This window comes from Indicator indicator, chromosome 6 (genome assembly GCF_027791375.1).
Source record: "Indicator indicator isolate 239-I01 chromosome 6, UM_Iind_1.1, whole genome shotgun sequence".
Lineage (NCBI taxonomy): Eukaryota > Metazoa > Chordata > Aves > Piciformes > Indicatoridae > Indicator > Indicator indicator.
This window is the reverse complement of record NC_072015.1, coordinates 5,129,229-5,273,407: the sequence shown is the minus strand read 5'-3', so window position 1 is coordinate 5,273,407 and position 144,179 is coordinate 5,129,229. Positions and strand designations below refer to the sequence as shown.

The window sequence follows — 144,179 nt, the reverse complement described above, 5'->3', positions numbered from 1 at the left end:
GCATCATAACACCATTGAGAAATGAGCTGACAGGCAGCACAGGAAACCTTGCAGAGCAAGAGGGACTTATGACACTGTGGAAATGAATGTCGTCCACATGGGAAGTGGAGCAGCAGCAGCCATGGAACATTTTCTGTATGGACTGATTTTTCCTCCCCCCCAGTTATTTTTCCCAGGAACAGCTAGTAACTATAGAAATTGCTCCATGGTTCGTTCTTCTAAAGTCATCTGAAAAACTGGTGGTTCTCTCTGCGTCCATCGTTTCCAAGAAATGGACTTACGTAACTAATACTAAATTGTTTCAACTACACAATGATCCCCTTTACTAATTAGTGATTTCAAATACCGAATTCTTAAGGTCAATTTACCTCAATTTTTCCACTTCTTGACCATCTTCCTTTCTCATTCCTACTAACCCCAAAACAATTACTCCCTGTTGTTGCCCTTGCCATGTGTGGACTTTCTTTGCCTCAGAAAACACAGAACTAGAAAGTGCTACCACAAATTAAAAGTCAGTCTTTTGTGAAGAGCTAAATTTGTAAACACTGAATAAGCAGTAGAGAAGCCTTTATTTTTGCTGCTGCATATGTTTAATTGTTATCACAACTGATTAAAAGAAACATACACAACATGGAGCTGAAAATGACCTTTTTAATCCCTGGGCATAAATATTCACATTCTTTCTTTCTTCTCATTGCCAAACCCATGGCTCAGGAAGAGGTACTAACATAGCTCACCTCACTCCTCTATTCTGACCTTTGGGCAGATGCTATCCGTGCATGCAAATTGGGAATGGGACATTAATCAGCTGAAGGCATTGAGGTTTACTCTTTGCAGTAAAATCGATGCTTAGGCACTAGAGGTAAATCTGATGAGAATAATAATCTAATGTAACTTTTCATTTATTTCAGGTAACTCCTAATATTGCCAATGAGCAAACACTGTTTCAAATTGAAGGAGAGCCCATTCAGAAATTTGGTTGTTTTGTTGATCAAAATGGAGCCACAAATAATTACTTGCTCTGACAAGCAGCATTTATCATTAGAAACCAAATGAAAGAAATAGACTCTTTAATGTTCATACTCACTCATATCCATGTCAAATACTACAAAAGTGAAACACGCTATGAAAACTGACAAGCCAGACAGGGTTAATTAGTCACAAACAAAAAAAAAAAAACAAACACAAAAACCAAACAACAAAAACCCAAAAACCACAAAACCCCTACAAATCCCCAACCCCCCCCCCCCAAAAAAAAAAAAAAAACAAAAACAAAAACAAAAAAAACCACCCAAACAAAAAAAAACCCAAAACCCTAAAATGAGGATGTTAAGCAAAGCACTTCAAAGTAATTGGTCATATTCACAAGCTTGCTCTAGTTGCTGTAGTTCCAAAGCAGCTGGGTATGCAGTAGAAACAACCAAACACAGGGCAGTTGTGCTTTCTTCCACTCAGGCCCAATTTGGACCAGAGTCTGATGCCAAATACTGGTGATAGAAATTGTGTTCCCATCTGCTGCTTCGTAATTACGCTCCTTTTACAAATTTCCAAGTGCAGACTTGCTGCAACCTGGCTGTACCTGCAGCTACCATTCACATAAGCTCACTTAATGGCTAGTAAAGTCTTGACTGACATGTAAATTCTTTGGTGGTAGAAACAGACTTTCATTTGTAAAGTGTCAAGCACAGCATGGATAATGGAAATGAAACTCTCCTAATCCCATCATATGGGCTGAACGAAACCGGAACACCTTCCATGTACAGTCTGCATAAAACCTCACTGCCATCCTTTGCAAAACTATACATACTGATCTCCTATTTTTTCTCTTCTAACAGCAAACCCTATAGCCTCCATAAGTACATTTCTATATTTCTGATTACACTACACTGTATGCAACCAAGAGAAAAGAAGTTGTGTCTCTTTTGCAAGAGTTTTGAGTTGGATGCAGATGTTGCAGCTCTCCCTCTTCTCCTATCAATGTGATGTATTAACACAACATATAATAAATTATAAAACTACAAGCACATTTTAAATTAATAGAACGGGTTTAGAGATCACTCTTCCAGAATTAATTGTATGTTTTAGGCTTATTTTCAAATATATCTCAACTTAGCTAATTCAATTTCTAATCTCACAAATGTTGTTATCGAAGTATTTTAATTGAGGTTATGAAAGCCGATTTCTAACCTATTCAGAGCAATTTGCCTTAAAATATTTCTGTTTGGAAACAGACTTTGCTTTTAAGCAACACACAAAATCTGTTTCAAGAGGTGCCATTCTTTTCTGTTTGGGTTCCAGGAAAAATGAAAGACAGAAGGGAGAGATATAATTATACGTATACTTCCTATCAAACTAAACCACAGCAAAGGAAAGCAAAGCAAAAAAGCGGAGTTGGTTTCCAATGTGTGAAGAAAGCTACTATTGTATGTTTTAAGAACAGCAATGAAAAGGTCTTCAAAGATAGAATTTATTTGATCTACACTCAAAACTTGAAAAGTAGTATCACTACATAACATCACTTTAGCAGTGAAGAGTGTGCATCACAAAGTGATATGATGTGCTGAATTAAACTGCACAATTCACTCATTAACAAATGCAAAATGTTAAAATGGATAGCAGAAGAGATGTGAGAAGGTGGCCAACATTTCAGTTTTCTTACATAAAAGCCTGGATAAACTTTCATGGGCAGAAGACTCTCCCGCACTTTGCAGCAGACCTGTCTGGGCCCACCTCCAGCTTCCATGAGAGGTAATTTAATGAAACCAGCATGTGAGAGACATCCCTGTACGGGCTGTGATAGTTGTGGCTCAGTCCCCTTTCTCCATCAACAGGAAAGAATGCAAATGATTTCATTACCATATTCCTGTGAATTAATGCCATTTATCAAAAAAGGTCTAAGTGATAACCATACTGCTTGAGAGCTAATTGAATGCAGAAATCTTGACTATGGGCTTAACAGGAGCTCAGTTCAAGGGGAAGGTTTGGTGTGTACTGCCAAAGGCCACTGCCTGCTTGGCAATGAAGTGGAGACAACTTGGAAGGAGCAGAAGCACTGCACTAGGCCCCATTAAAGAAGGGGTGTTGTTCCTCTGGGCTGGACCATGCGTATCAAAGTCAGGCTTGCAGTCCAAAGGCCCTTACTTCTCATCTCACAATAAACAGACATCTGGGCATAGCATGGGAGCAGCAGAAAAATGTCTAGAAGGAAGCAGATGCCAGCGAAGCTCTATTCCTGACCACATCTGACTGAAAAGGAGGGCTTGCATGGGAAGAAGTGCTATGGTAACTGAACCACAGAATCACAGAATCAACCAGGTTGGAAAAGACCTCAGAGGTCATCAAGTCTAACCTATCACCTGATACCTCACAACTCACGACAACTAAACCATGGCTCCAAGTGCCACATCCAATCTTTTTTTGAACACCTCCAGGGACGGTGACTCCACAATCTCCCTGGGCAGCACATTCCACTGCCCAATCACTCTTTCTGTGAAGAACTTTCTCCTCACCTTGAGCCGAAACTTCCCCTGGCGCAGCTTGAGACTGTGTTCTCTTGTTCTGTTGCTGGTTGCCTGGGAGAAGAGACCAAGCCTCACCCGGCTACAACCTCCCCTCAGGTAGTTGTAGAGAGCAATAAGGTCTCCCCTGACCTCTCCTCTTCTGTGGGAGCCATTCCAGACAAAGTTACATGCAGCTAGGGCCGAGGCTGCTGTCCTCTAGATCCCTTCTCCTCCTGTCTCCTTATCCCTACATACTCTCTTGGCTATAACTATATAAGACAGACCTTCGGGAAGGCAATAGCATTGTTTGGTTTTGTTTTTTTTTTTCAGAGAACTGCTGGCTTGTTTCCAGAATACTTCTAGGTAGACACAGTGCACTAAGGAAGGGCTTTTCAAGGAGAATCACAGAATGGTAGAGACTGGATGGTGCTTCAAAAAAACCCAGAAAAATAGAGAGTCTATATTTGTGTGCTGGTCTGCATCTGTCTCCAAGTGGCTGGTGCCATTCTATGAAACTGCACCTTTTGTAGCAAAACCATAAAAGCCTACGTTTGCTCTTTAATTTCCTCACCACCTCCTTCTGCCCATTGCAGGAGACATTAACGAAGACCCCAGGAGCTAGCTGGTAACCTTTACACTGGCTGACAGAAATCAGAATGGATAAAGCAGAGCCTGTGGATACCACACCAGCACTTCTCCTCACTCTTATTTCCTAAACTACCCAGGCCACACAGTGTTAGTTCATTTGTAATCTATGTGTCTGAAGTGAGACAAATTCTGGATAGAGGAAGAAGCGAAGACACATTTTGGCAAAAGAGATTTCTGATTGTGTTTCCTCTGATGGAAAGTGAGAAAAATGTATCCAGAAAAATGGCAATCACCAATAAGCTTGTCTCTCTGCTACCCACAGGCAATCTGGAAATCAGAGTTTCCTGGCTGTTCCTGGTTGACAGAGATGTTTAAAATGTTAGTGATTGTCTGTGTGGTTAAATAAGCTTGAAATCCAACAAAGTTCCTTGGAAAGAGCTGATTTCTTAAAGCTTCTGAAGAGTACAGCTGTATACATTCATAGACAGCTTTGGTGTATCTGGTGTGCCATCCTCAGAGTCCTCCTGTCAAAGTAATAAACCCATTTAACCGTCACATCTCATGGCAGCTCATCTTTCTATTTCCAGGAAATAAAAGCTCATAGTGTAGTGAGCAGTCCTAAACCAAGTCAGCACAGCAGCCTTTAGAAAACCAGAGATGTTTTTAGTTTTCAAACATCAAGTGTTTATCCAAGGGGAAGTATTGTCCAACTTCTAACATGCCATGAGAACTCCCCAGGGTGGTAAATCTGCAGACCCTAGGACTAATGAAAGAATTTCCTAAAACTGATGGTATGAAACAGCCAGATGCTCATATGTTTTATTGTCTCAATGTTCATCTGCAACAGACAGAGTGTTTCCCTCTCTTCCAAGTGTTGGGCTGCACTGCCAGAAAAAGCACATTATGAGTTCTCTCATTTGAATATAGTGAGTGAGTCAGGTGGAAGGGAGTCAGCCACTTTTCTACATTACTTTTTCAAGGGTTGTTTTACTCAAATCTTCTCCCTTCCTCTAACCTTTGAAATAATATCATTGGTGAAAAGCAATGAACAGCAGAAGTTTTCTTCCACCTGGAAACAGAGCCTTTAGGCATCGAGGGTGTGAAGGCAGGAGTATCAAGCAACGAGGCAGTGAAAAGCCAGATTTTCTTTTTCTTTTTCCTAAGGCAAACCTTAGCTAGAGAGCACTATTCAGTCACTAACCCAAAACTGTGCTCCTTGTTTAAAAATTAGATAGGCTGAAAATGTGATGGCCAAAACCACTCAGAGAAAGGGATTCCTTGTAATTTATCTGTATTAATAATGTCACTTTATCTTGTCTTCAGCATTTGCCCTAAACACAAACTACAGAAATACAAAGCATAATTGTACTAAGCTACTTAATACAATTAATGACATCAGCTGTGGAGATAGGGGTGTAAAGATGTATTTCTTTTCTACTCTGCTGGAATTTATCTCAGTATCTGTCCACCAGAAATAGTTTAACAACTGAAAAAAAAAAAAACAACCTTTTTCACACAAAGAAATGTTCATAATCATAATAAATGGAGGTAATTATATCCTGTATTCAGCTAAATTCAAAGTGATTCACGTATGATAGTCACTTGACTTCTCTCTGGATTTGTTCTGAATGACACATCTCTGACTTGAAATTGGTTTTGTTTCGAGCTGTTATGAAACCATTTACAGTAAATGACGGCAAAACTCGGAAGGGTGGCTGAGAGTGCATTTCTACTGCAAACACTACTCTCATCAAGCAAAATCATGGCTTGTGGGTATGTATGTGGATGGTTTTCTTTTCTTTCCTTTTTTTTTTTTAATATCTAGAATAGCTCAGCATAGATACCACTGTGGAAATTTTGCAGTTCCTTTAGAAAGTGATTGGCATATAATTATTTAACCTCAAATGTGCTGTCTCGGGAAGTGTATTTTTAAATTTCCCACCCCCAAACAGCAGCAATTACTTAAGAGACACCCACATAACTTGTGAACCACCTCTAACCACAAGTGCAACTCTGGGATCCACTGCACATAAGCTGAATTTCTCATATATACTTCTTAGGACCCCACTGCTTTGCCTACCTTGTCAGTTTCTCAGATTTCCTCCCACACTATCAGTTTTCTGGCCTTCACACTCAAGCAGAGAAAGCAATCCAGCTGTGTTCTCCATCCTCCCAAACTCTTCAGCATTTACCCTTATCTTCCTACAGCTGAAGCACTTCCTATATGGGCCAGTGCTCAGCTGCCCAGATCCTGTTGCAGCAGCACCCTGCACAGGCACGCACTGCCCGCCTACAAGTGCTTGCCTGAGCAATGGTCTCAGCACTTAACATAAGCTGAGCAACAGGTGATGCTGAGGAGCCTACAATACCTGAGGCTTGTTCATGGACAAAAAAGAAAATCAGAATTCTTTCCCAACTTCTTTGTGCACCCAGAATGGGATAAGAGAAAAATTTTGAGTAGGGAAATATTTATTCCCTTTATGGCTTTTCTTTTTTTCCAAAATAAAATCACAGAAAAGAAACCAAGTAACCTAAATATTCATCAACCACCAAGATTTGTAATTCTTCAAGAGCATCAATGCCTGTTTGCAGAGTTAATATAGGACTAGCTTGCCCAATGGTAGCCTAGTTTATCAGGCGATATTGAATGATAAGCATTTCCTTTCATCTCTAAATTAAAAAAAATAAAAGCCAACTAACACTTCAGATGAAGCAAAATGCAGCATTGTTGAGTCTCTTTCCTGTCAAGAGTGTAATCTTTCTGGCATACATATTATTGAGATTGTCTTTGAAGACTTAAAGACTCTGTACGTTTCCACGAGAGGGGATCTATGTTGTAGTTATAGCAATAACTGTACATGCACTGTATGTGTGTTAAAGGTATCTGGATGCACAAACATTAAACAGAAAATTCTCTATGTAAAACATTTTTTCCCTTATTACCCTCATCCTGTTGTCATCAGTAGGATACTGAGGACTGTAATTAATAATAAAGAGGAGGAAAGGAGACAAAGCTGATTCTATGATTCTGTGAAGAGTTCAAACGGAATTCAGCCAGCTTTCTTCTGAAGCTGGCACCAGCTGGTGAGGGTGGCTGCCTGGCTCCACTCTTCTGATTGATGCCCACCCTCTGCTCTCTGTGTTTCAAAGTAATGGTGAGCCTCTTGGCACAACTTCAGCAGAGCACAGCAAGAGGGTAAAAGAGCTCCTTAAAGCCTTTTCCTTGCTCCAGAGAAACAACACTAAGACTTTGCCCAAGCCCTCCCTTGCTGGAAAGTCCCCAATTAGCATGGGCACTCAAGTGGGGTCTGTGGGTCAATGTCAAAATCTTCCATTGAGACATGAATAACTGTCAGAAGGCTAAGAGAGTTTCCAGCCCCAGCAGGATCAGTCAGAAACACCTAGAGTTCTGTGAAGAGTATTTTAAAGGAAGATTCATCCACACATCACTCACCAAACACACATTTAACACTGACTTTAAATTTTGAGAAAATCACAACACATGCATTTTATCCTGCATTTACCCTGGCTGCAACCTGTGTCTCTGAAATGGTTTAAGTCCTTGGGCTATGGTAAACAATTAACAATGAATTGATAATTATATACTCACTTCTGCTATGATGTATGTTCACTTCAGCTGCAGTTCTGTGTTTATTATATTGTTAAAGATGTTCTTGTGATGGCTTCACACAGTAAATATACAGTGGATTATTTTGTACTAATTTTATTTTAAGATGGGACTTCTAACTCCTTCTCCCTACAGGGAGACAGTGGCTAGGTAGCATCCAATGCTATTCTTTGCATGTGTAAAAGTACAGGAAGTCTATTGACTCAAATTAAGGAGCCCTGTGTTTTTTCCAGGATATTTCACTGTTGAGCATGACTGGATTTTAACACTGCTTTCTATGCATGTTCACAGTTCTTAGTTCAATCCCTAGAAGCAATCTCCTAAACACAATAATATAATGAGAGCATCCTAAACTATGGCCACTATTGGCCTTGTGCTGTCTTAAAAAAGCAACCACCAAACAAACCAACCTCTGGCCAAAGAATGCAAAGGAGTTTGACAGACAGTTGTACTTGGACAGATGGTTATTCTGGCAGGCCTTCCTTTCTGAGCTAGCTTTGTAAAGGTGTTGGTCTTTACAAAGTTCAGTACAGAACTGGCCAGTGCCTGCATTCCAGTATGGCCAGCAGCTGCACAAAGCGTACAAAGTGGGACTGCAATGCCATTGTGAGCTCTATTGCTTGACTTGAAAACTAAGTATATTTTCTGTTTGGGTAGAAGAGTTCTTGCCTGCATAGAGCTCATTGCAAAACAAAGGTATCAAGGAATGTCAAATACCCATCGTAGCAAGTTAGTACTGATGAGGGAGCCTCAAGGGCTATGCCTCACAAATTCATCACGAAAGGAAAAAGCTTTGCCACAGAGGTAGAAGCCCTGGTTGCACTCCTAGCAGCACAGACTGGACACTTCAGTTACATGGGCTGGGCTCTGTGAGGTGTCTAGGGGTAAACAAAGGCTTTTTTTTCTTTCTCCTGAAAAGGATGGCTTCAGAAAAGGTTGAATTGCAGTGAGAGAGATGATGTATCGAACTCAGCTGCTGGAGCACAAGCAGCACCCTGACTCATACATGGATGGGAAAATGGCAATTTCCTTTGAAGTGAACAAAGGGATTTCATCAAGTTTCTCAGATAGCAGTATAAATGTCCAACCCATTCAAGAAAGGAGTATTTTTGCCAGAAAGGACTTTTTCCCCTCCTTCAAATCTATTAGTAGGATGATAAAATCCCCAGAAGTAATCTCAGCTTTCAAGATGGAAATACCACCACAGGCCATCAAGGGTTTTGTATTTGCTGTGAGACTAATTTGGTTAGTTTTCGTTTTCCCTTGAGTCAATATCAAGACTTTTTATACTCCTTCTCCAACAACAAGCATTGCTTTTGGCTATTCCTAGATGTATATTTACCTCCTTTTATATGGCTACTCAGAATTTAGGCCAATAAAGGATTTTTAGGAACACAGTCAAAACATATAGAAATGGCACTACTTTAAAATATTCCTCTGTACTTAAACTGTCCTAGTCTACAAGCTCCATCTTTTTGTCTATCATTATCTTGGCCTTGTAAGCACAAGGACTGACAGCCTTTTCAGAGCTCATAGACTAATAAAAGCCACCCAAACCACCCAAGTTCGAAGTGCGTTTCTCACTGCAGCAGTGTCAACTAGTTAATGTTTAAAAAGCCTTTTGATATGCACAGATGAAAGGCACCATAACAGTACAAGACATTACTGTTACTACCTACAGATGGCAAGAAGTTCTCCCACAGCTACTGTGTGTATATCATGAAAATCTGAACGCTGGCCAAGTTCCTGTAACAGCACAAAAAGAGCTTCAATGGTCTTATACTTAGGCCAGCACTGTACAGTGAGGGTTTTAAAGGGCCTTGAAAAATTGCAATACACAGCAGTTTCCCAGCAGATCCAGAAGAATCTATCTTGCATGGTTAATTCCATTAGTGTCAGACCTTCAGTCAGTGGTCTCAAAACTTCTGCTCTTCTAAGTGTCCTATTCTCATTCTCCAACTAAGAATATTACCCACAACTGCAGTGAAGAAATACCAATCTTACAGTTTGACATGCCATCACTACCATGAATCTCTCGTCATGGGATGACCCCCAAACCTCATTCCTTGAAAGCAAGAGAAGCCTGTAATTGGACTGAGATGGATGTACAGTCCCAGTATGGCACAAGGATATGTAGCCTCTGGTACTGCTGCTGGCATAGGGCTTTGGGGAGGTGGTGTGCTGCCAACTGTACCACAGCAGCCAAACCACTCTTGCAACCTGCACCTGACATACCAGGCAATCAGTCTATGAGTCTTGGAGCAAGTTGACATGCTATATGCAGTATGGCCTGTCCTAGAGCACAGGAGAAGCCAGAGTAAGCAGGGAAGGAAGAGGAAGAAGACAAATTTTGGAGCTGGGCTTTGGCTGGAAACAGATTTCCATTGCTCTTAAGGAGCTTGATGTTATCAAGAACACAGGTATCATCTGGTTTTCACAGCCCTTGAAACAAGGTAAACGCACAGAATATCATGTCTGTATAACAAGTACTTTAATGCTGTGACTGAGTTCACAATCTTTTATACTGAGTTTGTGCATATTTCCTGCTACTATGAATGCCATCAATATCATTTCTGGAGCTGACCAAATGGCAAAAGGCAATCCTGTCCAAATGTAAAGATGAAGTCACGAGTACACATAGTGGACCAGCAGCCCGGCAGAAACTTAGTGCCTCTGTTGTTTTTTGTTGTTGGTTTGTTTTGGGGTTTTGTTGCTGTTTTTTGTTTGTTTGGGGGTTTTTGTTTTGTTTTTTTCATAAAATGTATGGCACATGTATCATTTAATTCCGTTACACACACACACACACAGAAGTATTCCCCCTTATTGGTACAGAAAACTATTATTTTATTTCTCAGACAGTTAGGATATGCATGTTTTTAAAGATAAAACACATGTAGAAACCAAGCAGACTGATCTGGCCTGAAGAGCTCTGACAGCAGCATGAGAGTCAGCTTGGTCTAATGGACTGAAAGGCAACAGTTCCTCAGGTCTAATCCTGTCTGACACAGAGCCACTACATGGCCTTGGGCAAGCTCCTTAAAAAGACATGTCAGGTCAACTTAGGCCTAAAATTGAAGTTTCACAAATATAGAGATTTGCAAATACTTTTATCTGTAGAAATGAATGTCACCTTATTTTTATTTTTCATTTGAGTGGGGAAGGATGAAGGAAGGGAAGCAACATTTCCAGATGGAGGTTTTGGAGATCTTGTTTTTTTCAGTATCTGCAGCTCAGTGCTCTGCTAAGATGGAGCATGAAAGCAAAGCTGGTCAAAAACTGCTTCCACAAAGAAGAAAAGAATCCTTGGGCTGTAAGACAGAACAACCTTGATCCAGAATGCTGCTGAGCAGTAGATGCTTTTAAGTGTTAAAAACTCATTGTCATTCAAGGAACACTAAGTATTAATTAAGTATATGCTAAGTAATAACTACAGTTCAAGAACCAGACTCTGCCCTCTGGTGAGTGCTTTCCATCACCCTTGTCAGCCTGAATTAGTAGTAAACTTTAAGACCCACATAGCCACCCATGCCACTAAATCCAAGGACAGACACAGGCAGTGTTTTAGAGTTGACAGAGGTGTGTAAGATGGTTTATGCCTTGTGTGATACTAACTTTTTAATATCTATCAAGTTGCTACAGCTTCCTATGATTCCAGTTTTCCCCAAACTGCTTCATCATAATGACCACTACTGTTAGACTAGCCAGCAATAAATTATGAATGGACCTTACATAGAGTTTGGATCTGAGACATCTCTATTTGTGTGGTATTGCAATGTTATTACATTGCCTTAAATGATGAGGCTGCCTCAGGTAACTCACTTTATTCAGTGGATTTAGGGATGCTCTGGAAGGAATTCTTTCCTTACCGGAATGGGCAGCTCCTTATTACTGTTCTACAATACTCCGTTTGCCATGTGGCCTACCTAGAGAGACCCAGGAATCTGACGAAAGGATTTGCCTTGGGAAGGAGGCCAAGCCTTGAAGGAGTTAGGGAACAGCTGCAGGTGGCCTGCTATATACAGTTAATACGACAAGAGAAAATTAACCGTCAGACAGGGAAGAACTGAAGGAATTAATAACTCTCTACGGCTTACAGGTACAATAGGAAACACAAAACAGAGCTAAAGTCCTATCACTGGATAGACAATCGCTGCAAGACAGAAATTTAAGAGGAGGGATAATGGTCATATCATAATGCATCAAAAGTTGTCAGTGTCTGCCCCAAAGCTGTGTGGTGAAGTAGGGTTTTTTCGTATTATCCATGAAGATCTAAAAAATTAGTTGTAAGGTGTCAAAAAATACAGATTCCACAGTTATATAGGATAATTTAGACTAGAGGGGCCATATGGCATTCCAGCAGGATGCAATAAAGCTGGGTGGACTGAGAGGACAACACATAAAATGGCAGGTAACACAAACAGTAAAAAAAGCAGTCTGACCTACTTGTACACATTGTTGATTTCTGAATGAACAGTGGTGATTCTGGAAGATAATCCACACATCATGTAAAATGAACTATAGACAGAACCCCCACTGCTGTGTGCATAGTCGTGACCCACTATTTCAAGAAAATTCTTGAAAAAAAGTACCTCAGAAGTAGGGACATGGGTTGCAAAGGCCTGAAAAAAAAAGTAATATGTGATGACTAATGACTTGAAGTTAAGTCAGGAAAGCCTTCTCTTAAATAGAAGAAACTGAAAACAAGGCAGCAATTTGATCTCTTAAGCAGAGAACTCATTGCTTAAAAACAATAATAATTGAGACAAAGAATTGTTTGGGACATTTTTAAAGTTATATATGGTCTTGTAAGACCCTTTTGCAATTATATTAACATCTCTAATAAGGAGATACAGGCATGCACACCACAGGACATAACCTGGCCACTAAAAATGTCAAATGTTAGTAGAGAATTTCCTGATATACAAGTTGTTTCTAAGCTGTCCATGACTTTTTCCTTCATTTCCCTTCAGAATATAAACTGTTGGTCACTTTTCTTGTTTTACGGACACTAAGGATCACAATATTGGGTCAGAACATGCCCCAGTGGTCTACTGCCTGAAAGCTATTATTTAAAAAGCAAGCAGAACCAGTCTGAAATGTACTATTTTAAAGCCATCAAATACCCTAAAGACACCTCTGTTTAACCAATTATCATCTCCCATGACAGAGCTGCTGTTAAGTATCAATAGATTTCAATCAATTTCTTTAGAAAAAGAGATAGAAATGCTATCATGAGACTTGTACTGTTTTAAATGCAACAGGAGATGGAGGACAGGTGTTTCCCACATTAAAAAAAAAAAAGGCAGTTAAAGAGTGTTGCTCTAGGCATAGCTTCATCTGACTCAGCATAAATGTCCAAGTATGAAGGAGAAATGAACCAGATGAATTAGTTCAGCACTGCCCAGGGTCTGCTCATAGGGCTGTACTAGGTAGCTCCATTTTTAATTAATGCTTTCCCTTTCTACGTTACACTGGAGACTGTGACTGAATTTTATTCCTTAACTGCAGCCTGTGGCAACTGACAAAGTCCTCTGGGAGGACAGCCTTACCCAAAAGTGCTGAGCAGCAACTAGGAGAAAAATGGAGAAGAAAAACTTCTACAGAAAAGCAAATTATTTACTGCAGACTAGTCCTTGAAATTAGCCCCTTCTCCTGACTGTGGATAGTCCACAGGAAGATGGTGTGATATGTATGAACCACTCTGACATTCAAATATTGCCCTACAGATGCTTGGAGAGGACATGTTTCAGCTGGGCAGTTTTTTATCAGCTACCGCACCTGAGCGCTTGGGGTTGATCAGTCATTAAAACCACGTGGTGGCATTTTTGCTTTCTGACTCACTCATCTGTACAACTGAGGGAAGACTAGCTCCTGGAAAGCCAACAGACAACAATGAAACTGCACTGGGGATTTCATTCTTGTGAAAAGGAAGGGATGGAGAAGAACAAAAAGGACACATGCCAGGGATGTAAGGAAAATCAAATTCTGGGCATGAGTTGTATGAAACCTTGTTTTGTTCCCTTATGTATGAGAATCCTACCCAACTGGACTTCTGCCATATGACAATAAGTGCATCTCCATGATTTACATACATTTGGGATGGTGCCTACTCACTATTCCTACATGCTCCAACGAATGGCAATTTGTTCCATGCTTTGACATCTGAACTATCACTCCAATTGGAGGCTACGTCTACTGAGAGCATCGCAGTCACACACAAGTGCTGTCAGTCCTCCAAAATGGCAGAGCATGAGCCACTGCAGGTCTGGAAGCTACTTAACTAACAACTGCCTGCACTGAACCAGAGAGATGTATTCTGATGGATGACACAAAGGAAAACAGTTCACAGTTCTAACTTACTGTTTGGGCAAAAACAGTCAGGCACTCTCATGTCTTAAATGGCCTGAAACAGCATTCAAATGGAAAAATACGAGAGGACTCCTAACAAGTCCTTTACTTTTTCCAAGCAAGATCAGTTTAGAATTAGGGTCACTCTACAAAATATCCCCTTCTCCTTCTGTTTATGGTCTTGTTGATGGAAGGGGTTGCAAATGCAACAAGTCTGCAGCAGCCTTCCCAATCTGTGACTGCTCTGAACTTTTATGTTAGAAATCCTTCATCATGCAAGAGTTGAAAAATAAAATTGCTCAGTCATGCTGAAGATCCAGTTTTCTTCTTTTGTATCTCCCATAGAGTCCTTTGGTCACATCGCCTACAGATGTTCCAGTGAGTAGCTGTCCCTTTTGTCCTTGTTTTGTCTTAAGTCTTCCTTTAAACAACAAGCTCTGATCACAATTTTGAGTACAAAACACTGGACATTTGTCTCACCGAATTTACACAATTGCACAATGTGAAAGCACATGATTTGTTACTGTTAAAGATCAGGCAGACCATTACCTTGGTATTTGCTACCAGAACTCCAAAAAGGAACTGTCTTACACACATAGTCTTCTCTCGACTATAGGGCAAGTTAGAACTAATGCTATCTCCAACACAAAGCAACTCAAGATACCCATCCATTTGCTCTGCTGTTTAAAACGTGATTTAGGGACTGAAAAGCAGAATAAGTTTTAAAATCAGATGTAAAGATGTGTGTTGTTGGGCTGTGTATTTCAAAAGGACTGCATTGGTATCCATGGAACTTTTGAAGCAATGGTGACATAAAGAGTCGCACAAAAAATAGCAACCAATTCTAACTCCAAATTGTATTTAACAGTAAGAGATTTTAGTCTCTCATCTCCACTACCCATCCTTCAAAGCCAGTAAAATATTAAAAGGCAGAGAAAAATCAACTTTTGGCTAACATGACCTATGCTCTAAGCCAGATTGTGATTATCTACCAAATTACATGCTCGAGTTCACCTTCAAACTTCCTTAAATGATAATAATAGTATTTTATATCTTTATAAATATAAAACAATATATCATTCATGATGCAGAACTTCTCACTTTTTCTCTTCCTCCACCCCAACAAACACAGATGAATCATTTGGCTCCTAATCTGAATTTCAGGTACAAGTGTTCATATATTATGTCCCAGGTTTAGACCCTATCCTTACTTTTAATAGTGTGCTCTGTCTTTACATTTCAACCTTACAATCTTTTTTCTCTTTCCTATCCCCACTGGAGAGTGGTGCATTTGTATGTATGGGAAGAATATCAGATGAAGCTTTGTAGTGAAACCTTAGAATTGTGCTGAAATAGTACTGCAAATTCCTCAGCCAAAGCAGTCAGGTGTACAGCAAAAGCTGGGCCTGAGCCTGTTTTTGTTGAAATCAAAGTTAAAAAAAAAAAATTAAAGGAGGACAAAGAGAAGGAAAGGGTTCACTATAAATAAAGCACAAATTAAATATACTGGAGGTTCTATAAGTTCATGTGCATATGCGCATTAAGATGGGACCAACATGACAACAAAAATTGTAACTTTCACCCTATAGCTTTACATTTCAGTTCTTAACATCTATTACACCTAGACCTAGCTAAAAGACATTGACATTTCTTGAGAGAACAAGCACCAAGGTAATGAGCTGGGTAGCTGTTGACTGAGCATCTATACTATGCACATCAGATTGTGAATTCTGCCCCAGGTGTTCTCTCCATGAATCAACGTTACATGATAGCTGTAGCTAAATGCTACATTTGATTGAACATTGGTAATTTCATGTTACCCATTTATGGACTCATTTTTAATTTCCAGCAGGTTTGTGGTTGAGTACTCCCTTCTATCACAGTGAATAGCTCACTAAAACCACCAAGAATCAAGAAATGACTGTCAGCTATTTTAAACTTCCATAACTAACAGCAGGGTTTTTTTATTTTTCAGATAAAGTTAACAGATGCAGTTTCTCCACTGCCATATTTATAAAAAATTTTGTTCAGGGACTGCTAAAGAACACTTCCAAAACATCATTTAAGGAGCAAAAGTATAGCATTTATATGACATAGTGTTTATATTTGTGGAGTGACAGACATGCTGCTTAAGGAGATACTGGATTTTTGTCAAAAATTAAACATTTGGTTATACTTAACAGTTATTCACTCGCTTGGTGGTAGTTGGTACTACAGCATTGTAGGCATGGGAACAGGCAGAAATACCTGGCATAATCTGTTAATAAGTAGCAGCTCTCTTTCACTTCATTGCCAGGGCAATCCAAATACCATGGCGGTTTATGTATGAGTAATCAGCCCTTTTCCCTTTGATTATTCTTTTGCTATTAAATATTTTGTTTTGTTCTGTATCTGGTTCATTTAGTTTTAGAATCACGCATATATATGTACCCACCTCTACTAATACATAGTTCTAAACACATACAATTAATAGTAGGGGAGTAATAAATGTCCATTGGACATTTACAATTATCTGTAAAGTTGCACTTGACAAACTCTCTTTATGATCAAGAAAGGATCAATCCAGTGTAAATAAAGAGGAGTTTTATTCCTCCTATTGTTGATTAATCCACTGATAGCTAGTGTGGAAGGGATATTTGTGAAAAGGCTGTTGTTTTAAAAGAAAATAGTTGCACATCTGATAAACTGCATCTCTTCCAAAAATACCCAGGTAAGCCAAAAATACTCAAGTTAACTGCATCAAAGGTTATAAAGAAAGAAAGATGAGGAAAGAAGAGCAAATAGGGTAAAAGAGAAAATTAAAAGTGAAGGTTGGAGTGACTGGACTACCAGGTTAATGACTAACAAATAGTGGTGAGGATGAGGAGCAAAATATGTTTAGATCATCTGAGCATGTGTCTCTGCAAGGCTGCTGAGATACAGCTTGGGTTTTTTTGCTTTTAATAGTTAATTCAAAGGTTACCAACAGGAAAATACAAAAATTTTCTGAAGCATAATCTCCTTTTACAAAGAAGACAAATCAAATCCCTGAGTATTGAATTGTTTAACAAAACACTGTGGTTTCCATGGATTGTTTTGAGGATAGCACAACATTTTGGCCATTTGAAATCAGATCAAGTTGCATCTTAGTTTACAAGCTGTCAGTCCAGATCCACATTCTTTTTAATAACAATAAAAAACATGTTCAGTTTGTCTGGCTTTTACTTTTTATTTTTGTTGTGTCATAAAGACTCATTTGGACTAGGTTTTGGTTATTTTCTTTCCCCTGAAGTGCTTTTACAGAACAACATGTAAATATATGTGGTTTGCCTGCTGTCCCTACAACATCCTTAATGCAGAGTTGCAGAGTTTCAGCATCCAAGATCCTCATGTAGTGGAAATCAGCACCCAAAGAATATGTCTATTCATACCAATTTAGATTGGATGTTAAGGAAGATTTCTTTACTGAAAGAGTATCTGAGGGAGATGGGGTAGTTTAGTCTGAAGAAATGGAGGCTGAGGGGAGACCTTATCACTCTCTACAACTGCTTGAAAGGAAGTTGTAGAGAGGTGGGTGTTTGTCTACTCTCACAATTCACAACTGATAGCACAAGAGGAAATGGTATCAATGCTTGGGGAGGTTTAGATTAGACACTAGGAAAAACTTCTATATTGAAAGGGTTATCAAAGACTGGAACAGGATGCCCAGGGAAGTGGTTGAATCCTCATGCCTGGAGGTATTTAAAAGCCATCTAGATATGGTGCTCAAGGATATGGTGGTGCTGGTAGAGTTAGATAATTGTTGAACTTGATCAACCATGGTCTGTTAGTGGTCAGGCATTTGAATCGTTTGCCCTGAGAGCTGGAGCAGTAACCCCTGGAGGTGTTAAAAAAAAATATGTGGACATGGCACTTCAGGATATGGTTTAATGGTGTTAGGTCAACAGCTGGACTTGGTGATCTTAAAGGTCTTTACCAGCTGGAACGATTCTACAATTCTCCGAAATTTCTCTTCCTCATCTTACATGGTAGGAAGTGTTTCAGAATAAAGGTTCTGAAATTCCACTCCTCCCTCATTTACCTGCTAGTTAAGTATTAAGTGTACAGAGAAATAGACTGAAAAGTAGTAGCAATCAGTAATATATGGGGGTATAGGAACAGAAAAGCAGATCCCACACGATTCTGATGATCTCTAATACTGATCACTGGTGGTACCTAGCAATTTTGCTGATGTAGGACACCAAACAGAAGACATGAAGGTGGCCTGGAAAGGATAAAAGCAGTAGAAGAAAAAAGCTCCAAGCAGAGTAAATTTTCATCGTTTCATTGCTGAAGTAATGCCATGAAATTAACAAAACATGGAGCCTTTGTCCAGTGTTTACACCTCTAGGAAGGTGAACAGTCTAAAGAAAAGTAAAGCAGCAGTAATCTGTTTTTCTGAGGAACTCCTCTGTCCTCAGAATAAGCCAACTGGGAAATGTGATTTCACTGTAAGCAGTTGTTCTCAGGGTCTGCATTTCAATCTCCTGTTGGGATTACAATGTATTCCAATGCCAGCTGCAATAATCAACTGGTATTACAGTGTGCTTCAGTCCATTTGCAAAACGGAAACAAGTACTGCAAAATACGTGCTTTAAAGCTCCCGCAGCAAAGTCAAGTACCAGAGCACATGCACCAGAAAAGAATAGTGAAGAATAGCATCTTACAGTGAAAGCTAGTATTAGAACAACAAAAAAGGTTGGTGGCAGAGCAGCAAACTGACATTTTTCAGCAACAGGGACAATTGCTTTTGCCTCCAAAACCCAGATAAAGTTGAATCAGGATAAGGGACAAATTCTCACAAGTTTATCTCTCCACCCTCTGTCCCTATTATTTGTATTTGCTAAAAGGAAGCTTTTGGAAAGTTATAACATTCATTAGAAGATATTACTCACAAACATCCATGAAAGATCTAGCCCCAAGTATACACAAGCATGCTTACTGCATACTTGTCTGTTTTAATGCTGTAGAAGATCAAATTTTCTAGGAACAAGCAAACAACTTTAGCAGCAGGTGGCTGAAGCATAGCCTTCAGAAAGCTGTTAAGGACCATTTTTGTCTGGGAAATAAAACATGGTTGTAAGCTATGCAATTTGCACTTATTGATTCTGAAAAAGGAGTCGCCTTATGTTTAATTCAAATTGTGGTCCTGACTTGGACAGGCTTAGAACAACCGAGTTTTACAAATCCATTTGTTTAAGTGACTCTCATGGTGGTTGTTCAAACTATTCTCTATGCTGGTTTTAGATTAGCTCTACTCTTGCTGACAGAGCTGAAACAGAGGAGGGGGTACGCAAAGGTGGAAAGGAGAGAAAGGTACTGGTATCCATAGAAGAGGGCCACAAATGATGCAAAATGTAGGGCTATGGTGGATTGATCTACCATTCATCCAAGTATATCAGAAAGCTCAAGAGGCAGCACTCTTTTTCAACCACTGACTGGAGACTTCAGTACATTTCAATAATTATTTGGGTTTTCCTCATTGGTGAAACAGTTTAAAAAAAAGTAATATTACTTACATTCTTAGGCTTCTAACCTCCCCTTGTTTGTTTTAAGGAAAATCATCTCAACTCCAAGGCAGACAGAAGAAATTACATCACTCCAGTAGAAGGCTGTTCCTTTTACTGATTGATGAACGCATTCATTAGGTGATCAACTTTTTGTTATTGGAATGGTGGCCAGTAACTGACACCAGTCACATGTGTGCACTGATGATTCATAAGAATGGGTTCATTTCACAAAAAAAGCTCCCTCTGAGAATGCTAAAACATTAATTTGCTTATTAACTTGGTTGGGTCAGACGCCGTCAGAAACAAAGTGCCTGCTTTGTCATTACTGAAGAAACAATTCTGTGTCAAGATTTCAGATGTATTTTTGTTCCATGGAAGAAATACTTTGTAAATAAAATAAAACCACCCTACATACCTATTACAGATATTTACATGTAAATACTAATGCAAAATCCCATCCAGACTTTCCTGCACAAACTTTCCCCAGACATCTTTCCTCTGCTAAAAACAGCCATACCTTTTCAAACTTGCCACATGACTGCGCAGAGAGGGATTTCTATTTTTGTGGTTGTATTTAGTTTCTTTTGGTTTATTTTCTCATATTAATTACTTTGATCATGGAGGAAAGAAACATTGTGGTTATAAACAGGCAGGACCTCTGCCTCCACCCATCTCCTTGGTAGCATGAGCACTGGGCTAAACAGAGGATGGCTGCCCTGAACCAGGGCAGCAGATGCTCTCCTTTTCAGCATTCTCACAAAAACTCGAGACAAACTACCAACTTCCTCCTACTTTTTCTAACAACTCCTTACCAACATTTTTGTGAAGTGACTAACAGCATACTTTCACAACAATATCATCTAAAATAAACACTGTGCTATCACTTGATGTCTCATCACCTCCCTTGGGAACCTGATGTTGGTGGTTACATAGAAGAAAGGCAAGCTTGGCTGTTCACATGAAGACTCAGAACACCTCAAAACTAAACTCAGCACAGCATTTCAGGGGTTAAATGCTGACAAAACATTATGGAGTTAAAGACTGGAGAACAAGACAAAAGTCATGTTGAGACTTCATTCCACAGAACAAAAATACTTGAGGTACTCTGAAAAAACACATCAGATAACAGCAGTGGTGTAGCTGTGTGGAAATTACAAATTATGGAGAGCACTTCTGCTCTGCCTTTCATCCTCCACACAAGTTGGGACTGAAGCAACAGCTCAAATAAAGACCATGCATTTAAACTCAAATGTGTTAATTTAGCTAGATGCACATATATATGCACATACACACACACACGAGACAGCTGACAAACAGCCACCCTCTTCCCTGCCCTCATGCCACCACCCACCTACAGAAAATGTGCCCTTCCCAGGCTTGCAGCAGAGCTCTCATTATTAACAAAACCATTTTTTAAAGGAGCAGCCTTGGTCTTAGCAGCAGGGTTAGTACTTAGTCTTCCCTACGGGTGTTTAATATCCTCCAGGGAAGGTGATGCTGCTATCAGTTACATAATTCACTCCAAGCACAGTATTTCTCACCACAGAGCAACGTCAGGCAAAGTCAGCTGTGCATGACTAGAGCGCAAAACAGAGCAATGATGTAGATATCACCCTGAGAGGCACCACAGTAAAGCATCAGGTTTTCTGATATCGTCATTTACAAAGAACAAATCAGAATATCAAGATCAAGCTTTGAAGATTATACACTGGTCTAGATACACCAAACCACCCCATCACAGATAAACTGCTGGGTAAGGAAGAGCGACTGAGACTGCAGGTTTACTCTGCTTTTTTAAGGCCTTCTATAGCCTCCCTGAAAAACCACAGAGACTCAGATCTCCTAAGACACTGAGTTGCAAAGGACACTCTGATGTGGATTCTGTAAGCTGTGCTCAGCTTCTGTACCTTAAAGCTCTGTGGACTCCAGGCAAATGGTCAAGGTTTTCTAAAACAAGGCAGTGCAGTATTCCAGGCTTGATCCACTAACCCACAGATCAGTAATTTGGAACTAAGCATGAAAGGTTCACCTAAACTGTGGCCCCTGCAAAGTTTATTAAAAAAAAAAAATTAAAAATCACCTTTTTGGAGGTAGTCCACTATTACCAAAACCAAACATCTCATCAGTTCAAAATTATGAAGTAGGTAATAGTTAGTGTTTTAACTAGAACATTTTCACTCATATATCTATTCTATAAAAGGTACAGCTCTTTTCAGCTGTGACCTTCTTAGAGAGAGAAGAGGAATCTATGGTACATTCTCAAAAATCAATTTTTAACTGCTAAAATTGCCCAAACAAAACCCCATCTTCTTTATATTCCCTTCAGTAAGGTAATTCCTGTAAGAATTCAGTAATCTCTCCATTTTAAACACCCTCTTTTTATTACATAGTATGTTTTCCTTCCCAATTTTCTTGAATGTGCAAAGAAACAACTGCTTTCTGTTCAAACATTAGAAGAAAAGTATTTACATTCAAGCAGAGTTGCAGAATGAAGTTTCAGTCAAGAAGGTACAAATTTCAAAGAAGTTGCAAGTGACTGAAAACCAGAGGCTAGTAAATTATTGCTCAGAGCTAATGGTAAGTCACTAATGTACTGTTTTGACAGGTCTTGCCTCAAAGAAAATCTGTGTTTTTGTATGAAGAGTTTCTGTATTTGCATACACTTTCTAGAACAGGTCAGAGCCATAGAGCTACATCTCACATGTTTTACGAGCCAGGATTTTCCTTTCCCTCTCTTGGTCTTTCTGCTCTGTGTGACTACAGTCTTAAAGCATTCACAAGCAGGATAAACCATTTGCAAATAAGATGGGTGCAAGGTCATGCAAGATGGCTCATTGTGGAGCTATCTTCAGTCCAGCAGGGCATATCTCAACTGACATGCAATCCAGGGCAAGCAAGGCTATACTGTTTCCATAGTACACTGCTCTACATGAGGGTAAAGTTACACAGGGAGTGCCAATTACACCATCAACCTTCTGTTACACCAGCTTAGAGAAAATTTACTGTTAAAAGTGTGTATTTCAAGAAGAAACAGACTATAAGTAATATTCAAGCACTTCATTATGGTAGATAATGAGATTTCACATTTTATTTTACTTATAATAGAATCAAGGATTTAAGTGCCATTGTCAGAGCACACAAAGTAGCTTTGTGAAAATAAGTACAGTTTTATTACTAAAAACATAAATCAGAATATTTTTTCTCAGAAAGTTCTGCCACAAACATATGGAAACATGCCAGGCGAGACAGTATATTTCCTTAGTTTGCACTAATCTTCAGCATGAAAAATTAATGGTATGTGATGGCCTGATAACTACCATAGCATTTCTTTCACACTCAGTAAGTACTAAAACCAAATAATGCATCTACATTGGAGCTTTCAGAAACATCATGAAGGAGTTCTAGTGCTCTACTTCTTGCTCAGCCTCTTGGTAGGAAATGCAGAACCCAGACATGTTTTCAAATGAACCTCCCATTGCCTGTATTCTCTCCTAAGTGATACAGGATAGTTGAGACTCATCCAGCAGATAAAGGAAATGGAAAGGTTCCATGTTCGGCTCTAAGTAAAGTGATTATCTTACTCCCTTAATGACCCTAATCTTAATAAAGAGGTAAGTGAGGCTTTCAGAATTGGATACTTTTAAATACCTTTTAAATAGCTTTTCATGGTCCCATATGGGAACACTTGCCCTAAGAAGCCACCAGTCTGTACAAATAACACTGTTCACAAAGGGACAGCAGTTTGAGTTAATTTGATTTCCTTACCTTCTTACAAGGGAGGAGGACACCACAACTCATTACATACATCATCATGACTGCTTTTATCTACATGTACACTAAAGGCTACTCTCTTCAGAGAAACTAAAGACACTGGCCTTCACCAGTGCTAGGAGGACAGTCTGCTGTACACTCTCAAGACTTCAAAACTCAGCTTTTAATCACAGTAGTTGAAACTCTTAACAGAAAAGAAGTATTTTATATAATAAAGGAAAAGACTGTATTTTTCATTCTTCATTAGGAATTTTTTTTAAATTTAACTAAAGAATAAAGCAAAGGGCAGAGAGGGAAAAAAAACATACACCAAAGGAGAGGGAAATTTTCAGTTTGCAACATCCAAGATTCTAGATAAGAGTGAACAACATAAAGCATGCATTTATGATTGAAATAATCATGAAACTCTACCTAGATCTTTTGCATCCAACTCTCTTGATGAACGTATTGTGTTAAATGTATGTTTGCAGAGCTGTATGACGTGCTTTTATTCCTTTACCTCTCATCACGTTACCACCCTCATTTAAATTTACTTTTAGGTTTAAACAAGCATACACTAGATACAGGTCTCAGTACCAGAAGGAATCTTCTGCACAGAAATGCCTGGCATTCCAGTCATCAACAAGAAGCAAGCCTTTAGCTTTGGCTAAACCTTAGTGACTTTGTGTTTCATTTTCCAGTTACTTCACTATCTAAATAACTGGTCTATCAAAATGTGTTATGAAGCCTGTTGAAGCTGGAGAAATGTACCAGCTAGGGAAAAGTGGATCTATTTTCTCAAGTATAGATACTTTATTTGCTACTCTGGCCTTCTAAAAATACCATTTCTAAACTGGTTAGTTAATTAAAACTTTGAACTACTGGAAAAGCAATTTTATATATTACTCTTTTTTTCTGCAATCAGGTATCTGGTGCTCCAACTTGAAAACATGGTAATTGTTGCTCCCCTCCAAGCTACATGTAGTAGTTAATGTTTGTATGCACATGGTCTTACCTCCTGGGTGTATTTCAGATACATTTATTTTAAAATGGCTACAACTACGTATTCTGTTTCTTTTAAAGAAAACACACCTAAACTAATAAAGCATCTTTTTCCCTGCATTTACATATCTAGACCATTATCAGCATTTGTTCTTTAATATCTGGGAAGTTAGTCTCTAGTGGCCATAAAGGCTTATACCAGTCTCTCCAATTTGTACACAACTATTTTATGTGAAAGATAAATAATCAATGTGCATCATTGCTATGTGCAAAAGAGAAGATGGTTATTCAGCATACACTCACATAATTGCTAGTCATTTGAAATAAACCCTTAAACCCAAAATACTCCAAAGATTCTTACTGCTGAGCTGATACAATTGTTTCAAACAAAAGCAGCATTTCACTTGTTAAAGTCTCTCTTTATTTCAGTTAGACATCACAAAGAAATCACTGTATGAGAAGTCACATATGGGATTGCATCTCATTGATGCACTGTAATGGGAATGACTACTAAATGAGACAAATTCTGCTGCCAACACTGAGACTATCAGCTTATTTAACTGACAGCAGAGCTGGAGTTAAAATAGCTGAGACACAAGAGTTTAAGAGATGACCTTCTCCTGAATGGTGACATGATTTGCCAATTATTCATCAAGCTCTGTATGGGTATTTGATACATTCATCTCATAAAACCCCATTCATTTTAATATAGTGGAGAGCGAGGTTTTATTCATTGTGAGCTAGCCTCATTATCCCATTGTGCATTATTACAGAGACAGCATAGCCACCTTCTAATACTTCGTATCTAATGGCCTTTAAGAGTGAAAGATGCTCACCTGTCCTAGCTAACACTTTCATAAAAAAAAATGCTCTTTTGTAGTAGAGGATTAACTGCACACCAAAATGAACATATTATTAATTAATACAACCATTACAACCATCAAAATTACATTTTCGTTTCTGGACATAGCACACACGTCAAGCTGAGTGACAAGAGACATTGCTTCTCTACAAATTCTCTGAATGATCACTAGCCTCTGAGATTTGTTTCTGTCTTCAGACTGCTTTGGTTTTCCTTGCCTTGAGCAGCCATAGTGCATTGTGGTAAATGTGTCTATAAGGAGCTGGCATACACACCAGTAAACTACAAGGGACTGCCATCAGGGAGATGGACTGATCTGCTCTACAGAGATGGAGCAAAAAGAGCAGAAAAGATATGAAAAGTAGGACATCAGTGACTACTTTCAGGAAGAGAATGAGAGTTTTAGATCCTTATTTTACACTAACCTCTAAAATAAGTGACCATCCTTTAAAGATTGAAAGATACATGCTTGCTTCTTAAATTTCTCTAAAGAATATTTATATATGACTGATAAGGAAAAAAGAGATAATTCAGCCTAACACAACTGTACAGCCAACTGAACACTGGCTAGATAACCACTATCTCATGCAAACTCAGTCTGACTATAATCGATACAAACACTGAATGGCTCTTCTGAAGGTGATAGAGATGAAGGAGGGAGGAGGATTGATGTTGAAAAAAAGAGAGGATACAAGAAACATTGTTGAGATACAAGAAGGAGGCCAAATATCAGGAAGACATGGGCAGTCTCTGGAGCTTGGAAGAAGAAGGAAGAGTATACACAGGTAAAATGAGATTATGTGATAGTTAGAAACCAAGCAAACAGCTGAAGTTCCACCTCATTACATTCAAGGTTATACAGGTACATTCTGTGGTCATAGGCAAACTCTGTCTAAAGAGCCATTGTCTCAACAACAAAAGAATAAAGTAAGAATTGATGAGGAGAAAGGCAAAAAATCCCAGTCAAGTGATTAAAGAATAACATAAGCAACATACAACACAACATTTGTGTAATTTTGTCTTCATTGCCTATTACCAAACTCACCCAAAATTTGAGCATCCTGAGGTTTGCAGGTTGCCCTAGGAAAACTGAGAGAAAAATAAAGTATTTCAAGGATAAATAAGATGAGAAAAGTGAATGTATAAAGGGCCCAAAATACAGTGTGTGCTAAAAGAAGGGCAGATATTACAAAAATGCAGCAAACGGAAAAGGTGCATCTTTACATTCTAAATTTAAACAGTGGCATAGAAAGCAGTGAAGGGAAAATTGGATGCAATAGTGTACTGTAGTGTAAAAACACCAAGTTATGATAAGGACTTGAAGAGGTAACAAGCATCTCCTTTATTCTGAACACACTAGACGGTTTTCACCATTCACCTTCAAGTTAATAGGGAGAGAAACTCCAACAATTCTTCTAAAACAACGTCTCACTGTTTGCAGGACCTGAAACACCACATGATTTTCAAGGCTGACATACTCATTAAAGTGTATCTTTTAAACCGCACCTTGTCCATCAAGAACTCACAGGAGGAAAAAGGTATGACAGACAGCAATTAAAAGAGAAGGATTTGTGCTACCTCCACTGATCAACCACAGCTGCGAACATACTACTTAAGATGACAAGTGAAAATACTTAAGAGCCTGACGAGCACCTCCAAAACCCTCTGGACGCTCTGCAAGCCTCAACTTCCTTAGACAGACCTGGAAGCCAAGAAGCAATCACATGTTGCTTGCCCTTGCTTCTCTGGCTGTGCAACTGCAAGATTATCTTTCTGGCCAGACCAAACATGGACTCTGAAACTAGCTCATTCTGAATTGCATTTAAAGAAAATCTCATGTATTTCCAATTTCTCTTTAATACAGTCTGATAATTTGATGCTACCTCTGTATTTCTTTACATGTTTTCCTTTTCACTTCTTTTCATGCACATAACGTATTGAGAATACTACTGGTCAATAGCAGCCCAGACTTACAGCACCGTTCTTTGAGGTGTCTAGCTTTAGTCCAAATCAAAATTCTGTTGAATTTTGGAAGTGTCTGGCTCAGAAATTTTATTTCAAACCCCTGTAGACTTGCAAATTGTGTCACACTGTAAAGCATATAGACACCAATGAAATTCTTACCTTGACCACCACAAGGTGGTCCATTAATATTTGCTTTCCTGACTTTGTTGATAACCATATTCCTAGTAGTTAGGTTCACTTGCTTGTGAAAAAATATTAGTTGTTGTTGGTGGGTTTTTTTTCCTATTTTGCAACATTTCCTACCTGAAACTGAATTTAAAAACAAAAGTAACAACAAAAATATATAGTAACATACCACATGGGAATTTCTGACCGGCAGCCTAAAATATGAAAGCTTGACAAAAATGGAATGCTTAATGAGAGTAAAGGAAAGCAAGAGAAAAAGGCAAGAATAATAATGAGCATTATTAAAAAGAAAAAATGCATAGTTCCTGTCTTATCTCCTCACAAAAGTGTAGTCACAACTACTGAAGACAATTAAAGACTTCAGATAAAAATCCCCGAACACTAAATGCTACACATCCTCTGAGAGAGGATGAGGAATAATTGCTGCCTCAAGCACTTGCACTCTAAGAGGACAGGACAAAGGACAGAAGATGAAATAAGGGCACAGAGGGCTTCTTCTTCAAAGATGCTGTATTCTTTAGGTGTTGAATCAACAAAGCTCTTAAATATGCACACTCTCTCTTTGAAGACATAGTTGAACATGACTTTTCACAGGTAAGTACGTGCTTTGGTGTTTTGGTGGACCAGATCCAGGCTGTTTGGCAGTTAGTAGGACTGAAACAAGATGTCATACCTGTGGTTGTGTTGAGAACTGGTAAAGGAATAACTACAGCCTACTGATCATATTGATGTAATCCCTAGTATCTCTGCTATTGTCAGTTACTCATAGGCACATGCAGCGTCAGGTCCACAGAGGGCTGCTCTGTTTAACAAACTTAAGAAATGACCACGAAATATTTAATTACATTATGAAATATTGAAAGCTGCACTTTCCAGAAACATGGTAAAGCACAGAAAAATAGTCTAAATATTATAATTTTCCTGAGAGAAATCGGAACACTTGAAATCACCGAATTGTTAGGTTCCACCATCCAATATTACAAACAAGTTGTGCAGGGCCGTCAGGAAAGATGACAGAGAGCCAAACATCCCAGTGGATAGCATAAATTAGTTTAAAAAAAATGTTAAAGAGACAGAGAAATCTGTACTTAAACTTACTTAAACTGTAATAACGTCGCAGAAGTCGCCCAGGCGAAGGGCTCTAGAGCGGAGGACTGAGGCGGAGGAACCTTCCCGAAGCAGCAAAACCGCGGCAAAGGAGGAAGCAGAGCCAGGGCGTCTCCTGCCCTGCCGCCTGAGAACAGGAAGCGCGCCACTCCCCGGCAAGAGGCGGCTCTGACTCGCTGTAGGCGGGGACAAGGCTGACGGCGGCGGTTTAAACCGCGTGAAGGCGCCGTTTTAGCCAAGCTGCCGACGTAAAAGGCTCCTAGAGCAGACCAAGCTTCTCAAAGAATCAAAACCGCGGCAAAAGAGCAAAACGAGCGAACGCACAACCGCGGGGAGTGCCAAGGTGCCCCCACGCTTCCGCCGCCCCCCCAAGCGGGAAGAGCGCGAGCTCCTGGCCAGAGGCGGCTTGGACTCGCGTGGGCGGGGCCCATTGTGACGGCAGCAGTTTAACCCCCGCGTAGGCACCGTTTCAGCGAAGTCGCCGAGGCGAAGGGTTTCAGAGCTAAGGCATGTTCCCAAAGAGCAAAGGTGATAGCCAGGGTATGCCCTCTCCATCCCCTCAGCGCTCGAAGAGCGCGAGCACCTGGCCGGAGGCAGCTGGGACTCACCGTGGGCGGGGACAAGACTGAGGCGGCCAGCACCTTCTCATTACAAGAGCATCCTCTGGCAGCACAGGAGACCAGAACAGGAAAGTGGTTGGTGGCACAGGCAGGGCAGGCATCTCTAACCACTGGTCATCACCCTCCCAGAAGTGGAACCAGCTATTGCTTCCACTTGGCCAGAACCCATTGCAAGATGGAATATGAAGACCCAAGGTGAGCTCCCACAGAAACAGCTGTCCTCTGTCTGCAGGGAGTACCTGAGCCTGTCGGGAGTCTCAGAGCCAGAAGAGACACCACCAGTGTGCAGTGTGACCAGGTGAAGTGGGAAAGTTGAGGGCTATGAGCTATCAATACAGACTGGGGGATGAGATGTTAGCAGCCCTGTGGACATGGACCTGATGGTCCAGAGGAGAGCCATAAAAATGATGAGGGGAGTGGAGCACCTCTGCTACAAGGACAGGCAGAGGGAGCTGGGGGTATTCAGCCTGGATAGGAGGAGGCTTCAGGGAGACCTAATAGCAGCCTGCCAGGACCTGAGGGAGGCCTACAAAAAGGATGCAGAGAGACTGTTCAGAGAGGCCTGCAGTGACAGGATGAGGGGCAATGGCTTCAAACTCGAGAAAGCCAGATTTAGATCAGATATCAGGAAGAAGCTCTTTCCTATGAGGGTGGTGGAACACTGGAACAGGTTGCCAGGGAGGTGGTTGAGCCCCCTTCCTTGGAGAGATTCAAGGTAAGGCTTGATGAGGCCCTGGGCAGCCAGATCTAGTTGAGGACAGCAGGGAGGTCAGACTGGATGACCTTTGGAAGTCCCTTCTGGCCTAGACAGAATACTCTGTGATTCTATGACTTCAGGGTACTGGGGCAGTTGAATGAAGGACTAGGAGTACAGGTAGTGTTTTCCTCAATTCCTCAGTGGCAGGGATGAATAGTGAAAGGAATAGGAAAACACACCTGATTAACACATGTTTTGGACACTGGTGCCATCAGTGGAAGTTTGTTTTCTTTGATCATGGGGACATTTACACAACACAAAGCCTGCTGGCAATGGATGGAGTCCAGCTATCTTAAAGGGAAAAAGGATTCTCACCCATGAGTTGGTGGGGCTCATCAAGAGGGCTTTAAACTAGGTTTAATAAGGGAAGGGGATAAAACCAGGCTCACTAGAGATGAACACAGGGGTGGCATGTCAATGTTGGGAGTGAAATTGATGGGCCAGCTCAAGTGAGCCTGCACCAATGCACAGCATGGGGCAACAAACAGGAAGAGCTAGAAGCCATTAGTTTCCAAGCAAAATAGCTATGACTTAGTCACCATCACAAAAACATGGTGGGATGACTCTCATGACTCGAGCAATGGGTAACTACCTGCTTTTTAAGAAAGACAGGGCAGCAAGACAAGGTGGTAGAGTAGCTCTTTATGTGAGAAAGCAGCTGGAATGCATTGAGCTCTGCCTGGGGGTGGGGGGAGATGAAGAACGAACTGAAAGTGTGTGGATAAGAATTAGGGGACAGGCTAATATGGGTGACATTGTAGTGGCTGTTTGGGCCACCTGATCAGGTGGAAGAGGAAATCAATGAGGCCTTCTGCACACAGCTTAAAGTAGGCTCATGATCTCATGACCTGATTATCATCAACCACTCTGCTATTTGCTGGAATGACAATACAGTGAGGCACAAACAAGTCCAAGAGGTTCCTGCAGTGCATTGGTAACACAAGTGGTGGAGAGCCCTATGAGAAGAGGTGTGCAGCTGGACCTTGTGCTAAGAAACAAAGAACTGGTCACAGATGTGAAGGCTTGTCTGTGGTGACCCATGGTGGAATTCAGGCTCATGTGAGGAAGTAGGAGGGTAGTAAGTAGGATTGCAACCCTGGACTCCAGAGGCAACTTTGACTGCATCACATACCTACTTGAAAGAATCCCATGAATTAGGGCTTTAGAAGAGGGGCTGAAGAGAGCTGGTTAATATTCAAGCACCACCCCCTCCAAGCTCAGAGCAATGCATTCTCATGAGTACGAAATCAAGCATGGGTGGCAGGAGACCTGCATGGACGAGGAAGGAGCTTATGGAAAATCTCAAATGGAATAAAGAAGTCCACAGTATGTGCAAAAAAGGGACTGGCTGCTTGGAAGGAAAAGAGGAATGTTGCCAGAGTATTCTTTGCTTCAGTCTTTACTGCTAAAGCCAGTTGTCAGTCCCTGGAGGTAAAAGAGAAAGTCTGGAGAAAGGAAGTCAAAGAGGACTGGATTGGAGATCACTTAGACAAGCTGGACACCCACAGATCCATTGGCCCCAATGGGATGAACCTATGAGTGCTGAAGGAGCTGGCTAAGGTTACTGCTAAGCTACTGTCCATCATTTTTGAAAGGTCATGGAGAACATGCAAAGTGCCTGAGGACTGGAGGAAAGACATTGTTATTCCAGTCTTCAAAAAAAGCAAGAAAAAGGACCCAGGAAACTACAGGCCAGTCAGCTTCACCTCTATCCCTGGTAAAGGTGATGGAACAGCTCATTCTGGAGGTAATCTTTAAGCACATGGAGGAAAAGAAGATTACCAGAAATGGTCAGCATGGATTCCCAAATGGGAAATCATGCCTGATCAATCTGATAGCCTTCTATGATGGTGTCACCATCTGAGTAGATGAGGAAGGAACAGTGGATGTTGTCTATCTCAACTTCAGCAAGGCTTTTGACACTGTCTCCCAGTACATTCTCTTAGGTAAGTTTAGGAAGTGTGGATTAGATGAATGGACAGTGAGGTGGATTTAAAACTGGCTGAATGACAAGAGCTCAGAGAGATATGATCAATAGTGCAGGGTCCAGCTGGAGGCTTGTGGCTACTGGTGTTCCTCAAGGGTCAATAATGGGTCCAGTTTTCTTTAACATCAGTCACCTGGGTGAAGGAACAGAGCATACCCTCAGCAAGTTTGCCAATGAAACAAAACTGGGAGGAGTGGCTGACAAACAATTCAGCAAGACCTGGACAGGCTGGAGAGCTGGGCAGAAGTAAACCTCATGAAGTTCAATAAGGACAAGTGTAGAGTCCTTTATCTGGGGAGGTTAGAGGTTGACTTGCTGGAAAATAGCTCTGCAGAGAAGGACCTGGAAATGCTGCTGGACAGCAAGTTCACCGTGAGCCAGCAATATGTCCTCATGGCCAAGGAGACATATGGTATTCTGGGGTGTATTAAGACAAGTGTGGCCAGCAGTTTGAGAGAGGTTCTCCTTCCCCTCCGGTTTGCCCTGGCGAGTTGCACCAAGACTGTGTCCAGTTCTGGGCTCCCCCAGTTAAAGAGGGATAGGGAAATACTGGGGACCACTACAGGTCCAATGGAGGGCCATGATTAGGAGAGCTTGAGGGACCTGGGGCTCTTTAGACTGGAAAAGAGAAGACTGGGAGGGGATCTTATAAAATCATATAAATATCTAAAGGGTGGAGATCATGAAGATAGGGCTGGGCTCTTTTCAGTGGTGTCCCGTGACAGGACAAGGGGCAATGGGTACAAACTAGAACACAGGAAGTTTCAGTTGAGTTTGGTAAGAGACTGCCTGGAGAGGTTGTGGAGTTTCTTCCTCTGGAGGCTTTGAAGACCCATCTAGATGCACTCCTGTGTCACCTGCCCTAGGTGATCCTGCTTTGGCATAGGTGTTGATAGACTTATCTCCAGAGTTCCCTTCCAACCCCTGCCATTCTATGAAATACTGTTGTATACTTGCATGTTTTGTTGGCTGCACCATCTAAGCAGTCTCAAGAATTCACGTTCCATCCAGGATTCTGTATATATCTGGATCAAACAGAACACACACTACCCAAGAGACAAAAGAGTCAAGGTACCTTTGGTGAGCAGAGATTTCCTTAACAAAGACACAAAATGCACAGAATACAGTGGCCTGACACAACCTGCCCTGCAACATGCATATTCTACCACTGGGGAGAAAAAACACAGAGGGGGGTGGAGCATGGAGGGAAATCAGTTACTAGCAAATAAGTTCACCATCCTAAAGAAAAGACCAAATTTTTGTCTAGAGAGAATCAGTGAAAATCAGCAATCATTAATGGAATGGCTGGGGATGCAATTTTCCCTTTGAAGTCAGTGTCTCATCAGGTTGAGAAGAAGCAGTTTTCTTCTTAAATAAATTGCAAGATTAGAACAAAAGGAGTTCTGGGTTGTTTGGCTATATTGAACCACATATATTTTCTCCTCAGGTATTCAGCCCTTTGAAACCATCTCCTTCACGGGTCCCTAAGTACAATGTGTCTGCATGAAATAATTACTATGAACCCATGCTATGTTATAGCAAGTAAAGGCTAGGTAGCCTACCTCTGTGTCACTGCCACACTGTTTGTTATTCCTTGAGGTACCTGTAGCCACAGAAGTCTTTCAGAGGAGAGGAACTATAAATAGCTGATTGCTGATAGGAGCTTTCAGAAGCTCTTAACTGCAACAGGAAACACCACCACTGAAAAGCTGATCTGCAGCATTTCTCACTCTGGATAGCATCTCTCCATGTACAAAAATGTTAATTTTTCAGCTTTAGTGGCTACCTGTTCCAGCTTAGTAGGTTTCAAAGTAGCACCACCTACTTTATCTATTGACAAGAAGGTATTTACAAGGAGTTAAGGCACTTGCAGTGGTTCCTTATTACTTAAGAGAATTCCATGAGTACATGACATGGAAAAAGAAAAAAGGGCACAAACAAAATAACTAACTGATGCAAACTGAAATATCAAGAGGAAACTGAGCTTTAGCATTAAGTTTGACTGACTCCTACAGCTCATGCCCTTTCTAAATTTTATCACTTGCTTTTCTGTCTTCTGAATAACAGACCACAGACAACTAATAATGGACTCAGAGGACTGAGATTCCTTCCTTTATAATTCTTTCCTGGGACACTGCATGATTTGCATTGCTTCTAGCTTTTAAGAGTAGCTTTATGTAACTATCAGTTCATAAGAAGTACATTTCTCTTCACCTCCCTGCACACTTCACACTGGCACAAAAAAAAAAAAAAACAAAGAAAAGAACAAACAACACTGTGAGACCCACTAGCACTTAAGAAGAGGAGACAGGAATAATATATATATGTCCCTGAAGGAAAAAATCTTCAAGATGGAAAACCACAGTAGGTTAAAAAATTACTCTGGCTGCTTGTATTGAAAATTAGAAGAAACACACCCCTAGGTTTTTATACTTAGTTTCACTTTCAGCTAGTAAAAATGCACATTTATAATAGAAATAAAATTGCATTTAACATCAAAAATCTTCCACCTATGGTCCTCAAAGTTGCTTCACAAGATGTAGTTGTCAGAGTTGTTCATAGTCAGGTAACAGGGCGATTTAATTAAGTCCACCTCACTTTAGTAAGCTGAACAGCCCACATTACAACATCTCTATTGGTTGAGACTTGAATTTGAACTCATTACTACACCTGCACAAAGCAGCTCAGTTCCAATTCCTGGCAAAAGCGGTTTAAAAAAAGTGGAAAAGAGAATAAATACTGATTCATGTAGACATATCAGGCTCAGGAGGTCCAAACTCAGTTTGTTATTTTGCTGTAGGTGTTCAGCTATCTCAGCAGCATTATGAGCATAATTAGATTAAACATTATCATTTCCTTAGATACTGCAACAATTCTAGGACTCCAGGCTTAGTTAAAGGAACAATCCTCACTGCTCATATAGCAACAAAGAAGCTAACATGCAAGGCTTTTGAACTGTTGGTCCTTCATGCTACATGAGGCAAGATTTCAATAATTACTTGCTCTAGATTTCTGACCTCCATTTTAATTCAAAAAGTCAAAGGAACAATCAACCTGGGATAATTTAGGTCACCAGGCTCACACTGTCACTACTACTCACAGAATCACAGAATTCCTCAAGACTACAGTCCTCAAGCTGCCATCCTACTATTGGTGTTACCTCTAGGCAAAGCAGTAGTTTCAAGATCACGATGCTTTGATTGTAGCCTTGTTGTCTGACTTGTTAGAGCTTCTCATTCTGAAGTAATGCTCCTACTCCACTGGAGTACATCTCCTGGTCACTGAAGAGCAAGCAGTTAAGAAGTCTTGGATGCATCTATCACAAAGGATCACTCTCTCTTCCCCATCCTTTATTTCAGATGTTTAAGATGAATATGAGCCTCAAACAAATATCTCTGCCAAATCTTTAACACCTGCAACAGACTTCAGAAAAAGCTTCAAAGGCTATCATGAAATTCAGCAAGCAGTGGAAAAAAAACACCACAAATGAAAACTAAAACTCTTTAGTACTTGTCTTCAATTGCACATTACTATTTCATTTTTGTTTGTTTTTAACAGTATCTGTCTATAAAAAGTTCTAGGAAAAATATCCCAAGGAACACCACCAAAATTTAGGTGAGGTACACTTATGTTAAATTGACTTACAAACCCAAAAACTAAACAAGCAAACAAACTCTAAAATCACTCACATTTGACCCATTTAATCTGAATGGGGATTTTTTCACAATCCTTATAGAAGCATTATGGAAGATGAGGGATGTGACCATAACACTGGTCCCATCCTCTAGCAAAAGAGGAATGCCACTAATTGCACAGGTAAAGGAAGAAGAGGCAGAGTGAGAACTTCAGTGTACAAATAATCACAAGAAAATAGTGTGGAAATATTCACAATCACAACATGCAAATCATAATAATCTATTAAACAAGACATTAGCTTACACAGTATTTCATTGCCTAAACAGCTAGAAATTGAAATCAGGACTTCCCCTAGGATTAAAAATATACATTTAATATGTACATACTTAAAGTACTAGAAAGGTAGATAAAAGTTTGTAGTGTCATGAGACTCTAAATGGGAAAGAAAATCAGAGAAAGATCATTGGAGGGCAGCAAGCAAGAGACTAAAGACAGCTTGCAGAACAAGAAGTTCATTTAAACACAGTAATTTGAAAACAGGCACAACAGGAGACGATCTATATTATCTTTTATTTGCTGAATCTTTTTGCTTTTACTACTGCCAATTCCACCCCTGCAGTTTAGACCTGGCAGCTAAATCTCTGTTGCTTTCCAGCAGTTTTTAGAAAACAGAAAAGCAACTAAGCTAGCAAAGAAATAGGCTAAAGTAGTCTCACTTTCTCTCTGTTCAAGTACAGTGAGTGACTCTTTCATTACAGCATCATCTAGAGGCTTAAGAACTCTCGACAACAGAAATCTTAACAGTGACTTAGAAACATCTGAGTCTGACTACCATAAACTTCTCGCTAATGACTTCCTAAGTTGTTATATACTTTTCCGCAATATTGTGCATATCTTGGCAAAATAATGATACTTCAATCTCAGGTCCCATAAAGGTTATACTGTCTTGATATGTAAGATTGCAGGGTGGTTTGGATCCTGCAGAGATAAAAAGTAGGAAACACCTCTAGCTATTATCTAGATGACACAATCATTCTACAAAGACAGACCCATCGTATTTTACAAGAGAAATTATACACAGATGGTTAAAAAAGCCCCAAAGCATATAGACTATTCTCTTGCTGTGCATTTGCTGACAAGAGTTTTATTTTTTCAATGTTCTCAAATGTTCTCAAACTATTCAGAAATATTTTCCTTAATTTGTTTTCACAAGTAACTGCAGCATTCTATGTGGACTACAAAACCAATCTTGTTAAGCTATCAATGTCTGCTGAATCCAGTTATTTTTGTACTTTGTTGACTCTGCTTTAGGGCCTTAAAAATAAATCAGTAATTCATTCTGTACCTCTTGACACCTTAGAGATTAGTTGAAATGCTATGAGGAGACAGAATTGGAGAACGGGTACTGTGTTAATATGTAATGTATGATCACTGACTTCAGTGGCTTTGCCACACATTGTCCTTGCCTTATACAAAACTAAACAGTGAGCTTGCATCCTACTGCCTGTCATGGTCCAACACTGCAAAACAAAACCTTGCTTAAGAGCTCTGGGCACTGTGTCTTCTTTCCCAGAGGTAAGGAACACTGTGTTAATAAAACCACTGAACTTTATAGACCTCCCATGGTAAAATCCAAAATGGGATCCAACTTTAATCCTCTTGCCACTGTTTCTTGATGGTGCCTTACAGCTGAAGTTCTCTATTTCAAGAACTCTGGTCTCAGACTCTGGCTGATAATGAGCATGAGCCCTGCTTGCTAATTTTCCTCCAAGAATTTCCTCCTATACTGTTATAGTCTGAGATCTTCCTTACCATTAATGGACTTTCTATTCAAATGCTACCCTTTCTTATCGAGGTAGTTCTATCAAACTGTCAAAACAAACATTACAGGTAGCTTTTCAGTTCCTGTAATCAAAGAGTACTAGACTTCCAGCTTCCATCTTCCTTGGTTTCTCCAGCACAAAAAGAAGCATTTCTAGATTGCCTAGAATCACTACTCACAATTTCACCATCCTTGACAAGGAAGTCTCAGAATTCCTCATGCTCAAGCAGAGTCCTCTGTGTGTGTTTATCCTGAGACACAAGTTATTTTCCAACTTCACTGATTTTACTAGGTATCTTTATTTAGTCCATCCTGCTAACTCACTGATTAGTTTGGGAAAAGAGCAGGATAGGATTCTTATTCTCTGACCTACAGATGGGATCAGTAATTTGTGTCAAAGGAGACCTAAAATTGGAGATGATCAATAATTTCTCAAGAAAAGTTTATTCAGTAAGATGGAAAATTTCTATGGAACACAAAGCTCAAGCTATTCTCTCAAACAGCAAAGGCTAGACAAGAAATATCTACTATTTGGCATGCTTAAAAAAAAAGTCTTAAAAGGCTCTCTGCCTGACCCAAAAAGCACAAACAGTACAGCATTTTTAATCAAAGCAGGCAAGAATTTCTTCATATTCAAGGCATCATCATCCTATTAATAGTAAAACCTACAGAAGCTGTAATGAGAGTTAGCTTTGGTTTTTTTTCAGCTGGAATGGGCACACAATCAACTTCAAAACAAATTTAATTCAAAGACTAATTCTGAAAGCATTTTGATACAAAGGGACCAATGCAAACATGTACTGAAGTCTGTAGGAGCCTTTCAATTACATAATTTTTAAAGACTATGATGATGTGAATTCATTATAGGCTTTGGTCTTAACTTAGTACAAACTTCATTAAATGAAGAATAATATAATGTCGTACTTAGAGAGACAAAAAATCTGAATGAAACTGAACATGGCCCAATCTTCCTGTGTCAATATAATCATAATCCAAAACTGATGATGATACCAGTATCAATCTAGGAGAAAAAAAATCACAGAAGGGACCTCTGGAGATCATTTACTTCAGCCCCCTGCTAAAGCGAGTTCACCTAGAGCAGGTTACACAAAAATGTGTCCACCTGGTTTTGAGTATCTCCAGAGGAGACTGCATACTCTTTTTGGCCAGGCTGTTCCAGTGCTCTGACCCCCTCATGGTAAAGAAGTTTTTACTTACATTCAGGTGGAACTTCCTGTGTTCTAGTTTCTACCCATTGTCTCTTGTCGTGTCTCTGGACATAACTGAAAAGAGACTGGACCCATCTTCTTGGCACTTGCTCTTTAGGTATTTATAAGCAGAGATAAGATCCCCTCTCGGTCTTCTCTTTTCCAGGCTAAACAGATCCAAGTCTCAACGTTTCCTTTTAAGAGAGATGCTCTGGTCTCCTAATATGCTCCGGTTTTTCATAGCCTTGACATAAGATTATACAAGTATAAGCAAAGAATAAAAAAAAAAATCATGATGCATTATTGACATTTAAAAGGCTGATATCACTTGATTTATTGCAATTTAAGAAGAGGAGATTAAAAACATTTTATATGTTTGTTATGATAGAAAGTGGAGAGTAAAATATCATCACTTGCAGAATAAGGTTTCCTAAGTTCATACTGTAAAAGTACTATAAAAGTCAATTGCACACATGCATGTTGATCAACTGATCAGTGTTGAGAAGAATTAAGTAAAGATAGCAATAATAGGCACCTATTGAACCATTTAATATTTTCATGTGCTATAAATTTAAGTAAATCAGCAAATTTTTGCTACATTGTGATGGCTATAGATCTTAGAAAAGCAGTTAGTGCATGGGTGGGTGCATTAGTTCTGGAGCTCCATAGTTAGCATACTTATATTTATCGATACATAAACTGCACATCTACCTGAAGAAATGGGCATACTTTTGTGAAATCCAAGCCTGTTTAAAAGGCTAATCAGAGGAACTCCTCAGTGTGTAGTAATAGCACCTATGTATGGACAGAGATGCAAAAAGATGCTCAGCACTGCTTCATATTCCATTACAGTGCAATACAAGCCAGGTTCAGGTCTAGCTGTGACCATAGCCTTCTAATAAAGAGGGACATTTGTCATGAACAGTAGCTCTTGCAGCAGTTTATTTTCCAGACAATAACTAGCTCCTACACAGCTGATCCGTATGGGAGCTCTGCCTGCTTTGACATGTCCTTTACCAGTTTCATGGACTTGTTAGTACTGCTCATCTGCTCATCTTGGCCACTGAGGTGGCCAAGCATATTCCCCTGCTATAGACAGCTATGGCACTCATGGTTCTAATTAATCTATTTCATACAAGTTATGTGGCATTTAAACAGCTCTGTCTCAAAGCTTTAAAACATGCATGTACATCCCTTTAAGTCATGTTACTGAGGAGAAGCTGGTAAAAATTTTGTTGCCCTCTCTTTTCTGTCATGATTAATAATGACAGCTAAAAGCAAGTGGCAGAAGGCCAAAAAATCAAAGGGCATGGCAGTAACAATTCTGTTTCTCTGCAATTCATAAAATTCTTTCATTGTCTTCTGACATTGCAACCAGGGTGCAAATCCAATACTATACCATCTTTCTGGGTTACAGACATTCAGGTAGGTTTGATCTGGTTGAGTAACACCTGGTCTTCAAGAAACTTTTTCTAAGAGTAAACAGACCATTGGAAAATTTGACATTTTGTCTTCAAAGACCATGTCACTTTACTTGACTGCAAAGAAATTGTTTCTGTAAAAGAACTGTAGTCTGCTTGGTTTGAGAGATCCAAATGCTCATATTTTGCATTCGCTGAAAAATGGAATACATTTTTCCACCTACTTTGTAAGCTGATTGTCAATGTACTTCCAAAAAGACAAGTGGAAAAATATATTTCATGATGTTTTCAAATCGTCTTCTTACGGGCTTGCTGAGATTGACAGCTCTGCAGAAAAAGAAATATTATTCTTTTGAAATTAAATAGAGTAACTTGGAATATCTGAAATTGTCAGAAGGCTTTTTGAAAACATGTCCTTATGCACATAACTGCAAGTCCATCTGTTGTTTTAATTTGTCTCTCTAATAACTCCCTGGAGTTTCACTTGGTTTGAATGTTAGAACAAATAGAAAGGAATCAAACCATGTGTTCTTGAAACAAAATTTATCCAAAAATACATTAACTCTTGCCTGTGTTAGCCTCATTTTAAGTTTCACTGTTTTCATTAACATTTACTGAGTGCCTGTTTAAAGCAAATATATTCATTTCAACAGTTGCTCTGCTTTAAATAGAACTTTATACTGTTTAGAATTTAAAAATAATTGAGGTATGCAGCTTAGTTAAAAGCAGATAGCTGTTTAAGCATATAATCTATTTGTATTTCTGGATGTTCTTAAATTGTCGCATTTTCACTAAATGTATATTTCAAGTTTCCAAGTGGCTGGCAACAAGTTCTGCAAAAAAAAAAAAAAGCCATTTGTTTACCTGATTTCAAGTCATTCTTTTTATTTGGATAAACAAAGAACAACACACTTCACATTAACAATTTTTCTAGCACTGATAAATAATTCATCTTGCTGTGTAGAAGCTAGTGAAATGTGAAACTGCTACATCTTTTTCCAAGTCTTAGAAAATATTATTAATGCTACCTCAGTGCTAGAAACATTTAGGAACCAAGCCATTTCTGGACTGATTAAAAGGAAAGAACTGTAGTCTTCAATTGCATTTAAATAGAAATTGAAAGCATTTACTGTACACTAAAGAGCACTTCCTCCTTCAGGTTCATGAGCTACACAAGCTCAGAAACTACTTTCCTTTCACTTTAGCAGAGGACACAAATAAACTGATTCTCCAGCCTTCTTCACCTGCACTTGCTAAAGAGCTCCTCCATCTGCCTCCCAACCACAATACTCATGACAGGCTGACAAGCCCTACTGATAATCCTGTCCAGTAGGCAAAAGCTGTGACCTACTACCTGAAACTGTTTTAACTAACCCTGAACTTTTTAATCCAAGAGGAAGAGTAAGACATGGACAGTAATGTTAACAGGACAAAGGCAAATCAGGTTCACAGAAGCTGGGCATGACTCCTGACAACAGGGTTTTTTTGAAGTGCAGCCATTTGGAAAGGAAATCCTAGGATGTATCGTACTATAAAATGCAAGACAGGAGAGATTATTTTTGCATGACCCATTCTTCCAAAATTCATCCAGCAAGGCACAGTCATATGTGATTTTTGATGCCTTTCTACTCAGGCCTTCCTTATTCGATGCCACTGTCACTAAAACACACAATTTCATATTGTTTTTACAGTACATTGACAACCTAAGTACCTCATTCTCCAAAGGCATCACTTCTTACTGCATTAATTTTTCCATCCAGTATCGCCATATTCTACTAATTCTGCTTAAATCAGCAGCTTATAAATGAATAATGTGTTTCTCCCAACCTCCATAAAGTAAAACTGTTATCAAAAATGTGAATGATGAAGTATGTCAAAATGGCAGGAAGTTCAGCATGGCATGCTTACCCCAGCAGACATGCCAGACTGAAGTCAATCTAAGTTTGTGCTTTCAAAGACACAAACACTCTTAACTTCTGCCAAGTGACTCAAAAACCTGCATACTAATGTTTAAAGACAGGATTTCTTCCATTCCTCCCATACTAGACCTTGGACACCTATGAACCTACTCCATTTGTAGCTATCTATTTGCGGAATAAGGCTTTTGCATGATACCACAAATAACATGCTATACACTACTGTGTGAATAAACACATACAGAAATATATTCAGCTGCCCAAGAGAAATAATGATGATTCCCAAGGACAAAAGGATACTAATTGAGACTGTCACCAGCATGGCTGCTTTTGGTTGCCAGAAAAAAAAAAAAAAAAAGAAGCAGGCTTCAATTCTTCCTGGGCCTAATACAGATATTGGAAAAGCAACATGAAAAGCTGAAATAGTGAGAGGGGAAGAAAAACAATCATGCTTTTCTATCATAAGGGTCCACCCAACTGTAACTGAACTAGATCACCTCCTTAGAAAAACATGGGCTGCTCCTTGCCAGGGAGAAATAATCAGAGAGTACAAGAGGAGAAGGCTATCTTTAAGTTTTTTATTTCCCTGTTTCCTTTTGAAGCTGCATGCTTAGTTGGCATCTCTCATGGGCTGGTGTGGCTAATGCCATAATGAAGGATGCAAAGTTCTTCAAAGATGTAAAACCATGGATCCTGCTAAAAACACATACATCTCTCCTTCTCTGGTAGGGTCCCTGAGAGTATGCTACATCCTGCACATCCCCAAGGTAAAGGAACTCTCATGTTTTAACAGTGGCAACATACTAATTGTAGAAATCACTGAGGTGCCCCTGGCTGGAGGGAGCCCAGCATGGTCATTAACACTCATTGCCTCAGGGAGTGCTGAAGACTCCAGTTCCCAGTATTTTTGTATTAAGTCTTTTTTAAAAATATAAGCCCTAACTATTAACTGTGCCCTGCTGCTATTAACTGTGAAAACACCCTCTGAATAAGCAGTAGGTGGCAGAGAGGTCTGACAGAAGAAACAAAAGCTTGCTGTACTACCAAGCAAAAATCTTCAGCATGGTGCACAGACATTAAACTCCACCTAATTCCCCCATTAAAGATGTTTATCTTTTGTTTCATTGGTTTCATTCATCAAGAACATTTTGCCAAGCTTTCATGTTCTTTTGGGCTCTGCCAATTGCCAGGTTGATGGGGACCTGGCAGACAAGCAAGGTGTGCTGCATCATGCAGAGAGAGTACTTAAACGGAGTTTAAGACCAAATAAACTTTTTGAGTATCAGCACTGGGTTTAAATTACATGCTTGGTAAATGTGGCTCTTTTTGTTTGATCTAATCTAAAGAGGACTTTTTTCTCTCTCCTTCCTGAAGGACTCATTTGCTCCTGCTGCTTATTACTCATCAAAAGTCATCATTTTCTATCTGTGACATCCTGATAGGCTGTTGCTGTGGAAAAGATTATGAAGTTGAAAACAAGCAAGCTGATTTGCACTAAGCAGTGAGTTTCAAAGCGTGCAACTTTTGTTCACAGAGGGACTTAAGACACATTTGATCAAACAAAGATAATGTTACAGGGAAAAAGAAAAGATTGAGAGAGACCTTTAGCTTTTTGAAATAGTGTGATGATTGGTATCACAGAGCAAATTATAAAATCAAATTATTAAAACTATTCTTTTCAAAGACTTCTTTCCTGAATGTTCTTCTCCAGTTTATCTTTCTCTTCTACTGAGCTGTGGAATAACAGATTTCCTACTGGCCACGCAAGTGAAGTGGCTCAGCATAGCTCCATTAACTTGCGGCTAGCTACACTACTTTATTAGGAAAAGGATCTGAATCTCCCAGTCAGAAATAACACAGCACAACAGGAAAGGGAATGTCTCTGTGCAAAATGGATCATTTGAGGAAATGGGCCCTTGGTGTGCTAACAACAAAGTATAGCTGAATGTAGCTGAGTGTAGCTAACAACTACACTGCTGCATAGCACTTACAGCCTACAAAGTATTAACTGTAATTGATTGGAGTACCAGATAAAAGCCTGTTTATAATTAGACGTAACAGCATTCACATACCTTGTGTTGGGGTGATAGCATCTTCCTAACTCTGACCTCTTTTTCAGCAATATACAGCACTCCAGATGTCAGGCTTAGCAATAGAAAAAACTGCTGGAGTGATGAAGGGAACAATTTTTTACCCCTTAGTATGGGAATTGCATGGGGATGCTCTGCTGATTCCATTTTTGTATGTTTCTTAGGTATGTAAAGAAAGAAAACCTAGTTACCATTAGAGTCTACTTGGCCAGCTGTATTTCTATTTTTTGATCTACCATGGGTTTTTCTTCCTGATCATTCAGGCCCAGAATACCCAACGATGCCTCCGGAAATCAAAGAGACAAACCCTATGATCAGTCCTTCTGCCTCTGAAGTTAACAATTTATCTGCAATATGATACCTATGTAGAAAAGTGGCTGCTCCCTACTACATATTTGGTAACAACTTTTCATGGTAAAGGTTGGTTACCCGTGGCATAGGCTGCTGTCTTAGCTGAGTTCCTTCTTCTAGGCAAACATCACCTACCAGTTAATTCTCAGCGAGGATGAAGTCCAGGAATATGCTAACCTGCCTTTTCTAGAAGTTGCCTGTCTGAGGCTTCAGGAGTTAGCAGAATTTCTGGATTCAACCTTAGCTTTTTTTTTTTACTTCAGCCCATATTGAAGTGCAGTAATCAACTCTACCACTTATTTATTCATTCACAGAATGCTAAAAAGTGATGAATTTCAAAACTCAGTGGCTTAATTACTTTATTTTCTCCTGTTTTCCCTCCCTTTCTTTATCTTTGTTCATTAAATCTTACTATTATTTGATGATAATCTTAAAGCACAATACAACATTAATTTTACATAAATTTCCCTATGAATATAATAGGTCATAGTAGACCCAGACTATTTTTAATTTAAATAGCATATTACAATACATCTTATCAAACTCATCACTGTATTACTGTTAATCAGCTAACCTGAAGTGGCATTGAATTTGCTTGTTAAGCTTAAATACTACACTTTATACTGTTGACCACATCTTATGATATCCTATAACCTTGCATTTGCTTCCACGTTTTGGAGGACCCTCCTTGAATGCTTGCAAGCATTGCTAGGTCAGTGGCTACACAATATTGAGTATGGAGGAGACAGACAGTATTTTCCAGGGACTTTAGAACTGCTTCATAAAACTGCTTATTTTGGTGTATTAAGTAACTAGCAGAAAGTGCACAGATTTTGCCACTGGATTCAAAGGCACAGTCAAGTAAATCAAATGAACATTACACCTAAGAGCAAAGGGATTGAAACTTGAGAGGAAAATCCCCATGGCCTTGAACCAGTACAAAGTACACATCTACTGACTGTTCCTTATTATGTGTGAGACTTGCCTGATTCCTCAACTCTGTTGAGTCAACTCCATCCTCAGAGTTAAGGAAGCAGAGCATCAGCTGTATCCATTGTATTTTGTTGCAGGCTGTCACACAGTTGCATGTCTCAAGCTACTGGCACACTGAAGCTGCACTAAAAAAAAGCAATCTTAAGATATCTAAAATCAGTGGCTGTCTTTTACCAGCTTTGCTTTGGTCAGAGGAGCATGGTCTTCAGTATGGTCATTTGACAGTAAAAAACAACCTTCCAAAGGATCAGCTCAGTTTGAAAGCCATTAATAAAGGCAAGCAGCCTGTTCCCTTGTGTAGGGATATGCAGTAGGAAAAAAAGATGTACAGAACTAAGTTAATATTTTTTAATATTAAACAAAAATTAAATTAAACAGATATCCCCTGTAGAAGCCTGTCCTAGTCCTGAAAGCTAACCATCATGCACATGTGCCACGTAATGAAAAGGAAAAAATCCCTCCAATGTGAAATGTGGTGGTAAAGAGAAGAAGGGTGGGAACAGGAGTCAAGACCTTGAGGGTGTCTTTTTCTCTCTCCATCTTGTGAACGCTGTCTGCTACAAGTATCACAAGAATGACAGCTACAGATCTGTAATAAAATTTAAAGTGCTTATGTGATCTGATGATCACTTGCTTAATGCTTGTACCTACCTTGCCAAAGCAAAGAAATTCGGCTTCCACTACTCAGGTTCTTAATTCCTATGCTACCTGTGACAGCAGTGCTATTACATTCCCTACTCCTAGGAGTGTGATTATGAAATCTAATCTGCTACTGAAGTCAATGCAAACAGGGAATTAACCTGCTGTGTTTTTGCTTCTCATCTCCATAACAGAGGAACAGGTAACCACGAATCTAAAAGTAGGATTGCTTCCTGGATATTTTTATTATGCTTTATTTTAAAGTCTTTTGAGAGTATTTTGTTTGTTTAGTCCTTGCAACAAGTTGGAATTTTTGACTCAACATTATGCTTTAGCTACAACTGATGAACTACAGAAATTACTAAGCTTGTACCAATCTTTTAAAATCTGGAAAGCCATTTAGTACTTTAAAAGAAACCTCAAAAACATTAAACATTTTTTTACCCAAAGAGCTCTAAATCTTGCAAGCAAAGTAAGAAAAGCATAAGCAACACATTTCCATTGTTCTCTTCCCTGCTCACATCCCTTTCATGGGATCTTTTAGGCCTTCCAGTGGTAAGAGCTATCAAAGGCAGAAGAAAATGTGAGATGAGGATTCCCAGCCCTTCAGAAACTGGAGATCCAGAGTAAGATCATCATATATTAGATAAATGACATCTAGTAAAAAGGGCCTCATTGACCCTGATATACAGAAAAGGCAGAAAAAGGGCAAATAACAATCTAAATGTTATATATGGAACTCTGATTCTTGAACACATTAGTGGCAGTTTAGGCTGGGTGCCCCCTGCCACTGCTACATGAGATACACCTCTAGTGTCCTGGGTGCCCACCCAATAAGGGGGACACAGGAAACGGCGTATTTCTACCCATAAATCCTGCTCCCTATAAATCCATCTGCAGAGTCATTCTCTTCCTCTTTCTTCCCTCTCTGCCCCCGTGGGAGATGCTCTCTTATCAGGTAATGGTGGGGGAGCATCTCAGGCCCCTTAGGCCTGTCTAGGCCTAATGCCAGGAGGAGAATGGAGGGGGGGGCAGTCTCAGACCTGGCCAGCCTGAGACTTGCCTAGCAGTGGGAGGGGGGAAGAAAGAGCCCTGGGGGTTTGGGTAGACCCTCAGGTGGGAGGAGGGAAGGATTGGGAAGCCTCTGGGTACTATGTAAGGGCTCTGTATGCTTTGGTATGTTCTTTGCCACTATGCTTTGTAGTGTTTTTGTAGCTTCACCAATTGCTTTTCCATTTAAACTTTCCATCACTCTCCAATCCGTTTGTGTGAGTCTCATTCTTTTGTCCCTCTCGGGGCAAGAGACGATCTGTCTGGCCTCCAGCCAGCACAACATTTGTTATTAGCTCTGGATACTAGTATTTCTGTTAGGCATTTGAAAGTCTTCAAAAGTGAAAACCAGCTGCAAAAACGATAGAAAGGACTTCTTTCTATCTCCCAGCAAAGTTCATGAGAATTGCCACACAAACTCTCAACTAAGCACATTAAAAATAATAAATAAAAATTACACCTTCTACTTGATTTGACTTGATGAATAATGCTGCTATTTGTGCCAAAATAATTAAAACTAGTTGAGGTGGGTTGACCCTGGCTGAAGACAAGTGCCCATCAAAGCTGCTGTCACTCTGCCTCCTCATCTGGGCACGAGAGAAAATACGATTAAAGGCTCCTAGGTCAGGATAAGGACAGGGAGATCATTCAGCAATTATTATAATGGGCAAAACTTACTTGATTTAGGGAACATTAACTTATTGCCTATCAAATCAGAGTAGGATAATGAGAAGTAAAGATTACATCTTAAAACACCTTCCACTCAACATCTCCCTTCTTCCTGGGCTTAACTTTACTCTTGATTTCTCTACTCTCTCCTTGCTAGCTATGCAGAAGGATGGAGAATAGGGGTTATGGTCAGTTAATCACGTTGTCTCTACTGCTCCTTACTCCTCATTGGGAGGATCTCAACACTTTTCTCCTACTTTTCAAAATGCAGTGTATTTTCATGTGGAAGTCCCAGGATCTGTACCTGTATTTTCACTTCTTACTGGAGGATACACAAACTCTGTTATTATTTTACTGTTGTTTTTTTTTTAAATGCAAATTCAACAGAAACCTTTCATTTTGCAGGCAGAAGAAAAACCTTTGGTTTTCAGTTACATTTTAGAAGAGTTTGATTTTGCTAAGTTCATTTCATTGTTTCCCCACAGGTTGTAGGTAAACTTTGATTTATCTAAGATATGACAATGTCATTTCTGGAGAATGCTACTTAAAAAGGGATTTTAGAATGGATTTGGATTAGTCCCAGTTTTTGCAGAGCTACCTCAGTTCTGGCAGCTCCATCTCATGTACCTTAAATTATACTACTATGACATTAAAGAACAAAACACAACAACAACAAAAGAGCTGTATTTCTGGTGCGACACACACATAAAATTAATTATTTTTAAACACCACCCCCACAATAAGGCAAAAGTACATTTCAGCCACATGGGGCTTAAGACTGATAGATAAGTTGTTTTTATAATACATCCAATACTTCCCATTAACTGCTGAATCTGAAAATTCAGAGAGAATGACAGACTACCTTTTCACTAAGGACTTCAATACTTCCAGTGAAATCAGGAGTTAGTTATGAAAAGTAGATTATCTGAAGACAAAATCACTTGAATTTGCACTATTTTAAAATCCCAATCCCATATCCATGAGATACCTATTTTTTCTCTGTCTCTTGCTGGTGCAGAATAAGCTCAAACGTATGAACCACAGAAGGTACACAAATTTCATCATATATGGGCTACAGATCTCTCTACTCCTATTGCATGATCTCTGTGCCCACAAGTCTTCTCAACTCTGAACCTTGTGCAATGAATGCTAAAATACCCCAGAAAGAAAGTACAAATGGTTTTATCCCTATAAACATGTCTAATTTCTGTATGAAGTCAGTTCATAAGACTCAAAGCATTCCTGAGAAAGTCTGAGTATTTTTTAGATTTTTCATATCGCACATTTGGTTCTTCAGCAAGAAATTGTACAAATTATCTGCTGTACTACGTGCATCTATGGTTCTTAAAAATAAGGTCAGTAAACTTTATGCATTACTATTGACACTGACTATCTAAAGAAAAACAAATATTGTAATCAGTTCTCCTTAGAAAAGAGTCTCTAAGTTAGTGTTGCATGAAATAAGACTTGGTCATATTGTAATAAAACTGTGAAAAATATTCCCTTTCATTCAAAGCCAGGTTGATCCCTCAGGTTTTCGAAAAATACTACACTTTTGGCTTTATACTGTGCACATCTGAAAAATTCAAATTTAAAATCTACTTTTTAAAAATTTGCTTTTCATTTGATAATGTGGGGAAGCTGGAATGCAGGCAAAGCACTGATTTCTCTAGCATTGATAATTTACTTCTGTTTGAATACCAGAAATCGTAGTGTATAAATGAGACAAACCTCTCCAGCCATGAATTTGATTTCACCTCTTGTGCTGAGCATCACTGTAATTACCCAAATCATTAAAGCCACACATGACTTTAAGCACTTGCCTCCTCTTCTCCAGGCTAAACAACCCCAGCTCCCTCAGGCTCTCCTCACAGGGCTTGTGCTCCAGACCCCTCACCAGCCTGGTTGCCCTTCTCTGGACATGTTTGAGAATCAAAACATCTTTCTTAAATTGAGGACACAGCATTCAAGGTGTGGCTTAACTAGTGCTGAGTTCAGGGGCAGAATGACTTCCCTGCTCCTGCTGGCCACACTATTCCTGACACAGGCCACGATGCCATTTGCCTTCTTGGCCACCTGGGCACACTGCTGGCTCATGTTCAGCTGCTGTCACCCAGTACCCCCAGGTCCCTTTCTGACTGGCTGCTCTCCAGCCACTCTGTCCCCAGCCTGTAGCACTGCATGGGGTTGTTGCAGCCAATGTATAGAACCTGGCACTAAGACTTGTTAAATCTCATGCCATTGGACTCTGCCCATCTGTCCAGCCTGTCAAGGTCCCTCTGCAGAGCCCTCCTACCCTCTAAGAGATCGACAGTTGCTCCCAACTTGGTGTCACCTGCAAACTTACTAATGGTGGACTCAATCTTCTAATCCAGATCATCAATAAAGATATTGAACAGGATATATGTATATACATATATGGACATACACATACATGGCTTTTCATACTCAAAGGGGTTATTGGTGATTTTCACTTAAAATGTGTTTTCCAGTGAAAACAAAGGAGAGAAGTTCTACTTACAAGCCTGAGACACAGGCAGGCAGAGAAACTTCATCCATAAAAAGCCTCTTAGAAGGAAAAGCACTCTAAATAGACAATAACTCAGTGCTGGCAGACAACATAAGAAGGGACATACGCCATAAATTGCAACTTGGAAGGTTCGGATTGGACAGTAGCAAAAAACCATTCCACTCTGAGAGTAGTAAGCACTGGAACAGGTTGTCCTAGGAGACAGGCATATTTTTTGGTTTTTGTCGTATAATTAAATGATGACCTGTGGAATACATTGTTATCCCTAGGAGGATGCATGAGATACAGGAAGACTAGATGAATGGAAATAGAGCTAATACTCCTAAAAAACAAAAAGGAAAAAAGAATGAGTCACACCTGGTTCCAATTTTCATTCAGATACTCAAACACATTATTTTAAAATACCTGGAAGAGAAAAAAAAGAAAGACATTAATGACACACTGTGGATCTATCAAAAGCAAATTATATCAAACCAATTTATTTTCCTCCTCTAATAAAGAAACAGATTTGCTTAGCTTTAGGATTTATCTCAAATGCCATTTCTGTTGGTCACTGTAGGAAGTACTAAAAGGTCTAGTGAAATGTACCAAAGCTGCAAAATTGATTAGAAAATTGTTCTTAATGTAGTTATCAGGAACTTGATGTTAAAATTGAGGACACCACTACAGCACTCCTCCTCAGCTATAGTATCAATCTATACTTTCAACAATAGCTTGATGACTGAATATAGCGTATGCTTATTAAACACTATTCCTGGCACCAGACTGGGAGGGACACTGTCCATGGTGAAGGGTGCAGAATTCAAAAGGATCCTGGCAAATCAGATGTGCTGTTTTGAGGGTAAAGAGAGTTTATACTTCAACAGGGGCAAGTGAAAAATCAATTTTAACAGAATTATAGCAAGATTATTACTACAGAATTATAAAAATCACAAACTGCATACCCATCAACATCATGCTATTGCAATGCTGTATAAAGACCTTGTGTACCAGGAGACATTATTAGGCATACAGCCTGCAAGACTGAATATAGCCCTATAGCCCAGAATACAGCCCTCTAGTCTTATCCAGCCTTGGACTGGCCTCAAAGAACAGTGTCTACAAATATATTTCAGTAAGAGATGTAACTAATAGAAAGGTCAGGAGATAAGTAAGAAGACTCAGAGGTGTCAGAAATAGAATTCAAGGCAGGTTAAAGAAACTAATGTTGATTTTAGTCTATTCGTAAAAAAGAAAGCCAAGTTGAATGAGTGATTAAATAGTGCTGTTAATATTTTTAACTATTAATGTTAATATTTTTTAAACTACTGTTCTCTTCACCTTCTTTACAATACATTCCTCATATTCATGATCATTAGAAGCAAAACCAACATACTTGAAGTGATCCATGGGAGTTTCAGATTAGGCTTCTGAGCAGACTTTGTAAAAGTAAGAATGGCAAAGTAGAAGAGGCTGCCTGCAGAAAAGATGGTGTCTCCATCATTAGGAAACATTTTAGAGCAAAACAGACAAGCATCCATCAGGACTGACACAGACATAACTGATTTTACCTTAGAGTAAGAGGATGAACTTGATGACCTCTCCAGATCCTTTCCAGCCATTTGGTAACACAAGCAATAAAACACAGTTCAGAAGAAACCCAAGGAACAGACATCAAAACTGGAATTTTCAAGAATTGCTTTAGAAAACAAGTTGTGGCAGACACAAGGCTCCTTTCAATGTCATAGTAACCAGCTTATGTTTGGATGTTCAGTTGAAAGAATGGTCAGGCAGAGGAAATGAAAACTTAAGGAAAAACATACTGGACAAAAAAATTGAGGTAGAAAAAAAATGCACTGAGGCAGAGAGTGACCAATATAGGCTTAAAATAACTCTTGTCTATTGTTTCATCTGATACATAAATGAAACACAAGAACAAAGGACTGAAAAAAAAAAAGAGAAATGTCTAAAGATGTTTTTAAGATAAATAGGAATTCAGATGCCTACTGAATTATTCACCTCTATTCCATGATGCCCATACTGCTCTCCCCAAGAGAAACTGGCTAGATTGATCAAATTACCTACTCTCTGACAGAACAATTAAGGCTTACTCATGTGTCACTGTATAAGACAAGAACTCGTGTTTATATCCAAAATAAACAGTGAAGAGTATAGGACTCTTTTTTTCCTTGCTACTGAGTGGGGAAAATCTAGGAGAAATGGCTAACAAACTATTGTCCAGCACTTGATGAGGATACAAATACCTACTACATAATTTTGCAAAAAAAATCCCCAAACAAAACAAAATCAAAACTCACCCCACCCCAAACCCAGAAAGCACTCCCAGCTGTTTGGGAGACTTAACTTATTTGTACTGCAGCTTATACTGTGATTTGGAACAGCTTTATTAGAAAACAATCACTTTTTGTTGCTACAAATGGGTATTACCTTGATGAGATTCTAATTTGGAGGCACAAAAGAAGAATACAAATACTTTAGGCAACTCATACAGGGTGGCAAAAAAGTGGAAAACAATGAAGAAGAAAATACAGTAAGTCATATAAGAGGCAGAATAAACAAAGAAAGAATAAACAAACGAAGTACCTGTAGCAGACGCAATATAACAGGGAGAAAAGATAACTTTACAAAGACATAATGTATCTGGAAGGCAGGGCTGGGCATGCATTTCCCAACATGAGCAGTTATAAGGAAGCAGTACAGAGATTCCTTTTAGCGTGCATTTAGTTTGGTAATTTAGCATCTCACTTAGCTAATTAAACTAGTACAAAGGGTGTGTTGACCTCCAGTTCACTGTAGAAGACAATTCCGAGTTAAGATCTCATTTAGTTTCTCAGACTCTAAGAGTTTCCCAAACAGCCTGAAAGTACAACAAACAGAGGTAAACTATAGATATGTTCACAGAAACAGCTAGTGTCAAAGTAAAGGCTTTCAGCAGCATAGCCAGAAGTGGAGACCATTATCTTCTTTTTCTTTTAGTGTTTGAAATGTGTGTTGATGAGTGTAAAAAGAAAAAGCCTCTTTGGCCTTAGTCTGCAAGTGTAAAAGGTTTCACATCTTTATTTATGGGAGGGCAGTGTTATATGAAATTGACCATAAACCACTTATTGCTGTTGCCAAAAAAAGGTCTGACAAACACTCCCACAGAGAACACAGAGTGCTTTTTTTTTCTGCTACAAATACAGGATTTGCAAATTGAACACAAACCTGGAAAGGTTTGTGGCTCTAGGTTCACCCTCCAGAGCATTTCAGCAAAACAAAGCAGCTGAACAAAGTCCAGAACTAAATTAAATATATGTCAGTCTGAGGAACACGAAACATGTACACATCACCAACCACCTGTCCAATTTCAGATAAAATACAAATGATAATTGTCAGAGCTATGACCAAGAACAGAAAGAGTAATGAAGGCTGTGATCTCAGTCCTATTACCATTTTGAAGGACTGCAGCTGGCGGTAAATGAGGTTTTGCTTAAGGGCACAAATGGCAGTTCCTAAAGGGATAATGTTTAAAGACCTACAGGATCATACAAAGTCTCTTTCTCCCCCAGGTAGATCAAAAGCTCCTTTAACCTTTTCTAAAAATGATCACTAGTATCTATGACTAGCAAAAAGCCATCACACCCTCCTTGATGTTATCAACTTTTAGTCAAAGTCAGAGTTTAGGGACTTGTGAAGATATAAGCTGTAACTACACCACCACGTTTGATTCTAGTCAATTCTATTCACCATTAATTTATCTGTTTCATTTTCATGTTGTTCATACTTTTCAACTTACTTTACATGCCAAGTTGTTTCTGTGGGGTTTTTTTTTAAGCTAGTAATGTCAAGCCTGATAGCTTCATTTGTTAACCCCCCAGCCTCCTGGATTATGAAGGTCAGTGAAAAACCATTTCTCAGTATCACTGTATCAGCTTTCAACATACCACATATTAACATATTTCCCCTTAGTCATACCCTTCTTTTCCATGATGAAGTGTCATAATCTATTCATCTCACACCTCTGATCATCTTTACTACTCCGATCTATGCCTTTTTTATTCTATTAGCTCCTTTCTAGAGTGGGATAACAAGAAAGCCATATTGTGCTCAAGATGGGCTAAATGACATTATTAACACAGTGGCAGTTTCAGTTCTGCTCACTGTTTCTATACTACTGTTTTCTCACAACTGTGTGCTTCTCATGACTACCTTTGACCACTGACCCTGTCTCATTCCTGCATAATAAGTTATTCAAATGCCATCAATGAGGACACAGAATTACTTTGCGTTTACTCACTTATTTTGTATGAAAGTAAAAAAAAAAAAATCTAAACCAACCAATCAAGATAGAAAAAAAGAGTCTTCCTCCCTTGCTGACCGCTATAATGGTCTCTGAGTTATCGAAGAAATGGAGTGCCAGAGCTCTTGCAAAAATAACTAAACAAAATAAATGCCACCGAAATAATGTGATTCCCTCAAGACTAATGATCCCTGAAACAAAGCAGACTTACCTTTTGGGCTGAAATGGCTTAATCTCAAAATGAAAGCAGCCTTTAGATCATTATTTGAACTCTCCCAACATAGTCTTACCAAATACATTATATCTAAATGAGTACTTGATCATATATATCCATTTTCTGTAGACAAGACTGTTTTGGACAGTGGGTGCTAGTTTGGTGAGAATAGCAAGAACCCAGACCTGTAAAGTTCTAATTTCGCACAGATTCATCCCTGAACACCACGATCTTCTTAAGTCTGTTAACATGACACGAACATGCTCATTTCATAGCTTGTTCATAGACTTAGTAGACTAATCTTAAATTATTTTCCTATTAAGAACTATGTATCCAACTTGCGTTTTAATGCTCTGGTTTTCCACCATATGAAAGTTTATTTTTTCATCAGGCTTGGGTTTTTTCTCTGCCTCCACCTAACAAAAATCCAAAATCTTTTCTATAGGCAGAAAAATAGAATGTGATCCCTTTAGATTTTCAGTCTTCATACTTAGAGATAAAAAGGAAAGATAAGGGCCTCATTTTCTGACACCAAATATAGCATCACAGATTGTGTAAATTCTTAAAGAAGGTTAAAAGGCAACAAACTGAAAAACTTGTCAGAAAAGACAGCGGGGCCAGATAAGACAGTAGGGTCAGATGTCAACTGTAATAAATAGTCTGATTTATAATTTCTGGAGTCATTCCTGGGGCATTGCTGGGGCATGAGTAATTGCAACTCTTTCATTCTGATGTTTAATATGAACTCCACATCTCTAGCCCTATCACCTGTACTTTCACAGTAGATCACAGAATCATAGAATTAGTCAAAGTTGGAAGGGACCACAAGGATCATCTAGTTCTAACCCCCCTGCTGTGGGCAGGGACACCTCACACTAGATCAGGCTGGCCAGAGCCTCAACCAGCCTGGCCTTAAACACCTCCAGGGATGGAGCCTCAACCACCTCCCTGGGCAACCTGTTCCAGGGTCTCACCCATCTCATGGTGAAGAACTTCTTCCCTATGTCCAGCCTGAATCTACCCACTTCCAGCTTTGTTCCACACTCCTACCCGAGTGTAAAACAGACTCTGGATTCTGTGAGCACTGCAAATTTCTCTCTGCTGTGAAATCTGTGACTTCATACAACCAACAGGAGTGGCAAGTTCTCATCTCCTCAAAGAATGAGTAACTTGTGAAATCGGCACATTAAGAAGGGATCCTTCTAAGGTACAACTTTGGTGCATTGGTTGCACGATAATGTAATTTCACAGAAAGGTACAGAATAGCTGAAGAGTTTAGAGACACATAATAACCCCATAATTTTTCAAAATTATTAAAAACAAATGTTTCTCTGTACCTCCCACACAGTGTTTTGTAAATGGATTGTGGAATGTCTTTGAATTCTACATCCTGTGCAAGTTAAATAGAATCTTCCCATAGAAAAAAGCAGACACAACCTGGGAACTGGATAAGAAAGTAGCAATACAAAAAATGTACAATAATCATACCAATAATTCCAGGAGAAATATAAAAATCAGGTTAGAGAATGCCTAAGTTAGACACGAAATTGTCTTTCTACTGTAAATGTTAACAGGCTAAGTCATTTCATATCAGATACAAACTTCTATGTAATTCCACATAAATTCCTATCTTAGGAAAAAATATCATGGTCTATGTACTTGTCCTATCTTTATGAGTCTAATATATTCAAGGCCATCAGATGATGAAAAATTAGTCAGCATGGTAATATTTCTTATCTGCCACAGAGATCTGCAGGGAAAATGATCAAGAACACGAAAAAATGTTACTAGATTGCAAACCAGTGTCCATATGGTTAAGCAATACACTACGCTTCAACTGTAACTACGGTTGGCCTTCAGTAATTCCTTCCTAGCTATCCCAATAAAAGATCTGAAAAGGTGATGCTTGTCAAAATTCACCACTGTTTGAGGAAACATGCAGAAACTGTGGTCAAACAGACTTCCAGCATTTGTAGAAGCTAATAAGCTGATTTATACCAAATTAAGTGCAGATCACAGCCTTGGAAACTACTGTGTGCTAACAGTTGGCAGGTAAATGATTTTCTAATGTGATTTAATCTGTTTCTCTGAGCATTCATCCCCCCTGCATATCAAATTACCTCAGGGACTACTTACCAATATACATCTGCTAATCAAAGAAATTGCTCAGCATTTGAGATGTGTAGTTGCAATGTAGCAATGTTTTGAATATTTAGGGATAAATAACCTTTTGATAAGATTGCAACAGTGACCTTTAAGTACAACCTTCTATTCAAGACGTCCAGTAAAATTATTTAAGCAAAAGACTGTGCTTAAAATATTCTTTCTCTAACCCACCCATGCAAATTTTCAGCATTGAAACAATACTTTTTTATGACTGCATTTTAATCAAATTAATCTTGAAAATTATGTTATACATTTCAATGTAATTTGAAGGTGAAACTTCTGGTGGGTTTTAAATGGTTTTAGGTAGTTTTACATCTTTTATGTTATCATGATAAATACTCAATGATAGAAAAACACAACAGTATGGTATTGTCCTCTAAATGTTTGCCGTATTTTTCAGAATATTTATATGAAAAAATATTTGCTAGATAATCTCCAGAAAGCACTCTGGGAAGACAGAGTACTGGTTGCATAAAATCCCTCAAAATATGAGGGAGTGAGTATCTTAGACAGAACTGAATTATATGTGATTCTGAGGCTAGATTGCCCCTACAAACCCTCTCTTTTTCAACTTTACTGACTGCTTGAGTGCCACAGAGGCCTACTCGGAGATCCACTGTTCTAGAAAACATTAGACAAAATGAAGGCCTCTGGTTGAGAAACACAGGTCGTGCACTGAGCTTTTTCATAGGAATAAGAGCTTTTCAGGTCTGCTGACTCTTATAGGAGGAGAAGTCTGAGGAAGATCACTTACAGAAAAAATCCCACCACCATTTCCTGATTTCATTCAAATAAAATGTGCTTTAAAATACCACTTATAACACATTTTCAATTAAAAATAAATAAAAATACATGAATGAAATTTAAGGTTAAAAGTGATGATAGTGGTATGGAAGGAAAGACCTTCAACAGGCAGTTAAGGCCACCACTAAAAAACAGAGGACTTCTATATGCATGGAATCACAGAATGGCTCAGGTTGGAAGGGACCTCAGGGATCATCTACTCCAACCTCGCTGGCATGGGCAGGGCCACCTCTCAAGTAGCTAGTTATGCTAGTCTCTCATTCTGGAGGCGGTGCATTGAAGACAGTTAGTACTCTGATACATTACATTTTACTTTTAAGCTCTATATTTATAGAAAAAAAAATATTATCTCAAGCTTTGACATTTCATTAACATTTACTTGGCTATGAGGCTGTCAGTTTATAGTGCATGTGGATGAGCCATTCTGCTCTTCACAGTAAAGTATTTGCCTTTATTTTTTTTGGAAAGCATATATTAAAAATATCAGTAACAAAACGCAAAAGCTCAAAAATCTACCAGAAGAAAAATCTTCTTACAGAATATTTGAAACTTCAGCCGATAGCAAAACAATGTAGATGGAAGAATGAGACTGTAAATCGTACTCTACTTTGGGGCAAAATTATGATAGAAAAAAAAAAGGTTGTTCACCAATAGGTAATTTAAGACTAGCCTCTGTACAATCATCCTCATTATCTTGGTAGGCAAAGCTGTAATAAACATGCAATTAGCAGTATGAGATACATTTTTTCTTCAAAAGAAAGTCAGATTAGATTTGTTCAGAAACACGGTCAATAATTTTTCAGTATACTTCAGTAATTATAGAATACAGTGTTAAGGATTCAATGAAAATATGCAATTACTATTTAAGGGAACATTTTTTTCTAAGGTAATAAACTGTCATCCCTTTTTTAAGGGCTGCAATAGCAGTGAAGAGGAAATTACAATTTGAAAGAAATGCTACAGTCACATTGCTTGTGTGATTCCAGAATCACAGCTGGCTCTTGTGAGCTGCCTATTTTGTTTGTGACACTTTTTGTTCCTCAAGTCAGTATCTGAAGGACTGTCCTTTGTGTACTGTTCATCAGCTCCTTAGACCAGTGTAATGTGAATTCAGGGCATTAGATTTCCTTTAGGGATTCTGCACTGGCATAAGTGACCTGTAAGGTACTGTGCACCTGTGATTTCTGTTCACTTCATTGGAGCTGAGGAAAGTGCTCAGTAGTCCTCTCAAAGCTTCAATGTACTTAAGAAATCCACCTTATTTTCTGGCTGGTAACAGTTGGCTGTACATTAACAGGAGTCTCACAGTATCTTTCTGAAAATGACTAGGATGCTCAGTTTTCACAGTCCCAGTCTCAAATACTCCCCAAAGTCTCCCAGGAACAATACACCTGCATCCAGGTATCTTCCTATTTCAGCACAGAATGGGAACCAAGGTATCACTTTAGACACCTCCTACACTTTGAGGACACTGATGTTTCACAGCTTCCAGAACAGTGAGTAATTAGTACCAAAGAGCTAAACATCACCAAATGGACTTCAGTGGCTGCAAAAGCATAGCTAGTCTGTGGTTGAGATAATTTCATCAGTGAAAAATGCATACCTTGGGAAATGGAAGGCAACCAATTTCTTTCTCATTATGTGCTCATTTCTTAATTTGCAAGGGATGAGTTTTGTATTTAGAAAGCCTTTCTGAATGTAACAGGATTTGCATAGCTGTAAATGAGGGCAAGATTGTTTTAGGTTTTAAAATCTAAAAAGGAATTACTACTGGATTGCTGTGATCCTTCATTTTGTGTAACAGCCAGATCTTAGTCAATTTTGTTTGAGATTTTTTTGTATTTTCATGGTAAGCACTCACCATTGATTTGCAGTCAGATGACTAGAAAAGTATCCTTTTCATTCTGGAGAGACTGCAGTCTTTCAATGTATGTTCCTCCTGCTAAAGACAAGGAGAGTTAAAACATGTACATTCCATTTAATATTTTTAACTTCCATTGTCCTAACAGTGCTTACTCTTTTGTTTACTTAAGGATGATAATATAGCCTCAAAAGACACATCTCAGCTGTGATCAGAACCCCTTCCTCCTTCCACATGCTTGGCCTTGGGTAGAATTTCAGATTTCATGGAATTGGCACTGTCTAATAGGGAAAAAAAATGCTAGATGGAATAACTGGTAAAAGGGGTAAACAGCACCGTGAAACTTTTCTAATCATGTTCTGAACCTTTCCAAAGCTACTTAGCTCTGATTAAAACAGAAATGCTTTTGGCAAGAATACCAAACCCCTGATGATTATTTATGGCAAGTCTTTTATAGTATCTTAGATGCACAAACTGGCCTAAAATATTCAAAAAGTCCTATTTTATAATATTTAATGAGGAAATGCATACTAATATGAGTTCCGTTTCTATATCCTCTCTTGAAGAATATGGCAAAAGCTTGACCATAAAACATTGTCATTTTGATTATTAACCTTGTGGACTTTGGAAAGCAGAGAATCTTACCTTTTCTCCTTTCTTCTGTCACTGAGGGATTTCAGACTTCTATCTAAGCTGCCACTAGATCACTGTTCAGTTTCAACTAATGTCCTTGCCCCTTATTTTATTTTCTATGCCTCAGGCATCTCATATCTCTCCTAATCCCCTGGAGTCTGCTTGCACAGACAGAAACAACTTTATGGACTTCATCCAGCTGTTAATTTGGGGACTAAAAGAAGTGAAAGAGCCTTTTTTATCCACCACTCTTGAGATCAACAATCTCATCAGGGATCAGCTCATATCTCATATTCCTCAGACATACCCCAAAATTCTCAGTATTCTGAAAGGTCTGTTCAATTCACAGGCAAGCATTCTAAGCAAAGGAGAGAAGCCACAGACAGAACAAGAAGAAAGGTGGGATACAAACTCAGGTGAGCCATTGTACACCACCCCACCCTCACTGTAATGCTATGACATCTGGATGTTTAAGGATTGTATATAACACAAGTAAATAAGAAAGCTGTCCCACATCACTCTCTAGCCAGGTGGCTCATCTCCAGAGTAGTTAATAGGAGGTCAAATCCCTCCAAGCAAACGAAAACCATCACAGTATTGGTGGGAATCCTTCCACCTGGTCTGACTCTTGTTTATGACCAGTATTATGGTCAACAAAGATCTCAGCCAAACCAACAATGAAGTTAATTTAAATTCACTGATCTGACCAAGTACACTTTGTCTTCCACTGTACTACTTCCATTGACTAGAAAAGCATTACAGAATTCCTCATACATTTGCTCATACTGTAGACACTGAAAGTTCTTTTGAAAAACTCATCTCACTTTCCCAGCTGTTGAGTGAGTTCCTTACCCATTAGACCAGTGGGGAAAACACAACAGCCTTTTCCCAGGCTCAGTTTCATTCCTGCATTCCAAACTTTTCTACCTCTTCTCCTCGCAATTTTCTCCTGCTGCACTTCCTCCTGCTCTTCCCTGGGGCTGGCAGGGCTCTCTCTTCCTCAGCCCTGGCTGCTGGGCACTATTTTGCCCTTTCTTGCCTGCCCATGGCTGAAGGGTTGAGCTGTGCCCTGCCACTAGAGCTGGCTTGAATCAGTTCTGTCTGGCATGGGGCAGTTCCCACCACTCCTTAGATAGTTGAGCCCTTGCAGCTGCACCTCCTCTGCAGCTGGTGTTGCCTTTGGCATATGGGCACCTGTTGCAGGTACATGGTCAAAACTCCAGAGGAGGTCATGAAGATGATCAGAATGCTGGGGCACCCCCACCATGGGGACAGGGTGCCAGGCTTGGGGCTGCTTAGCCCAGAGATGAGAAGGCTTCACGAAGGCCTTATGGGAAACCTCCAGTAACTACAAGAAAGCTGGGAGGGACTTTTTACAAGGGCTTATTGTGCTAGGACAAGGGAGAATGGATTGAAGCTAGAAAAGGGTAGCTTTAGACTGGATATTAGCTTGAATTCTTTACAGTGAGGGCAGTGAGACATTGCAACAGGTTGTCCCATGAAGTTGTGGATGCCTCCTCCCTGGAAGTGTTCAGGACTAGGTTGGATGGGGCCTTGAGCAACCTGGTCTAGTGGAAGGTCTGTGCCTGCCCAGGGCAGGGAGGTTGAAACTAGATGATCTTTAAGGTCCCTTCAAACTGAAACCATTCTATGGTTCTATGAGGTAGCTGCTCTTGTCACTGTTGTCAAGGTTCCCATTGCTGCCATTGTAGGTCATACATTGCACCCATCAGCAGTCAATGGCAGCATAACATCCAACCCAGTTAACAGTCAGATGAGAATTGCACAGCAGACTCAAACAGAAACTGTGGACCTCAACATTAATAGATGATCCCATCCTTCTCCAGAGCCAATTGGCTTAATGCATGGAATAAAATGAAGTGGCTTCATCTGCTCAGTGGGCAAGTAATGCATAAATAGGACAACTATCCACAGCAGTTATTGTATGTAGTATTTGTGTAAATCTCCCGCCTCTTGCATGGTAATTTTGATAAGTGGAAATGCAATTGCAGTGGGTAGCTCATAATAGAGCATCATGATCAAGTCTGTTTGCATTTTAAAGAGCTTCTAAACAAGTTGTTAGAAAAGACAAGTACGGTCTTGTTTTAGTAGTGAAGCAGACTCTTATGTGAAAAAAAGACAATAGTGAAGTTTCTGTCAATAATGTAGCACATTAGTCAAGAATATTTATCCATCTCCAAATAGTCCAGACTTTTAAAATTTAAATGGATAATTATTGCAAGAAATCAGGCCTGTTTCTCATACTATTTTGTTATTAATTTATTTTCTTTCTAAGCAGCTGCAAATGTCATGTTGTGCATGAATAAAATGAAAAAGCTCTCAGATATAATCTCTAGATCTTTATTTCAGCCAATCCTAATGGAGTACGTAAAAAAAACTTGGCAGCATGTCTTCAATCTATTAATGAATTCTAGTCCAGACTAATCAGAATTCAGATATCATGCTTTAAAATGACAGCTTCACAGTCCAAGAAGATGGTCATCTGGAAAGAAAGGTTTGTAGCTGAAATTCCTGTTTCAAAGAGCAATACCGTAGTCAATAACTATGCCACATAATAAGGAAGATACTCATAGAAGTGAAATGGGGTTTCCCCTCCTTTTTCTTCCAGATTTTGCTGGAATCAGAACTCTGCAGTTTTGACTGTGAATCAAGTTCAACTAGATCTGTATCCAACAGACCAAGTCTTGACTAAAACATTTAAATATTCTCAGGTTCAAAGAACCAGTGAGGTCTCATAGGATCCCAAATTACCTGGTTTACCTATCTGCAGATGCTTAGAGATGTCTGCCAAGAGTACAAGAGTAGTAACAAAAATGGCATTTATGTGGGAAATATATTTAAGATATACTTTCATGAGCTAAATGTAGATAAAATAACCAAGTGTTTCAAGACTGAAGACTTCCTCAGATTTGTACAGTTCTAAGATCCCTGAAATCTTCTAACTTCCAAGGAAATAAAAAGATTTATTCTAATTTTGTTTATTGAGAATTTCAGAAGAAGGTCTAGTTTTGGCTGAACATATGGTCCAGTTATACAGATTATAACATAATGAAACATAAATAGAAATGCTTATATGACACTTTTAAGAACAAACTGGCTTGAAAATTTTGAGTGTAGCACTTTTATTGATTGAACGACACAATGAATTCTAGCATCCCCCTGTACTGCCAATGGATAATTATGATTATTACAAGGAGCATGCTTTGACTGAAAAGTTAAGCAAGCCTCAATTTTTTATAGCTCTGGATGACTGCCCTCAATAGGCCACATGCAGAAGCACAAAGAAATTTCCTATATACATTTTCATTTTACCTTTTCTAAAAGAAATATGTAAAATGAATATGAATTATAACTTTCACCCTCCAATATAATTAAGAGTAACCCTAGAATTAAGTGCTTAAAGTGGAACATAGGACTCATACAGCCAGATACATCTGTTTGAAAGTCACTGGACCAAAAGTTAAAACAACAGCTAGATGCAAAGAAGATTCACGCTGCCAAACTTGTAGGCTAAACTCCCTGGATCATTATCCCCAATTGCAAGAACAAATAAAAGTGACTTGCAACAGTTGAAATTGTGCATATATTATTTCCAAATTATAGACTATGTCAATTCCATTACTTAAAAAAAAAGCCATGTTAATTTATGAAGTCAGGTTTTCTCATCAAATGATTTTCGCTGAATGAGTAGAACTGATAAATATTATTTGAATATTTTAAAAGTGTGTCCCTACACATAATTTAACATACAGTATGTTCCACATCCAGCTTTATCCATTTTCTCATAGGCTGTTCTAGAAAATTTATCATTATATTAACCAAGCACCTAATAAATTTTATTTTTACAACATTCCTTCGAAATTAGTCAAAAGTACACACTTATTCTGCTAATAGGAAATGCTTATGAACTGTTTCCTCAAAGTACTCTTAAACAGAGGTTTTTGAGAGAATAGCCCCAAATCTAAAAAGCAAATCAAACCAAAGGCTTGGTTAAAGGCCAGAAACTGTACCCCATGTCCCCTAATCCATTCCTACATGCTTTAAATTGCAGTGTAGAAATATTTAGATCTGCCACACATACATGTGTCACTTGAGTAAATGGAGTAATCCTTTGAGAAGGCTAATTTCCACAACTGGAACAATGTATTGAAGAACAGACATCACTTTGACATCTTTTCTCTCTTTTCCAGATCAGAGCCATTTTGTCAAGCATGCAACTGTGGAATCTGTGGTTTTCTTCACAGTTTTACAGGGTGAGTAACCATGGATCTGGCTTTTTCCTTCTCATCCATGTTTAAGCTTTATTTCCCAGTCCTATTCACACAGGTTTTTGCCCAGAGCTATTGAGCCCTTTATCTCCCTCAGCCTATGCTTTCTACCTTCATGAATCCCAGTTAGTCTCTTTCTTCTACTCTGTATTCCCTGAATACCACAGAATTTGATTGTGATTTGGCCAGTTATCTTCCCTCCCAGCTATCAGTTTCCTGCTGGAAGCAACAGGTTATCCAGATGCAGCCAACAGCATTTAAGCCTGCAATTTAAATAAGGTCCAAGCACTACCTTTTAATCTGGGAGTCTTTTAGTTCATTGGTTGCTGATGTGAGCTTCTTGGAGCACCTGCTCCCAAGTCCATGACATTTCCTGCCAACTGCTTTCCCCAGCACCCAGTGATGCTTCCTAAGGCTTGCCCTTGCACATTTCCAATGTCTCTTCCCTTTCTGCAAACGCAGGGTTTGTGGTTTAAGCCTTTCTATATGTGTGCGAGAAAAGATTCATATAGGAATAGAGAGAGAATCAGTTTCTCCCTAAAGATAAAGCCAGACGTTACAGATGATGAGGTAAACACGCTCTTTGCCTACAATTGCTTCCCGTTCTGTTAGACAATCACAGGTGGAGGTGAGAGACACAGATTTATTTAAGAGGAATGGTTTCTCTTAGTTTATTTTATATATAGAAATCTCCCTACACTTTCTTCAGCAAATGAAAGGCTCCTCAAGGTGGATCCAGGTCATTTAGGCTGACTCAAGACCTCTCTTCTACAACATTTAACGTTTATTTTATTACCCTCTTTCATCTCAGTGTTTTGCTCTAAAAAGTCTTTTGATAAAATTTCCTCCTCCAGCTTAGTACCTTGTATACTTACCCACCCTTTCTTACCACTATTCCAGTCTGGAATCTAAGGTCTCATGTCTGTTTTTTACTGGTGACTACCCATATTCCTTTTCTTCTCCCTTTCATCTGGAAGTTAGGACAAACCACGTTGCCATTACCAGTGATCTTCTTACCAGATTTAGTGTTAAACAAAGCGTTTCTAATAAATCCTAGCATAACGTTACCATAGCCTGAAGTTATGTATGGAAGGGCCAGAAACATACACTGGCAGAAGCACTCATGACAGTCATTTTACCACTATAGAAAGCCTGCAGTAAAACCAAAATGTACAAACCTAAATTTTGTAGAAAACCTTTCCAAATCACCATGCTGGTTTATTCTAGTTGTTCCACCCACACGGAGAATTCTATTCTGGTTTGAAACCTTGACCTGAAAGCTCACAGGATGAACACAGAATATTCTCAGCAAGAAGGAGGGGCAGGAGCATGCTCCGTGGAGGCAAGACATTGACAAATTAGTTTTCTGAGTCTACTAAGCAAAGAGTTTTTAAGTAAACTATAACTCAGCAGCACCTCAGCAAACTGTGATAGAAGTAAATGAACACCTTGATAAGCATGCAGAAATTGCTTCTGAAAAGCACACATTAAAGCTTTTCAGTGAAGCAGCTGTGACAACCAACTCATCATGTATGACAACTTGTTCTAACCTTACCGTCAAAAACAAAACCAAAAATTCTGACAGTGGAACTGTTCACAACCTAATAGTTACAGCTTGTTAAAATCATACTGTTAAAGCTTGCTTTTTTTTTCATGGGCAGTGGCAAACTTTACCACCTGTTGCATCTGCAATAACCTTACTTTAGACTGTAACATCCATGATTGTGCATGCATGACACACATCGGTTCTTCTTTGCTAGAACCTGATACATAAACTTTCTGACTGAAATACGTCCACTTCAACTGGCAACAATTGAAGCATTTAGTTAATAAGCAGTATGAATCATACCAACAATTTATGCAATTCCCTGCAGCCCCCAGCGAGATTTCTCATGAAAGTCAAGTGAGGTGATGGATGTTGCATCATACTAAGAGTCCTTGGTGAGTGACCTGGACCGGTTAGACTGGATATCCTGAAAAGCAATGGTGACAAAACTATATTCTGAATAAAAAAAAGCACCTATTTGCTAAACCCACAGACTGTTTATGCTTTGAAGCAACCCCTAGCATTATTTTTTTGCCCTCCCTCCTGCATTTGCCACAATGTGTACTGTAAGGCCTCACATTCTTTAATTTACTAGGTACCTTGCCAATTAGAAGCTGCTCTTCAGCCAACTGAGAAGAGGCTGAAACAGCTTTTACAGCTTGTTACATGCACTTAGATGGGTCACTGAAAAAGGCATACACTCATTTTCAACTGCTTCCTTTCCGTTTTCAGGGCTATGTTAAATCAATTTGTGGAGAAATAACAAGAGACACATACAGAACATTACTCACTGTTTTGTTCTTCTTATGGATTGTCTTTGATATAACGGATACTGTGAAGGACAAGGTAGTCTTCATATGGCACTATTATTTCATGGGCCGTGGCACTCTAAAAGCAGTAGTGTCTTCTAATTGATCACTGGTAGTACACCTTTCCAATCACAGCACTGAAAACAGAATTGATGAGAGCAAAGATTATTTAAGCTAGCTCTTACCACAACTTATGGAAAAAAGGTCAACAAAAAATTATTTGAGGCATAGAAGGCTGAACTCAATCAAATAGTTTTGTTTTCTTGCTATTTGCTTTGGCAGCTGTAGCTCAAATTTCTAGTTTGGGTTGCTCATTATGCATTTCTTTGTCGTTCTAACTCCTTTGTCATTAAGACAAAGAATGATCCAAAAATACTGACTTGGTTGATGCTCTTTTTTTTTCTGTGGAAGAGAAATATACTTTTTCTTTTTTTTTTTCCCCCCCCAAAACAAACATCCTGACAGACTGTTCTATAGAAAAATATACATGAAAAGAGTTGGAACTTTTGTAAGGCAGATTTAACTTTTTCATCTAACACTACACATCTGAAGTGAGAACCACTAGTTTTGTCTGACTATGCTGTTGCTGGACATCCAGTAGCAGTAAGGGGTACTGTTTGGTTGCTTTGGTTTGAGTTTGTTTGTTTGGGTTTTTTTATTATTAATGCTGCTGAATGAGCTGAGTGCCCTGGTGACAGAGGATACAGAGAAGAATGCCTTTTTGCTTCAGTCTTTACTGCTAAGGTCAGCCCTCAGGAATCCCAGTCCCTCAAGGTTAAAGAGAAAGTATGGAGGAAAGGAAGACTCCCTTGGTGTTAAGGAGGATCTGGTTAGAGATCATTTATGGCAAGCTGGACACCCACAAATCCATGGGGCATTGTGGGATGCATCTCTAAGTGCTGAGAGAGCTGGCAGATTTTATTGCTAAACCATTCTCCATCATCTTTGAAAGATCATGGACAACAGGCAGAGTGTCTGAGGACCGGAGGAAAGCCATTGTCATTCCAGTCTTTAAAAAGCACAAGAAGGAGGACCCAGGAAACTACAGGCCAGTCAGCCTCATCTCCATTCCTGAAACAGCTTATTGTAGATATCAAGTCTAAGTATGTGGAGGCAAAGAAGGTTATTTGGAGCCGTCAACATGAATTCACCAAGGGGACATCATGATTGACTAAACTGATAGCCTTCTGTGACGGCATGACTGGCTGGGTAAATGAGGGGAGAGAGGTGGATGTTGCCTACTTCAGCAAGGCTTTTGACACCATCTCTGATAATATCCTCATGGGTAAGCTTAGGAAGTGTGAGTTAGATGAGTGGACAGTGAGATGGATTGAAAACTGGCTGAATGACAAGAGTTCAAAGGGTGTGATCAATGGTGCATGCTCTAGTTGGAGGCCTGGGGCTAATGGTGTTCCCCAGGGATCAGTACTGGGTCCATTCTTGTTCAACATCTTCATCAATGACCTGCATGAAGGCACGGGTTGTGACCTCAGTAAGTTTGCTGAGGATACAAAACTGGGGAGCGTGGCTGACATACTAGAAGGCTGTGCTGCCGTTCAGCAAGACCTGGACAAGCTGGAGAGATGGGCAGAGGTGAACCTCATGAAGTTCAACGAAAGCAAATTAAGGATTCTGCACCTAGGGAAGAAGGCACCAGTACAGGTTAGGGGTTGACCTCCTGGAAAGAAGCTCTGCAGAGAAGTACCTTGGAGTCCTGGAGGATAACAAGTTAACAGTAAGCCAGGCATGCACCCTTGCGGCCAAGAAGGCAATGGTATTCTGGAGTGCATTAAGAAATGTGTGGCAATCAGATCTAGGAAGGTTCTCCTCCCCCCTCTACTCTGCCCTAGTGAGGCCACATTTGGAGTACTGTGTCCAGTTCTGGGCTCCCCAGTTCAACAGTGACAAGAAATTACTTGAGAGAGTCCAGCAAAGAGCTATGAAGATGATGAGGGGATTGGAGTATCTCTCTGACAAAGAAATGCTGAGAGAACTGGGGCTCTTTAGCCTGAAGAAGAGAAGACTGAGAGAAGATTTTATCCATGCTTATTTGGATGCTAAGAGAATGTAGCCAGTCTCTTTCACTGATGCCCAGAAACAAGACACCACCAGACAGTGGTGCCAACAAACTGGAATACAGGAAGTTTAGTCTGAACATGAGGAAAAACTTCTTTACTTTGAGAGTGACAGACCACTGGAACAGCCTGCCCAGAAAGGCTGTGGAAAAAAACCCCAAAACACCTAGATGTGTTCATGTGCAACCCACTTTAGGTGAACCTGTTTTAGCAGGAGGGTTGGACTAAATGATCTCCAGAGGTTCTTTCCAATCCCTACTATTCTGTGACAATAGGGCCTATCTCTTCAAATTGAATGTATGGATATAAACATCTCTGTAGTATCTTCTCCCATAAATGGAGCATCAACCAGTTTGAATTTCAAGCTCTCACCTCCATTAGGTGTATAATGCAGAAAACACAGCAATCTCTCTCCATTATTCCCTCTAGCAGCATCATATTGGCACTGGCCAGCACACGTGACACAAAGAAATCTATCAGGACCCTAAGAGTCTCCTTGGAACAAAAGAGCAGTCACTGAGGATGACTCTGACAGGATAATTGTAATATTAATTATCCAGCATGGTCTAATTGAAGCCGAAATACGGTCATAATAATTAAGAGAAAGACAACAGATTTTCCTCAAAGAGGGTAATGAAGTAACACACAGGAAGTCTTTAGCAACAGCAGCCTTAGCATTCCCAGCTTTGACTGTAGAAATAATTCTCTTCTCTAGTTCTCTCCCCATTGCTCCAGACACCAGCCATGTCTAGGTGTCTCCTCTCAAAGGCAAGGCTGGATTTAACTAAAAGGCAGTTGCACTGCACATTTGATTTCTTTCTCTTCTTGCAGTCCTTCTGGCAGGTAAGAAACACTGGACAACTGGTAACGTTTCAAAGCCAATTTGCACAGATATAAATGGCTACTCCATGTACAAAACATTGATCCATTTTGCATGTCCAAGGTGATGCTGTCTGGGGTAGAAGAGAAACAATTATTTTTCCACACAATTCAAGGTGAAAGAGAAAAAAGCAACCCCTAAACTATCTGTTCTTCTCAGATGTGTAATCTGCTTGCGTTTTAAAATAAATAATCTACACCATTTTGAAAATTGGCAAAAGCCCTTTAGGCTATTAAAAGCTGACTGCACAATTCTTTGGCTCCAGATGCTATTAATATAAGAGAAGAAGTTTAAGAAGTTCATCTTTGACAGCATTATAAAGGATGCACACTGTATGCTGCTCCATAGTTCAGTTCATCCTTGGCACTATACATTGGCTCCTCAGTCACTAGCCAATGGTACAAGGCTGGTGAAGAAAGCTGCCTTAGCTGCTTTGCCTCTATGACAGTTAATTAATGACCCTGAAAAAGTTTGTGAGAAGAGAACAGGGCAAGCAAAGTACTCACAGTGGAGATTTCCACCACATTATTATGCTCTGTTGGTGTTGCTTTGTTTTTCAGAACAGGATAGCTATAATAGTACTTTTGAGAGAGTTAAGGGCACATCAGGATGGAGTCACTGAACATATGCAGAACCACAATCTGATCAATATCACAAGAGTAAGTATATAAAAACAGTAAAAACTTCTCTCCATACAGATACAGTATGTTGTTTAGTTATTTTTTTTAGCAGAAGAAATTCACAGCAGAAGATCAGATACAAAACATCTGAGATACAAAACATGTATGCAATGAGAGAAGCTTTCCAAGAAGTGACACTATTAATTACAACGGAAATGAATGTCATGGGGCAGCTCGTCACACTCTAATGACACTGTGTACAAGGGCTATGCTGAGTTTATGGTTGTTCATGGTCAAAGTGATGTGCAGCGCAAGCCTCTGGAGGCAATGTAACTTGTACAAAATACAGCTACAGGTAAAACTTGCCACAGACATTATGTCTGAACTGTAAAATTAGTTATGTCATTTACACTGTTTTACAGGATGCCAATAGCCGCCTTATAATTAACCTGTACAGCATTTTACTTAATCTTCCTGTCACTTGTAAAAGGTGATGTTGACATAGCAGGAGGAATCCTCCTTCAAGAAATACAGCAAAGCAACCAGAAGCATCATTTATGTACACATGCAGCATTGGAAGGAAGGGGAAAATGTGTATTTGTATATCTGAATTTTATACCACAAGGGTTTACTGGAGCATTTCACTGGATTGAAAGGGGTTCATGAGGAACAGGTCTTCTTGTTATTTATTATTGACACATTATACTGACTACATATCTTAGCTAGAGAGCCCTTAGTTTCTCTCTGCAATAAAAGCATTAATTCCTGACAAGGGAAAAGGTCTTAGTGTACATGGCAAATGAAAGCAAAACATAAAAACAGATTTTTATTCCAAATCGTAGAAGTATCAAGCTTTGCTCCCTCCTCCAAAGCTTCTAAACAACAAGACCACTGCTGTCACCAATGGTCCATGAGATGAAACTAAAGAGCATGCTCTCCAAGTTCAGGTAAGAGGGTGAGTATCTTCAACAGTATCAGAGGCACAGATGCACGGTGGGTTTACCTAGTTATACAGGGGCACCACTAACAATAATGGTACCATCTTTGCCTGCCCCACAACCAGATATGAATTATTCTGACTGCTTTAAAATGTCCTGAAACATCTCAGAAGCTGTTCACAGTGAACAGTCCCATACTCCACTCCTCCTCTAAGAAGGCACCTATCTGCACATGGCTGACAACCTTACCCAGTCCTGCAGCTGATGTTAGCTCCTCCTACTCAATATACAACTTTTGAGTTCTTCTATATTCCTGAGAAGTAAAAAAAGTTACAAGCCTAAGAAAACTTTTCTATCTGATCCTCAGGCCCCACTCCCTATGCAGTATCCATTCCCCTCCCAATCACCCATTCTATCTCAGAGTATCACAGTCAGTCAGGAAAATGATTTGTTTTAAATCACAAAGCCCTGAAAGAGAACCATGAACTGACCCTGAGTCCCCCAATTCGCAATTTAATGTTTCACCTACAGACACTCTTTTCCTCTGTAAAAATAGAAGGGAAATTGCTCATTCCAGAGCTAAATTTAAATTGTGATATGGGTTAAAAGGGATGTGTCTCCCACACTCCATGCATAATATCCAGATATTAGTAACACTACAACTGAGGTGGTAAGTAACCTATTTTGCCATTGTTTCAGATGCATGTAACACATGAAGAACAGGCTGTACATTAATTTCCTATGGTCTGAGGATTTAGAAGAGAGCTGCTTAACTGCCTCTCTTGTCCACATTGAAGGCAATCTTTCGTAATAAATAGAAGAGAGACCCAGGGTGTTCACCAATGACTGGAAGAGAATTGTAGCAGCACATAAAACAGCAAGATTTTCCCAGAACAACTTGTTAGCAGCTAAGTGACATTTGTAGGAAGGTCTCTGTGACAGTGTTCTTTCTGAAAGCAAAATGACTGCTATTTGCCAGAGTTTTCTCTTCCCCTGCTAAGTAAAGCATCACTTAGATCAGCATCATTTAGAGTTACCCAGTTCAACACTTCTAATCCCTTGAAGGCTGCTCTTGGGCCTTCCCTGCTTGCTTGCATAAGAATTACAGGTTGCTTATCAGCATCAACAATTGTTTTCAGGGAAAGCAAGGGAAGGGAAGGGGAAGGGGAAGGGCAAGGGGAAGGGGAAGGGGAAGGGGAAGGGAACTGTGTAAGAGTGAGCATGCAGGAAAAAAAAAGATTCTCAGAAGAACCTCCCAAGGCTCTGAGCTCCCTTACATCTCTCCAGCATTGATTGACATCATTAGTGGAGCACAGCATGATTAGCCTTAAAGGCACTTAAGAGATTATTGTAGAAATATTAGGTATTTTTTTCATTTCATCTAAGGGCACAACACATTGCAAGCTTGGTTAGATACTGATATCTGTTTCCAGCTGTGTATTTCTCCTCTAGAGCTGCAACATGGATTATGTGACCTGCTACTTCCCTTCCAAGCCATTTTTGCATCAGATAACACTCTTGTTACAGATGGGCACAAAGTGGAAAATTAATGTGGAATCACTATAATGCCACAGATGTTACAGGGGCTACAACATTGCATCAATTGCACTGGATAAATGTCAGGATTTGACTGGCACACCAGATGCCCTGCATACTCAGAATGCACATTCATCCAATGAAAAAGGTAGGAAATTTTTTCTGGAGACCTACAACTGACTTTTCTGCTAGCTTTCAGAAGGCTTGGAGATCAGTTTGAACAAGATCTTCTAAATCTACCTGCTACTTCCAAGGGGCCAGAAAATCCCTATGAGAAGAACAGACATACAAACTGCACGTCTGCATATGATCTGAGTTCTGAGAAAGATAAAAAGTACAGATTTGTACTTTGTACACCCGTTTTAAACACCTGCCTAAATGCAAAGATGTAGTAAACCAGGTCACAGCAATGTGCATGCTAATAAGCATCCTGTTGTGCTATCAAAGGGTTCAGGAGGCATCATGAAAAGCATTTAATGTTCTCTTTTCTATCCCTCCACAGCGTGTGATTATAGAAAAACCTTCCCGGCTTTTTTTTTTAATAGACTTAGAAGAATGCAAATAGTCTTTTTAATTGTTCATGAGATGTCATTAAATTTTCCTTTTACGCTTTGAGTTCATTCTTGCAATCAGCAGTTTGGTCGCTTCCAGACAAATGTAAGAGGCTGCATCTTTTCCTTTTTTTTTTTTCTTTAATGGAAAACAGAACTTCAAAGTGAAATGATTAGAGATTATTTTTTTCTTTTTTAAACCCTACATTTGGGAGGTTAATTAGCATTTAAAAATGGACTTCTGTTATCAAAGCTAAACTATCTGACCTCAGCTTTTTGTATTCATTGTGAATTCAGATTCTCCTGAAAGAGACTGATTTATGATAAATTATTTATTTTTTTCACCTTCCATTTGCTGCCTGCAAACTACCACTGTGGATCAACAACCCAGGAGAATTAATGACCCTATTCCCCAAAGCAATGGTTACATTTCAGTAGACAAGGTGGTACAAACACCACCCTATTTCTTCCTTCTCTGGGTAGGAGAGCTCTTCTCAAACTCTTTTTAGAGTGGGAAAAAAATACTCAGCACTAAAACCTGAGCTGTAAAAATGTTCTGAGAACAAATGGTTGCAGGAATTAGCAGGAAGACTACTGACAAATAGAACACAATTTATCTTCAGAATATTAAGATTCCAGCTTTATGAAGGCTCCTCCTAAACATTCATCAGGTTTGAGAAAGGCATAATAGGTAACAGTTCTCTGAAGCCAGACAAAGGTTAAAAGTACCTGCAAGCTATGAACACTACCAAAAGAAAACCAATGTTTAACTCCAGTGGGATGAGCAATGCCCACATACGTCTGTCTCTGCATCTGTCGTGCTTGGATTAGATTCTCAAGGGACTCCAGTATATATGTAGTTTCAGTCTCGTAAATATGAGCCTGGTGGCCTTAGCCCAGTTGTGGACATCTTAAGGCATAGAAAAATTAAAAGCCAGGCCTAGAAAAGAGCTCAACTGTGCTTTAGTGTTGCCAACGTGCACAAGTCTTTGCGAAACAACTAGCCTTGCAGTACTTGCTGAAAACCAATCTGGTTATCCTCCAAGATAAATAAACGCCAGATAAGCTCAGTCACACTCCACTATCATAATGCTCATACACATCTCACTAAGCTTTCTTTTCTGCTTCTTCATGTTGTTGTTGTGGGGTGGGTTTTTTGTGTTGTTTTTAGAGGAAGTTTGTTCCAAAACTACTTTGAACAGTTCTAGAAGTCTTGTGGTCTAGAGACCTTAAAGCCATCCTGCCTCTTAGGGATCTGTGAATGACAGCAAGTTTGTCTGAAGGCATTTTTAATTCACTTTCCAAGGTAATTAAGATGCATTTAAGATGTATTATTTAGTAAGATGGAAGTGTTTAAGACAAGGCTGGATGAGGCTTTGAGCAACCTGGTCTAGTGGGAGATGTCCCTGCCCATGGCAGGGGTTTGCAACTAGGTGACCTTTACAGTCCCTTCCAACTGAAGCCATTCATATTTTGAGAAAAGACATTCCTGTGAAACAGAACTAGAAGGCTGCTAGAAAGTGAAGTAGATTGAAGTTGATTTGATACCATATAGGAAAAGATACCTGCTGGTGAACCTCTACTGATAGGTAAAGCACTAGGCACGCATCTTGTAATTGCTTCCACGGAGGCATGGCAGCTAGGAACCACATCAAAGGTTAAACACCAAAAAGTCTGAACTGACCTACAATTAACCAAGATCCAGTAGTATAAACAGACACCTACAGATAAATCTCAAAGGGTCCTTAAAGACATCAGCAGATGTGTAAGAACACAAGTCTATGAGTTCAAATCTAATCTAGTTCAAATTCTATCTAGTTCAAATCTACATCGCTATAGGATTTAATCACACAAGGATCATCTTAAAGATACAGTTTCTGCTAGGAGAAAAATTGTAAGAGTGCAAACTACAGACTTGCTGCTCTATGTTTAGTTGGCTGACATCTTCAGTAGTCATCTTGAAGACAAATAAATCAAAGACATAGACTGTATTTCTTTCTCCTTGATACATTGGCTAAAATAAGACAAAACATATCAGTACTTCTGTTTTTATAGCATTTTGTGCATAAACATGATGTTAGTGCTTCACTAACATCGGGTCACTATAATACAAAAGGTATCAGGCAAGTTCCTACAGGGTTCACAATAAAAATATTCCTTATAGTTTATTTATGAAAGCTACAAGGGTCTGGCTATTTCTATGAAGAATAGTAAAGCCGCTTCTGTATCAAATCCCCTTATTTTTAGCACTGTAGTGTCTGAGGTGTTTCATACAAACTGCTTGCTTGTTTTCTACCTGTGTGTGATTGCCACCTCTTAAATTCTGTTACCTAGGGGCAGCAGAAATTTCTAAACTGCTTGGAGTGCCTATAAAGAAGCCTGTGTCTTGCTTAACAACAAAAATAAGCTCCAACCTTACAGAAAAGAGTAAGATGCACTCTGTGGTTCAGTCAGTTTTCAAGTTAAAAAAAAAGGACTACCACTGCAACTTTCCAACACTTGCCCCAAACACAAAACTGGGAGCAGAAACACAATTTTCCACACTGAGATTATACTTTTACTGCAAAGCCACAGGCTATGAGTCAACTTAGACCATCCAGGAAACTACAGCTCTGACTCAGCTGTGGGACAGATCCACAAGATGACACTCACAGACTTTCTCCTCAAACTCGTTTCCTTGGCATGGGGAGACAAGCATGTAAGCCAAATCTCAGCATATTACAGAGCATTACATAATCAAGCTGGTCAAGAAACCTTAAAATGCTGAAGTTTTCAAAGTACAACGAAGAACTTCTATATTTAAAGATCAGACATGCCAACAAACCTTTCATGATTTCTTGTGATAATTGTAGTATATCTGTTATAACATCTGAAGTGTGTGCTGCAGGCAGCAAAATTATGGCTTCATGCTTCAGATACCTTTATGGGAGCGATTTCTGAACCCCTGCCTTGTTAAAAGTAGGATGCATTTTCCTCATCAGTTCTTCTGAGCTAGCTAATATGAATGACAAGCTCTGTTGGGAGAGAGACACCTGTACTTGTGTTTCACTTGTGCTTTATTTAGGTGACTGACAAAACATACAGCTTTTTTTCATGTTGAGTACATCATTTGAAATTAATCTCAAGCATCTTAATATGCATACTTTGTTAACCTTAGAGATAATCTGTTTTCAGTACCACAAAATCCAAATCTCAGACCATATGTTGAGAATATAATATTCTCCCAAGAGAAATTTCTTGTTTCAATATCTCTAAGCTTATGCAGTCGTAAGCCCATTAGTCATTAACTGCATATTTTATAATTAAACAGGACACATTGGCAGATAGTAAAATTTGAATTAAGACAGCCTATAATTACTACAACAACAAAACTACAGAATTCATGAGAAAACAAGGAAAAGACAGAGCCTATTTTAACCTGTTTGCAAACCACTCACTAGCAACTTGTAAGTATTTTCCTACATGTTTGGTAATTCATATTAGAAACAATGATTAAAGCTTTAGTAATTATTACCTGGAAAGGGATGAACATTTTATGGTTACCATTAAAAAAGAAAGCACAGATTTAAAAGTCAGATTTCATTTTATAGGTTGTAAAACAAATTATTTTGGAGAAACCCACCTCTTGCATTATACCATTACGTACTAATATCTTAAGTGATAAATAGCATTTTCCAAGTCAACACCACCTCCTATACAAGAACATCACATTCTAATTTTCCTGCCTCTTTCTGTTCTCAACTTTTGTTCTCCCCAGTTAGACTTTAAGCTTTTTACCCTCTCTAACTGAGTCTTTGTATAATGCCTTCCAGCATGAGGTTGCAGGCTTGACTGGGACTTCTAGGTATTAGCACAATAGAGCAAACTTATTTGACCATGTATCTCTAGTAATCCCTTTCCACACTCACCTCCTACCATGGCATAAGTGTTCCTACTCATTTTATAGACTACTACAAAAGCAACTTATTTGAAGGTCATGAAAAAACTTCCAAGAGGGAGACAGAGGAGATCACCTGACTTCCAAATACACAGGTCTGCCACAACACTAACATTCCACTCCTGCAGAATTGCCAACCATCTGTACATGTCATCCTCATTGATACAAACAGACCTTAAGTCAGGACTCAGGGTCTTTTAGGCATTCAGCTCCCTTGGGAATTAGAAAAGACAGATGCCACAGGGTGTGGTGTGCAGGGGAAACAATGCCAGCCATGTAATACCTCAACACAAAGACAAAAAGTATTTATGACATGACTGACAGAAGAGTGATTTCTGGAACAGGTCAGCATCAAACAGACATTAAAACTGCAGATTTAATAAACCAGTTCCTGAGTAGAAGCTTGCTTAGAAAAGATAAGCCTAAATGAGGTAAAATAAGCTGGAAGACAATGAAGAACTGCATATAGAGTTGTTAACAAATTAATCTGCAACAATCTGACTATTACCAACTGACACCACAAATCACGGGCATTCCTGATAAAGTATCCATTTGGGTAATCACAGAATGCCAGGTTGGAAGGGACCCCAAGGATCATGGGGTCCAGCCTTTTTGGTGACAGTCTAGTTCAAATGAGGTGGCTCAGCACCCTGTCAAGCTGAGAATATCCTATTAGACCTGATGAAAAAAGTCTTATATGTATGAATCTGTTTAAACTAGGGAAAAAGAAAATATGAAAGAGGAAGAAAAGAATCTGTCTCTACTATGCCAGTTTGCCTTTCAACCCAAGAACAATCTGCTCAGCCTCCACTTCCCCAAAGATCATAAATATCCAAAGAAGGCACAGTGCTTACAGGCATTATCCCTGACTGATCCAACAGTAATGCCAGCTCTTTATATTACAGAATTACACACATTTGTGTAGATTGTTTTCAAGCGTGAATTTTATGGTACAGAGTCTGAGGTATCTAATGAGCCAAATTTGCAAAAGGGAGAGAGATACCACGGAAAATCAATTGTGATGCTCAGTTATTGGTCATTGCAGAGCCAGATTTTGAGATACAGGCAGGAACTGTCAGTAAGTGAAAGAAACAGTAGAAGATTAATTCAGGCTGTTTGAAGAAAAAAAAACACAGCACAACCCAACACAGCTCACTGGTCTCTGAGGTGTTTTCTACTTGAACAGATACCTTGAATGGGATTTAGAATCAGATTATGCAGGGATGGGGAAAGACAGAGTGCTCCATTCCATACAGGTTTAATTTGTAAAAGAGGTTCAAGTGAAATATATTGAGGAGAAAGTTGCTGCCTGGATTTTCCTTGAGAGGATATACTGGAGAAAGTTGCATAAGGACCACTTCAGCGAACTAATTCAGACATCTCAATAAAAGATATTCAGAGTTACTTTCTGGCTTCTGTGGGTGGAGAGCACTCCCTTTTATGCAGAACAGAAAGCAGATCCAGCTCTGCCAGCAGAGTTGTTGAAGCAAGTCACACTGAGGCTTGCCTCTGTCAAGAATCTCAAGTCCTGTACCAGGCAATGGTAAGGCCTGGTAAATGGGAGACCTTGGCTTTCAGACTCAGATCAGCTTGAAGAGGCTCAGGCTCCACAAGTTCTTCCTGAAAGATGTAACCGCAGTTCAGCCTCAGAACTGCCTTTCCTTCCCTCTTGTTGTAAGTTAAGGATTAACTGTAAAACCATAGAGCCTCCAGGGGGCTGGAGAGTGCCAGAGGGAGGCAGAGGATATTGTAATTTGCTATTCTACTCCCTTTTCCTATATCTCCCTATCTAAGGAGCAGACTTGCCGGTCATCTTTTTCTCTCTCTCCAGACGTGTGGCTATCTAAGGAGCAGACTTGCCGGTCATCTTTTTCTCTCTCTCCAGACGAATGGCTATCTAAGGAGCAGACTTGCCGGTCATCTTTTTCTCTCTCTCCAGACGTGTGGCTATCTAAGGAGCAGACTTGCCGGTCATCTTTTTCTCTCTCTCCAGACGAATGGCTATCTAAGGAGCAGACTTGCCGGTCATCTTTTTCTCTCTCTCCAGATGCGTGGCTATCTAAGGAGCAGACTTGCCGGTCATCTTTTTCTCTCTCTCCAGATGCGTGGCTATCTAAGGAGCAGACTTGCCGGTCATCTTTTTCTCTCTCTCCAGATGCGTGGCTATCTAAGGAGCAGACTTGCCGGTCATCTTTTTCTCTCTCTCCAGACGTGTGGCTATCTAAGGAGCAGACTTGCCGGTCATCTTTTTCTCTCTCTCCAGACGTGTGGCTATCTAAGGAGCAGACTTGCCGGTCATCTTTTTCTCTCTCTCCAGACGTGTGGCTATCTAAGGAGCAGACTTGCCGGTCATCTTTTTCTCTCTCTCCAGACGTGTGGCTATCTAAGGAGCAGACTTGCTGGTCATCTTTTTCTCTCTCTCCAGACGTGTGGCTATCTAAGGAGCAGACTTGCCGGTCATCTTTTTCTCTCTCTCCAGACGCGTGGCTATCTAAGGAGCAGACTTGCCGGTCATCTTTTTCTCTCTCTCCAGACGCGTGGCTATCTAAGGAGCAGACTTGCCGGTCATCTTTTTCTCTCTCTCCAGATGCGTGGCTATCTAAGGAGCAGACTTGCCGGTCATCTTTTTCTCTCTCTCCAGATGCGTGGCTATCTAAGGAGCAGACTTGCCGGTCATCTTTTTCTCTCTCTCCAGACGAATGGCTATCTAAGGAGCAGACTTGCCGGTCATCTTTTTCTCTCTCTCCAGATGCGTGGCTATCTAAGGAGCAGACTTGCCGGTCATCTTTTTCTCTCTCTCCAGACGCGTGGCTATCTAAGGAGCAGACTTGCCAGTCATCTTTTTCTCTCTCTCCAGATGCGTGGCTATCTAAGGAGCAGACTTGCCGGTCATCTTTTTCTCTCTCTCCAGACGCGTGGCTATCTAAGGAGCAGACTTGCCGGTCATCTTTTTCTCTCTCTCCAGACGTGTGGCTATCTAAGGAGCAGACTTGCTGGTCATCTTTTTCTCTCTCTCCAGATGCGTGGGTTTTGCTTTTGCTTGCAGCACTGGGGGGTTTGGCTGGCTGGAGGATATTTATGATGCGTCACTGAGGCCTAGTAGAGGGCCCCCTGGGGCCTAGTGTTGGGCAGGCTAGGCCAGGGCCAGTTCTGACTGCATGAATATCCTTTTACCTTGGTACCTTTTGTATTTTGTTTATGTTTGTAAATAGTACTTCTATTTCACCTCCAACTCTGTATGTTTTTGTTTACTTCTTTGGGGCATAAGACATTTTCTCCCAGCTCAAACCAAGACACCTCCTCTACAGAAGGTCCCTGAGAAGAACAGCTCCATGTTAGCTGGATTACAGGCAGTGCCCTTATGCCAAAACTCTGTTTTCCCTCTTCTCTTAGTTCTTGTAGGAAATGAGGGCTCGAATCAGCTCACAATGGGAAAAACAACCTGAACACCACCTATGCACTAATTCAGCAGCAATCTAAGAACTCACATGGTTTCTGAGATGATCTGTCCTATGTTCTTTCTCACCAAAATCCTTTTAAGAAGCAAGTTGTAAGCACAAATACATTTTGTAGGCAATTCTGATCTGTCAGTGTGTCTTAGGTATCAATAAAATTAAGTCACTTCAGGAGTCTGGCAGAGTTACACTTGAAAATGTTCACACCACTGACTAGTCTAATAGTTCTTATTATTGTTGCATCATATATGTCTACTGAAAGGAAAAATTACATTTCCAGGCAGCTCTGATCTACAGTTAAATTTAGTTCTGTGAAAGCTCCAATCCATTCAAATGCCCCTGGAAAGCAATTTCTGGAAGAAATAAAAGAACTTTCTGAAGAACTTAAGTTTTATCAGTTTTAGGAGGTGCTATCAGAACAAACCTAGCAGTTAAGCACTCAAATTCCTACTGATCTTATACCAGAGCTTGTTTGTTTCTCTAACCCGAAAAGCAGTGTAATATTTGCTTTACCAATCCTCCCAAATCAGTGCTACACAGGATAATTTGACTTTGACAGTCTCCAGCAATCTAGCCTTACAACCATCACATTTAAAGATTCCCATTGATGCAGTCATATTTTTGAAAGCAAGTAAATGATGCAATGGGTTTGATTTTTCTCAATAATCTGACCAGGAATATCACACTCCATATAAAGAGGGGAGATTGAGGAGAGGAAGAGTTTCCTGCCTGGGCTTCCTGCTCCTGTTCTTGATGCCTGCCTTCCTGTTTACTCAGACTGATGTACCTTTGCTGGCATGAATATAATTTTATATTGGCATTGGTATCAGTTTGGCTATTTCATTAAACCCGTTTTCATTTCAACCTGTGGCTCTTTTGTTTCTAATGTTTCTCTTTCTCTGATGGAGAGGGGTCATTTGGTGATAGAGCAACTGCTGTAGATCAGCCCCAGATTGGGACTAAACACAGGTATTTGTTTTGAACTATACATTATTAGTGACTTAATACAAGAGGCATTAGATCTGCATCAGACATGAATGCAATTCTGTTGAAATAAAGAAAACACGATACAGCTTAGAACAAATCTCTATTTCTATTCTACATTTATGAAACGTCTGAGAAGACAGGCAGTACTTGGCCTGATAGAGAAATTATGCTATACATTCAACAACAACAAAAAATTTGAATCAGTACTTTGAATTAACACAAATCCAATGCTTTGGGTTGTGTGGTTGAGATGTTTGGGATGTTTTTAACTGGTAACTGTAAGTCTTCAGCTAGACTTACTGTATCATCAAGCCACAAACTGATCTAGTTTTGCCTGCATGTGATTTCACAACTGGTTAATTTCCCAATCCTGGGAAGAATCTGTAAAGAACAAATAGTTTAAAAGGTAGCTTTGATGACAGAATCCCTTCCAGTCTGAATAAATACTATCTAACAACATGATACTGTGTAATGAATAGGACTATACCAAAATGGAACCTACAATAAATACAGATTGTTTACATTGCTGTGCTTTTCAGCACTTAATACACTGGAAAAGCAAACCATAAACAACAGAAGAGCGTTTGGCCTGTGTAAACGGATAGCACTGCACAGACTTCTGTGGAGTTTTGCCATTTATATCAAAAGATCATTTGAGATGATTGAGCTGTTGGATACATGCATGATGAGAATGGAATTGTACATTAAAAATGGAAAGGCTTTTGTAAAAAATAAAATGAAAGTCTATTTATATATCTGAAAAATTAAAGTGCATAGATTAAACGGGAACGAAAGATGCAGTCATGGCTTTCCTCATGCTCTGTCCATAATGTTCTCAAGAACATTAGTCACATTTCAGCATACATTGTGTGCACTTCTTGACCAGGATCTTGTTCTCTTTGTGGCTTACCTGCGTTCAGCACCTTTCAGTGGGATCATTTTCATGAAGCTTCCTATATTCATGGGGCAACAGAGAAATTATTATAAATACAATACGTAATATATCATCAGTTCAGCAGTTTAGCTTCCTAAATTACTATACTCTATGATCAGTGATGAGTAAATTGTTGATTTTCAAAATACCAGCACTAGGTATCCCAGTAAACGCTGAACTACTTTTTGTTACTGCATTACATTAGCCATGCCTGATTCATATTCTCAGGCATTTGTAGCCTAGGGGAAGTAAGAAAGCAATGATTTAGAAATGGCAGCAGAGCCACAGTTCACATAGACCACCAAGGGCGACTATATTATGATGTTTTCTTGTCTCTACTACCTGGCAGTGGCAGTTCCAGTACACAGTGGTGCCTTATTCTAGCGACCATAGCCATGCATCCTACCCACTGAAGGCTGATATGCACCTGTGTCTCACAATAACCCTAACTCCACTTGCAGGTGGGATGCACTTACAGCAGCTGGGAAAAGTTCTTCTTTCTTCTTTGGCAGGAATTCATGAGGAAGCCTGTGATCATCTGGATAGTCAACACTTGCTCATCTTTTTGGCCTCTATGCCACTCTCCTCAAAAGCCTTGTGTAAGAGGCTTACTACAGGTACCCAAATGGAGCAGTTTTGCAACACAAATACTAGTTTGCCACCTAGGTACCAGCAAAGGGACCGTATGCCTCCCACATGGACTGTATGCATGGGCAGGCAGTCCAATAGCTGAGCGATTTGGGCAGCAGTGAACCTTGGAGAACTGGGCAGCTAGCAGGGGTGGTGACAGAAGGTCCTTCCAAAATGCTCAGCAGCAGGTTTTCAGCCAGAAGCATTCAGCTTTCCTACTCTAATTAATTAATTAATTAATTGCATTCATTTCCTGACAACACTGGAATGTTTTTACTTTCCCCTAAATCCTGGCATTTTTTTTTTAAAAGACTGTAAATTTTGTTCCCTGATCAGCTCTATTTATTTCCCTGTATCCTGTCTGCTCTCTCAGCTGTGTATTTTCTCCTCTCTGGGGTGTTTTTATTTGTGTACTGCTTAGCAGAATGAAGCATTAATCTTAGCTGGGAGATGCGGGACGTTTTTGTAATGTGAACAAGTAATTACTATTACGAATATTTAATCAGGAATAGGGCAAGCCTTGTCTAATATACAACAGCCATGTCTTAATCCCTGCGTTGGAAGACATAAGGTCAGAATCCATATTCACTGTGTCTTGTTCTTGGAAGCAATTTGAAAAAAGACAAACCAGAGCTGTAGTAGGCCAGATAACTTCCTTCTGGCTAAACATGATGTCATTAAAAAAAGAAGCATCAGCAAAAAGCAAGCACGATCACACTTCAGTTCCTACACAGAGCTGCAAGAGTGGGCTGCGCTTTACAGAAAACCTAGACAGGGGCTGAGGATCACAGCAAGGCAGGCATGAACAGTGTCCTCATCCCTGATCAGTAAAGAGCACAGTACTGTGGGATGCTGAACACAGAAAGCAGAGAGGGCCTGGATCACTGACACCAAGAAGTCAACAAGTCAGATCAGGTTAAGAACAGCAAAGTCCACAGTCAGGCACAGGCATAACCAAAACAAGGATCCCTTGATCTTTGATCCCTTGATCTTTGATCCATTGATCTACGCAAGGGGCTGAACGTAACCATAACTCCTGAGTAAGAAAAGGGCTGGGAGAAAGGCATCTCACAGCCTGTCCTCACACAGTTCTTTGCCAAGGCAACACAGCTGCACCACATCAGAACTAACTGAGCACAAATGGCTTAACACTGATGAGAGCCCTGAGTTTTGTGTGTCTACAAAGAGCTGAATGCTCCCACCCTTTTGTGGTCTCAGCATTACTGAGTGAGAGCACTCACCAGGAATGACATTTGTTCAGATTAGGCTGAAAATATTTTGCAGCCTTGTCTACATCTGTAGAGATTAATTTAACACATCTCCAGGGTCCTGAGCAGTCTAGCGCAATATACTTCAGGGGAAGACATTTTTTTATCTATTTTACATTTTCCCCCTCAATTTAATTAAACTGCCCATGTTGTTCTAAGGAGCCCTGATGCTATAAGTTCAGCCATAGGCTCTGGAGCATCATTTTCAACAGAGGTTTTGTAACACAGTGAAAAAAACACTATCTTAACACAAAAGCACTAACAAAAGTAGCAAGATTAAAGGAAAAACTGAGTCATTTATTTAGCTGCAAGAGAACAGGTCCTTTTGGAGGCTATGACGGACTTCCAGCCTTTACTTAAAACCAAGATATGGTAGTTTGTTGGGTAGCAAAAACACTGCAGGCAGACTGAAAAATACCACAGCCTTGTTCTTGTGTAGAGAGCAGTAAATGCCTATTATTTTTTTGTGCAGCTTCTGCCCCTTAAGCATTCAGTTCAGAGTCTAACAAAAAAAAAACCCACCTGTAATGCACCTATTTCTACATTCCTCTCTGGTACTTCTGCTCTCCAGCATTCTTATGAAAGTGAACAGAACAGAATTTAATAGAGCTCCAATGAATAATTTATTGTGGAAATTTAACAGAATTTACCAAAAGTGCTTGTAAATAAACGACATTAACAAATTAATTCCTATAGAGATGACAAATCCTGTGCTAGACCTCAGTCCAATTTAAACTGCACAAATCAAGGGAGATAAATGAGTAAATGCTGAGGCTCTAAACCCACTATGCTTATTGGGAGACTTTCTATCCTTATTGCAAGACCATTTCAAAACCTCCATATGGATAGACTTTTTTACATACTCTGTATGATCTTGCTTTTCTCCACCCTAATTTTATTATATTAAATAAAAGAATGATTAAGACTGAAGCTGAACAATAATCACAAGAGTTTCCTTTCATGATAAAACTGAGGCTAGGAGGTCAATATTTTAAAATGTGTAAGATTCAGATATATAATTTGATTAATGTTAAACTTTTAATTGATTTTACAGCTGCCCAAAGCTTGGTAGCAAATACACAGCACACGACGGATTAAACTTCCTGTGTTCCTAGTAACAGTAACCAGCAAACCAAACACTTCATTATTAGTATGTCAGCTGATTTCCCCTGCTCTCCAAGGTAAAACTTGCTTCCAGTGAGGTCAAGGCAAATATGGTTTGAAGTGGCAAGGACTTCTATCACTTTATTTGTTACCTTGAGAGTGCCAAAAGGGTCAAATTAGAGTTTGTTTCCCCTCTCCCCTGATAAATTCACAGTTGAGGAACAAAACCATTACAGAGATGATATTTGATGTTTTGCAGAGAAAAAATATTCAAAATGCACGAAAGAGTCTTTTACAAATGGAAATACCAGGATAGATATTTATCTTTCACAAGATTGGGTTGCTCAAAGCCCTAGTGCACTTGACCTTGAACACTTCCAATGATGGGGCATCCACAAATTCTTTGCACATCCTGTTTCATTGTGTCACTACCTTCAATATAATTTTTTTACCCTCATGTCCAATCTAAACCTAGCCTATTTCAGTTTAAAGCTCTTGCCTCTTCTGTCACTACAGCCTTTGAAAAAATCCCCATCTTTCTCATAATCCTCTTTTGTGTATTGAAAGGCCAAAATTATGTCTACCCAGGGACATCTCTCCTTCAGGCTGAAAACCCAAAACTTTCAACCTTTTCCTCGAAGGAACAGAACTGGTGTTCAGTTCTCTTACCACTTCTGTGATACCTAAATCTAAGCATCACAGAAGTTTTGGCAAAGCTTCTACTAGTGTACAAAATGTATAAACTGATCTCATTCTGATGCAAAAGTGATACTGGCACTGTGAAAATAACTATCACATGTATTTGCAATACAAACAAGGATTGAAACACATTACTGTTGCCATGAATTTGAGTCATTCCCTTACTTTTACATTCCTGAACTGTGTTTTCCTGCATATACAAAATTTTCTAGCTCCTGCCACATATCAGTAGTCTTTTTATCTCCAAGTGTGGTGTAGTACTGCTGCTCATTAAAGTAACTGACAGAGAAAGCCATAGAATTTAAAGTGGTCAAGGAATAAAACCTTTTCTTTAATGATAGCAACAAACCTCAACCTGCTTGCAGGTGCACTCACTCATTCACTATATGTCAAAACACCTGTTTCACACTTACAAAAGAGGAGTGTGTTTAGCAACTTTATTAACGAATCTGTAGGTGCAAACCTGACAGTTCCAGGCATATGCAATGTTTTAAACTTTTCTTACCTAAAGTCTTTAAAAAACACTTTTTTCATATTTTTTTTGCCACTGATGCTCTTTGATCCTTCCAGTAGACCTTGAGAGCGATGCCAGGAAGGAAAGCATGGGCTGCCTGGTCTTTACAGCACCTTTTGGAGCAACATTACACATCTTCAGGCACACAAATTACTTTGGTGAACCGGTTGTTCTGCAGTACAACCATAAACACAGTAGTCTGCAGGTGACATAAGAGCTTGCACATTAGATGCAGATGGAAACTTCAGCATGTGGTGCCTTCATTATAGCTCCATTTGGAGCTATAGTGGAGAAAAATAGATTTGATTTTCATTCTTTTCCTTAAAGTGCTTGGCATCCTGTTTTCCTTCACTAGTGTAAACTAAGGGTACGTCTATTGGTATTATAGGGTTGTATTAACATAAAACTGATGAGTTGAATAAAATTACCACAGAACCATAGAACTGTTGAGGTTAGAGGAGACCTCTGAGATCAAGTCCAACCACTCAACTAAGAGCTTACAATCCCGTAACTACTGCTTAAGCCAGTACAACTAAATCATGTTCCTAAGCACCACATCCATGCATCTTTTAAACACCTCCAGGGATGGTGACTCCACCACCTCCCTGGGCAGCCTGTTCCAATGCTTGAGAACCCTTTCTGTGAAGAAAATTTTCCTGATATCTAGCCTGAACGTCATTTGGCACATCTTGAGACTGTTTCCTCTTACCCGGTCACTTGTGGCATGTGAGAAGAGACTGACCCCCACATCACTCCAAACTCCTTTGAGGGTAGTTGTAAAGGACAATGAGGTCTCCCCTTGGCCTCCTCTTCTGATGACTAAACAACCCCAGTTCCCTCAGCCATTCCTCATAAAACTTACGTCAAAACCCTTCACCCAGCTCCTCTCTGGACACAATCCAGCACTTCAGTGTCCCTGAGGTGCACCCTGCAGCTCAGTATTTTCATCTTGGTGAGTTCTGCTGGTAACTTGATCCAAACACACATACAGCTTGGGCTTGACTCACTGATACTGCCCTTCAAAGTAATTTGGTTCCTTAACTGCAGAATCCAGAACTTTATGCTTCATATACATGAGAAAGGATTGTAACAACCTAAGTCAATACTGGAAGCAGTAGGAACAGCTACAAGCAGATCTTTTTATAAAAGAAAGAAAAAAAAATCTATTTTAAATGCAATTAAACAGAAAGCTAACATTTAATTTCTCCTTAAGAAAGTAAAAAGGTGTGGTGCAAGACCCAAGAGTCGTGTATCTTAGGAGTGAAAAAAGGTACAAGTAGAGCTGGCTGGAACATTTTGTCTCACAGAAGGATGATTAATGGCAATAGACAACCTCACAGACTTAAAAATCAGGTAGGCTTTCTTGAAATCACATTTTAGAAGGTATTTTGTAAATAACTCTAATTAAGCCATGTTGACTGTTCTGCTACTTGCAGAATGCTACAGTCTGAATTCACTTTACTTAAAAAGCTGTAAAATAAAAGCAACCAAGCAGAAAACAGCTAATTGTTTCATATAACCCAGATCAGACTGGATTTCATTCCCATCTAGAACAACAGTTGAGTTTGTAAGTTCTTGACAAATAGAATTGTCAGTTTTACTTGATTTGCGTTAGTCAATGGCAGTACACAAACATTTTTTCAAGAAAAGTCCTTAGAAGAATCAAAATTTGGGGACTGTATATATTTGAAAGACAAAAGATATGAATATCTTGACTGACATCCTCTGTAACAAAGCATTCTGCAGTTATTTCTACATCAGATCTATGCCAAATTTCCTTCTTGAATAACAGCTGCTCTTCTCCAAAGGTTTAAAATGTTCAAGGGATGAAGAATCAAAATCTTTCTAGACAATTTTTTCCAACACAGACTATTTCTCTCATCATTGAAAAGCATACTTATTTTTTTCTGTTGATATATCCTTATTGACCTGTTTTGGAATAGCATCTCATTGATCTCTCCCTGTAGGGGTTTTCCCGTCAATCTTGTCAAAACCAAAAGTATTTCAGTTTTAATGAAGACTGGAATAACATTACCAAATCTCATGTTTACAGAATCACAGGATTGTCAGGGTTGGAACCCTGACATGGGCAGGGATACCTTCCACTAGACCAGGCTGCCAAGAACCACATCCAGTCTCAAAAACATCCAGGGATGGGGCTTCCATTGCTTCCCTGGGCAACCTCTTCCTGTGTCTCACCACCATCATGGTGAAGAACTTCTTCCTAACCTCTAATCTAAATCTATCCTCCTCTAGTTTGGATCCATTCCCCCTAGTCCTATCACTACCCAACACCCTAAAAAGTCCCCTCCCAGCTTTCTTGTAGGCCTCCTTCAGATATTGGAAGGTCACAATAAGGTCTCCTTGGAGCTTTCTCTTCTTTAAGCAAAGTCCTTTCCCTCAGTGTATACATTTGGCAGAGCCAAAATTCCTGATGTTCAAAATGGACCCTTTCTCTGCTTGCTCTGGGTGGGTTTATCTGAGTACTTGTCATTTACTACTTCACATTATGTGACACTGGCAGATTTTACCAACATTATTTCTACATCTGATTTCTAAGCATTAGACATTTATCCAGTTCACTGAAAATACAATCTCCTTTAACATCACTATCAAAGTCCTCCAATAAAATCATTCTTTGATAATGCCTCAGTTGACCATCTGCTTATTATTCACCTTTTAATATGAATTACATTCATCACAAAATTTAGCAGCCTAAAAAAAGAGGCTGCCATATCAGACAACATCAGAAACATCTTCCAAAATTCCATAACAAAATTTGTATCTAACCTCTGTTTCTTTGCCCAGGCTTAAACCAATAACTTAAAGGAAGATGTAAGACTTATTTCTCCATAGAAGTCTGTGGGAATGGAGACATTAATCTTAATATGATAAATTCAATCCCTCAATAAGATCACATGAAGACACAGTGACTTCAGGGTATTCCAAAAGTTTCAGTACATTTTGGAATTATGTTGAAATTCATTCATCTGTTGCAGATTTTTCTGCAGCCCACATACCTTGCTTGCAAATCTTAGCTACAAACTTAAATCTGACCTGTGACAATGTAGCATCTTTACATTACAGCTGATCCTGCTGAGATACAACAGACCTCACAGACATGAGTCAGCAGGGCTAACAGATGTCCAGATGGGTTACAAGACAGTAGCCAAGAGTGATTCTACTCCCATAATATTTCATGTTCAAAGATCTATATGGTTTGAAATTTTATTTCAGAGGTACAGGGATCAGGATGGATACAAGTGAAATGCACACAGATTATTCTCATTTATTTTATGTCAGGCATGTCACTTGTACAAAAATCCTTTTTCTTATCATTCCTATGTTTTAAACACACCTGTATTTTGTCAGGTCAGAGTGACTTTGTCATAGGTGGTTAGAGAAAATATTTAAATTATGTGAGAAATCGTAGGTAAAGGCCCAACTTACACAGCTTGCTTAGCAAACATGAAACGTCTATTCTAAGGTTAGGCTCATCATTCCCTCAAAGGGTGAAACTTACTCTGCAATTTAACATCAGAACAGATGAGCTAACACAGAAGAAAGTCTCACTGGTTCCCATGCTGCCTGCTTGTTTAACTTGTTTAGCCTAAGGTGTTCTGCAGAAGCTATGAATTGGTTGTTTTGTTTGTTTGTTTTCAGATAACAAGCGCAAGTCCCTTGGCACCCAAAGCCTGCAGGACCAGGATGCACCAGGACAGCCTTCTTATATGTGCTGTTGACCTGGTGGTGGCCATCCCCAAGTTTTCATGGCCCTGAGCTCCTGCACCAACCTTGCCATACTGCAGTTCCCAGTAGAAGCACACTGCTCTTGAAACTAGGAAAACACTGCCCAAGGACTCCAAAGTCTCCAGTTGAAATTGATGCTTTCAAAACATCCCAGGTAGAAAGGTCTGCAAAACAACCAGCCAACAGGATGACTATGTGGGCACCCAGTTGTGCAAAAGCCACTACAGTCACAGCCATCTGCAGTGCCAGGCTCTGCTGGCAACCAGCATTCAGAGTCTTCCTCCAGCCTCTACTGGCAACCCGTGTTCAGAGTCTTTTCAGTTTCACCTCTGTCAGTTTTGGCCATCAGACAAGGGAGGTGCCCTTCACGTGGGGAAAGCAAATGGGAATGCAAGGGAAATATCTGACAGTCTCACAGTGCCGGAGAGTTGATTCACCTTGAACCCAAGTGAAGCCAGTGCTGCAGGGTAACAGTTTCCAGTTCAGGGAATATTACTTAATTCATTGCCAATTAACACAAACTTCTGCACTGGCAGAAAAAGAAAAAATATTTTAAAAGGCTTAGGGAAACACTTTCCTCCTCCTTCTTGAGGCTCAGTTCAAGTCCTTCTCCTTCCTACTTTCCTAGAGCAACATTAGCTCCAGCTTTGCCCTGCACTCAGTCTTCGAATGTAGCACAGGAGTTTTGGGGCCTTTTCCTTCCTGCTTCTCCTCCATGCCCCTTGCTTTCCTCCACTGCTCCAACTGTTCCCTGCTCCTCTGCCCCAGCATTGTCCACCTGCAGGCTGCAGTCCCTCCGGGCTAACTGCTCCCACGAGTACATCCCAAGTCATGTCTCCAGAATGTCTCCCTATTTTCGCTTTCTCAAATGTACACAAGGATACACCTGCACAGCCCCTTCCCCTGCGTTAGCACACAAACAGGCCCTTCACCAGGGTGTCACAGCTGGTCAGAATTGGCTGTGACTGGCTGGGGGCAGGCCCTGGCCCCTGTGGATCTAGGTGTGAGCATTTGGCATGAAAACACTAGGTACAGCAAAGCTGATAGCTGGTTGTGGAGAACAAACACAGGGTTTAAGCACATCCCACTCTTACTGAAGCGAAATCACAATATATAGTTACTGCTGCAATGCACTTCAAAACCTGGCATTTCTCCCCTTTTCACCAATTTTCTTTTGTTATAAAACCTTAAATGAGAAATCCATCCATAACAATTGTATTCAATTTGGATCCAAGGGATTATTTCCTCTGTTCAATGAAACTATTGATTACAGTCAATTGTGCTTAAGCTTTTTCCCTTTTAATAGAAATACATAATTAATCATAACCAGGTTAATTTACTCTCATTGTGGAATTCAAGAGGGGTGGGGAAAGGCATTTCCACCACCACTGAATCCTCCAGGGCATGAGAGGCATTCACACAGCTAAATATCTTTGTATGGAGCTGACCCTGACCACTCTGCAACTCCAGAGTAGCTGATGCAGTATAACAAGGCATGAGAGAGCAGCATTTTGTAGCCTTGGAATATATTTTGGTGGTGCTAAGCAAAGATGTAAGAAAAGAAGTTATGACAGTTAAAGATGCCTTCCTTTTCCTTGAGAAAAGTGAGCTGATCTTCCAAAAAGGGTAAAAACCATGCAGGATTTTGCCCTCAAGATATACAACCCACTCTTTCTAAAAAAGGTAAGTGGACATAGTGGTTTTTAAGCTGTGTATGACCAGACCCTGCACAACTCATGGGAGAGGGAAAGAGGAAACAATACCCCTTCTTTCAGTTCAACCAATCTGCCACCTCTTTTCCCTTTTGGGAAAAAAAGTAAATATAGTGGGCATCTATTTACTTTTTGCCAGTACTTAAATGAGAACACAGAAACTGCCATACTCATATTGAATCTCTCCTCTAGCCTAGTATCCTCTGTACAACACTGCTTATTATAGAGGATTAGAAGAAAGATGATGTGAAATAATTCAAGTCCTGGATGACTTGGTATAGAATTGGTGCTTTCAGTACCAAGTTGAGGTACTAGAGATCTGAAAGCTAACTCAATGCTGTCAGAAAATTGAAATGACTGCACGCTTCTGACACCAAGATGGAACCAGGAAGCATGATTTGGAAGACAGGGAAGCTACAGCTGCTCTGCAAGTGAGTATGAATAAATAGATTTCAACATCAAAGTATCAAAGGGAAAATGAACCAACAGAAGGTGATTGTCATTTATAAATTTGGTTTTATTTGTTAGACTCTGATAGGTAAATTTGAAATGTTTTTTTCATCCACAGAACTGAAACAGCTAGATCCACTAAAGCCATTGGATAGTTCCTATAGGCTTCAATAAATCTTGCATCAAGGTTCAAAATAAACAAAGATCTGTAACATCTCCTGTGTTTCTCAATATAAGAAACTACATTAAAGTCACAAACAATCAGATGATGCCCCTGGTTTTACAAGCCCATCTAGCCCACTGTCTAGTCTCCAGTGATAGCTGCTAGAGAAACATTATGGGAAAAAAGTATGAGAAGTAGGACAAACATAGGATGACTTTCTCTGTGATAGTTTTTTAAGTATTTGCCAAACACCATACCTCCACAAAAGCCTTGAAATAATCTGATCTTGAGTTTATACCAATATCTATATTCCAGACAATTCTGTTTTCAATTATTCATTCAGTGTTGTTCCCTGTCCATTGAATGCATCCAAATGAGAGATACAGGTAGGTCAATGTGCAGATTCAAGCACAAAATAGTCATATACTCTTTAGAGGCTCTTCTTTTTACTTTTGCCTTTGTTCTGTGTCTGGGATTCCTAATGTGGAGGGTTATACTACTTCCCTCTCCATTATCTCATCAAGAAAGGAAAAAGAGGGTGCTGTGTTCAGATAAAACCCTGGTGTTTGCCTGTCTCAGGGCCCAGGACTCTTGCTGGAACTACTTGGCAAAATTAAGTTTTGCCCCACTTTTTGGTGCTTCAGTAAGGACTTGCTCTGACATAGCTCTGAAGTTAAAACAACCAAATGGCTTAATTGTTCTAAACTGACAGTAACTGACTGCAAGATGGTCTCTGGATTAATAAATCCTTAGTAATATCTAATGAAGTCAGAGCTGCAAACCTTTGCAATGGAATCATAGAATGGTTTGGTTGGCAGGGATCTCCAAAGGTCATCTAGTCCAATCCCCCTGCAGTGAGCAGGGACATCCTCCACTGGATCAGGTTGCTTAGAGACTTTTCGAGCCTGACCACAAATATCTCCAGGGATGGGGCCTCAACTACCTCCCTGGGCAATCCGTTGCAGCGTTCACCTCGCTTATGGTATAGGACTTGCTCCTAACATCCAGTCTAAATCCACTCTTCTCTAACCATAACACAGAAGAAGTTCAGCTGTGGACTGAAGGCGCAGTTCTCACCAAGAAAGGTATCTGTGTCTTGTGTGGAGAAAAATGACCACAGTCTCTCAACTGTCCTCTGGCTTCACCCCAGTCATAGCTGCTGCTGCTGGTGCTGCCTTGTGCTGGCCCACACTGCACCCCACCTTGCTCACCCTGGTACCAGTGTCAGTGGAACATGTGCTCCCCAATGCCAGAGGCAGCACACTGAAAAATCCCTCTCACGGGTTCCATACCCCTGCCCAGGTGGTCCCCATCTGCTAGGTGATTAGCATGATTTGACAGGAACATTGAGTAACAGAGTCATGTATCATAGAATCATAGAATCAGTCAGGGTTGGAAGGGACCACAAGGATCAGCCAGTTCCAACCCCCTGCCATGGGCAGGGACACCTCACACTAGAGCAGGCTGGCCAGAGCCTCATCCAGCCTGGCCTTAAACACCTCCAGGGATGGGGCCTCAACCACCTCCCTGGACAACCCATTCCAGGCTCTCACCACTCTCATGGGGAAGAACTTCTTCCTCATGTCCAGCCTGAATCTCCCCACTTCCAGCTCTATTTCATTCCCCCTAGTCCTGTCACTACCTGAGATCCTAAAAAAGTCCCTCCCCAGTTTTCTTGAGGGCCCCCTTCAGATACTGGAAGGTCACAATAAGGTCACCTCAGAGCCTTCTCTTCTCCAGACTGAACAGCCCCAACTCTTTCAGTCTGTCCTCATAGGAGAGGTGCTCCAGCCCTCTGATCATCCTGGTGGCCCTTCTCTGGACACATTCCAGCATGTCCATATCCCTCTTGTAATAGGGGCTCCAGAACTGGACACAGTACTCCAGGTGGGGTCTCACCAGAGCTGAGTAGAGGGGGAGAATCACCTCCCTTGACCTGCTGGCCACACTTCTCCTGATGCAGCCCAGGCTCTGGTTGGCTTTCTGGGCTGCAAGTGCACATTGACAGCTCTTGTTGAGCTTCTCATCCACCAGCACCCCCAAGTCCCTCTCCTCAGGGCTGCTCTCCAGCCAGTCCCTGCCAAGCCTGGATTTGTGCTTGGGATTGCCTCGACCCAGATGCAGGACTCTGCACTTGGTCTTGTTTAACCTCCTGAGGTTGGTTTGTGCCCACCTCTCCAGCCTGTCCAGGTCCCTCTGGATGGATCCCTTCCCTCCAGCCTGTCTGCTGCACCACACAGCTTGGTGTCATCAGCAACCTTGCTGAGGGTGCACTCAATGCCACTGTCCATGTCACCAACAAAGATGTTGAACAAGACTGGTCCCAGGACTGATCCCTGAGGGACTCCACTTGTCATTGGCCTCCACTGGGACATGGAGCCATTGACAGCCACTCTTTGGGTGCAGCCATCAAGCCAGTTCTTTATCCATCTCGTGGTCCACCCATCAAACTCATGTGTCACCAGTTTGGAGACCAGGATGTGGTGTGGGACGGTGTCGAAGGCTTTGCTCAGGTCCAGGTCAATGCCATCAGTTGCTCTCCCCTCATCTATTAATGTTGTCACCTGTTCATAGAAGGCCACCAGGTTTGTCAGGCAGGATTTGCCCTTGGTGAAGCCATGCTGACTGTACCCAATCACCTCTTCACTATTCTTCTGTCTCAGTAGTGCCTCCAGGAGAATCTGCTCCATGATCTTACCAGGCACAGAGGTGAGACTGCCTGGCCTGTAGTTCCCTGGTTCTTCCTTCTTCCCCTTTCTGAAAATGGGAGTAATGTTTCCCCTTTTCCAGTCAGTGGGGACTTCCCCAGACTGCCAGGACTTTTGGAATATAATAGAGAGGGGCTTAGCAACCTCCTCTGCCACTTCTCTCAGTACCCGTGGTGTATCCCGTCGGGTCCCATGGACTTGAACACTTTCAGGTTCTTCAGGTGATCATGAACCTGATCTTCATTTATGATGGGCAGTTCTTCCTTCTGGTTCTTGCCATTAGCTTCCATGACTATTCCAGGAGTGTGGCTGGAGGCCCTTGCAGTGCAAACTGAGGTAAAGAAGTCATTGAGAAACTCAGCCTTTTCCAGGTCCCTTGTGACCATTTCACCTGTTTCCTTTCTGAGGGGACCCACACCTTCCCTAGTCTTCTTTTTACCATTAATATACCTGTAGAAATTCTTAGTGTTCCCTTTAACCTCCCTGGCTAGATTCAATTCAAACTGTGCTTTGGCTTTCCTAACCAGGGCTCTTGCTGCTCAGGCAGCTTCCTTATATACTGCCATTCCAGCTGTCCTTTCCTCCACTCCTTGTAGAGCTTCCTTTTAAAGTCCAGCAGCTCCTTGCTCGTCCAGGCAGGCCTCCTAGCATTCTTCCCTGCTTTTCTCTTTGTTGGTATACGTTGCTCCTGGACACAGAGGAGGTGGTCCTTGAATACTGCCCAGCTGTCCTGGGCCCCTCTTCCCTCTAGGGCTTTGTCCCACATCACTTTGGCCAGCAGATCCCTGAAGCCATCAAAGTCTGCATGCCTAAAGTCCAGGGTCATAAGCTGAGAATACATCCTCCTGGCTGCCCTGAGGATCTTAAATTCAACTGCTTCATGGTCACTGCAGCCAAGGCTGTCTCTGAGCCTTACATTGCTTACCAGCCCTTCCCTGTTGGTGAGAACAAGGTTCAGCATAGCACCTTCTCTTGTTGGTTCCTCTACCCTTTGGAGGAGGAAGTTGTCATCTATGCAATACAGGAACATCCTGGATTGCTGGTGCCTTGCTGTATTGTCCCTCCAGCAGATGTCAGGGTGGTTGAAATGCCCCATGAGGACCAGGGCTTGTGACCTGGAAGCTGCTTCTATTTGCCTGTGGAGGGCCTCATCTGCTTGGCTCTGCTGGTCAGGTGGCCTGGAGCAGACCCCTACAGTAACATCTCCTTCCCCTGTCTTGCCTTTAATTTTAACCCATACACTCTCAACCAACTCCTCAGCCTTCCCCAGGTGGAGCTCCACTGATTCCAGCTGGTCACTGACATAGAGGGCAACACCTCCTCCTCTCCTTCCCTGCCTATCCTTCCTAAAGAGCTTGTACCCATCTATCCCTACATTCCAGTCACGGGAATCATCCCACCAAGTGTCAGTAATAGCCACTATGTCATGGCATCCCAGCATAGAGGCACTTCAGCTGGGCTGGCCCTGTCCTCCTCTTGTGCTAACTCCCCTTGATTTCCACAGAGTGTCCTGGTGCATCATTCGTGGCTGGCCTCAGGGCAGCAAGTGGAGAGCCCTCAGTAGCTCTCCATCCCTCTGCCGCTGGTGAGCTGCCCCTCTGTTTGTCACTGGCCAGCAGAAGACTATTAACCCCTTCCTCTTTCAAATCTAGTTTAAAGCCCTATCAATAAGCCCTGCCAATTCCTGCCCCAGGATCCTTTTCCCACTCTGGGACAAGTGCATCCCATTAGCTGTTTGCAGCTCTGGTGCCTTGTAAACCAAGCTGTGATTGTAGGACCCAAAGCCCTGTGGATGACACCAGCCCCAGAGCCATGAATTGACCTCTTGGCTCTTCCTATATATTCCCTTGTCCATCCCTGACGTTAGAGGAGAACACAACTTGAGCTCCTGATTCCTTTAGCAGTTGCCCTAAGGTTCTGAAGTCTCTTTTAATTGATTGTGAGCCTCTCATTGTTACATCGTCACTACCCACCTGAAAGCCCAGAAGAAAGATCAGAAGTAGTCTGAAGGACTCACAAGGTTGGGAACTTTACCTGCAATGTCCCTTACCTGGGCAGCAGGGAGGCAGCAGACCTCTCTACGAAATGGGGTTGGTATGTTTAGCATGTACTTGATTTTCCTCATTAACATATTGAGGGGTGTGAACTTTTGTCTGGAAAGACAAAATGAAGTTTCAAGTTTTTTTGTCTTTGAAATGCTTTCATGGACAATGTATATTTTTCAGTTTAATTAATCTAGCCCTGTTAAAGGCAGTGTGAGGTAGTACAGGCCAAAAGCTCAGCAGCCATGCATCGGCATAAATTGAGTGAAGCCAGTGCTCTCAAATTAAATCATTGCAGAGGTGTAGAACTAAAGAATATTTATAGCTGTTACCCACAGGGACATGGATGCATACACAACTGATACTAATAATTAAAAATCATATAAATCTTTATAGTGTGCACTCCAGTGTTGTGAGTAGTAATACATAACTAGAGAAACAACTCACAGGCATCCTTTATGCCGGCCGTACTAATCATTTTAGCTAAAATTCTTTCAGAACATTGTGATCTTTCTCTCATCTCTTTCCCAAAAGAATATTATAGTGCAAATCACCTGGAATTTTTCCTGAGAGAATTGGTAAGATTTAAGTGTGGGTAGACAGGACAACTAAGATAAATTCAGCGGCACCATTCTGAGAAACCTTAACCCAACTCAAGAGAATGTCGAGTCCTAAAATTAGGAGAGCCCCAATACCAGTGACTTGAAAATGTTCTGTAATTGTGTGCTCTGTTAAAGCTCTATATTTGTCTATCTGTTTCAAAGTCCACTTTATAGAGACATTTATTTGTGGGAAAGTTTTATGTGAATACACTCTTGCCCCTGCTCACATAGAATCACAGAATCCTAGAATCAGTCAGGGTTGGAAGGGACCACAAGGTTCATCCAGTTCCAACCTCCCTGCCATGGGCAGGGACACCTCACACTACATCAGGCTGGCCAGAGCCTCATCCAGCCTGGCCTTAAACACCTCCTGGGATGGGGCCCCAACCACCTCCCTGGACAACCCATTCCAGGCTCTCACCACTCTCCTGGTGAAGAACTTCTTCTTCACATCCAGTAGGAATCTACCCACTTCCAGCTTTATTCCATTCCCCCTAGTCCTAGTCATTACCTGGTATCCTAAAAAGTCCCTCCCCACTGGAGCTCCCAGTCTCCCTGCACTAAAATATGCAAATATACAGCTGCCTTTTATTCCCTCCAGCTCTGGGAAATGTTTGGAGTATACATTGATGCTTAAAATGGTCAAGTAAAAACATTTTCCATGTGGTCTGCTACACACAGTACTTATTCCTCAGTGTCACTCACAGAATAGTGTGTAAGTCAGAAGGAGGAAAAAGAACAGAGAAGTCCAAGACCAGCTGTGGGAAGAACTTCAGGGAAGATGAAGACCACACAGTGTTATTTATTTCCACATTGATTTTTTGCAAATGGGAAATTTGTGGCTGGGTATGTTGGAGCAGACCTTAATCTTGGTCTTCCAGATCTCAGGTGAGAGCTCTGGAAATTTTGGCTATGGACTGTTCTGGTTCTTGCCATGAATTTTAAGTCTCATATAAGATTCTTGTATACAGGACCTGGAATTTTCTAGTCTTACGTTAGTTCACAAGCAATTACCTACCCAGCACACAATACACCAACAAAACAGGATGCTAAGTGTGCTAGAGGGCCGTACCTTCATTAAGAACACTCAGCACAATTTGCACTCTCATATATTCCTTTGATCATATGAGATATGTGTTCCTACTAGTATCCACCTCAGGAGTTCATGTAGCTCTGGTCTGATAGGCACACTGCAAGTGAAAAAGGGATTTAAGGGGAGGTGGAACCTTGGTATAGGAGACAACAACTCCAGTATTTGGCAACAGAATTTGGACACGTTCCGTTCACAGGACAGAAATTCAGATGTAAAGAAGGGAGGACATGTAACAGACCATATGCATCTTAAAAAGGTTTAAATAATATCCTAAGCTATTGCTCATTAAAACAAAAAGGATGCAGGCAGAAGGCCAAAGGATACTAAGAATATTATAATAAGGGAGAGAGCTGGCAGGTAGGCTCATCCAGCAGAGGCTGGAAGATTTCTCATGCAAACAGTGAACATGCAGATCCACAGCTCCATGAGGGAGAAAGTAAGCCTTGTCCTGGGCAATCAGCCTAGACTGTATAGCAGTTGCTGTTATTTAGGAAGCCACCAACTTACTGGGTTGAAAGTAAGACTAGATAAAAGGACTCACCCTGAAAGAACACAAAACTGTAGGAAGATAGAGATTTATAAGCCTGTTTTATTTCCACCTCATTTTCTATTTCCTCTACCTTTTAAGAAGTTTGATTTTCTAGTTTATATTTTATCTCAATGACTTGAAATCTCACTTTTAAAAAGGTGCAGAAAATTTAGCTCAAAGCTCTGGGCTCCTGCAGGATCATAGCAGTGACACCTTTTCTCACTACAAAGAAAATATGTATAAGCCAGTGCTATTTATTCCAAATAAATTTGAACCCCTAAGAGTACCTCTGTTCTTTCTGCTTGTTACTGTGCATGCTTCTTTCAATTACAATATATTTGCTTTATTATAGAATATTTTAGATGAGGAATTTAACCCATTTAATATTCAAAACTCACCTGGATGCATTCCTGTGTAATCTGGTGTAGGTGATCCTGTTCTGGAAGGGGGGGGTTGGACTAGATCATCTTTCGAGGTCCCTTCCAGCCCCTGAAATTCTGTGATTCTGTGATTGTGAAGTGGACCATATTCACTGGATCAATATATATTTATCTCCATGTATGCTTTAATTAATGGCTAAGAATAACAGTGAAACTTTAAGAAATAAATAATCTAGCTTTTACTACTGTACATAGTATGTTTTTAAATCAGATAAAGCCATAAACAGAATAAAGTTAAAGGCTTGTTCTTTCCCTCAAATCACATATATACACTGGTTCTTGCTGAAATAAATGACTACTAATACTCAAACCAGTAGATTTATCTGATATGAATCACTAAACAGGGTCCATATGCATAGAACAGGAATGTTAATTCATTCTAAAATAGATCAGTAATACGAACTTGGGCAGTGACTGGCTTGAGAGCAGCCCTGAAGAAAAGGACTTGGGGGTGCAGGTGGGTGAGAAGCTCAACATGAACCACCAGTGTGCACTTGCAGCCCACAAAGCTAATCGTATCCTGGGCTGCACCAAGAGAAGTGTGGCCAGCAGGTCGAGCGAGGTGATTCTCCCCCTTACGCTGCTCTCATGAGACCCCACCTGGAGTACTGTGTCCAGTTCTGGAGCCCCTATTACAGGAAAGATATGGACATGCTGGAAGGTGTCCAGAGAAGGGCCACCAGGATGATCAGAGGGCTGGAGCACCTCTCCTGTGAAGACAGGCTGAGAAGCAGTTGTTCCGTTTGGAGAAGAGAAGGCTCCGAGGTGACCTTATTGTGACCTTCCAGTATGTGAAGGGAGCCTACAAGAAAGCTGGGGAGGGACTTTTTAGGATGTCAGGTAGTGATAAGTTTAAGGGGAATGGATCCAAGCTAGAGGAGGGTAGATTCAGATTGGATGTTAGGAAGAAGTTCTTCACCATAAGGGTGGTGAGACACTGGAACAGGTTGCCCAAAGAGGTGGTAAAAGCCCCATCCCTGGATGTTTTTAAGGCCAGACTGGATGTGGCTCTGAGCAACCTGATCTAGTGGAAAGTGTCCCTGCCCATGGCAAGGGGATTAGAACTAGATGATTCTTGAGGTCCCTTCCAACCCTGACAATTCTATGATACTATGATTCTAACTTAAATGAAAGGTACTGTGCAATGGTAGTAAATGAGGACTCAGTGGCTGTTAAAAGCCAAATACGCATGAACTACTGGATCATTGAAAACTGCTATCTTCTGGATAAAGCTTCCTACTCAGATTAATAGGCTATTATCCTAACTACTGTACTGTTTTACCAGTCTGGAATTATGCATCAGTTAGTGGCACAGCCTTATTGGTATGTGACGCTGAAACAATGAGAAGGAAGTTGTCCTCTGTTATTTTTCTACTTGTTTTGAAATTGTCAGGCCAAAGTCCTTTGCAGGCACAGATGCAGGATCCTACCTTGGATTTGTGAAGAGAAACACTGAGGGCTACGGACAGAGAAACCTTCCCCCTTCCTACCACCTCCTCCCTTCCTACCACATTCCCCCTTCCTACCACATTCCCCCTAATGCTGGTCTATCAGCTAACTGAGTGTACAAGAAAACTGGAAGATCACATAGGAAATTAGTGTTCAAGGAAAAGTAAAAATCATCCCACAAGTTTCAGACTAACGTTACAGCACCTCTCAGATTTTGTCTATGCACACAAATTTGCAGCAATTGACTGAAAGTGGAGAGTTTAAAGCATTGGTTTAAACTGGAATAAATCCCTACAAATGCATTCACTGAAACGGGAAGACAGCACTTCAGTTTAATTCAGTGAGCTACTGAGTTCAACTTAGTCAATATTTTATTTATTTTAATTTAAATACCTGAGACAGATCTCAGGCATGTTCAGCACCCAATCTACCACTAGCAGAGCATTTTAAAATACAACAGTATAAAACAATCAATTCAAGGGCAGCTTACCCAGCTGTCAATTGAAAACTCCTTTTAGCTTTTTGTCATTTCAGAAGTAGACCTTAGTCCCCCTAAGAAAGAGATTTTGCAGCAGGTGAGAAGCTCAGTGAAACTACCTCTGAGACAGATGTGCCAGTGGCAATTTAATTAGGAAATTCAAAAGCAAAATGGTCTCAGCTGATCTAGTTAAACTTGTGTATTAAGCTGTCGAGAGCTAATGTATCTGGGGTAGGATAATATTCCAATTTTGTTACTGAGATACAAGTGGCTTTTAGATAATGTACAGCCAACTAATGAATAGCTGTGCTTATCAGAGAATTTAATTTGGCTCTAGTGATATCCTTCCAACTAAATAGATAATTTGCATTACATATGAGCTTGATATTGTAAAACACCACAGCTACTAGTACATGAATATGTTACTAATAACACAGGGTTTGCAATTACCCATCTTAATTATGTCTCTATAATCAAAACGAATGCATAAGTTAGAAGAACAAATAAAAACCTGAAGTTTATGGCTTGGGTTATTAATAATACAATATAAGCACTTGTTTTAATATCTTTATGCTCTAATTTTTTTCTTAACACTTTTATCTTAACATTAACCTAAATCTTAACAGCATCTTGAAACATCTGGAAACAGGAGAAATAACTGCTTCCTTCTTAGTAGTCACGACAGCGGATAGTTTTGCTATTGTCTTGTGTAACATCAGACCTCACATGGGACAGAAAGTTCCTTCCCTACAAGATTAGCTATATAAAGATAATAAAAAAGGAGCTCCTGTGGTAAAGGCTGCATTATGTCCAGAATTACGCCCCAAATATTGCCAAAACATGTCCCTATATGTTTTTCTCAGATCCCCCTTTCCCCTCCCTTTTGGAGAGGGTACTCAGCCCAGAGCTGAGAAAACAAAGGGCCAAGCATCAACAAGCCTGGGTAAACAACCCAAGCTATTTTGTTGGGGTAAACAAAAGCAGCTCCCACTGTGTGGGATGCTTCTGCTGTACTTGTGCTTCTTCCACATTCTGGCCATATGCTCTGCCATAGGCAAATGGTGTGTTGATCAAGTTTGACTATTGGCTCGAGCCTCGAGCAAATTATAAATATTACTCAAAATTGTAAACAACTTGCTCTTTTGCTATTTTGTTCTTTTGAGCTCTGCTTCTGTTCTTGCTCCTTGCACAAGCTTTCCCCTCTGTGCTTGCTCTGCCTTTGTCTGCAGTCTGGAGAGAAGCCTGCTACCTGGGAAGTACTATTGTGTCTCAGTTTACCCGGGAACCAGCAAAGAGTCCTTTGCATGAGCTACACTGAAGCAACAGCCAGCTTAGTGTCACATCTACAGTCCCACTGGTAGGAAGAAGCTGCCTAACCACGCCCTGAAGGGACAGAGACCCGGGAAGCCAAATGCCGACCATAACTTGCCCAAATCCCATTCGGCAGTGCTAAGCATGTCTGCTGCAAGCACAAAGCCGGTCCGTGCACCCACTGCTCGAAAAGCCAGAACTGCGCCCAGCCACTCCTGTGCCGGCTGCTAAGTCACGGGAGAAGGAGCCGCCCATTGCTCCACGCCCGAAAGCCCAAGTGCCAGGGCAACCCAGCTGCCCCGTAACCCTTGAAACAGGAAAAGCAGCCTTTGGTCCTGTTTAAAATCCCCGCACTTTAGCCCGTGTAGTATTGTAATCTGTGGATTGCAAAGCAGCAGTGCCTGGTTATGGCCAGAGTCATAATTTGTGAGTAAAAATTGGCTTAAGTCTCTTTGAATGGTTGCTTCAGTCGTATGTGCCCGGACACCTAGCCTCACCGCTGCATTCAGCCACCAGCTGTCTTGCTGAGTCGCCCTCTAGTGGACAAGCGGCAGATGACACTCTAGTTCTCGAATAACTTGTATTTTTCTGATTTGGTTCAAAATTGTCAAACTGTACCAGTTTATGGAATTATACCCACAATCGTACACTAGAATCTGCATATATGTATATATTTTTATATATATATATATATACGCTGTTTAAAAATTATTAATATTTTTTGTATTAATAAATATTATTACTATTTCATAATTCATATCAATAACTATGACAGCTCCATAGCAGTTAATTCACTCAACTACTGCTCCAAGACGTAATTTCTTTTCGTGCACAACTGCCCTACATTACCTAAGCACCTTCTGCAGATTCAAGTGGAGGAAAGCTTTCTGTCCTAACGTCAAACACAAAATTCTGCCAAGTCTGGGTTTCCTTATTTTGAAAGCTGAGATGTAGATGAGCCAAGGCTGAAATTGTCCTTGTCATCACAAGGACTTGGAGACTTGAGTGCCATCTTATGCAAGTCTTCAAGGTCTTTAGACAGCTATGAAAGAGTCCCAGATTATATAACAGATATAGTGACAACTATTCCTGTTCTGCAGAGAATGAATAGGTCCTAGCACACTAAAATAATCAAACTCCTATCTATTGCCATATACTTTAATTTTAATTTTGCTGTCCAAGGTAAGTAAGAGGCAGAGTATATTTGTACAGCCCAGGGAAAAGAGCCATACACAAACCGTTACTCAGTTCAATCAGGCTTCTCCAAAACTCTGTGAGGCAAATAACCAGTAACACTCAGAGTTCACTGCTGGAGGAAGGCCAAGGGTCTTCATACACATTAAATAAAAGTATTTATATCAAAGTATCCCAGTATAGTGTTAGTTTTCTTCCTAAATGCTATTACACTTCATCCTCAGCATGTGATCTTTAGCTTTTTCAATCCAAGCCTCACTCGCAGCAGGATGGAGAGTATATTCACTCAAGAGGCAAGCGCAAAAGCCAATAAACCATTCTAAGAAGATAGTTCTTACAGAAAATATTAAATGTTGAGATCTTAATGCTCTTGTTGAACTCCTCCCAATGTCACCATACCTATCACCAGATCCAGCACATTCCCATTGCTTCGTGGCTGGAAAACATGTAACAGAGTGTTATAACTAATGAAAGAAAGTAAAATTACACTCCCAGATTCTAGAAACAGAGTTAGATCTGAACAGGAAGATCAGCTGTGGTCATTCCACCTCCAAGTTCTCTGCCACAGTTTGTCTACTCTGCCTGATGGAGTTTTGCTTTATGCTCTGTTTTAACTGGCAGTGCTTATCTCTGGTATGTCAGCCTTTCAAGATGCTAGCTTATTATTTATTCTTTTAGAAATCTGCTCTGGGGTGTGGTATACAGAAACTGTAAACTTCTCTAGATTAGATGGGTGTGGTGGGTTGTAACCAGTACAACAGGTTACTTGCACATATTTCCCACTTACAACAAACTTTATTTCAGAAAGCTTTGTGATTCTGAACTAGGCCTATACAAACTGAAGAATTCCATTACAGATCTAATGTTAAGCTGGTAAAGTGAAAGGTGTATTTCAAGTGTTAGGCCTGGGCTGGCCTGTCTGTGAAAACATGACATAATTTCAGAAAGTACAGTTACTTAGAAGAGACTGGGATGAAAAGTAAAATCACCACACAGCAGTTGTTCTGTTCTAACTGCAACCATGACAATGTACTGATGAAAAATGTACTTTTAGCACAAACTCTATGGAGCAGACTTCCTTGAAGGACTGAGGAGCAGGATATGCTGAGGTGTGAGGAAATTAGTGGTAAATCTATACACATATCCTCTGCACTCTTTGAAAACACTCATTCAGGTTCACTTATGGGACACATTACAATATTCCATGATATCCTGAGAAGCATACTTCAGGAGTTATGACTCAGACCACTGATATTTTACAAACTCTTCAACTTAAAACTAATTTCACAATCCATGTTTTACTAAAGAGGATTGAAACCATGAAATATGTTACAGTGCTGTTGAAAAAAATGGCACTTCAACAGAGATTTTGGGCTGGTGTCTTTTCTGAAGAAGAAGATATACCACAGGTCAGAAATCTGTAAAAACAAACGTTAAGAGTGACTTAATAGCTAGGTGATCTCGTTAATGTCATACAAAGGTTTGCAAACAAAATATTTTCATACCACAGCTGAACACGTCAGCAGATTGCCTTTTGAGACAGCAAAGAACATTGCTGCTTGTCCTCAGAAAGCGTAAGTAGGTTCAGTAGCTTCTGAAAGCATTCACCAAATGTAACAGGGAGAGCACAACACATTATTTGGCAGAAAAACTGCCAAACGAGGCCGTCTTTTAGGTATTCTTTGGAACATTTAAACTCATCCTTATAAGACATACATACCACCAATAGGGTTTTCATCACATGTGAATGAGCAGAACCACTGAGAATACCAGGTCTGTCTGCTACAGCCATTTTCTATAATGCCCATGTGAACTATGATAGCCAACTGACAGGAAGCTCAGATATAAGCAGGTAGTATGTCTTATTTAAAATAATTTTGCACAATACAAACAGATCTGTCAGTGAAAGAGCTGCCATCAGATTTCCCTAAAACCAGTAGCTAGTGTAGAAACCTATCACTAGTATCTTGCACTTGAACGCTTTTCAAGAAGCGTTCTGGTGATTCCCTTGAGCCACTGTTCTCTTGCCTTCCCTCCAGCTGATTTACTAGAAAGAGTTTCTTCAGGTCCTCACATGATCTATTTAAATCGTTGAGAAATATACGCAATTTCACTGACCATAACAGGAACCTAAAAAGCCAGATTAAACCATAGTTCAACAAGTATAAAGAAAGTTAAATTAGATCAGCTCAGTGTGATGAAGACTGAGTCTGTAAATCAGCTTTTCAAATGCAGGAGAAAACAGTCACAAGGAGTTCAAGCACGTTTTAAGTTAAATATGTACAGTTTACATGAGAAATCTGATCTACACTGACACAATCAGCATAAGTCAATTGTTTCTTTCAAAAGTCTCTCTGCAACAGCACAATGAAAAAAAATAAGTTTGCCAGTGCTTTCACCTCTCACTGAACTGAAGATGACACTAAAAAGAGTGTCACAAATCACTATTCACCAGATCTTCAAACATGAAACTTAATTCATAGACATAAGGCATTGGAAGTGACCTGGGAAGTCAAAAAAAAAAAACCCACAACAATCCCAATGCCCACAAGGTCAGTAAATAACCTATAATAAACAAAGGTGCAGTGGTTGAAAGAGCTAAGTACTTCCTTTGCTGTTAGTCAAGGGGACATTACAGACTCTTCACAAATAAGAAGCTCAAGTTCCTATGTGAGTTGATGAGTTAGGCACCTAAAAATCCTATCTTTGATTTGTACACTCATAAACATTCAAAGGGAGTAATGATGTTAAAGTCATTATACCCTCCCAATATCAAAAATCTGCAAAGCGTTTGTGAAGTCCTGTCTGCCCAGAGTTATGCTAGTTACCCAAGTAACTTCCAGCAAAAATTTTAAATTACTGAAGAAAATCATGGTTAAGACATTTTTATTGAAATACTCTGTGCCAAAGGCAGAAGAAAAGCTTTGGGTTAAGTCACTGCAGCAGCCGTGTATCACATAAGGGCTTGCTCTACATAATGTGAAGAAAAAACCGAAATCCACAGCTCTCCTGGGATGTGAGTTACAAAGAAGGTTTGCACTCTACCTTTGGGAGCAGAGGGGAAACAGCTGATAGTCTGCATACACAAATCAGATAAAGAAAATTGGGTAATCTTGTATACAAAAAGCACTAGCATTTAATTAGTACAAACTCAATAACGGTTAAGTACAAATCAAGAATATGTTGCAGACTTAAATTTCCAAAGTCCACATGCACATACACAGACATCAGAAGTAGAAAATCCATCCATAAGGAGGCATAAATCTGTAAAGAGCAGGTTAATCAGACACACGGGAGTGGTAAATAGTAGATCACACACAATTACTACATGAAAAGAAAGAAAAGGGCTAAAGTGTTCAACTGGAAAAAGACCAAATGGAAGTGAAGACAATTAAAATACAGCAAAAATGAAGATCAAATAGAGGTCTATAACGTATGGATAAAGAAGGGAAAAAAACCTAGAGGATTATTTTGGCTACAATCATGGAAAGAAATTAGAAAATTTTAATTATGTTACAGTTTAAGCTGATCTGTTTGAAAGAAGAGTATATACCGATAAAGAATGTTATGCAAGTCAATGTTGAAATGAAAGAGTGTAACAAGCTTTAATTTCCATAGAGAACGAGAAAAATAAGAGATAATAATGAGAAAAATATATCTAGGAAGATAATGAGATAAAACATTGTGAAGTATAAGCAAAGAAAAATGACAATATAGTTGATGACAAATTAAGTCAATTAGGAATGAATTAGCCAAAATGCCAAATTCTAAGGTATCTTCAAAGAAAAGACAGATGATTAACAGAAGCAACTTAAGGGATGTATAGTACTTGGTCAGGCATATTTATGAGTTAAGCAGATAAAGGTACACAAACATAAAAGTTTTCACTGGTTACAAAGCCTCCAAGAACAAAGGAAGATATGAATGTGTCTAGGGCAGTTGTTCAATCAGATCAACGTGTTTACAAACAACATGGATCATTTTCCTCCAGTGTGGAAGAGAGATGGCAAAATCAATTCCAACCCTGTTAAACATCTCCCATGTACAGCCAAGTAATTGCACCCTACTGAAATATTAACCAGGAAAAAAAACAAAAAACATTTTTTAAAAGACAGACTTTATCACCTCAGACAAAATTATCATTTCCTGGGTTTTTGTTTTGTTTTTTATTGAAACAATCCCCTGGTTTCTTTGTTCTTTTTATTTTTTCTTTTTTCCCCCATTTTTTAAATTGAAAGCAGTATCAGATCACAGTTAAGCCACAGAATACACTTCTACAGGAAACCTTGCAGAAAAGTCTTCTTCATTAATCCACGTTTCCCAGGACAAGCTCACTTAGATCAGGGTAGCGTCTTGGGTTGATGGATTTTTTTATTGTTTCATTTCTCGTTTGTTTGTGTGGAGCTTTTTCTTTTTATTTGTTTGGGTTTTTTTTTTCTTCCTCTCTGTATTTTCCTTCCAGAAGCTGCTGCTTCAATTACCTTGTTAAATCAAATGATCAGGATCATCATCAGCAATTTACCACAGTTCAAGTAACTGTTTCCTAATGTACCTCAAGTAGTTGCTAATATTTATGATGTGCGTTCTTGCTATAAAATAGTAGCACAACTTCTATCAAAGTTCTCTGCATGCAGTACACTTCTCTCTCCTCCCCACACCCACAACATTCTTTTCTCATTCTTGTCACCATACGTCTTCTTGAACCTAACTCCAGGCAGATTTTGTTCAGGATTCCTCCTACACATTAGATCTATTATCAAAAAGGCTACACCTAAAGCAAATGCTGTTGCTGGCATTTGATCTCACAAACCCTGTTAAGGGACATATAATACCTGTTTCTTCACAACATAGCAACCTTGTGACACAGCTGCAATTTTCAAGGAACAATTCTGATGCTTTTGGGTTTTTTACTAAAAGTTTGCATCATGCGCCTTGTGGTTTTTCTTCAATGTACATTTCATGCCTCTGTTTTTCATCACCTTATCACCTTCCAGTACACATAGACAAATCTATGGTCACTTAAGACATAAGATTACAAGGTTTAGTGGTGACTTGGCAGTGCTGGGTTAACGAGTAGACTCGATGATCTTAAAGGTCTCTTCCAAACACAACAATTCTATGATTCTATGGTTATGAAATTGCAGTTCTGCTTTTGGTTCTTTGATGTAGTTCTTTTACTCCACACAGACAGTCAAATATTTGATAATTTTGACCCTGACTCTGAACTGACAACTAACCTACATCTTTCCCAGGGGATGAATGTTTTACTTTCTACTGTGGGACCCCAAAATGCTTAAAGAAGGTAGAAGATGTTGTAAAGCACATTAACATCAACTAGGTAATCTTTATTATCAAAGCCACAAACAACGAATCCAGCAAGAAGGAAGTATTACCAGTGTCTGCTGTGGTACACAGTGTGGAGGACCCCTCCACATTTTTGAAGACGTAAAGAATGGGAAAAAGCAGTCTGAAACTAGGAGGTATGCACTGGCACTGAACACAGCAGAATTTAAAAAGACTGACACAGAACAGAAACAATACAAATCCAGAAAACAAAGAAAAGGTGGAAAGAGTCCTAAGTAGTGACAGTTACTGTTATAATACACTGCCCAATGAGCTGGTCTAAAATAATGAAAATTGAAAAAGACAGGGCCAAGTGGCTATTTGGGGATTATCAGAAACTTTAAGGGATTGATTATAAAACATCATTTCAGGAAGCAGAGAATGTAAGTTGAAAAACTTTCACTACTGCAGAATTCAGGATGCAGATTAGTTTCAGTTCTGGAGGGACCAGTGTACTGCTTGACTTTGCTACATCAGAGAGTCCCTCTATTAAATATATCAAGGGCAATGTGCCTGGGATTAGTGGTAATTCAAAGGTCTTTATTTTCCCCATTTCTCTGCTAATACACTCTTACAATTCTCTCTGAAGAATATTCTCCTTTACATCAAGCTATGTTATGCTTTGTAGAAGCTGATTTTAAAAAAAAACAAAACCAAACCCACAAAACCCAAAACCCAGTAACACTACAGTGAAACAATACACTCAAGACTGACTGTCAGCCACTATTAAAAAGACACAGTGGAGTCACCATCCATGGAGGTGTTCAAGAAATGTGTTAACATGTCACTTCCGGACATGGTTTAGCAGCCATGGGGGACTGTTAGAGGTCTTTTCCAACCAAAATAATTATATGATTCCATGATAGTTACATGTAAACAATTTCATTAATTGCAGTAATTTATGATTTATTATGGTACTGTACAGACCACTGATCCATGTGAAATGCAATATAGAAGTCTGAATAGTAATAACTACTATTTAATAATAATTTGCAGTATACTTTCTATGGTACTTTGTACAGCAGATTATTTTGCCACTGTGAAAACATTTCTGTGAAAGTAAATGCTTACACAGAACTGTTAGAGGCAATGGAGGATCTGCTTTCTGCACACAGTTAACATATTTTGTTAAAACTTTGAAGTACCATTAAATTAAGTAAAATGTGTTACGATGCAGAGATTAAAATGCATTTTCAATTGATTCACATTTCCAATTAAATTTATGGGTGGCAGAGACATAATGATATTACCCACAAAATTTTACCAGGTATGATAATAGCACCCAAATGCAGCTGTCTTATAAAAAGTATAACAATGGTGCATTATCACTGGTTCTAATTACCTCCTGTCCTTTAGAGAGTGGCAGGTGGCCAATGAAATGTGGATATAAAACCAGGATATTATCAGATGAAGGGAAATGAAGCTCTTATTGGATTTTAGTTATGCAAATTAAGAATTCTACTCAACAAGTTATTCAGTCATCCTGATGAGTGAAAACATTTACTTGGAACACTAATTATAAAGTGCTTACCATGATTAGAACCCCCAACTTTATACTCTTTGTATACCCTCTTGAATCATATTAAGTTAGTGGAAAGAATGATTTCTGTTTATTTCTTTTACAGAAATCTCCAAAGAAAACCGAGTACAGACCAATACAATCAGCACTGTGGTCAACCTGTAGGAAATGCCCTCTCCTCTAAACTGGTTCTCTTTTGCTCTGCCTTACAGACCTTGTGGTGATAGGACAAGAAGGAATGGCTTTAAGCTGGAGGAGAGTAGATTTAAACTGAATATTAGGAAGAAATTCTTTACAGTCAGGGTGGTGAGACATCAGTACAGGTTGCCCAGGGAGGTTGTGGGTGTCCCCTCCCTGGAGGCGTTCAAGGCCAGGCTGGATGAGGCCTTGAGCCACTGGTCTAGTGGCAAGTGTCCCTGTCCACAGTGAGGGGGGTTGGAACTACATGACCTTTAAGGTCCCCTGCAACCTCAACCATTTGATGACTCTGTGAATATCTTGCACATTTATGTACTCAACTACTAGAAACAGTCTTTTGGATGAAGCACAAATGAAGGTCATGATCACTTGTGGTGTCTTGAGATGGCACAGGACATTTGAAAGGATAGCAAAGTTTGCTTATACCCTACCAAGATTCCCTAGCTAGGGAATCCCTTGCTAGGCCAAGCAAATTGCAGATCTATTTCCTCCATAAGTATTTGAAGTATAAAATAAACTTGTACTGTGCCTGTAACCATACTGCGTTTCCTTCATATAAGCATGATTATTTCCTACCACAAATCCCCACTGAAACTCGGTTTTGCCAAAGAGGAAAAAGGCTGCATTATGCTGTCTTCTAAAAGGCTATGTTACTTAACTACATGAGTCACTCAAGAGGAACAGCATTTCATGATTTATTTAATGGATTAGTATGCCTTGAACTGTGACTTACACAGGTGTGCAATCTGCAAGTGATCCATAAAACAATTGCTAAGATATTTTGCATGACAAAACCCCAGAAGTATTGTGTTAGTTCATGTTCATTCCAAAGTGGAAGAAATTAACCTTCCGATATAATTGCCTCTAACACTGAGCATTGTGGGAGATGAGAGGGATAGGGGACCGCAGATAAGGACAGCAAGGGAATGAGCAGAGGGTTTTATCCTCCAAAGACATAACAGAGTCTATTATAGTTCACTGTGCAAGTTTCCATTGATTTTGCAAGCTAAGTGACAAAATACTGCAGATTGTAGCACTAAGAATAAATCCTAACAAAATAAGACAATTTGTTACTATTCATTGTCTTGGCTCCTGCAAGTCCTATTTATTCTCCTTTACGGCTCCACTGACAAACCTCAAAAAGGAAACACTAATTTTAATCTTCAGGATTTTATATCATCATCATTTTATATCAGCTACTGTCTGTCAAATACCCAGCTTCCAAATTTACAGGAATAATCTCAAAGGTGAGGTAGGAATGGTCCTGATTTACAAATACTCTTCACTACCTTTTGCATATGATAAAAGATGAAATAATTTGAAGTCCTCCACTCTACCTTCCACTTGTTTAGAATAAAGAAAAAACAATTCAGAGCCATAACACTGTTGATGTTCTCTTTATCATGGAAATATTCCTACCTCCTCACTCTGAGTTGGGAGTACATTGGACACAAGGTATTTCAGATGCAGCAGGGTGGCCTTAATCCCTACAGCAACTATTACAGGACACCTTCAATGAATCAAAGCCTGGTATCCAATGTGTCCTTTTTTCCCAAGAGAAAATACAAAGACAATGACCCTCTGTAAGTCCTTGTTGCTGAGGTTTCAGGCTCAGAAGATGAATGTGGAGTGGAGTCCTTGGGATGTGAGATATCCCATAATTTCGCACCCACAGTTGCTTGTGCCAGGCCCCTGACTTTGCCACACTCTTAAGAAATTTCAGGACCCCCTATCTGCATTTAGGAGAATGGTTGTTGTCTTATGCAGCCCCATGTCTCCTGATCTATCACTCCAATCACCCTCCCAGATGCAAGTCTGCCTTGTACCCCACTAACTTGTCACTTTTACTACTCAAGGGCCAGAGAGAGGATCTGCAGCACTGTTTTGTGGAGCGTGATGACTACACCATCAACTCAGCCACACATTCATAGAAGAGATGCAGACCAGAAATGCAGCAGAAAAGCCCATGATGGCTCTAACATGGCACAGCTGCATGTGCAGCTGACATTGTAGCAGGGATTAAGTTAGAGCACAGGGTGAAAATGGGGTGAGTAGTTTTTGACTTGGTTAGTCACCATGAAGGAGATGACCCTCAGAGTTCCAGTGGGACAGCTTTAGAAAGTGCAATAGCCCTTGCAGTCAGCAGACCAACAGGATATATCATCTCTCCTCTGCATTCAACACCATAACGCTACAAGAAATGTCACATACATCCTTCCTTTACTCCATGAAAACATTTAAAGAAAAACATTGTACCTCCCAGGATGGCAGTGTACAACATTTCCACAGGAAGCTCCCAGTATTGGGTAGGAAAGGGAACAGACCACAGGACTGTCTCTGGATGTATCTGCACAGAATTCTTTTGCTAGGTCCCAGTGTGGAGACCTTAGAAAAGCATCACCACACACAGGCCCCTCTAAACTGTACAATAGAGTGGTCCTGGGATCCATGGTGGGCTTGGTGGTACATTTTGATCCATAGATCTTTAGTAGATCTCTATAATAGAATGCTCCTAGATCTTACAGAAAGATCAGTTGTCACAACTCTCCAGAAGCACAACCTTTACTTCCTTGAGCTCTGTGGCAGTTTAGGCTGGGTGCCCCCTGCCACTGCTACATGAGATACACCTCTGGTGTCCCAGATGCCCACCCAATAGGGGTGGACACAGGAAACGACGTATTTCTACCCATAAATCCTGTGCCCTATAAAGCCATCTGCAAAGTCATTCTCTTCCTCTTTCTTCCCTCTCTGCTCCCACGGGAGATGTCCTCTCTTATCGGGTAATGCCGGGGGAGTATCCTCAAGGCCTCTTAGGCCTGTCTAGGCCTAATGCCAGGAGGAGAATGGAGGGGGGGGGGGGGGGCAGTCTCAGACCTGGCCAGCCTGAGACTTGCCTAGCAGCAGGAGGGGGAAGAAAGAGCCCTGGGGGGTTTGGGTTTACCCTCAGGTGGGAAGAAGGGAAGGATTGGGAAGCCTTTGGGAATTATGTAACGGGCTCTGTACGCTTTGAGATGTTCTCTGCCACTATGCTGTGTAGTTTGTAGTTTTCTGTAGCTTCACCAATCGCTTTTCCATTTAAACTTTCCATCACTCTCCAATCCGTTTGTGTGAGTGTCATTCTTTTGTCCCTTTCAGGGCAAGAGACGATCTGTCTGGCCCCAAACCAGTACAAGCTCCTAGCATTACTCATCAGTTTTCTTGTATCCAGCAGCAGCTGTAAGATAAACAGCCTTCCAATTCCCTCATCAAGTCCTCTTGCCTCTGGACAAACTTTTTATTCCAAATCGTTTTGCTCGTATCAGCAGGAGAAGGTGCTAAATACAGAACTTAGCAATGCAATCCCAAGGTCCATCCAGGAAGCAAAGACAGGCATACATGGTCACCACTATAATCGTGACCAGTGACTGGACCAAGGTGCAGTGGCCACAAACTGGAATATGGGAAGTTTCATCTGAACATGAAGAAAAACTTTACTTTCAGTGTGACAGTGCACTGGAACAGGCTGCTCAGCGATGTTATGGAGTATCCTCTGGAGATAAGCAAAACCCATCTGGACACATTCCTGTAAAACCTGCTCTAGGTGAACCTGCTTTAACAGGAGGGTTGGACTAAATTATCTCCAGAGGTCCCTGCCAACCACTGCCATTCTCTGATTCTGTAGCTTAGGCCAGGACTACTGGTCCCTGGCTAAATTGGAATAAGGCTCCTAGGCTCAGATGAAGAGGTGGGTGGAGGCTCCAGGTGAGGATGATCAGGGCAATTAAGGTTGAATAGTACCCTCATTGCCCTACAGAGACTCAGCTTCAAAACTTTTACGTAAATACAGCCAGGATGGATGGGGATGAGGAGCTAGGTGTAAAGGAAAGGCAAATGGTGTAGTCAGTCTGCCACACATGTCAGGCGAAAACAGATCTGTTAGCTGTAATCTATTATTTTGATGTGAACTGCAAAATAATATGAATAACACCCTACAGAATCATGTAATTTAATAATAATCCCATGAGACAAAATCATGATACTGAATTTCCACAGATATTCCATCTCAATGGCACAGGACTTGCACTGAAATTGCATCCTTGAACTTCTGTGTTGCTCCTCACAGTAACAACCAAGCCACCTGCTTGCTAAGACCCCCCACTTTATCTCTTGACACAAGAGAAAACAGTTTTGAAGATGCATAGAAATCATGCCCTTTTCAAATACACAAAGGACACAAACTGACATGCCACTTTTGCTATTTAGCTCTTTTTGGCAGCTTTTTTTTTTTTTAAATTAAGAAAATTGGAAGCCAACCTGAGAAACTATTTGATTTTTCAAATCAGAAAAAGTTATTTAAATTACAATTACCAGGTCAAATTCAGATTTTGTTTCTGAACTCTCAAAATCTATAGGAAATGCCAGATTCAGACCCCATATTTAGAGATCTATAGGACTTTGGTAGAACAGTGAAAACAATCTAACATTATCACATCTAAACATCGGTATGTTTAGATTCAAATCAACACAATAAAGTTGCAGTCTGGGTTATGATCACTCAGGAAGATTTTACTGGGATTTACAAAACTTGAGAGACGTCTTTTGTAGCCACAAGATAACATAGTCCTATTCTGAAGTACCATTATTTAGAACAGTATTTCTGCTCTCTCCCTTTCAGGTTAGCAAAATGGGTGCTTTGCTGACACCAAAAGGTAGAAATAAGAAAGGTACCATGTGGCCCTGTGCAAGCAGAGAGCAGCAGAGTGATTTGTGACCTGCTTCTCCTTTATATATTTGTTTAAACCTGCGTGCGCAGTCTTCATGTGGTTGCTTGGCAAAAGGGAATTAAAAAGGAATAAGCGTTCAGTAGGTCAAGTATTGATATAAGAATCTGAACAAGCAACTGCAAAATTCACTAATTTATCTACATGGGTCAATGGCTACGACTGCCTGGAAATAAAGGTCGATCGCAGAGACAGATTTCAATGCTGTAGCTATGAACAGATATTAATAAGCGTAGCACAGAAGTGATTTTTGCCTCTGGTGGGAAGGACAGCTAATCAATAGCCTTGTGTCTTTGCCCAGGCTGAACTTTGTAGTCAGATTATGCTAATTAAAGACTAAAGTGCTGATGTGTTTATATAATGAAGAGATGGAGGAAAATAAGAAAGTGGTAGGTGGCTTTTGTTGGCTATTTCATGTTGGAACAAGCAAACAACACCTAAGCCATCTGAGAACAGCAACACTAGTTTTTGCAAGCATCCTCTCCTGTCCCAGACATTATTTCTGCTATCAGTTTGGACAATTTTTTGTACAAGAGCTCAGAAGGTCTGGACTATGAGTTTTTTCAGGCACATGGCCAAGCCATAAAGGTTTAGTCATCCAGATTATTGTTTTCATAGATTCATAGAACAGTTTGGGTTGGAAAGGACCTTAAAGATCATCTAGTTCCAATCCCTCTGCCATGGGCAGGGACACCTTCCACTAGACCAGATTGCTCACCTTTTCACAGAAGCAAAAGCCTGACTTTACCAAAATGCTGCACTTCCTCTTCCCCTTGTTTGCATCCTCTCTCTCCTTACCTGACACTTCAGTTGAACAGCTGAGCTGATGAGGGAGCTAATCCAGCTGAAAACTAACCACTTGATTTGGTAGGAGTAGAAGGCAGATGGAACAGCTTCCCTTTCTCCCCATGTGCTGTTGAAAATATCAGGAGGCAGGGAACAGGACCATGAAATGGAGACAGGGCTCAGTGGTCTGCTCTTCAGCAACTATAACCTGTGGTGGATGCATCTGGAGATGCAAACTGCAAAGGAATGGGCCTAAATATGCATCTTACCATGTGTAACCTGTGGTGGATGCATCTGGAGATGCAAACTGCAAAGGAATGGGCCTAAATATGCATCTTACCATGTGTAACCTGTTGTTCCGTGAAATGATCCGATCACTTGAAATGACTGGCACAGCAAGTATTCTCTTACGCTGTTTGACTGCTCTCCCTGGTCATTGCAAGAAATGCCTGCCTTAGTCAGGCATTGCATGAAATACCTGGCATTCATATTGGAGCTGTAAAACAAGTTATTGAATGAAATGATTGGAATTTCAGTTCATGTACAGAATAGATGCATTGTAAAAATAAGTGTTAGGGTAGAAATAGTTTTACTTCTCTTTTTGAATTAGCAATTTCAAATAATCAGGAGATATGTATTTTACATATTATCTACCTATTACTTTCCATCTTTTCCTGTTGTGAGTAAAAACTTTTGCCAGTTTTCAAACTGCTTATCTTTATATCAGAACAGTAACATATCTATTCTTTTTTTAAAACTATTTTAAATTACCTTGCATGGAGAATAGGCAGTCTGACTACATATAAATATCTAAACTGCACATTCCTAGATGATCCCAGATGAACTAGGCTTTCAAAATTGTAATCTCAGTTCTATACCTACATTTGAAAGCACACAGAAAGTGGCAGGTGCTATTAATTTTTTGTCTGCCTTCAAGCTATCTTTTTGAAGCCTTCATCTAGGTGATAGCCACATACCACTTAACAATAACCAGGCAGTTAACATGCTCAAACTGCTGTCTGTTACATAGAACACCATTTTACACATGCATCATATTCCCTCTTGGTTTTATCCACTTTTTCTTTCACTACACAAAAGCTGGCATCTTTTTCTGAGGCACAGAACAATGGCTCTAATAAAGAAAATAGCCACACAAAAAATACTGTCAGAAACATGTAAATAATAGTGAACAGGAAACCAATCAGAAGCACGTCCAATTTCTATTCAATTGTTTTCTTCTCCCCTCATCTATTTTAAATTTTTTAACTTTATTTTCTTCCCCCTCTGAACTGAACCACTGCACCAAGTTAATTTGCCTCCTAGTGGCCCTCTCAGTAAATGAATTTTAATTCAATATTTTTTAAACAAAAACCCCAATTCCTAGCAACTTATTCAGGTTACTCCTTTCCTTCCAAAAAAGACTGAATTTTCACTAAGCCACCTGGATACTTTTGCTTAAGTTGAACAAAAAAGGACAAGATATTCTTCTGCTGTAATTTGTCTGCATTAAAAGTTTAGCTGAATTTTACCTTTAAGCTGTTTAAAACTACAAATTCAGATTTTCCAAAATTTTCCAAACATTTTTCAACATTCTTTCTCTTTAGAACTAGAGGTGAAATTTAAATTCAGCTTATTAATAGTTTACTTTGCTTCTGAAAGGAACATACTAGCATCAAAAAACCTTTTCCCTGCACGAGATGCAATTTCTATTTTCAAAAAACCATTTTGATCCTTGCCACTTTGTAACTGGCTACTTCCCCTGAAGCAGTAAGATGATTGAGGTTCTTCAAACACCTGCATTCTATATGAACTGTAAAACCTTTAGCTTATTTACATTAACCTGTAAGGTTAGATTTAAGTCTGTGCTAAAAGACCTAAACAAATTCTTAACCATTTCTCTTTACAATTACTTGAATTAAAAATTCAAAGTTTATTGAGGTGCTCTTTAATATTTGCTGTTTTTTACTCCTGTCAAGTTACTGTATGTATTTAAGGCATATAGTAAAGCCTGAATACCATACAGCATTACCTATATGTATGCAAAGTGCCTTGTACTTCAACATTTCCCTATTTCCCTCAAGTAGACTGGCAGCATTCAGATTAGCTACATCTATAGAGGCCTAATAGATTTCTTAGTTTTCTGAGCAGTTTCCCCAGCTGCTCACTCCAAATATCTCTCTCATCTGCCAAATCATTAAATCACTAATGTTGGAAAAGACCTTTAAGATGGAGTCCAACCGTAACCCAACCACCACGACCACTAAACTACATTCTGAAGCACCACATCTACAGCTTCTTGAACACATCCAGTATGGCGACTCCACCACCTCCCTGGGCAGCCTGTTCCAATGCCTCACCACTCCTTCAGTAAAGAAATTTTTCCTAATATCCAATGTAAACTTCCCCTGGTGAACTTAAGCCCATTTCCTCTCATCCTATCACTTGAATTTCCTACCTTCCATCCATTTGCTGAATGGGAAGAGACTTCAAATTAATTCAACCATTTCATTTTATCGTAAATAAAGGTTTTTATGGTTCTTAATGATTTCTTCCTTTCCTTTCCCTCCTCTGCCTCTTCACATACATTTCTCAAATTTCCTCTCAAGGTGTCAAAAACCTTTCAAGTATCTTCCTCTTTAAACAGCCCAAACTACCTTTGAGCTATACACCAATCTGTATTGCCCTGGCTTCCTAGTAATCCCCTCAAGTTGGTAAACATATTTCATTTAAATACATTCATCTGCAACCTTGAACGATGCATAATCATTATACACTATAAAATCACATTAAAGCAAAATTTTACTGGCTTATCCCAGTGGTGGTCTTTCCACCAGATAGCACTTAGGTGCTACAGTGGTATTAAGAAGATCAGCTGCAGTACAGAGACCAGCAACTGATCTGCCAGTGATTTAGATCAGGTACTTGACTGCAGAGCACTCTGGAGCCCTCCTGGCCTGCATACCTGGCCCTGCTTCCCTTGAAGATCCTCATCTCTCATTCAGGTGTGGGGTCAGATCCCTGCTAAGGCAAATGGCCAGAATATCATGTATACCAGTTTAGAAGAAAGTTACCATTGCCTATTCTTTGTAAATCAAGTATTAAAATTTGCAGAGAATTACGTGCAATTTTAATCTAAAAACACTTTCCTCTTTAAAATGACTTGATATTTTTAAGGCTAATTAAGCAGAATTACATCCTAGGTTATTTTTTATTCTTATTATCCAGAGTCCAGATAGTGTCCCTGAACACTTCAGTTTTCATAATCAATTTGCACAGTATCAGGTGGATTGCAATTTACTGAGAGTTATTCCAACCTATTCCTTGAAATTTCCCTCAGGATGGAGTGGTGTACATTGAGAGCCTTATTTTCAGTGTAGAGATGCTGCCTCAGACATCAGTGGGAAAAAGGTGACATATGCAGCATGTGCCTAGCAGCACATCTTTGCAAGGGCGCCTCAGGATTGAGATGAGGTTTCAATGGGTTCTTTTGATGGTGAAAACTTGCTCCATATTTTTCAGACAAAACTGTTTGCTCTGCTCTAGTTGAATTTTTGCATTATTTCCTTTGAGTTTTTCAATCTTTCTGGGTGGTCATGCCAGGGCCTAGGACACATGCTTAGCTTTTCTTGGGGGTCAGGAAGACAGCTGACCTGGAAGCAGGGTATAGTCCTTTGGTCTGGGCAGCCAGAATCTTATCAATTCCCACATGACTGTAGCTAGAGGAGACAGCTTGCATCGAGATTTGAACTAGCCTTTTTTTTCCCCCATACCCTCTGCTTAACTGTATTTTGTTTGCACATTTCAGTCTGTGCTAACCACCATTTATACAAGTACTAAAATGAATTATTTAATACTATCCAGGTATTAATTCAGATAACCAGTGTGTTATTTTAGTGCCTCTCAAATAGTAGAATTAACACCAATAATATTGTTTAGCTTTTCCCACAACTGGGGAAGGAACAGTGCAGTTACCTCCTGTGGGACTACATGTAAGAGAAAAGAAATGCATCTCAAGGCTTTTGAAAGGTTTTGCTTTAGTAAAGACAGTGTTGTTACTCCTCAGAATAGCTGGCATGGCCTGCTGTCCAGTGCAGAAAGTCACAGGATTGTTCCCTCACTCTCCTTTTAGGAGGCAAACCTAACCCCATGACAGTTCAAGGAGTAAGATTTTTGTTGAGCCTTAGAGTGGGCAAAGCGAAGAAGTGCCTCAGTCTCCCCCTTTAATCCTGAATACCTCCATTGGGCACAGTGAGGCTACAAAATCTCCAAAGACATTCTCTCAGAAGAAAAAAAAAATGAGTCTAAATAGAGGATATAACAATCAGCTGGATATTCTTAACTCACTGCAAAAAGTTAAAAATCACTTTTCATACAAAATGTTTGCTTGATCCCACCCAGCTGTGGCTCAACTGCCCAATGTTCATGAAGTCACAGCTGTCAAAACACACTTCCCCTTGTCGAGCTGCTCGCTCTGTCTGAGAGCAGAGACTCCCACATCTACTAATACATCTCTATAAAGTGGACACAGGCTGTAGGGCAGCCTGCCATCCAAACAAATCAAAGCTGGCATACAAGTCCATGTGAACTGTAATTCCTTCTTGGGAGAAAGGTGTTCAGCAGAACAGGGTACTCTGAAGGTGCCATATGTCCCACTTAGAGAGGTGCCAGAAATATCACCATGCTTTTTAAGGCTCTGTGGGCATCATAAGTATAGGGGAATCTTATACTGACTCATGGTGTTAATTAAGTACAGTTGATCAGGTATTTGCGGCCAAAACATTGTTAATAGAGTTGACAGAATTGGTGATGGGAAAAGATTACTTTTTATGAGTCTCTAGACTTCTCTAGACTATACAGGGATTTAAAATAAAACAGCAAATCAACTACCTCCTCATTCCCTCCCCCCCACCCCCACTTGTATGTCCCAATATCTCAGTTTCAAAAGGAAATTGATTGTTTTCCTATGGTTTCTTGCATAAAAAGAATGCTTTCTTTCCTGTGATCTTTTGTCTAGGCATTCCAGCACATTAGTACTTGGAAAAAATGCAATGAAAAAAAGTATTTCAAAATCAGAACAGTTTAACTGTTTCAGCACTTTGTTTTTTTGTTTGGTTTTTTTTGTTTGGTTTTACTTTGTGGGTTTTTTTAATAATTTTATTAGCAATTTAGGATGGATAGAAATATGTCCTCACCTCTGTAATGGAGGCGCAGTGCTTATTCCCTAAGGACTACAGAGAGGAGATAAAATCGTAGAATTGGTTTGGTCAGAAAAGACCTCTAAGATCACCGAGTCCAACCATCAACCTAACACCACCATGGCCATCAAATCACATCTCAAAGCACCATGTCCACATGTTTCTTGAACACCTCCAAGGATGGTGACCCCACCACCTCCCTGGGCAACTTGTTCTAATGCCTGACCACTCCTTCCATAAATAAATCTTTCCTAATATCCAACTTATACCTCCCCTGGCACAATTTCAAGCCATTTCCTCTCGTTCTGTCACGTGATACTAGAGAGAGGAGACCAATCTCCACTTCACTACAACCTCTTTCAGGCAGCTATAGAGAGCAATGAGGTCTCCTCCATAGAGAGATGCAGAAATTTTCAGTCTTTTCTATTGGCGGTTTGTACAGCATAAGACATGTCACAAATTTCACAGCCTATTCTCAAACTGTCCTCATGGGCACAGTGGTGGAAACCAGGTCTAAGAAGATATAGCCAAAAGAAAGTCGCTAAGAAGCTCTAGTTTTACTTAGTGACTTTTTCTGTACATCATTTCTCCTATTCCCACTGCTTAGAAAAAATGAATCTATATATTCTCAAGCCTTACAATCTTCACCATTGAAGGATGGCTGCAGAAAGACCCACACAATACACTCAGTATGCTGGATTGGCAAGGTACAATGTTTGCTTCATGCCATAGTATCAGGACACAGTGACACTGCAAGGGAGTGAATCAATGCCAGCTCCAATTGATGAGAAGTCTTTTAAGACTACATTCAATGCATTCATGCCTCCCCTACATCCCAGCCTTTAGAAGATTAGATGTAAATTTTTTCTTCCTCTGCTAGAACTTACAGAAGAAGTTTATATTCTCCCTTCTTTTCTAGGTTCCTTGGAGACATTCACAGAGCAACAAAGCAAACTGGAAGAGAATAGCTAAGGATTTGAAACTTTAACATGAATAAAGGATCATTTGGTGCAGTAAAGAAGGCAATGCTAACATTTCATTTTAAAATCAAATTTACCCCAAGAAAATTAGCATTGGCATTATGCAAGGAGAAGCTGCCCTTAGTAGGGCGTTTCCAGGTTTAAAACAGCCAGTTTTCTTTCACCCGCAGACAGATGAAGTTTGTTAAAATGAACTGTGTCTGCCATCATGTGGGACCTTGCAGGAAGTGCAGGAGTGACCTGTAACCAGTAACCAGAATTCCTGCAAACAGCCTTTCTTTTTAATGAAAGAAACTGGCCGGTATTGCAATTCTCTGCCCGCTCTGTAGGGAATCAATCCAAATGACACAGTCAAAGAAGGTTAACCTCTTCAGTTTTATTTTCCAGCGGATTAGCCTAAAAATAAATAAATATTTTTTTTAAAAAAGCACTGCCAAATTACCAAAATTCCTGAATCTGAATATGCATAAACTTTGTGACAGTTGTAATCTGGAATTATATATTTGTCACAGATGCATCCTTCATAAATCACTGTTGAGTAATAAAAAGCAAATAGAATGTTTTCCCAACAAAACTCACATTCCTTTAAATGGCAAAGACAGTACTGTCAGCAGACACAGCTCAGATGAATTAATTAAAAGCTATTTAGCTGATAGGAAACTGGTTTGATGCAGGCAGTTGCAGGCAACCCCAGAACTATGTCCATGTATTTTTAAACCATTTAAAGGCTAGATATAGCCTGAGTTACAGAAATAAAATGCAGACATTTAAAAAAAAATCTTATTTTGTAAAAAACAGAATATTCATGCAAATAGAAAAGAGCATCTTGGCACCAAGTACACTGTGAAGCCTTTCAGCCTCCTATTTACTATACACTGTTGTGGCCATGAAACTTAAGTGACACTAACGCATAACTTAAAAAGAGCATGGCATGAATGCTGTTCCAAAAATATTTCACTGTCTTGGGTTTTTTTAAGCTATTAGAAAGGTTTATGCACCTATTACAGTAGTGAAGCTATTTGGAAAAGAAGTGGGTATAGAGGGGAGATGTGTACATGCTAGTATTACCACTGTTTACTTCTGCTCCTTCTCTTGTCTTCTTTTTTGTCTCAGAACAAAGCAAAGAAGATCTCAAGCCCTTCATAAACACTAGTGCACTAACATAAAACACAGAATCATAGAATCAGTCAGGGTTGGAAGGGACCACAAGGATCATCTAGTTCCAACCCCCCTGCCATGGGCAGGGACACCTCACACTACATCAGGCTGGCCAGAGCCTCAACCAGCCTGGCCTTAAACACCTCCAGGGATGGAGCCTCAACCACCTCCCTGGACAATCCATTCCAGGCTCTCACCACTCACATGGTGAAGAACTTTTTCCATACGTCCAATCTGAATCTCCCCACTTCCAGCTTTATTCCGTTCCCCCTAGTCCTGTCACTACCTGAGATCCTAGAAAATCCCTCCCCAGCTTTCTTGTAGGCCCCCTTCAGATACTGGAAGGCCACAAGAAGGTCACCTTGGAGCCTTCTCTTCTCCAGACTGAACAGCCCCAACTCTTTCAGTCTCTCCTCACAGGAGAGGTGCTCCAGCCCTCTGATCATCCTGGTGGCCCTTCTCTTCAGCATGTCCATATCCCTCTTGTAACAGCGGCTCCAAAACTGGATGCAGTACTCCAGGTGGGGTCTCAGCAGAGCTGAGTAGAGGGGGAGAATCACCTCCCTTGACCTGCTGGCCACACTTCTCCTGATGCAGCCCAGGATCTGGTTGGCTTTCTGGGCTGCAAGTGCACATTGACAGCTCCTGTTGAGCTTCTCATCCACCAGCACCCCCAAGTCCTTCTCCTCAGGGCTGCTTTCTAGCCAGTCACTGCCCAGCCTGGATTTTGGGATTACCTCGACCCAGATGCAGGACCTTGCCCGTGGTCTTGTTGAACCTCCTGAGGTTGGCTTGTGCCCACTTCTCCAGCCTGTCCAGGTCCCTCTGGATGGCATCCCTTCCCTCCAGCCTGTCTGCTGCACCACACAGCTTGGTGTCATCAGCAACCTTGCTGAGGGTGCACTCAATGCCACTGTCCATGTCACCGACAAAGACATTGAACAAGACTGGTCCCAGGAGTGATCCCTGAGGGAATAACAACAAACAGTGGGAATAACAACAAACAGTTACTTATTGTCAATGGTGTTCATTATTTCTCCTAGTTTTTTGTATTTATATATGTATACAGATTCATAGAATCACAGAATTGTATCAGTTGGAAAAGATCATTGAGTCCAACTGTCAACCTATGACCACCATGGCCATTAAACCATGTTCTGAAGTGCCATGTCCACATGTCTCTTGAACAACTCCAGGGACGGTGACCCCACCTCCTCCCTGGGCAGCCTATTCCAATGCCTGATCACTCTTTCAGTTTAACTAACATCCAATCTAAACACAATTTCAGGCCCTGTCCTCTAATTCTATCATCTGATACTGGGGAGAAGAGACTAACACCCACCTCACTCCAACCTCCTTTCAGGTAGTTGTGAAGAGTAATGAGGCTTCCCCACAGTCTCCTCTTTTCCAAATATAAATTAATATATGTTTATATATACTGCTCCTTATATATACTGCTCCTTAAGCTCATGAGAAAAGCAGACTGTATTCTAACACATTCTTAGCTCCCTATGAAAAGCTGTCATTGTAACATCTATGAGTAGGACACCAGTAAGTTCCCAGGAAGGCCAAGGATTAAAATCTATTGACAGTATTGTCCAATGGAGATGAAGTCTTAATTCACAATCTGGTTCTGCAGAAGACAAGAAAGGGTGCAACGAGGAACAGTGTTACTGTCCTGAAGTTTTCCAGCATCATCTGAGGGCAAACAATTTGATCCAGTTGTATGCAGAACTAGGGCAAATGAGGACCTGTGAAATTTAATCTGATTATCAGTGAAATAACAGGGTCACTCTCACTGTATGAAGTATGTATATTTTCCAAAAGTTGAAAGGTGCACGAATATCACTACACTGCAGCTGTCATTGCATCCTACTTAACTCGGATGACATTCAAATAATACTCTTAACCTTCCTCTAAATCTGACTTCTTATCCAATAGCTCAGCTTTATCTGGCTAACCTTTATGTTCTGAGTTGGCTTTTAATGTGTAGCATTTGAGGATATCTGATTAGGTGCACAGAGATGTAGAGGTTGTAATTAAAATTCATCCACAAAGCTGGCATTAAACTTTTGTAGGGAAAAAATTCAGCTGTGGAGGCTAATGGCTGCAAGCAGTTTGCAGTGAAAACTGAACCCCTTGAAGCACTGAGATCCTGTACATTTTCCAGTATAAACTTCGGTTGTCTAAGACAGTGAGTGCCATGGGAAGCTGAGACACAGGTCCTGCAGCAGCTACAGCACCTTGGGGGTATAAGGAGCTCCTATGGCACACTGAGCTAGAGGACAAGAAGACCCAGATTTTACTCCTTGATTACCTACAGACTGATGCTGATTTTGCATTCAACTGTTTTTACTACATATTTTGTTTGTAAGCCACATAGGACAAAGACAATGCCCCAAGTCCATGCTTGCACTGAGCTCAGTAAACGAAGTCAGGCTCAGTGCCATGCTTCAATATGCTGATGCAAAGCACTCAGAAATGAGTTGCACATAGCATGAAAGCCACCTATCACCTCTTTTATACTTTCTGTCTATAGCAAAGGCCAAAATGGCCCTTAGGACTTCTCCATATGACCATTTGCTGTTGTGGCCCAAGCCCCAGTTCCATGCAAAGTACCACCCAGCCTGCCTCTCAGGAGTATTGTGGGATGGTGGAGTGGGAAATGTCATGGATAACTCACAAGTATGTTGAGCAACATAACATCTGCTAGAGATTGGCTTCAGTTCTATTCCATCATTGCACTGCCTTTTTCTAGGCATGGACACTGGTCTTTCTTAGATTTCTTTGGGCACTAAGGATGGAGACACAGAACAAGAAAGCATTCTTCATCTCGTCTCCATTTTCCCACAAAGTAGATAGAGACATAATGCAAGGTACACACATATACTCTCTCAAATATGAGGTCTCTGGAAGAAATGAGGGTTGTCAGAAAAAACATTTGAATTGCTCAGTCATGCCCTCAATGAGATGGGACTCTGGCAGAAGTGATTGCTACAGGCAGTAAAATGACATCTGCACATACAGAAATAGACTTGGGAGCACAGAGTGCTGCATATTTTCTTTTCAGGATAATTTTAGAAAAAATGAAATAAAGCAAAAGAAGTTTAAGGCCAGAGAATCTAACCTCATTGATTTTTTTATTATTTAAACAACACATCTACAAAAGCTGACTCAATGGAAGTCAAACAAGCTCAGTAACAATTTTAATTTGATAATCCAAGGTCTTTCTGGAGATATATGAGAAATACAAGAGAAAACCTCTCTGCCTGTGTCTCTATTAATTCTTTATGTCAGTTACCATTTTGGTCTAGAACTGCCTTGTTTCAGCCTCTGAGAGTAGCATTGTAACATCTTACAGACTGCTGTGTAAAACAGTTTAATTACTATCAGATAGTTAGATCTATAGCATGAAGCACTGAGCTATGTTATTGATGAACAAGCCAGCAAAATTAAACCACTGAGTGGAAATTGTTCCCTAAATACCTTTGCCATACCAGTGAGAACTATATGCCTAAATTAAAATTCCAAGGAATGCTCACTATCTCATTAAGGTAATTTTTTTGTTGTTGGTTGGTTGGTTGGTTTTTTTAGCTAGTAACAATACGTGGGTTTTCAGAATTATTTCAGCAACTAAGATGCCTACATAGAATAATAGAATTGTTAGGGCTGGAAGGGACCTCAAGGATCATCTAGTTCCAACCACCCTACCATGGGCAGGGACACCTCACACTAGATCAGGTTGCTCAGAGCCACATCCAGCTTGGCCTTAAAAATCTCCAGGGATGGGGCTCCTACCACCTCCATGGGCAACCTGTTCCAGTGCCTCACCACCCTCACAGTTGTGAGACACCCCACTGCCTGAAAGGCCCCCAAGCTACCAACAACCTCAAAAGCACCCAAAGCTCTCATTGACTTTTAAAACATGAGATGAAATCTAGTTTTATAACTGCTTCTGGTGTTTGAGCACATGTCTCTATTCATCTCAGGGCATGTACTCTGCAATTAGCCTTATTTATTATGTTTTTTTTTAATTGAAATATGCATGTCAAGTTGGAATAGAATTTTATTGCTAGACTAACTGAGAAGAAAAGAATACTGTAAATTTACAATATTACTGAAAATGCAAGCTTTTGTTAAAAAACAAAACAAAACAAAAGCAACCCACATTTTGGATGTGAGGCACTGAATTAAAGATGACCTGAATTAATTTGCTCAAAAGTAGCACTGTAACATTTCATGTAAATGGCCAAAAAGAAGAATTAAGACTCCCAGTGAGTAGATAAAATCTGTCTCATGTTTTTAACAGCATGTATGAATCCTTTGAATAGGCCCTTCTTTAGTCCTAGCCTGCTGAGATTAATGATCCTAGCGACAGGCAGAGAGTAGAAGGAATCCATTTTTTGTTTTACAGTTGGCATTTAGGAGCAAAAAAAAATCTACTTGGATGCTACTTCAAGTAACAATGTAAAGGCTTGCCAGCTCTTCATCTTAACAGCTTACACTTATAAAGTCCACTATGAAGATGACAGGGTTCATTGGGTAGTTTTTTTGAATTGATAATTTTGTCTTGTGCATTCCATTGTCTTGTGCTGACTGAAATTGTGAAGAGTCTCAGACTTCAGAGTATGGGAAGTGCTTAACAGCATTAAAAAACTTCTCAAGGACAGAATATGAATGAGCACCAAACTCAAAGAAAAATTAACAGTTTAAAAAAACCCCAAACAACACAACACAAAACAAAAGGAAAGGTGGCTAGAAGCAGAAAAAAAATTCAATCCACTGAAAACCAGGACAGACTGAAAACTAGCAGTCGTTCTGCTGGGCAGTGACTAGCTAAAGGGCATAAACGTTAATTAATTAAAACCCCCACTTGTTTAAAACCTGTTTTAAAACCACAAATAAAGAAATATCTGGGATTTATAGATATTTTTTAAGACACATTTTTAGAAACTCATGCTCCCCTCAGAATGACCTACACATCTCAGTAGGCCTCACTGAAGAGAACAAGAATAGTTCTTTCTGGAACTAGTCTGTTGCAGGCTCTGTCGGAAGCACAATTTTATTTTTTACACTTGCAATGAATACATCAGTCATCAGCCTGTCACTGTAAAGCCTATTAACCTGCATTTCAGCACAAAAGCATCTCAAGAAAAACAGAGTAAGAAAATAAAAAATAAACCACAGAAAGAAATGTAGTTCATTGATAGTTTTCTAGTCATAACTCAACCCATCTAAGCACAGGCACAAGTTCCAATATGCTTATTTTGATATTTCTTCTCTCTGGATATTCATTTGACACTTAATGAAAATATTCTTAAAATACCATCACGTCTTTGCTTCTGTTTCAGGATCAAAAAGCTAAAGAACACCATCTACGGTTTTCTTAAGCAGGAGAAGCATAAACTTGTTTATCTGCCAATAGCTCTCAATTAATGAACATGTATCACATTCATAGCACTAGAGCAGAAGGCTCCTTTGAAAATTCGTGTCCATGAGGTTTAGCAAATAGAAACGAAAATTGCTGGAAGTGTCTGCATTCCTGAGGTATCAGTCACAACAATATATTGGGGTCTCCCTAAGAGAAGGTAGTGAAAAACTGACAGGAACAGAGCTGGAACTGAAAAGCTTCCTCCTTCTCACATAAGGGAATCACTCAGCAATCTCATTCCTGGTGATGATTCTTGAGTGGAAAGAACAGTCACAGCAACTCTTCCAGCTGCTACAGTTTCAGGATGTCTCAGAAAAACCTTATTCTCTTCTCTTCTGGGGCTAGGTAATCTGGAGAAGAGAAGGCTGTGAGGGGATGTCATTGTGCCCCTGTATTCAGCACTGGTTAGGCCTCGAGTACTGGGTCTAGTTCTGGGCCCCTCAATTTAAGAAGGAGACGTTGAGATACTTGAACATGTCCAGAGAAGGGCAACAAGGCTGGTGAGAGGCCTCGAACACAAGCCCTACAAGGAGAGGCTGAAGGAGCTGGAGAAGAGGAGGCTCAGGGGTGACCTCATTGCTGTCTACAACTACCTGAAGGGAGGTTGTAGCCAGGTGGGGGTTGGGCTCTTCTCCCAGGCAACCAGCACCAGAACAAGAGGACACAGTCTCAGGCAGTGCAGGGGGAAGTTTAGGCTCGAGGTGAGGAGAAAGTTCTTCATGGAGAGAGTTGTTAGATGTTGGAATGTGCTGCCCAGGGAGGTGGTAGTCACTATGCCTGGAGGTGTTCAAGTGGGGACTGGACATGGCACTTGGTGACATGGTTTAGTAGTCATGAGGTGTAGGGTGACAGGTTGGACTTTGATGATCCTTGAGGTCTTTTCCAACCTTAGTGATTCTGTGATTCTGTGGGATCTTAACATCTACAAATATCTCAGGAGTGGACGTCAAGATGAAGGTGCCAGGCTCTTTTTGGCAGTGCCCAGTGATAGGACAAGGAACAATGGGTACAAGTTAGAACACAGAAGGTACCACCTCAATATGAGGAGACACTTCTTTACGGTGATAGTGACAGAGTGCTGGAACAGGCTGCCCAGAAAGGCCTGACCTAAGTGATCCTGCTTTTGCAAGGTGGGTTGGATTCAGTCTCCGGACGTCCCTTCCAACCCCTAAGATTCTTTTAAATGGCACAAGAAAAATGAGATGCTAATCACCACCACTTGCTGCAGTAGTCTCTTCTGGCACCTAAATGGACAATTTTTCTACTCCATTTTCTACTCTGTCACAGCAAAGTTGCAGCAGACAGGATATAGCACAAACCTTTTGCCATTGTAATCCATTGCTTTTACAATTTTTATTTAATGCACTAAAGCAGTAACTGAGATGCACAGATTTCAGATGCAGGTGTTACTCTCCTATCTACTTCATCATTTATTAGATTCCTTTTTATCTAAATGTACATGAACACTCAAGGCTCAGCAAAAAGTTTAATTTAGGGTAAATTATGCAGATATTTAGGGCAAAATTATGTAGATATTCTACAAACCCTGCAGACATTAAACCATCACAATGGGAAAACACTTCAGTAGGAGGAAAAAACCTTTAGAAATTATCTAATTCAATCTTACTCCCTTGTACAATGAATTGGATTCAATTTGCTTGCAGTGTCACCACAATAAAAATTAGAAACAAGAACATCCATTTTGGGTCAATTAGCCTGCATATTGGAAAACTGCAAGATAGCCTTCTATGGTTTATTTCATAGCAATTCTTCCAGTAATTGCTAAAGGATACAAAAAATTGATCTAATCACACATCACTTTATATGTACAGTGGGTTGGGAAAACTTCATTTTTACAGATAATTTCCAAATAATTTCTAGGTCTGCACACTCTTTGTTCTGACTTGTGTGTGTGACAGCCAGAAATCCAGGTCTTTTTTGGCGACTGAAGTCCAGTCAGGAAAGCTTCCCTCCAATTCCAGCAGTCTGGTCATTCCTCCTTTCTTTGCTTGCTCCTTGTAAGTGCATATGCAACACAAGGCTAGAGGAAACTCAAGATGACATCAAATGCATTTTCATGCCCCTGGGCAAGATCAAGTATAGTTACATAATTAATAGAAAAAATAGCTAACTTGTTTTTTAGAACCTTAAATGTCATATGATTCTGTTTCTTTGTGAACGAAGCTGTTCTAGTACTCAGTTGCCACCACCATCAGGAAGCTGCTTATTGATTTTGAACCCAAAACCTCCTTGGCTAAGTATATGCCTATTAATTTTTGTCCCATCCACTATGAATATGAAGGGAATATTTTTGCAGAAGCTTTTTACTTATTTCAGGATCATCATGGTGCCTCTTTCCAGTTTTCTTTTACCTAAAGAATTCAAATTATTTAAATGTTTTCTAGTTAAGTTATGTTCTAGATTTCTAGCTATCCTCAGTCCTTCAATGACTTGCCTTCAGGTTGCCCACATCATTCTTGAAAGGAAATATCCAAAACCAGATATGAAACTCAAGATGAAGCTCTGATGTATTTCTAATGCTATGTGAAGAGAAAGGTAATTTCTCTAATCCCTGTGTAGTGAGCCTCTCTCCACCATTTAGTAGCTTTAAAGTGGTATACCTTTGCTCATCTACATAGTACATAGAGCAGGGACTGGTTGACGAAAAAAAGCATAATTTGAATAATCATGGAGAAAAGTTTTAAGCTTTCTTATGCTGGAACACAGACATGCAAGACAAGTTACAAGAGCTGGCCAGTACTGCCGACATAAATTGCAGATGAAAACAAAACACAGACTGAGTATATCACGAAACACAGTAGACTGAAGTATTCCAAGTAAGAGATGCAACATTTCCTACTATGATGTGATGCAGCAGAAAGCAACCACAACACTAAAACAATCGGACAGCCAAACACAGCTTCAAAATTTCAGCTTGACTGTATGGAAGAAAGCTGTACCTCAAGGTCTCTCAAACTATGACTTTCTGTTCTACTTCCTTTGTTGATGAAATAGGGAATGATATTTTTTTAGAACTCAGTTCCTGCTTCTGGACCTAAATCAATAAAGCAAATATTGTCCCCAAAGAGAAGGTAGGGGTCACAACAGTTCACAAGAATTAAAGTTTGTTCAGACACTTCTCAAAACAGTAAAAAAAGCCTCAAACCCTCTCAGTTGAGGAAGCATCATAGAATTAATTTCAGGCTTTATGAAGCAGTAAAAAAAAAATTAATTTCTAAGATGAGAGCTGTGAAAACCTCTATGCTTCTTCTAGTGTGCACCAGTGACAGCTTATTCCAGCCTCAGAATAATTAATACCATGTTCAGATAATAAAAAGTAGGAAACTTCTGCTGTATTTAGGTACTTCAAAAAGTTCAAATATCAGTTATCACAAATCTTTGACAAGTCTTTTGGTTTCTTCAGGGAGGTAGTCAACGTATGTCTTCCTGTTACTCTGTCAGCTGCTACCTTGCAGCTGATAGCTAACCATTGTCATTCTTTGTCACCCATGCTTTTACACAGAGAAATCTGTATAAAAGATGAAAATGAGTGTTGTTAGCAGGCTAAGGAAAAGGAAAAATAAAAGAAAAAAACACAAGAAAACAACACACACACATGGAGGTGAAAAAAAAAACAAAACACACATGGAAGGGAAAATAAACAAGGTTAAAAAAAAAAAGGGGGGGGGGGGAACAACAAACCAACAACAAGGAAAAAAACACAAGGAAAAAAAAAAAGACCAAAGCTCCTTTCTCCCTCTGCTCTGTACCTGGCTTTACTGTATAAGCTAGCATGTTGTTCAACACAGATCAAAATCTTTGACAGGGAGGTGTCTAACTGAAGAAAGAATTAAAGAATTTTTCATGAGGAGAACAATGCCTTATTTTGACTTCAGTGCTTCAAGTGTCATATGGCCTTTACTGAAGCAAGAAAAAATTCTATCTGAAGAAGAGTGTGTGTGCGTAAATTCAGAACATGGAAGGACAGTAAGCCCCAGAATTTAAAATAATTTGACAATGGATTAATGAGAGTATTTCATTCTGGAAATTATTTGATTAGTATTTGATGTGACTAGTGCTGTCAGCAGTCATACTTTAAGATTACTTTCTATGACTAGGCAGATTATTATTCATTTCCTTATCAGAGAGTTGCAAACCCCAAGAACTTTTCAAAGAGAGGCACTATGGACACAGGAAAGCCATCCTACCCCACTATAGTAAGGGACTCCCAGACATACAGAGGTGCTTCAGCAACATGAAAAACAATTAAACAACAACAGACAAACCTGAAATATTGAATTAATACTCATAGAATTGTTAGGGCTGGAAGGGACCTTGAGGATCATCTAGTTCCAAGCCCCCTGCCATGGGCAGGGACATCTCACACTAGATGAGGCTGCTCAGAGCCACATCCAGCCTGGCCTTAAAAACATCCAGGGTCGGGGCTTCCACCACCTCCCTGGGCAATCTGTTCCAGTCTCACCACCCTTATGGTGAAGAACTTTATCCTAACATCCAGTTTGAATTTACCCGTTTCTAGTTTTGCTCCATTCCCCCTAGTCCTATAACTACCTGACACCCTAAAAAGTCCCTCACCAGCTTTCTTATCTTAAGATACTGGTAGGCCACAATAAAGTCTCCTCAGAGCCTTCTCTTCCCCAAACTGAATAGCCCCAAGTCTCAGTCTGTTTCAGTCAGCAGGAAAGAACTAGAGGCCCAGTTTGCTGATCAGTATAGTCTCACAGGGCAGAGCCAACATTTTTCTTAATATTTACCCTAAGGAATAGCCTTTTGAAGCCATTTATGGTCCTGGCCGCTTTTTCATCAAAACGGAGATGTAATACCCAAGCTTCTTCCAGGGAAAAACCTTCCAAACAGTATTTTCTGCTTTTTCAGTATCGTTACTTAACTTTTCAATGTGATTACATTAATGTCCTCTAAAATTTTGCATGAAGTGGAGATGGCAGCAGTGGGGAGCTGCAGAGGCGGCCCCTGTGAGGAGTGGCTGGTGCTGGACATAGCCAGTTCCAATGGTTCTAGAGAAGGACGTACTTGAGGCACCACAGCAGAAACATCCCAAAGGCCACAGGAGAGGGAAGAGTCCATTTCAGTTTTGACTATCAGCAAAGAAAAGTTACAGTCTTGAGAATGTGCTAAGTTTCTAAATTGCTTGTCATGTTTCAGAGTAGAGAGAGATTGAGTCAAAAAATTCAGTCACTGAGGCAACAGGGAGAGGAGGCATCATCTACTTGTAACCTTTTGAAAATAACTATAACAGACAGAAAAAAAAAAGTACTACAGAGAATACTGGATTTTTTTACAAACATTTTGTGACACTTGCCCCCCTCCCCTCCACCTCATGTTTTCAACCACTCTCAGGTGAATTTTCTTTCTCCTCTCAATGTCAATGTTACACCATATGATCTGATCATAAATCACATAACTGTGACCATTGTCCATGTTGCAGAGCAGCAAATCAGGCAGATATAGACCATCTGGATATACTTGAGCCTGCTTTACTTTCTCAAAAATGCATGGAGTCAAAGAGCCAAGAACCACATACAGCAATGCCTTGAATGTCTAGGATTTGTTGGAGTGGGAACATGTATGTGTGTGAAGTGGTGGAATTTGCTCTCTTAAATGCCTAGGGTATCTCAACCTTAATACTCTAATTGTGCAACAAAGGATAAACCTTAAAGCACACAGCTCCACAGAAAGAACTGTTGCTTTTTAAGTACAGGTTTCACTAGATGCTGCATTAAGGAGAGAAGTGTGAAGAAAAGTATCAAAGTTTAAACAAACACTTGGTTTTCATCCATAGTGTCAGATCTAAGAAGAAAACAGGCCTCTCCCGCCTGCTAATTTTGTTTCATGAAGATTCCTAACAGAATCTGACAGCAGAGTGGGCTTGAGAAGAGAACAAAGTGAGGGGTTAACCCTGTTCAAGCCTCCCACTTGGCATTTTGGCAATGCCAGGAAATAATAAAGTATGAGTATGCAGTAATAGGTGGTGTGGGTGTTGGGGGTTTTTGTTTGTTTGTTTTAATAAAATGCAACGTTTTCTCTTTTTTTCTTTTGTAACAAGAAAAAGCCTGAAGCAGAAAACAGATGTACCCTAAAGCCCTGCACATTTTTCAAGGGCAATGAATAGAAAAGAAACACATCAAACTTTCCTTGAAACTGCTGCTGCATCTGTTCCATTATCCTTATGCAGATAGCAGAAAACAGAAAGAACAAGGTAGGAGGTTCTTGGACAGAAGCTCAGAAGAAGAAAGACACCAGCCAAGGCTGCCCTAAATTAAGAGGTCGGTTCCCTACCATCTGTTCCAGCACAACCAAATTCCATTGGGCAAAAATCAAAGGCAGGTCTATCGCACTCCCACCTGCATCCCAAGGAGGCACTCTGATATAAGCAGAGGCCTCCTACTCCACCCCAAGCTCCTGGGCTGCTACTGTCCCAACAAGACTAATATATTACAGGTAGGAGAGCCTGGGAAATGACCACACCCCTGGAAAGGCTGAGTTAAGAATAGAGGAATTCATCTTATTCCACATTGATTTTTCTACCCCACATTTCCTGAAATGGTTGTGAAACGTGTTGCTCTTTGCACAGAAGGTGCAAGAACATCCAATCCCATTCTCTGCCCAATAAACTTTTTGCCATGTTGACCTACACTGAAGAGAACCATCACCAGGAGGCAAATAAGCAATGAGATTGTGGAAAATTTTTAGGAGAGTCCAATACATTTTACTCCATTTTTTTCCTTAGGCACAACAGGCACTTTTTACTTAAACCAAACAGGGTAAGACCTGAATAAAGACTACAGAAAACAATCTGTAAAACTGAACCCTGTTTTTATGAACAGTGAGTTTGTTCAAGAGAGAGTTCATTTTATACAATGTGATTCCTGATAGGAAACACAACCAAAGGCATACTCCAGCAGAGGAAGTTAAGCACAACAAAGCATTCTTGATAGTCATGTCCTGTCCTACCATTTATCACACTTCACTGCAATTACATTATCTGCTTCAGTTCCAAGAACCACTACTGCTTTCTTCGGTGAATAATAGCTCTTAAAGAACAAAAAGTTTTAGGGAGCTTTAAGCATGTTTGTGCATACAAGAAATGTAAGTTCGTTTCCTGGGTCTTCTTTCCTGCCCTTTTTGAAGACTGGAGTGACATTGGCTTTCCTCCAGTTCTCAGGCATCTTACCTGTTTTCCAAGACCTTCCAAAGATGATGAAGAGTGGCCCAGCAATGACTTCTGCCAGCTTCCTCAGCACTCATGGGTGCATCCTATCAGGACCCACAGACTTGTGGATATGCAGTTTATTTAACTGATCTCTAACTTGATCCTCCACAACCAGGGAAAGTCTTCCTTCTCCAGATTTTCTCTGTTTCTTCTGTAGCTATCTTGTAGAGATATTTGTATGCCAATACTGTAATGCATATTAGGTATGCTTGTGTTCTCGAATGGAAGATAGGAACAAACTGACTCTCATATGCAGGTTTGGTTTTTTCTCTCTTCTCCATTGTGATTGAGGACTACAGATCACTAGGAAGGGAGGGGACAGGGGGGATGGAAACCTTCAGTGTGTGTTCCACTGAAGATTTCAAAGAAAGTCCACATATTACTGCAAATCTAACTTTTTCCTAAAACTAAAAAGTTTTTGTTTGGTTTTAGAGAAATATCTCAGTTTGCTTAAGCTCCCACCCTCTTCCATGTGCAGGCTGTTTTTCTAAACTCCAGCTCTCAGAATATACTGCTCTCTGCCTCATCTTTCCTTGTGTGCCATATGAGAAGTGTATTTATGAGCAGTACCTATCCTAGAGAGGACTTCAGGGAGATGAAAAAGGCAAAGTACAGTTTCAGAGAGGCACCACAATATTTTGAAGATAAAAGATTTAAATTTTCAGCAGAAACATTTCAAGTTCAGGATGAAAAAAAATCTAAATTGTCTGTGAAGAGATTTCTGCAACAAAAGCCATACCACTTCACTGTGGATGAAAGACTGAAGTGCAGGCATCTCTAGGCCAGCCAGCATTGTAGTAATACTTAAGAGCCTTCAAATAATTCCTGAATTAAGCCACAAGGGTTATTTCACCAAAGTGTCCTTGCTATATCCATGTGAGCAATTACCTATCTCCATGAAGCTTCCCTTATGTTACTAAATCATGCAACGAAAAAGGTAGTGTTGGTATCTAGATGAAACTTCAGGGACAGGGGCAACGGGAGATACTGCTTTAGAACAATATTAGCAGGTAGGTCTTCCTGATATGCCCTATTCTACTCTTGGACTTATTTTCTGAATACAAGCTGATGAAACAGAACCAAAACCTCACAATTTGCATTTATTGATTGGCGAGTTGGCAGCACTCTTTTTGTGGTGGTTTTACCACAGTAAGAGGTCCTCCATTGTGATGTAAAAATAAATGAGGTGAGTATCTTCCGATATGCATTCAATTATTTATTTTGCCATCATGTTATCTGTTGGCATCAGTTGCCACCTACGTACAAATATGCCTACAGATGCCTTTTTTGAATTATTTGGCATATTTCCTTCCAGAGCTGGCTTGGAAGGGGACTGTTTTAAAATGATTTAAAAAAAAAATAATTTTTTTGGGGGGGAAACAATAAAAAGAGGAAGAAACTTACATACTCCCTGTTGCATTTGCAGTGAAAAAACATGCTGTCTGGCAGAATCTGCCCATATTTTTTCAAGCCTATGGATTCCACACATGCAGGTTTTATAGATTTCTTTCTTCTTAAAATTTCATCCCTCAGTTAGCAGTACCTAATTTCCATATTAATTTTAGCAGGAAATAAGTATAGAAATCTAATAAAGGTGAAATGTATGCCTTTAATTAGATTGTCTAAAATTAAAACCATTAGAAATTACTAAACGCTAACCATTGATCTTTTCTTTCATTAACTTCACTCTGTAATTCCTTTTAATGTAGATTTTGTATTACAACAAAGCCAAGTCTTTCCGAACTTTAAATTTATTTTTAAATTATTGTTTTCTTGAGAAATGCATATCAGAAGCCAACTACTCTTTAAGAAATATTGCATTAAGATCATGAATATGGATTTTGATTTTAAGCATGGCTAACACAAATTTAAACAACTGTGGAAAAGGACCTAGAAGTAGTAAGTATCAGATTTTTGATGCCTTGATTATAAAATGTTTGATTTTGATATATAACAACTACAAGTTTATAGCCTAAATGATTGTATAGATTATCAGCAGCTGAAATTACATTAGGAGTATAACTAATTCTCTCTTAATAAATGTTCATAAATATCTGAGGGCTGGGTGTCAAGAGGGAGGGGACAGGCTCATCGCAGTTGCACCCTGTGATAGGACAAGGGGTAACGGATATAAAATACAGCACAGGAGGTTCCACCTCAACATCAGGAGGAACTTTTTCACTGTGAGGGTCACAGAGCACTGGAACAGGCTCCCCAGAGAGGCTGCAGTCTCCTTCTCTGGAGACTTTCAAGACCCATCTGGATGTGTTCCTGTGCGACCTACACTCTGGCCAGGGGGTTGGACTTGATCTCCTGAGGTCCCTTCCAACCCCTAACATCCCGTGATCCTGTGATTGTTTTTTTGAATTTGACATATATTCCAGAAACCAGAGCAGAACTTCCCATAAAATTTAGTCCATTTTCCTTTGTAAAGTTAATTTTCACTGCATTTGTTCCCCCTATTTCAGCTAGTTTATCTGCTGACCTAGAGATGGCACAGTCAAGAGCCATTAGGGCCCACTGCTCTTGACACTGTCCTATTCTGCTGTGTTGGGTGCTACACAGCACTTTCTTTACACATCCAAGTAAAATACCAAGCAAGCAGATGCTTTGAATTCCCCTGAGCATGGGAAGACTGCGGAAGTTGGCAAGGCTGTTCTAACACAGCTAAAGAACAAGGAAAATAGGCGTAAAAGGAATCACAACACCAGTTCAAAGCCAGATGAAGCCTCTTTGTCATTCACGTCTCATGTACGGCCCTTTCTTCACAGCTTAGGAGATCGTACTATCTTTACAACTGGAATAATGCTTCAGTAGCATACCTGCATATGTGAAAGACAAACACAAAATAATATCAAAGAGCTTTCTTCTCTCTGAATTCACTTGTACAGAATGAACTTGGAGAGATCAGCACTTAGCCCTGAACACTCTCCAGAAGAGACACCATTCTTGAGGCCCAAACTAGCATTCCATTTAACATGCTGCAGGGAGTCTGGGAGAAGGACAGAAGAAAGTTTTTAAAGTGACTGCTCACTTTCAATTTCCTCAGAAATAAAGAAGGACCATAACAGAACCTGTCACAACAATTTTGGTAGCTGCAAAAGCCAGATTTGCCTTTTAAAAACTCCTTTGAGCACTCCATGTTCTCAACAAGTGTATACAAAAGACAAAGCTTTTACAGCTTCTGAAACGTTTGTCCCTGTTTCCTCTTTACACAGATCAAGGTGTCAATGACTCCCTGGAAACATACAGCCTGTCCAAAGCTTGAAAATTAGCAGAGATGCCCTTTTCTGTCCTTACACCCATGCCCCCCACCCCACTTTGCTGATAGACTGCAGAGGAATTTTTAAGACATTGGATCTTCATCTTTGTCAAACAGAGTGAGCTCACAGAATTACTTTTTGCCCTTGATCTTCCCTTTTAGATTAGCTACCAGCAATGCCCTGTAAGGATCTAAAAGTGACCTGCTGGACCACATCCTTGCTTAGTTATCTTCTCTGGCTCTGCAAAAGTTACTGTGCATAACTGCATGTACATTGTCTTTTCACTAGGCACCAAGGAATGAACTTCTTTATGCTTGCAATGGTTCAGGCTTCTGCCTCACCAGATCTTCAACTCTCATTCAGACAAGGGCCTCCTAACTCAATGCCTGGGTGTCAAGTGGCAGGGGCCAGGCTCTTTTGGGTGGTTCACAGTGGTAAGACAAGGAACAATGGGTTCAAACTAGAACATAGAAGATTTCACCTCAACATTAGGAGAAATTTCTTTACGGTGAGGGTGACAGTGCACTGGAACAAGCTCCCCAGGGGGGTTGTGGAGTTTCCTTCTCTGGAGACTTTCAAAAACCACCTGGATGCATTCCTGTGTGGACTACCCTAAGTGACCCTGCTCTGGCAGGGGGGTTGGACCTGATGATCTCTTGAGGTCCAACCAGATCCTGGGCTGCATCAGGAGAAGTATGACCAGCAGGTCAAGGGAGGTGATTCTCCCCCTCTACTCCACTCTGGTGAGACCCCACCTGGAGTACTGTGTCCAGTTCTGGAGCCCCTGTTACAAGAGAGATATGGACATGCTGGAAGGTGTCCAGAGAAGGGCCACCAGGATGATCAGAGGGCTGGAGCACCTCTCCTATGAGGACAGACTGAAAGAGTTGGGGCTGTTCAGTCTGGAGAAGAGAAGGCTCCGAGGTGACCTTATTGTGGCTTTTCAATATCTGAAGGGGGCCTACAAGAAAGCTGGGGAGGGACTCTTTAGGATCTCAGGTAGTGATAGGACTAGGGGGAATGGAATAAAGCTGGAAGTGGGGAGATTCAGGCTGGATGTATGGAAGAAGTTCTTCCCCATGAGAGTGGTGAGAGCCTGGAATGGATTGTCCAGGGAGGTGGTTGAGGCCCCATGCCTGGAGGTGTTTAAGGCCAGGCTGGTTGAGGCTCTGGCCAGCCTGATCTAGTGTGAGGTGTCCCTGCCCATGGCAGGGGGGTTGGAACTAGATGATCCTTGTGGTTCCTTCCAACCCTGACTGATTCTATGATTCTATAACTCTACACTTGGCCTTGTTGAACTTCATGAGGTTCACGTCTGCCCATCTCTCCAGCCTGTCCAGGTCTTGCTGAATGGCAGCACAGCCTTCTAGTACGTCTGCCGCTCCTCCTGGTTTTGTATCATCAGCAAACTTGCTGAGGCTACACTCTGTTCCTTCATCCAGGCCACTGATGAATATACTGAACAAGATTGGATCCAGTACTGACGCCTGGGGAACACCACTAGCCACAGGCCTCCACCTAGACCCTGCACTACTGAGCACAACCTTCTGTGCTCTGCCATTCAGCCAGTTTTCAATCCATCTCACTGTCCACTCATCTAACCCACACTTCCTAACCTTACCTATGAGGATGTTAAGGGAGACAGTGTCAAAAGCCTTGTCAAAGTCAAGGTAAAATCATCCACTGCTCTCCCCTCACCTATCCACCACAATGACAGAAGGCTATCAGATTAGTCAGGCCTGATTTCCCCTGACTATTGCTGCTAATCTTCTCTTCCTCCTTGTGCTTAGAGATGACCTCAAAAATGAGCTCTTCCATCACCCCTCCATTTTCCTTGCAGAGCTATACCTGTAGGGTAGATTGAAGGAACAAGTGTCTCACACAATTTCAAGAACTGGCATTCTCCAAAAATGGAGGGGAAACTGAAACTCATTGGGAAGGTTTCTCAGAGCTAAGCTTGCATTTCTTCTAAAGACAAGAGACAACAGCAGCTAACAGGTGAAGGCATTCCTCATGACTGTAACCATGCTGGAGAACCTATCAGAAATAGAGGTGTTCTGCAGGCACATTTGTGTCCAGTGGTGCCGAATAGGTTGTTCTTACTAAGAACAGGCATACCTGTTGGAGAACACAGATGCTATCCAGCACAAAACAATGAGAACAAGTTTCTGAATGACTGAGCATGAAGTGGCATGATCCTCTCTCCCACACATATACCTCCATCTCCATAAGTAGGAGTGTTTAGGAATATAAAAAGATGCACCTAAGCCTAAGTACTACACAGTTGTTACAGATCATGCCTCAGCCCTCATCTTGAAAAAAATCCATATCCATGAGAGCACGCACTTACACAATCAACCTTAAACACATTCACAACTTACTCTAACCAATCCATCCCAAATAAGAATGCAGTCTGGACTGATACTGTGTTGGTATCAACATAGAAGTGTATACGTTGCTGGAAAGGTTTTGTTGTTCTTTCAAAATATGGAGATAAAATCAGGAGTTCTTCCCTTAGGTATTCTTGAGGAAAAACAAAATCATGACAAAACCCAAAAGCAACAACCAAACAAATTTTATACATGGAAGACTTCCACAAGAAGACAAATCCCTGTGGGCTGAGATAGGAAGAGTCTCATGGAACAGCACAATGAGATAAACACTATCAGGAAAAACAATAACACTAATTAAATAGTATATAAAGTGAGTGATAGAACATGCAGCACTGACCCAGATGGCCTGGCCTGGCTCATCCTGCTGAACCGCTCCCGTCGCGATCAGCACCACGGCACAGCCCCCTGCTCAAAGCAGCCGCCTTTGTCCCGGCCAGTCCTTACCTTATAGAGCGAGCATGGCGTCACTATAGAAGCGAACACTCCACTGGGGGATTCTGATACCTGCCTTGGCTGTGGCCTCTCACAGCTTCTCGCTTGCGGGGAACCCTAGCTGAGCCCAGGACACTGAAGGCGTTACGGGCCTCTGCTCCGCCGGGAGGGTACAAAGGGAGGACGGGTGCGACCCCATCTCTCCCTCCGTCTCCATGAAGTCCGTTCGTCCCCCGCGCAGGTTCAGGGACGGCCCGCGAGTCCCGAGAGCTGACAGGACAGCAGCAGTGCAGCCCATGCCCCGGGGCCGCCCGCCGGGAGGTCTGCCGCCACACGACCGGCGGGACCGTTGGGCGCGCGGAGGGCCGTTAGCAGCGACGCGAACGCGGGCTGTCGGGCGGCGCGTACGCTGCCCGCACGTGTCGGCGGGGCAGGTGCCTCCGCGAGGCGAAGGCGCTTGGCGGGCTCCAGCTCTCTGTGTACTGGGAGGCGGGAGCCGAGCGGCCAGCCCGGTGCATAGGCAGGCGGTGAGGGGCTCTTGGACAAAGGCTGTGGAGTGACCCCGGCGGGTGACTGAGCAGCACACCAGCTGCACACCGCTTTTCCCCCGCACCCTGCGGAACAGGAGAACAGGAAAATACAAAATAGTTCCAGTAAGTGAAAAAA

General features: G+C 40.3%; 1 protein-coding gene across 1 annotated transcript; it reads right to left on the bottom strand.

Annotated features, from left to right (window-relative positions):
- Nucleotides 1-79,066: 79,066 nt before the first annotated feature.
- LOC128967743 (RNA polymerase-associated protein LEO1-like) lies at nt 79,067-143,730 on the bottom strand. The gene is made up of 2 exons (XM_054381949.1): nt 143,662-143,730; nt 79,067-80,356 (listed from the first exon to the last, which is right to left on the bottom strand). The coding sequence occupies exons 1-2, from the start codon at nt 143,728-143,730 to the stop codon at nt 79,067-79,069; spliced, it is 1,359 nt and encodes a 452-aa protein (XP_054237924.1).
- Nucleotides 143,731-144,179: the final 449 nt, after the last annotated feature.

Bases quoted from the DNA above. Each gene is read 5' to 3' on its own strand.
- LOC128967743 (XM_054381949.1), bottom strand. From the start codon at position 143,730: ATGGAGACGGAGGGAGAGATGGGGTCGCACCCGTCCTCCCTTTGTACC. The intron at 80,357-143,661 runs GTAACGCCTTCA...AATATCCTCCAG, and splicing joins TCCCGGCGGAGCAGAGGCCC to CCAGCCAAACCCCCCAGTGC.